Below are 144,179 nucleotides of genomic sequence, written 5' to 3'. Positions count from 1 at the left end.
TGACATTTTTCTTCCAAGGACTGTACACTGCTTGTGCACCAAAACCAAACCAAAACAAAAACAGGCAATATGTAACTGCATCATCTGGTGAGTTCTACCATTTTCAAATGTCTTTCATTCCTTTCTTTTATAAACAGAGGTACATGCTACTAATTACCTGCTGGAGGAAAACTGGTTTTTGAAAAGATACCTGGCCAAAACATGAGCTTGTGCAAATCAGCAGAGCTCCAATGGCTTAACTCTTCCGTTAACTCTTTAACTGTAGTTTAAATATTTAAACACTTGCTCTCTTTACAATACAAAATAAAATGGCTCTGATTCTTGCAATGGTGCAATTCAAGAGAGAGATGAAATAACAGTGTATTTGGCACATATTTTATCATTACATCTAGTTGAAAAGTTTTAAAAAATTGTAAAACATTTAGAAATATCCTAAAGACTGTTAAAAATTTTATTTTCTAAAATATGTCAACAACAAAAATGACACATTTGTTACTTTTTTCCACCAGTCTAAATAGCAATCAAAACTGTGCAAAAATGTGAAATTCTGACAAAAAATAATTCACAGGAAATTTTCTACACAATTGCTCTAAAACTAACTGTGCTCTGACCATGCCATGGCGGTCTAAATAGGCCTATTTTTATTTTTCATGAAAATTGTCATGACTTTTTTGATCAAGAGGGTTATAGATATTTTTGTTCGCTAAAAAACCAACAGGTTTTATGTAAACAAAAAGTGTTTCTTTTTTCATAGTTCTGAAAATGTTCACTTCCTGAAAACAGGAATGTTGGTAAATGAAAATAATTGACAACTGTATCAATAAAAATGGAAAACTTTGCAAAAGTACATAAAATCAAGAATGTCAACAATAATTTTTACAAAGTTAATGAAAAAATGTAATTAATATTTCAACATATTCTTGTCATATTTCATAGATGTATAGTCCTTTTTACATGATGCAATTAATACGTAATTAATAATAACACCACCACAAACTGGGAGAACAAGTAAAATCTTCAACTCCTCTCCTTCAAATGGGTTATCATTAACTGGTCAAAAAACAGAGGGCATGGATTGCAAACATTTCACACAAAAATAAATAATTCCAGTGAGTGTTATGGAAATCAGATTTTACACAGCAATTTCAATTTCAATAACAAAACTGATACATTTCTCAAAAGGAAGGGTGAAAAATTAATTCGGTTGTTTCATTGAACATTTAAATTTATGATGAAAAAGACACCAAAAATTCAAAAGCCAAAAAATGACAGGTATGGAGAAAGTGAATAAGGAAAAGTTATGTACTTGTTCCCTTAACATAAGAACTAGGGGTCACCAAATGAAATTAATAGGTAGCAGGTTTAAAACCAACAAAAGGAAGTATTTCTTCATGCAGTACACAGTCAACCTGTGGAACTCCTTGCCAGAGGATGTTGTGAAGGCCAGGACTTTAACAGGGTTCCAAAAAGAACTAGATAAATTCATGGAGGTTAGATCCATCAATACATATTAGCCAGAATGGGTAGAAATGTTTGTCAGAGGCTGGGAATGGATGACCGGAGAGGGATCACTTGAAGATAAGTTTCTGGACTGCATTGGAGACAACTTTCTGTTTCAGAAGGTTGAAAAGGCTACCAGAGGAGAAGCTGTTCTGGATTTGATTTTAACAAATAAGGAGGAACTAGTAGAGAACTTGAAAGTGGAAGACAGTATGTGGGACAGTGATCATGAAATAATAGAGTTCATGATCTTAAGGAAAGGTAGAAGGGAGACCAGCACAATTGAGGTAATGGATTTCAGGAAGGCAGATTTTGATAAGCTCAGAGAACTTGTAGGTAAGGTCCCATGGGAAGCAAGACTGAAGGGGAAAAACAACTGAGGAGAGTTGGAAGTATTTCAAAGGGACGTTGTTAAGGGCCCAAAAGCAAACAATTCCGCTGTGTAGGAAAGATAGAAAATATGGCAAAAGACCAGCTTGGCTTAACAAGGAGATCTTGCATGATCTCAAAATAAAAAACGAGTCATATAAAAAATGGAAACTAGGACAAATAACAAAGGATGAATATAGGCAAGCAACACGGGAATGCAGGGGCAAGATTAGAAAGGCAAAGGCACAAAATGAGATCAAACCAGCTACAGGCATAAAGGGAAACAAGAAGACCTTTTATAAATACATTAAAAGCAAGAGGAAGACCAAGGACAGGGTAGGCCCACTGCTTAGTGAGGAGGGAGAAGCAGTAACAGGAAACTTGGAAATGGCAGAGCTGCTCAATGACTTCTTTGTTTCAGTCTTCACCGAGAAGTCTGGAGGTGTGCCTAACGTAGTGAATACAAGCAGAGAGAGGGTAAGTTTAGAAGATAGGATACACAAAGAACAAGTTAAAAATCACTTAGGAAAGTTAGATGTCAGCAAGTCACCAGGTCCTGATGAAATGCATCCTAGGATACTCAAGGAGCTGATAGAGGAGGTATCTGAGCCTTTAACTATGATCTTTGAAAAATCATGGAAGACAGGGGAGATACCAGAAGACTGGAAAAGGGCAAATATTGTGCCCATCTATAAAAAGGGGAATAAGAACAACCCAGGAAACTACAGACCGGTCAGTTTAACGTCTGTCCCAGGGAAGATAATGGAGCAGGTAATTAAGGAAATCATATCCAAATACTTGGAAGGTAATAAAGTGATAGGGAATAGCCAGCATGGGTTTGTGAAGAACAAGTCACGCCAAACTAATCTGATAGCTTTCTTTGATAGGATAACGAGTCTTGTGGATAAGGGAGAAGCAGTGGATGTCATATACCTAGACTTTAGTAAGGCATTTGATATGGTCTCGCATGATATTCTTATTGATAAATTAGGCAAATATAACTTAGATAGGGCCACGATAAGGTGGGTGCATAATTGGCTGGATAACCGTAGTCAGAGAGTTGTTGTTAACGGTGCTAAATCCTGCTGGAAAGGGATAACAAGTGGAGTTCCTCAAGGGTCTGTTTTGGGACCCGTACTGTTCAATATCTTCATCAATGATGTAGATATTGGGATAGAGAGTACGCTTATTAAGTTTGCAGATGATACCAAACTGGGTGGGGTTGCAACTTCTTTGGAGGATAGGGACATAATTCAAAATGACCTTAGCAAGTTAGAGAAATGGTCAGAGGTAAACAGGATGAAGTTTAATAAAGAGAAATGCAAAGTGCTCCACTTAGGAAGGAACAATCAGTTCCATACATACAAGATGGGAAGCGACTATCTAGGAAGGAGCTTGGCGGAAAGGGATCTAGGGGTCATAGTGGACCACAAGTTGAATATGAGTCAACAGTGTGATGCTGTTGCAAAAAAAGCAAATATGATTCTAGGTTGTATCAACAGGTGTGTTGTAAAGCAAAACTCGTGAAGTCATTCTGCCGCTCTACTCTGCACTAGTTAGGCCTCAGCTGGAGTACTGTGTCCAGTTCTGGGCGCCACATTTCAAGAAAGATGTGGAGAAATTGGAAAGGGTACAGAGAAGAGCGACAAGAATGATTAAAGGTCTAGAGAACATGACCTATGAAGCCAGGCTTCATGAACTGGGCTTGTTTAGTTTGGAAAAAAGAAGATTAAGGGGGGACATGATAGCAGTTTTCAAATATCTAAAAGGGTGTCACAAGGAGGAAGGAGAAAATTTGTTCCTCTTGGTTTCTGAGGACAGGACAAGGAGTAATGGGCTTAAAGTGCAGCAAGGGAGCTTTAGATTGGACATTAGGAAAAAATTCCTAACTGTCAGGGTGGTCGAATATTGGAATAAATTGCCAAGGGAGGTGGTGGAATCTCCCTCTCTGGAGATATTTAAGAACAGGTTAGATAGACATCTGTCAGGGATGGTGTAGACAGAGCTTGGTCCTGCCTTGAGGGCGGGGGGCTGGACTCGATGACCTCTCAAGGTCCCTTCCAGTCCTATGATTCTAGGTGCAAGGAGGCTGCTGGGGCTGACAGGCAGCCACTCAGCCGGGCTGCCGTGCGGGAGCAAGCGGTGCAAACAGCCGTTTGGGCTCCGCACTCCCCATGCAGGAGGAGGAGGAGGAGGAGAAGAGAGAGTGAGAGGCAGGAGGGGGAGGAGAAGAGAGAGTGAGAGGCAGGAGGGGGAGGAGAAAAGAAAGAGAGTGAGAGGCAGGGGGAAAGAGAGATGGAGAGAGAGGCAGGAGATGGAGGAGAGGTGAGAGAGAGAGGGAGGGAGGGAGGCAGTAGGAGGAGGGGAGAGAGAGAGAGACAGAGCGAGAGTCTCAGGAGAGAAGACCGAGATAGAAAGGGAATAGGACGTGGAAGAGAGACCTGAAAATCCCGTTTTATGATGGGCTAATTGACTAGTTTGTACATAATAAGTGAGACCCCTTACTCTTCTTACAATGCTGAAACTTGAGGTAGCCCCTAATTTGGTGATTTTCAAAGTACAGGCTGTGACCCAGTGGGCACCGGGTTGGCTGGCTGTAGGGTGAAACCAGTCGGGGTGCTAAGGCTGCTCCCTGCCTGCCCTGGCACTGCGGATCGCCCTGCGCCCCTGAAGCGGTCAGCAACAGGTCTGGTTCCTAGCTGGAGGCGAGTAGTCAACCCTCACAAGCTGAAAAAGGAAACCCAGCCACAAAAGGGAGCTCGGCCCATTTCAAACCAAGCCCCCAACGAGCTCCATCCATTGTTGTTCGGCAAGGCCTGGCGACAAACCAGGCACCGCCCAATGAGAGTGCAGAGCCACAGCATGGCGCAGGAGCAGCCTGTGGAGCTGGACCTGCTGCTGGCCACCTCCAGGGTGCAGGGCGGTCCCCTGTGGCAGGCTAGGCAGGAAGCCTGCCGGACCATCTCATCGTCACTGGCTGGGAGCCGCCGGAGGTCAGCCTGTGCCCCAGCAATCCCCTGTCCCAGCCCTGAGCCCCACCCCTCCCGACCCAGAAACCCCTCCTGCACCCCAAAACCTTATCCCCAGCCCCATCCCATAGCCTGCACCCCCAGACAGAGCCAGCACCCCCTGTGCTCCACTCCAGACCCCACCCCAGATTACCCTTCCCACGTACTGAACTGCTCTGCCCCACCCCCCAACCTGGACACCAAACCCCTCCTCTCTGGCCTCACCTCAGAGTCCACAGCTCCAGGCAAAGCCTTCACTCTCCCACCCCCTAACCCCTCCTCCCTGTGTCCCCACTCTGGAGCCTGCACTGTGGTCCAAAGATATAACAACGCGGGGTCCTGGGCATCCACAATTTTCTTCAACTGGGTCATGGGGAAAAACATTTTGAAAGTGACTGTCCTAATTCATAGGGGTCCCCTCACCCTACTGGATCGAGGCACCAGCAAAACCACACAGCAGAGACAGGCAAAACCACCGGCCGCTACAACTGGCTCAGCTTGAAACCAGAGTAAGCTGCACCAGGTCAAACCACAGCACCACAGCACACTAGAACAGAAAGGGACCTCGAGAGGCCATCAAGTCCAGTCCCCTACCCTCACGGCAGGACCAAGCACCATCTAGATCCGTGTTTCTCAACCCGTGGTACGAATACCCTTAGGGGTACTCAAGAGAAGTCTGGGGGTTGAGGGGGAGACATCAACGCAACTGAAATTTGGAGAAAACTGAATTTTGGTTTTTAGTTTTACAGCACTTATTAGTTTTGTACTTTTACACCCAAAAATTTCATCTCCTGCCCTGGCTATGATTAAATTGTTTAAACAGATGTGTTGCAACGGTAGAAAAAAATTGTGTCTGAAAACTGTAGGTATTGGGGGTACTTATTTTTTTTAAAGGGGTACTTTATAAAAAAAAGATTGAGAAACACTGATCTAAATCATCCCTGCCAGATGGTTTTGCCTGTCTTCCCAGGGACTTTCATCAGCACCTCGCTCAAATTCCCCGCATCCAGAGGGCTGCAGTACCATGCTTTGAGATCTTCAGGGGGCGCCCAGGAAGTGAAAGGCCTTACTACGATGCAAGCAGTCTTCCTACAGTTTAAAGATGCTTCCTCCCCTTCCTCCCACGCCACCAAGAGGGAAGGAAATAGAGGGCAGAACTGGCACTCTGCTATTCACAGGCGAGCAACAAAGGGAAGACTTCCTATCGCGCGCCCGGCGGTCGGAGGAGTCCAGTTGCCAGGGGGGAATGAAAGCTGCGGCAAACTTGGTCGCCGCATGTGGTGGGAGAGAAGTGAGAATGCTATTATCAGTCTTCCACACGAGAAGAGTGACAAAGGAAGACCTCTCCGCCCTTCTGTGTACTGTCTAGATTTTCCAGCTAGGTAGCGGTAATAAGCAAGCAGCTGATTGAAATGAGGACTCCTCACCACCAAGCCCTCATTGTGATAAATGGACTGGAGAAGAAGACAAATGAATATAACCTACCACTGTGCATGGATTCATCAACTCAGAGAAAGCTTTTGACACAGTGAGAGGAGCAGGGGGGGGGGGAATTCTGCATTAAGAGCTTTGGAAAGATGAGGCGTGGAGGAAGGTTACACAGAGCTCCTAGGAAACATGTGAACTGGAAAAGAAATCGCCGCTAGATGCCTGCACAAATGTGGCCAGAAGATTAAGAGGAGGAGGGAGAGAACCCATCCCACTCTTCGTAACGTGGGTGGGAAATGTTTGGCAGGGGAGACATAGAGGGAAAGACACTTCAATAGCAAGACAGGGAGAGCTCATCTTTGCATGAGCAAAAGAGCCCGGGAAGTCAACAGAGCAAGAACTTTAGCTAATATAAATAAGAACATAAGAACATAAGAACGGCCGTACTGCGTCAGACCAAAGGTCCATCTACCCCCGTTGCCAGCTTTGTCCACATATTCACTCTGCTGACACCATTATTGGGCCTAACCAAGTGAGTTATAAGATCAAGAACACATATTCCTGCGCATCCAGAAATATAATCTATGCTATCATGTGCCGAAAGTGTCCATCTGCTACGTACATTGGACAAACGTCTCAGACACTTCGCCAAAGAATCAATGCCCACAAAACAGACATTAGACAGGATCACAAAGAAAAAACAGTTGCTTGCCATTTCAACCAGAAAGGACACTGTCTCAATGACCTAATCACATGCATCCTACTCCAGAAGACTTTCGAATCTGCACTTGAAAGGGAATCCTCTGAACTGGCATTCATGCTAAAATTCGACACTCTCCGCAGGGGGCTGAACAAAGACCCCAACTACCTTACCCATTACAAAGATAGCTTCCCCAATTATCACCTCTAATACCATTAACTCACAGACATCTACCTTTCCCCATCTCTAATATCATTAACTCACAGGCATTTACCTTCCTCCCCTCCCCCCCCCCCCCCCCCCCGCCCCCCCCTGTTCGCCCCCCCCCCCCCCACATTCCCCTTCTGTTCTGAAATGTGATTTGTCCTTTTCATATGTGTTCATTTTTTTTAAATTGTATCCTTTGGTATAGATGGTTGTGACTATTTTCTTCCACTATTTGATCTGAAGAAGTGGGTCTGGCCCACGAAAGCTCATCATCTAATAAACCATCTTGTTAGTCTTTAAAGTGCTACATAGTCCTGTATTTTGTTTCAGCTACACCAGACTAACACGGCTACATTTCTATCACTATTCGGGAAACTTGGTCACTCCCTTGATAAGTGAACATCAGGCTAATTAAAATCATGCCGGACCATGGAGCTTGCCAGACCAGAGAGTGCCAAATTAGTGAGGTTCAACCTGTAGATGACCACAGAGGTCCCTTTGGCCTTAAAATCTGTGAATCTGTTAGTTGCTGAGATGCAAAGACTTGCCAGTTTGTGACTCCCTCGGTGCCACTTTCCAGAGCACAGGCATCAAAAGACATTGGCAATGAGGAGTCAAATTCACCCAACCCTCCAGAGATGCCAGTGAAGTTGCATCCATCTAACACACAAGTGGGTTACATTCAGCCCAGTATGGCTATGTCTAGACTGCAGGCTTCTTTCGAAAGAGGCTCTTTCGAAAGATCGCGTCTAGACTGCAGGCGGATCTTTCAAAAGAGAAATCCGCTTTTTCGAAAGAGAGCACCCAGTGAGTCTGGATGCTCTCTTTCGAAGACGGCCTCTTTACATTGAAGAACGCCTTCTTTCGAAAGAGGAACTTTCGAAAGAAGGCGTTCTTCCTCGTAAATTGAGGTTTACCGCCATCGAAAGAAAAGCCGCGTTCTTTCGAAATAATTTCGAAAGAACGCGGCTTGAGTCTAGACGCAGGGGAAGTTCTTTCGAAAAAAGGCTACTTTTTTCGAAAGAACCCCTGAGTCTGGACACGGCCTTTGTGTGTGCATTAAGGTGATGTAAATTCGTACCTTGATGTATATATATACATTTACAAGGTAAAGTATATCCATGCCATGCTGGTTAAACATAAATCTCCTATAGCTATTTGTTTAATGTAGAGTTAATTTTATCTCACAGTTATTAACAGTTGGGGTATTTTTCTTTCTTCAAACTCAAGGGAACTACAGAAACAGCTTTATTGATGGCATCCCCAAACGTGATTGATGGGCTGTCCAAGAGGCAGATTTTGCACCTGAAGAAATTTGAAACAAGAACGTTTATGCAAAAAGGCATTTCCATGGCGAGTTTTCCTTGGTGTTTTTCTTTCAGACCGTGGTGGCTTAGACAGGGATTTCTCTTGCTTTCCTGTAGCTCCGCCTTCCACTGCTCCTAGGGTGAGGTTGGTCTGTTTTGTCTCTGACATACCAATCTATTATCACCAATATGGTAATGGGATCGCAGGCACAGATTTAAGACTTTGATGGATGAAATGATGTGAGAAAATCTGTGAGAAACCTGAGAGAGCGTGAGCGAGAGAGATCTTTTAGGTTCACCTCTAAGGTAAGAGTTATCTTCGCTATGAAAGTCCGTCATTAAGAACCTTCAGATTTCAATACACAATGTCCAAGAGTATCCACAGGTAAAATCTGGCTCCAAGATACTTTCTCTTAACCTTCTTTAAGAACAGCTGGCGCCTGACAACAGCTGCTCTGAAAAGGCTCAGTTACTGGATCTAATTTACTAGCCGTCTGCTCCATTAAACACAGGTAGCCTGGAGGTCAGATTTAGCAAATAGGGCTATGGTGCGACTTTACGTATGGGAAGCTACTTAAAAGGATCATAAAATACCTAACAAATGTATGAACGGCGGCACTCAGTAGGAGCTGCGGTAGATTATAAACGATTGGCCTCACATTTACTTTTCCATGATAGCCTTTCTTAACCCCTTTGCTTGCTGCATGGATGCTGGATGTCCACCCAGAGAGTGGCTAATGCGTGCTCATTTGTCAGTCCTATCTGAGCACTGTGGAATATTTGGAAGTAGGGGGGGAAGCAACTAGCAGATGAATATTAGTAGCATCTGAAGATTGTTCTATTAGAATTTGGAACACTGGGACCCGGAGGTTCTGATTGGCTGACTCAAGCATCATCATCTCCTGGGGTGTGTCTAGACTACAGGGTTTTGTCGACAAAAGTGGACATTTGTCGACAAAACTATACCTGCATCCACACTGCCTTTGAGTTATGTCGACATAACGTGGACAAAACTCAGCAGTTTTGTCGACTTATGTAAACCTCATTCTACAAAGAATAACGCCTTTTGTCGACAGAGGTCTGTCGATAGAAGGCATTATTGCATCTACACTGTCCTTTGCGTCCACACTGCTATGTCGACAAAGCGGCTTGCTTTGTCGACAGAACTGGATGTAGTCTAGACGCTCTATGTCAACATAAGTTTTGTCGACAGATTCTGTCGACAAAACTTATGTCGACGTAAGCCTGTAGTCTAGACATACCCCTGGAGAAAGACTACTGGGGTGATAAAAAGAAACCAGACACCAGAATGGTCCCAACAGGGCTGCAAGAGGGGTCAATGCCATTCTCCTTCACATAGAAGAACAGGGCAGCGGAGTGAACTCGTCAGACTGGTATAGGGCAGGGGAAAAAAGAGCATCAGTTGCCCTAGGACAATTTTCACCACCATCATGGCCAGCAGAGATACCAGCTTAGAGAATTGGGCAGAGGATCATGGGGTCCCTCCTAGTCATCATTCCTCTTCCCCAACTTGCCAACAGCCACACAATGAGTCTTGGCCAGACCTGAAATAAGGTTCGGGAAGTTCCTGTTTCCCTGGTACGTGTGCTAGGCTCTTTGACGTTATTTGTGGCTCTCTTTACAGAGCCGCTCGCCTTATTTCTCTGTTCTTTTGCTGAGATGCCAGGGAAGATAGTTTTCCTGCCACAAATCAGATAAACTTTCAGTGTGGCAGCTCTTCAAATCTTTTGTTCGTGAAACCCGACAGCACACCCCCAGTACAGCGGCAGCAAAACGCTCTCTCTTGATAATCATTCTCTGAGGGTATGTCTACACTAGCCCCCTAGTTCAAACTAGGGAGGCTAATGTAGGCATTCAAATTTGCAAATGAAGCTCGGGAACTTGCAAGGAGGTTTAACAGGTAGTTCAAATTAGGAGCTTTAATTTGAACTACCAGGTCCCTGCCACGTGTAGCTGCGGGCAGTTAATCCGGACTAGTGAAATTTCAAAATGGAGCCCGCCCGGGAACATGCAAATGAAGCCCGGGATATTTAAATCTTGGGCTTCATTTGCAACTTCGAATGCCTACATTAGCATCCCTAGTTCGAAGTAGGGGGCTAGTGTACACATACCCTGAGATACTTTGGCCAAACGTTGGTAATTTGGCTGCTTGAATCAGCAAAATCCCCAAATAGGGATTTGGTGGGTTTCCTCACAGAATCAAGGAAATGAGAGAGAAAGAGAGAATGTGAGAACATGAGAATGTATTAGGCTACCTACCACAGCCAAGTCAATGCAGGAGTGTTCCCTAAAATACCCATCACATTGCAGTGCCCAACTGAGTTGAACGTGCTCTAAGAAATGTAGCACAGCCTAGGGAACGGGGTTCTAGACTGGGAGACAGGAGACCCTACCACCAACCTGTCATGTGACCTCAGGCAAATCACCGCTCCTCACACTTTTTGTCAGACTTGTGTCCTAAGGCTGAAAGCAATTTGGGGGCAGCAATTCTCTCATACTCAGTAATATAACAAGAATTGGGTTTGTTTAGTTTGGAAAAGAGAAGACTGAGAGGGGACATGATAGCAGCTTTAAAGTACCTAAAAGGGTGTTACAAGGAGGAGAGAGAAAAATTGTTCTCCTTGATCTCTGAGGACAGGACAAGAAGCAATGGGCCTAAACGGCAGCAATGGAGGTTTAGGTTGGACATTAGGAAAAACAACCTGACTGTCAGGGGGGTTAAACACTGGAATAAATTGCCTAGGAGGGTTGTGGAATCTCCATCACTGGAGATATTTAATAGCAGGTTGGACAGGCACCTGTCAGGGATGGGTTAGACAGTGCCTGGTCCTGCTGTGAGGGCAGGGGACTGGACTTGATGACCTCTCGAGGTCCCTTCCTGTTGTAGTGTTCTATGACTCTATGTACTGTGCCTAGCAAAATGGGGCACTGATCTTGTTTAGAACCTCCACAGCCCAATCAGCACACAGCTGTGGCCCATGTGACATCCTCTAGGCCATAAAAGTAGTGTGTGTGTATATATGTATGTGTGTGTGTGTAGCTGCAGCCCATATAACACATAGACAGCTGCCTATGCGGCACCTACCGGTAGCTAGGTCGAGAACCACTGCTCTAGATTTTCCCACGACCATTAAAAAATTAACAATAATAAATTCCATCACTTCCCTTGGAGACTGTTTGAGGTTTTGCGGGAGATCTGCAGACATTCCTTTCTCTCCCAGCTCTTTGCACTGGGCAGAACAACAACAGTTGTATGTTCATTATTCGGACGAGAGTCTCAACTGGCATAAATCAGGCTAGCTCCACAGAAGTCATAATGGGGATGTCTAGACTACATGCCTCTGCCAACAGAGGCATGTAAATTAGACATACCGACATAGTCCATGAAGCGGGGATTTAAATATCCCCCGCTTCATTAGAATAAAAATGGCCACCGCGTTGTTCCGGCTCAGCTGTTTGGCGGCACAAAGCGGCAGTCAAGACAGGGATCGGTCGACAAGGAAAACCTTTGCCAACCAGTCCTCTAAACCTCGTTTCATGAGGCATAAGGGATCAGTCGGCAAAGGCTTTCCTTGTCGACCGATCCCCGTCGTGACTGCCAGTTTGTGCCGCCAAACAGCTGAGCCGGCACAACACGGCAGCCATTCTTATTCTAATTAAGTGGGGGATATTTAAATCCCCGCTTCATGGACTATGTCGGTATGTCTAATTTACATGCCTCTGTTGGCAGAGGCATGTAGTCTAGTCATACCCAATGTGTCTAGTCAATGGAGCAACATTGATTTACATCTATGGAGAATCTGTCCCAAATACCAGAGAGACTTGGATCAAGTTTAAAAAAAAAAAAAAAAAAGCACCGTTCTGATAATCAAGTACTGATTCGGCAGCAGGGCCAAATTAATCTGCCAAATGGCATCTTGTTTCTGCTGAATTCCAGGATAAAAGGACTTGAGAATCTTTGCTGGCTGGTGGTCTTGGATGGTCTTAGTTTATTTAACAATTGATAATCAAATCTATCCACTTGTAATCAGCGTAGCCCTCCGTGTCTCCTTTGGTGCCACGTCACAGCCATCTATGTCTTCCGCCAAGGGCTGGCTCTCGTGTTGGGATGAGGCCAGAAAACGCTGGGGTTAGGAGACCACCGCTGTGAGTTTTTCCCAAATCTCGACATGCCCAGTTGGTCCCAGCAAGACGCCATTAACTTACAGAAGAGGAAGAAAAGAGACCCCATCTGCGGCCTAGAAACCACCAATCTGCCATTCTCTACTTGCAGGCGGAACAGAAGGTGAGAGATTCTTTCCTAGAACAATGCAAGGCAAACACACTTTTCTTCCTCTCTGTGTCTTTTAAAACTCTTTTTCTGAAAAAGGCAAGGCCATAAAACCGAACTGCGCAGCGCAAGGAGAGACGATATACATTCCGAACATGGGCCCTGCTTTAAAAATCTCCCACGCTGTACAACTAGCTAATAAGCAGTTTGGGAGTGGGGGAAAGGCACAGCAAAGTTTCCTGACAAAGGGCCTGAAAATGCTATCCGAGCTCAGCTTCCTGTAGAGATTGCATGTCATACAAAGCACAATGAACATGGATGGCTCCTTTTCCCAACCAGCATCGCAATAATGAAACTACCTTCCCTCATCCTTAGAAGAGCCTGAAAGCTCAAGTTGAAGAGGTCAAATACCAGGGAGAGTCAAATCTGGGAGAGTTTTCTTTTTCCCTAAGTAGCTCTCCCAGTTGCCAAGACTGGCCCTCGTGCTGTTTGCCAGCTCAACCACAAATAAACTCAGGTGAGTTTAACCCACATTTTCTGGTTGCAAATCCCTGAGTTGCTTTGCCGCCTTTTCCGTTCTCAGTATTTGCTGACCAAATGATGAAGACAAAGGGCAAGCCTTGGACATTGTGAATGGTTTTGCTTCAGCTAATCATGGTATGTTCCAAACACCGAATCACAGATTGTTCTCTGGCTAAAACTTTTTAAACAGGAGAGTAAACAACCCGAACAGACAACACATGACAGATATCGGGGCACTGCTTATGCATGACTGCAAGCCACTTCAATACAACTGCACAATGGGTGTGTCTAGACTACAGGTTTTTTTTTTTCCGAAAAACCTTCCCCTGCATCTAGACTGCTGCCGCGTTTTTTCAAAATTAAATTGAAAAAATGCAGCGGGTTTTTTTGACCACGGTAAACCTCCTTTTTTCGAGAACTAACGCCTTTTTTCAAAAGGGCTCTTTCGAAAAAAGATGTTATTGAATGCAAACAGGGCTTTTTCGAAAGAGAGCATCCAGACTGTCTGGGTGCTCTCTTTCGAAAAAGCAGCTCGCTTTTTCGAAAGAAGTGGTTGCAGTGTAGATGCTCTCTTTCGAAAGAGGCTTTTTCGAAAGATTCTAGACGTAGCCAATGATAGGTGTGTGGAAGGATCTACTGAGAAGAGAAGAGAAGAGAAGAGAAGAGAAGAGAAGAGAAGAGAAGAGAAGAGAAGAGAAGAGAAGAGAAGAGAAGAGAAGAGAAGAGAAGAGAAGAGAAGAGAAGAGAAGAGAAGAGAAGAGAAGAGAAGATTTTTACAGATGAATAATCATCTATGAATCAGAAGTTACAGGAGGTAGCCTGAGTTAGCCAGTACAGGATAAACTTTAAAAACAACTAATAGTCTAGTTGCACTTTATAGACTAATAAAACATGTAGATGGGATCATGAGCTTTTGCTGGAACAGCCCACTTCTTCAGATGACTGTAGGGGTTGTTTATTTTCCGGTCATCTGAAGAAGTGAGCTGTGCCCACGAAAGCTCACGATCCCATCTCAATGTTTTGTTAATCTATAAAGTGCTACCAGACCATGTGTTGTTTGTTAAGTTTTTTCATCTATGAATCGCATGTGAAAATTTCGGGGCTCTGTAATAGGGATGTAAAATCCCATTTAATTGGCTAGTCGGATCAACATTGTTTAACCGGTTAACCGATTAAAGGCAGGGTGAGCGGGACAGATGCTCTACCTAGGCCTCCTCCAGCCCACCGCTGCACTGGAGCACCCCCCTCGCTGCAAACAGGGGCTGGATCCCTCCCTTGTCTTTGCAAGGCACTTTTTGTATCCTTCGACCAGCTCTCTTCAAAAACCCATCCCCTGCGTTTGCAAAAGGTGAAGGAGTCTTATAAACGAAACAATCAGACATCCGTAGGAAATCAAAGCATCCTGATTGAATCAAGACTATGCACCGTTGCTGCTCTACAATCATAGAGATGTAAGAATGGCCATACTAGATCAGACCCGAGATCCATCTTGTCTACTACACCGGCCAGCACCCGCTGCTTCAGAGGAAAACGTAAGAACCCTGCGGCGGGTAGATGTAGGGTACTCTGCTAATCGTTAGACTTATTAAACCCAGAAGCATGAGACCTTATGACCCTTACAAAATATATGTCAACATTACCTATTAGAACAGTGAATATTGTTTTGTCCATATGACGGTCCAACCCCATTTTGGAATCTTGCTAAATTCCTGATCTCAAAGGCTTCCGGTGGCAGTGAGTTCCACAGTTCAAAAATGAATAAAATGTTTCCTTTCATCAGTGTGCAATTTGTCCACCTTCCCATTTCGTACAGTGAACCCTCATTACATTACTCTTCTTATCAAATTAACCCTCACAACACCCTCAGCAAGGAGGCAAGGATTATTATCCCTCCTTTACAGATGAAAAATGGAGGCAGAGCCAGGTTCGTAACTAGCCCAGACTGGAAGTGAATGGCAGGACAATGCACTTTGGTTTAACACTAGAGCACTGTTTTCCATGAACCAAAGCACCACACGGCCAGCATATCACTGAGTGGAAAGTGACCAATTCTCCACCAAGAGAACAGCAGAATCCACTGGAAAGGGAGAAGAGATGGAAAATCAAGAGATGCACCCGGGTGGAAAAGACTCATCGGAAGGAGAAACTCTCAGGGAAACAACTTGTAATGGCCATAATTTCAAGGGGACATGGAGCTGCAGGGAACTGGTGCTCCACGAGACAGGTTGCAAGTGAGAGACTGGGGTCGGGGCAGAGGGCAAACAAGGGGTCAGATTCCCATTGAAAGCGAAAATTGGTGTGATTGTGCTTAACACCAGCTTTAGGAATATTCAAGGCTAGTTTGGGGGTTGTCAGCTAATACCTGGGAGTGCACACTTACTGTGTCACTGGCGTGGGACTTTTTAAAGCCCATTGCCTTCTAAAACTGCACTGCAAACATAATATGGCTCTAATACACTGCTCCCGAGATCCTGGGCCCAATTCGGGCCTTATGTATTGGTGTAAACCTACTAGCTCCAACTCTCAGGTCTGGCATATTGACTTCAGCGGGGTGCGTCCCAATTGACAAAGGTGCTAGTCAGATCAGATTCTGCTTTTATGTTTTTAAATGCATCTTTATTTTAATAGATGGATAGACAGACAGACAGATAGGAAGGTGTGTGGCAGAGCCGGTCTTAGGGGTGGGTGAGCCAGGCGGTCGCCCGGGGCCACTATTTTGAAGGGACCACCAACAGAGCCGGTTTTTTTCTTTTTTTTTTGCTTGACCTGGCAGGTTTTTGGGATTTTTTTGCTTGGCCCGGACAGGCCCTGGTGTATGGGAAGAAAGAAAGAAAGAAAGAAAGAAAGAAAGAAAGAAAGAAAGAAAGAAAGAAAGAAAGAAAGAAAGAAAGAAAGAAAGAAAGAAAGAAAGAAAGAAAGAAAGAAAGAAAGAAAGAAAGAAAGGAAAGAAGGAAGGAAGGAATGGCTACCCCTCTAAAACCCACACAACCCATGTATATTTTTATTCTGGAAATGGGTGGCAGGTGGGGGATCCCAAACCATCAGCCTGGCTCCACCCCCAGAAAATTTACTGTAGTCATACTGGGGCAGAATGTTGCTACCCCCTTGTATCTACCCCCGAGTACGTGCTCTAGGGCTGGGGAGACTCGGGCCACACACCGCCCCACCTCCCTGTGATGGGGCAAGGCCTGGGCAGAAGGGGCAGGGCCGGGAGCAGAGTTGGGGGTTTGCCTCCCCCCCTCCAGCCCCACCTTCTAATGAATTCCTCATTGTGCCACTGAACAGAAATGAAACCTTGTTAGCTCATTATCCTTCTAACTAACCCCTTCTAAACCTGCTCCTTCCCCAGCGGGAGGGAGCCGCTGTGTTTGGGTTTCCTACTGAGGGTTATCAATGGCCTCCGGAGAGCCTTTTGTATCAGTAACTGAGATTTATTTGAAATGACTGAGGAAGGCAGCCTGTAGTCTATTCCCTGCCAGATGAACGGCCGGACACTTTGTTACCCTCCGGCTACAATTTCCCAAGGACAGGCCATGTGTACTAAGCATCACCAGCCCTTTTCTTCAGTGATTAAATACAAAATTTCCCCCCTCCCCTGCCTGCCTTGTTTGCATGCAGCTCATTAAGCTGACGAAGAGGCTAATAGAAGTAGGGGGTTGGTATTGTGTATGTCTGCAGTCTCACACGGGGGTCATGGCTCTCTGCGGCAATTCGATTCACTGAGCTAACTGGGGTAGCGGAAGGGGACAACCAACACAACGGCATCACTGGGAGTCTGTAGTTCCATCTGCCGAGAGATACAGCAGGAAGCCCATCCCCTGGGACACATCCTGTAGCTTGGCCAAACACGAAGCATAGAATCATCAAATCCCAGGGCTAGAAGAGACCTCAGCAGGCATAGAGTCCAATCCCCGCCCAAGGCAGGACCAAGCCAACTCCATCATCCCAGCCAGGGTTTTGTCAAGCCGGGACTTAAAAACCTCTAGGGATGGAGATTCCACCCCCTCCCTAAGGAACCCGTCCCAGCGCTTCCCCACCCGCCTAGGGAAATTGTTTTTCCTAAGATCCAACCTAGACCTCCCCCACTGCAACTTGAGCCCATTGCTCCTTGTTCTGCCATCGGCCCCCACTGAGAACAGCCTCTCGCCAGCCTCTTTGGAAGTTGAAGGCTGCTTGAAATCCCCCCTCACTCTTTTCTTCCATTGACCAAACAAGACCAAATCCCTCAGCCTCTCCTCACAAGTCATATGCTCCAGCCGCCTCATCATTTTGGTTGCCCTCCGCTGGACCCTCTCCAATGCATCCACATCCCGTCTGTAGAGGAGGGCCCAGAATTGGATGTAATATTCCAGATGTGGCCTCACCAGTGCTGAAAAAAGAGGAACAATCCCTTCCCTAGATCTATTGGCAATGCTTCTACTAATAGCTCTAGGGATTAACTCTGTCTCCAGGGACGGATGGACTAGTCCACCTTGCCCGTCTAATTTTATCATATGCAGCGCTCTCCTTGCAGCACTCTTCAGGCCCCAAGGCCTTTCCTGGGGGAATTAATGGCACTCAGCACTTCCCAGGCCCTAAATTAGAGCTTCATGCCTATCAGCTGGCTGTTTTTGGAACCAGATCTCCAGCGGGTGCAAATAGATATAGTGCCATAGTGGAGTAGTCGCCATTTACAGCAGCTGGCCTATAAGATCTAGCCTTTGGATGCTTTAACTTAGTATTATACCCTTCCATGGGGGTTGTGTCTACACTGGCCAGTTTTTCCGGAAAATCAGCCACTTTTCTGGAAGAACTTGCCAGCTGTCTACACTGGCCGCTTGAATTTCCGCAAAAGCACCGACGATCTCATGTAAGATCGTCAGTGTTCTTGCGAAAATACTATGCTGCTCCCATTCGGGCAAAAGTCCTTTTGCGCAAAACTTTTGTGTAAAAGGGCCAGTGTAGACAGCCCAGATTTGTTTTCCACGAAAATGGTGATTGGGGCTTTTTTGCGGAAAAGCACGTCTAGATTGGCACGGACGCTTTTCCGCAAAAAGCGATTTGCGGAAAAGCGTCCGTGCCAATCTAGACACTCTGTTCCGAAAATGCTTTTAATGGAAAACTTTTCTGTTAAAAGCATTTCCGGAAAATCATGCCAGTCTCGACGTAGCCACAGTGTGCAGCGGCGGTCAAAAAGGCAAATAGGATGCTAGGAATTATTAAGAAAGGGACAGAAAATAAGACACCGAATATCTTACTGCCAGTGTATAAAACTATGGTACGCCCACATCTTGAATACCGCATACAGATGTGGTCTCCTCACCTCAAAAAAGATATTTTGGCCTTGGAAAGGGTTCAGAAAAGGGCAACTAAAATGATTAGGGGTTTGGAACGGGTCCCATATGAGGAGAGGTTAAAGCGACTGGGACTTTTTAGTTTAGAAAAGAGGAGACTGAGGGGGGATATGATAGAGGTCTATAAAATCATGAGTGGTGTGGAGAGGGAGGATAAAGAAAAGTTATTTATTAGTTCCCATAATAGAAGAACTAGAGGACACCAAATGAAATCAATGGGTAGCAGGTTTAAAACTAATAAAAGAGAGTTCTTCTTCACACAGCGTGTAGTCAACCTGTGGAACTCCTTGCCAGAGGAGGCTGTGAAGGCTAGGACTAGATCAGAGTTTAAAGAGAAGCTAAATAATTTCATGAAGATTTGGTCCATAAAAGGCTATTAGCCAGGAGATAGAAATGGTGTCCCTGGCCTCTGTTTGTCAGAGGCTGGAGAAGGATGGCCGGAGACAAATCGCTTGATCATTGTCTTCGATCCACCCCCTCTGGGGCACCTGGTGCTGGCCACTGTCGGCAGACAGGCTACTGGGCTGGATGGACCTTTGGTCTGACCCAGTATGGCCGTTCTTATGTTCTTATGTTGCGCAGGGTGCTGCGAATCATTATTTATTAGGTGTATTATGGTAACCCCAAGGAGCCTCTGTCGTGAACCAAAATTCCCATTATTATTAGGTGTATTATGGTATTACCAAGGGGCGTGTCTCGACTACACCTCTCTGTCGACGGAGAGACGTAGATTAGGCACACTGAAATTGCTAATGAAGCCGAGATTTAAATATCCCACTCCTCATTAACATAAACATGGCCACCGCTTTATTCGAAACTGGGGGGGGGGGTGTTTCGAAAAAAACGGCAGTCTAGATGCGAATCTGTCGAAAATGAAGCATTCTTCAACAGATCCGGTATTCCTCAAAAAATGAGGTTTACAGGATCTGTCGAAAAAGGCTTTATTGTCGACAGATCCACGTCTCGACTGCCTTTTTTTTGAAAAAAATCCATTTTGAAAAAAAGCGGCGGTCATATTTATGCTAATGAGGCATGGGATATTTAAATCCCGGCTTCATTAGTAATTTCGACATCCCTGATTTGCATCCTTCTGTCAACAGAGGGATGCAGTCTAGACATAGCCAAGGAGACCTGGTCACGGATCAGGAGCTCGTTGCATTGGGCACCATATCTTGTTTATTTGGGGTATTACTGTAATAGCAGAAGTCCTAGTCACAGACTCATAGAATCATAGAACACCAGAACAGGAAAGGACCTGGAGAGGTCGGGTCCAGTCTTCGGCCCCCACGGCAGGACCAAGCACCATCTAGAACATCCCTGACAGGTGTCTCTCCAACTTACTCTCCAGTGATGGAGATTCCACAACCTCCCTAGGCCACTTCTGGAGCAAGACCCTGTTGTGCTAGGTGCTGTACAAATATAAACTAACATCCTTTACCTCTCCATCCATTTGCTGATCTCTCAAATCATCTTCGTTCCCGACATCTCCAGTTATTTTCCCACTGCACTTGTTTCTACCTAACTTGCTCAGGCTCAGGACTCAGAAGTAACTTTCTCAGCACTGTAGCCCAGTGGCTACTCATTTGGAGCTCAGAGGGCGTACACACCACACAGAACTTCCCAGGGCCACCGATGGAGCCGGTCGGGAATGTGCTTTTTGCCACAAGGCGCCAATTCGTTGAAACCAACAGCGGTGTGTGAAAGAAGATCCAAGGAATCCCCCCAACTCGAAAACATGTGGGGGAAGTGTCTGATTTAGAATGGCTTTTTGTTTCAAAATGTAAACCCGTTAGGCTGAGAAAAAGACCAAGAAAAGATTAAAAGGTCTGAATCCAAAAGGAACGCTTTCTTTGACTCAAGCCAATATTTTTACCATTTTTTTTATTTGTGAACATTTTGAGAGTTCAGCTTTTCAGCCTGATGTGGGAGGGTGAAATTTTTTGAACCCCCCCAAAATATTCGCCCCCCGGCAGCTCTAACAATGATGACACAACAAACAATGCAGCATGCATTCAATCGTTTAATGATGGACTGATGGAACAAGGATGGACATAAGCCATTTGTTTCTAGGGCTATGTCTCCACTACAGGGTTTTTGCACAAAAACCCACGGCGTGTCCTCCAGCATGTTTTTGCGCAAGGAAATCTACAGTCAATCGACAGAACAGAGGGCTTTTTGCGGTGCTCCTTCTATGAGGCATAACTCCTCTTTGAGCAAGAGTTCTTGTGCAAAAAGCAGTATGTGGACACTCAACAGGAGTTTCTTGTGCAAAAGGGGCCTATCACAAAAAGCACAGTGAACGGCAATCAGAACTTTCTTGCACAAGAGTGTCCATGCAGTGTGGATGCTCTCTTGTGCAAAAGCACATGCTTTTGAGGTGTGGACGTGCTTTTGCGCAAGAAGTTTTTGCAGAAGATCTCTTCCGCAAAAAGCTTCTTGCACAAAAACTCTGCAATGTAGACAAAGCCTAGGAGGACAGGTTGCAGACTTAAGACCTTCTTTCTCTACCCCTCTCCAAATGCCCCGACACATGCACTCTGCTTTTCAGAGGCTAGTTCTCAGTTACTTCAGAGAGCCAACCGCCATCAGTAAGTCTGAGAAACGGAACAATTCAGATCAAGTCCCGAATTTACCATGCAACCCCAGCCTGCAATTCAGAAACGTGCATTTGCCACGCTACACTTAGATCACGTGTCCAACAACTCTCGAGGGGTGGCACCAAGCAGCAAAACATTGATTCTGAAGACAATGCTGATCCTGAAAATATTTTTAATTATGCTGCCCAATGGGTTGGGGAAAGGAGGGGGCAGTAAATGAATTCATATCCTGATCCAAAGTTTTTTTAAGTCCGTGGGAAAACTCCAGCTGGTTTGAACCTGTTACATCCCTGTCGCTCCCCTGCACCTTCTCATGTGATCTCCCCTTTCTCCACCCCCAATCAGCCTGGGGACAGCAAAGACTTCAATCTGCCCTATGAAATTCATTCGGGTCCTGGCTCCAAGCGTGGCATTTTAATAACATGGCCGGCCAGGGAGTCCTGAAACTCTCTGAGGGTTCTGATGGGGGAGGGTATAAACAAAAATATGCTTTGCCTAATTGGTTTTACATTGTCACAGGCAATTTAAACCAGCTCCTAGGGCAATATCAATTACATTTCGTACCAAAGGCTACTGAAGTAAAGGATGCCCATGCGGAACAGCGCTGAAAGGCAGAGCTGCAGAAATGCAATGCATATAAATCGGGGGCATTCTCCCCAAGTCTTCCAGTAGATTGGAAAACCGGCACTGCAAGAGAGAAATTCTGGCACGTTCCATGTCGGAGTCTCTATTGCTCAGGATACACCTCGTGCTGCAGAAACCTGAGCATTTCCCTCTTTGGGAAGATGCACAGAATCATAGAATTTTAGGGTTGGAAGAGACCTCAGGAGTCATCGAGTCCAGCCCCCTACCCAAACCAGGACCAACCCCATCTCCATCATCCCAGCCAGGGCTTTGTCAAGCCGGGATTTAAAAACCTCTAGGGATGGAGATTCCACCCCCTCCCTAGTCAGTGGCGGATTTAGGGCAGGGCGAGCGGGGTGGCTGCCCCGGGCCCCGCGCTTCCCGAGGTCCCGCACATGCGCCTTGGCACCACGGCGCATGCGCTGTGTCAAAGGGGGGCCCCGCGGCACTCTCATCCGCCCCTGTCCCTAGGGAACCCATCCCAGTGCTTCACCACCCTCCTAGTGAAATCGTTTTTCCTAATATCCAACCTAGACCTCCCACACTGCAACTTGAGCCCATTGCTCCTCGTTCTGTCATCTGCTACCACTGAGAACAGCCTCTCTCCAGCCTCTCTTGAAGCTCCCTTCAGTTAGCTGGAGGCTGCTGTCAAATCCCCCCTCACGCTTCTCTTCTGCAGACTAAATAAACCCAAATCTCTCAGCCTCTCTTCATAAGCCATGTGCTCCAGCCCCCGATCATTTTGGTTGCCCTCCGCTGGACCCTCTCCAATGTGTCCACATCCTTTCTAATGGGGGGCCCAGAACTGAAGGCAATCCTCCAGATGCAGCCTCATCAGTGCCGAATAAAGGAGAATAAAACTATGGTACACCTACATCTTGAGTACTGTGTACAGATGGACTGTGTCTACATTGGCAAGATTTTGCACAAAAGCGCCTGCTGTTGCGCAAAATCTTGCCGCCTTTCTACACTGGCCGTGAGTATTTGCGCAAGAACACTGACATTGTAATGTACAAAATCAGTGCTTCTTGCGCAAATACTCTGACGCTCCTGCTCACGGATAAGCCCTCTTGCACAAGTATTCTTGCGCAAGAGGCCAGTGTAGACAGGAAACGTTAATTTCTTGCGCAAGAAAGCCCGTTGGCTAACATGGCCATCGGCGCTTTCTTGCGCAAGAGAGCGTCTACACTGGCACGGATGCTTTTGCGCAAAAGCAAATCTTTTGCATAAAAGCACATGCCAGTGTAGATGCTCTCTTGCGCAAATACTTTTAACAGAAAAACTCTTCCGCTAAAAGTATTTGCGCTAAACCATGCTAGTGTAGACGTAGCCATGTGGTTTCCTCACCTCAAAAAAGATATTTTGGCCTTCGAAAGGGTTCAGAAAAGGGCAACTAAAATGATTAGGGGTTTGGAACGGGTCCCATATGAAGAGAGGCTAAAGCGACTGGGACTTTTCAGTTTAGAAAAGAGGAAACCGAGGGGGGATATGATAGAGGTCTATAAAATCGTGAGTGGTGAAGAAAGAAAAGTTATTTATTAGTTCCCATAATAGAAGAACTAGAGGGCACCAAACGAAATTAATGGGTAGCAGGTTTAAAACTAATAAAAGAAAGTTCTTCTTCACAGAGCGTGTAGTCAACCTGTGGAACTCCTTGCCAGAGGAGGCTGTGAAGGCTAGGACTAGAACAGAGTTTAAAGAGAAGCTAGATAATTTCGTGGAGGTTAGGTGCATAAAAGGCTATTAGCCAGGGGATAAAATGGTGTCCCTGGCCTCTGTTTGTCAGAGGTTGGAGAAGGATGGCAGGAGACAAATCGCTTGATCTTTCTCTTCAGTCCACCCTCTCTGGGGCACCTGGTGCTGGCCACTGTTGGCAGACAGGATACTGGGTTAGATGAACCTTTGGTCTGACCCAGTACGGCCGTTCTTGTGTTCTTAATAATCACTTCCCTCTATCTGCTGGCGATGCTCCAACTAATGCAGCCCAATCTGCCATTAGCCTTCTTGGCTACAAGGGCACCCTGTTGACTTGTATCCACCCCCTCATCCACTGTGCTTCTCATTATTACCAGTGGCTACATAGTCGCTTGTAGAACACACCTTGTTTTCAACAGCCCTTTGCCTGCTGTAATTTTTGCATCCCGCACTGTCCTGAGCTGCATCATGAGATCCTGTCATTGGAATGGCTTTCCCCCCTCAGCTTGCCAGAACATGGCTCAGCCTTGGTTAGCCTCAAGACCCATCTTTTGTCTCTGGCATTTGAAGAATGGGAGCAAACAGCTTTCAGGCGAAGGTTGTTATTTAATTTGCTGGCCTAATTTCCTACTCATGGTGTGTCAGGTTGGTTTGAATGCATGATGTCAGGGCCCACGTAACCTGGGATGGGTACCACTTTATGATTTCATAACAAAGCAAATATAAATGAATGTATATTGCACTGTGTATTCAGTCCTCTGGAATTATTTTGTACCACCCCTTTGCGGTGTTCCCTGTATGCTGAGCGCTTGTGCGGGCACCCAGGAGAGATTCAGATGCCACCCAGCTGATTAGCAGAGTGCCCACAGTGCCCAGAGCCAGAAGCATGTGTTTTTCTACTGGTGGTGCACATGCTGTGGTGCACACAACAAAATGTATTCCACATGTGAATGGAAAAGCTTACAGGGAACATTGCAACTCTGCACACAGGGTGAAATTCATTCCTGAGTGCAAATCCAGGCTAAGCAACAATTAACCGTTCCAAAAAGGACTTATGTGAAACTTACAAAAACCTATGGAACTCCTTGCCAGAGGATGTTGTGAAGACCAGGACTTTAACATGGTTCAAAAAAGAACTAGATAAATTCATGGCAGATAGGTCCATCAATACTACTAAGCCAGGATGGGTAGGGAGGGTGTCCCTAGCCTCTGTTTGTCAGACGCTGGAAATGGGTGACGGGGGAGGGATCACTTGATGATTCCCTGTTCTATTCATTCTCTCTGGGGCATCTGGCATTGGCCACTGTTGGCCCAGTATGATCTGACCCAATATGGCCATTCTTATTGATCTGGACCAGTGCAGAAATTCCAGCAAATTCTGCTCTACTGTTGGTTTTCACATTAGAAGCACCTTTAGCCAAACCTTTAAGGTCAAGTTCTTCTTCTTCCTTTTTCATGTTGAAGGAGGATCTATAATTTCTTACACTGCACAGCTAGCATGCCGGAAGGGCACACAGAGGGTGTGTCTAGACTACAGGGTTTTGTCGACAAAAGTGGACTTTTGTTGACAAAACTATACCTGCGTCCACACTACCGCTGAATTCTGTCGACATAACGTCGACAGAACTCAGCAGTTTTGTCGACGCTGGTAAACCTCATTTTACGAGGCATAACGCCTTCTGTCGAAAGAGTTTCTGTTGCATGTAAACTGTCCTTTGCGTCTACACTACCATGTCAACAAAGCAGCTTGCTTTGTCGACAGAACTCAATGTAGTCTAGACGCTTTTTGTCGACAGAAGTTTTGTTGACGGTATCTGTCGACAGAAGCCTGTAGTCTAGACGTACCCAGAGATGACAGATGTGTAGATAGCGCTTACATGAGACTTACTCAGTCCCAGTGTTCATGAGTCCTACAGATCCTGCTTTAATGCACAGTGGTCATGCAAATATTTTGGCCCAAGAAACCTGTGGGTCTCAGGAGAGCAGTCTGGGTTCAGATCCCCAAAGATATGTAGGCTCCTGTCCTGCACTGCACTATGAAAGAAAGGGTTGGAGAACCCTAAGTTATCTCTCAATTCAGCAGATGAAGGAAACGAGTGCTTTGGACTTTGTGAAAGATCTTGGCCAGAAGAGTTGGTTGACCATCTAGCTGCCAGGAAGACTGACCAGGAACCTGCCTAGAAACCAAGCCATAGCTCAACACAGCACTTCATTTGTATTTGCTTGTCACCATTTCTAGTCTATCCTTTACACTTGAACTTATGTGAATTCCTATCTCCTTTTGTTAATGAAATAGCTGTGCTTTTAATCTGCACCAACCCAGTGGTGTGTCTGATTCCTGGTGAAGGTTAACTCCAGTTCAAGGGGCAGGTGGCAGGGTACTGTCTAGGAAGAAGTCCTGCAGAAAGGGAGCTAGGGGTCATAGTGGACCACAAGCTAAATATGAATCAATAGTGTGATGCTGTTGCAAAAAAAGCAAACACGATTCTGGGAGGCATTAACAGGAGAGTTGAGAGCAAGACACGAGAAGTCATTCTTCCACTCTACTCTGCGCTGGTTAGGCCTCAGTGGGAGTATTGTGTCCAGTTCTGGGCACCACCTTTCAAGAATGATGTGGAGATATTGGAGAAGGTCTGGAGAAGAGCAACAAAAAATGATTAAAGGTCTAGAAAACATGAGCTATGAGGGATGACTGAAAGAACTGGGCTTGTTTAGTTTAGAAAAGAGAAGACTGAGAGGGGACATGATAGCAGTTTTCAAGTATCTAAAAGGGTGAGACAAGGAGGAGGGAGGATAGGACAAGAAGCAATGGGCTTAAATTGCAGCAAGGAGGTTTAGGTTGGACGTTAGGAAAAACTTCCAAACTGTCATGGTGGTTAAACACTGGAATAAATTGCCTCAGGAGGTTGTGGAATCTCCATCACTGGAGATATTTAAGAGCAGGTTAGACAGACATCAGGGATGATCTAGACGGTGCTTGGTCCTGCCATGAGGGCAGGGGACTGGATTTGACCTCTCGAGGTCCCTTCCAGTTCTAGCGATCTATGGTTGAATCTTTAAAGGAACACGCGAACTTGAATTCCCCACAGGGTCCAGAAGAGGGCAGGACTTTGCAGACCACGCAGTTGGGGGAAACTTCGGGACTGCGAGTGTGTTGGGGTCGCCTTGCCAGATATAACCAAAGTGTGGCCACAAGGAGGAATCAGAATGACTTCACCCACAGACACGCAAAGCGGGCTTGTACACTGGCTGGGAGCATCCAGACAAGAGAGTCCTGGCCGCAGAGCCTTTTGTAGTGTGTGGGGTTGGAAGGCACACAGACTCACAACCCCTCCCTGGTCTGAATTTCAGCCTACTGTGAGACAGCACCCAGATCTTACTGATTTCAATGGGTATTAGACACCTAAATACCTTTGATTGCCTGATCTCTATTGAATCCTTCTGCACTCCCAAATTCCTGACATCCGTCTATCAACATGGGCTCTTTGGGAGGCTGCAGTTTTGTGTCCATTGATACTGCCAAGGATCAATATCACAGATGGGGCTTATCCTCCATCTCACTTCCTATAGGCTGTCTCCCAGCGGAGAACCTCAGGCAGACAGGGGCATATTGGGACCAGGGTATTTGACGGGGTTTACATGACAACAGAGTGTGTATATAATTGCATATGAGCACTCGGTGCAGCACACAAATAGGGGAGGAGGGCCTTCTAATTTTTTCCATTCATGTGCGGAATAAATTTTATGCGCACTGCGGCATGTGAGGGTGGGCACCACCAGTAGAAACACATACTGCCAGGCGTGGGTGCGCTGATAATCCGCTGGGAGGCATTTGAATGTCGTCTGGGTGGCCGCCCATGCACACGGCTTATAGGGAACATCGGGCCCAACCCTCAGGGAAAGTGACCGAGTTATTCAAGTCAATAGAATTTCTAGCATCCCTGGATTTGGAATTATGGCCTCTTGCCCCGGTGTGTCATTAGCAGGGGGAAATGCCCCCCAAACACAGAGCAAACAAAGACTTTCAAAAGAGAGAGCAGCTGAAGCGGCAAGGTCCGGAGCAGTTCTGGGGACACGGAGCAACAACCCAAAATTATTCATGGCAGAGCTTTGGGGTTCATCCCATTGCAAAGACAAAGGCCCCACGTCAGGGCCGGATTAAAACCTTTAGAGGCCCTAAGCACTGAAAAGATTATGGTGCCCCCGATATGTAATTCAAAATAAAAACAATACTATACCGTAAAATCTCTTTTTTTTTTATGCCCCTGCTTTGCTGATGCTCTAAGCACGTGCTTAATCTGCCTATTGGGTAATCCAGCCCTGCCCCACATTCAGATCAAGAACGAGGTCCAGATTTCCAGCAGCCTGAGATTTCGGACACCAGGAGGGCTGGCTCACACCTAGTTGTAAAGAACGATTCGGTGTCGCATCCCGGAGACATGCCATCATTTCTAAGCAGGCACAAAGTTCCGTTCACTTACCACAGCTAAACTCTTCATCACGACAAGAAGAAACCTGCCTAACTCCTGATCTTGCTGCAATCTACCCTCCCTTGACTTCTTCCCCCACACCTCTTCCTCCCCCCCGCCCATGACCCCTGCAGACATGTCCACGGGGATCTTTAAAACGCTGTAAAAAACAAAAGAAGCTATTTTCCCCTATTAAGCGAGGCTGTTGATAACGTAGTTCCAATAAAAAAAAATCGATATGTGCTTTCCACAGCTTCCCTTTGAAAGTAATTCATTTTTCCCTGCATTATATTTCATGGGAACTTAGAGACGCTATATGTTCTGGATTACTGCATCCATTCCTGCCTTGCCTCTAATGGCCCACAGGGGTGCCAACCTTCCAACCAGAGCCCCCTAAATCTGGCGACCAGGGAGGTGGTTGTACTTCCTTGTGTTCCTCTTGATAACTAGCCCCTTCCAGCATTGCTTTTATGGCAGTAATCTTCCTAGGCTGGTTGCAGATTGCTTGTTCTTGGGTTGTTTTTTTTCCTCGTGTCCTCCAGCCAACAGAGCCATTGGTCACCCTGCACTATCCATCATGTTGTTTTTTATGTCAGAGGTGAGTCCCCGAGGTCTGTTTCCGCTGGTGTCCGAATGTCCCTCCACCGCAGCTGCTGCTCGTGTCAATAATCTTCCCCCCAAAGTTAGGACCTGGGACGGTCTGCAGAGATCACGGATAGGCGCAAGGTGGGACGTACAAGATATTGATCAAAGATTCCAAGCATGTGGCTGCAATTGTAAGCTCCGCATTTGTACGAATGTGCCAGCCAGCAAGAGGCCTTTCTCTCCCTATTGCATGGAAAAACAATGGCCATTCAAACTTGCATCGAAGAGTAAAGGGAAACATATTGGGCAAGATAGTTGCAAATCACTCTGGCTCCTAGGTCTGCCTACGATGAAGATCCTGCCCTTCCTCACGTGAGTTGTTCCTGTTTGGATGTGTTTGTAAACCTTTGGTAGGAGACTGTGTAAAATTCCTCCCCGCCCCCAGCCCTTCTCACCAGAGTTTGCTGCGAGGGTCTTGCATAGCATTTTACCCTCCGTGTGAAATCTGACCATGCTGCTCACTGTTCCTTGAAAGAGACTTTACGGAAAAGTGTAATATTCTGAGAGGAGTAGCTTAGTATTTGAACAAGCCAGTCTGGGTAAAATAAAGGACGAAAGTTGATCTCCCCTCCCAACCCCGAACAAATTTTATTTTAGGTTCAAAACATTATCACTCAAAGGGCCAAATTTGGTTTCAAATTTAGGCTAAATAAAAAAATTGAGCTTTTACAAAATGGGCAGAGATGGGAAGATGGGCTGGTTTAACAGTCTGGAGATAAGGGTACATATTTTTTCACATATTATATAACAACTATAAAAGGATGTTATCAGGGTCACCTGCCTGGAACTCCTGGAGAGAAGCACAAGTTGCAGGAGGGAAGAGTTTGGAGGAGGCACCAGGCCGACAGTCTGTATGCACATGGCTGGAATGTTAGCTGTAACCTTAGCACCTCTGCTAATGATTCCTTTAATAAAGAGCCAGTTTAGTTCTAGAAATATGGAGTCCTCTCCTGTTATTACCCAGCCCACAGTACATGACACATTCATGAGTATTACTGTTGGAAATGGTTAGAAAAGAGGGGAGAAAAGGTATGTGTGTGGGTAGAACAGCTGTTCTCTCCTATGAGCTGAGAAAGGCCGTGGTTAATCATATATAGACACTCAGCTGAGCCATTCTCCTTCAATCCAGCAGAGACCAGAGGGCAGTGCATTGAAATATTTTTTTTAAATAATCTTGGTTTACAGAGATGGAGCTGTGCACAAACTGTTTAAAACAGACCTGATATATTGTTCTCCTATAATAATGTATTCCGATATTTTAAAGTAGTACTTCAAATTATGTATATGTTTTGCTAGAATAAGGGAAAGGCATCTGTTTTAGGATATTTAATTTTCTATGTTTTGGGGACAATGTTTAAAAACGATAAATCATCATAAAGGTACCAGAAAGATAAAGTCAACATATGTGATACATGTGGTTGAGAATTTTTCAACAAAATGTTTTTCATTGAAAAATGTCAATTTAGCACAATTGAAACTTTTCCAGTAAAAGGTCCAGATTTCAACAAAGTTTTTTACCTGAAAAAAAATGAAATGATCAAAATATTTCATCTGAACAGTTTGGAATTTAGAAATTCTAGTTTTCCCTGTCTAAAGAACTTTTTTGTTTCAAGGTTTAATCTAATGATAGTTTTAAAAAAGGTCAAATCTGAAAAAAATGTTTTGAAATTATTGAAACAAAATGGTTGGATTAACCTGAACTCACTTGGTTTTCAGATGAGATTTTGACATTTTATTGCAATTTGGGACAGGAAAACGTTTCCAAATTGTTACAGGACGAGAAAACTATTTCCTATTCCACTCTCAGTCTAGTATCAATGCCTTTGATTTCGTGTAATGCACATTTAAATATCTAAACGCTGCCTATATGCAGACACAGCTGCATGTTTGATCTTAGCGCTGCTGCAGCCTGCGAGAGAAGAGGTTCTGTCGTGCCGACTCTGTGTTGAATCCTTTCTTGCAGTCATTTTCCTTACTCTGAAATATAAGGCTGTTCTTTTAAATCACAAGGATTTGATTGGCAAGCCACACATAGAAACAGAACATGTCCGTGTGCATTGCTACTCCCAACAACACACATACAACAGTGGGGAGTGGGGGAGGAATGTACATTACACTGAATCAATGTTAAATACCCAACCCTTTTCCATTCTCATAACTGGTCAAACTTCCCTCGACTTTCAGGCTGTGTCCAGACTCAGGGGTTTTTTCCGAAAAAGTAGCCTTTTTCCGAAAAAACTTCACCTGTGTCTAGACTGCAGCCGCGTTCTTTCAAAATTAAATCGAAAGAACGCAGCTTTTCTTTCGACGGTGGTAAACCTCATTTTACGAGGAAGAACGCCTTTTTTCGAAAGTGCTCTTTCGAAAAAAGGCGTTCTTGAATGCAAACAGGGGTTTTTCAAAAGAGAGCATCCAGACTGCCTTTTGAAAAAGCGGCTTGCTTTTTCGAAAGTTCCGCTTGCAGTCTAGATGCTCTTTTTCGAAAGAGGCTTTTTCAAAAGTATCTTTCGAAAAAGCCTCTTTCGAAAGAGGCTTGCAGTCTAGACATAGCCTCAGTGAATGCTGCACAAGGCTGCAAAGTTGAATCAGAATCCTGCACATTATGAAGACTCTGCTTGAACATTCATCCATTCTGTTTGAGATAATGACAAAAAAGCAATCTAAACTTTTATTTCCCATCTCATCTGTTCCCCTACCTTAGTGGCCCTCTTTACACATACACAGAATACAAAGCTGCATAAGGCACCCAAAAATGTGGGGCACCGCTGGGTCTTAGGGTCCACCCACCTGTCTCTCCCTCTCCCTGGTCTGTAGCTGCTGCAGCCTGGTGAGGCTAATTCTGGAGAGGAGCTAGTTAACTGAAAAGTGACACAGCCTGCCAGACCTCTTAGCAGAACCTGGGAAAGAGCCATTCAATTGGTAATGAAGCCATTTAACCCAGGTCTGTCCTGTCAGTTTCTGAATTGACGGAGTGAGTCGGCAGGAGCACCGTTTACAATTTGCTTTAAAATGTGCCCTTAGTGGGTTGGTGAAGATCATGAAATCACATCTCTAAAAAAATCATTAAAACAATGACTAGTCCTGCAGCACCTTGGAGACTAACAACACACATTGAGTCAAGTATCAGAGGGGTAGCTGTGTTAGTCTGAATCTGCAAAAAGCGGCGAGGAGTCCTGTGGCACTTATAGACTAACTGAAGTGTAGGAGCATAAACTTTCGTGGGCAAAGACCCACTTCGTCAGAGGCATGTGACATGCATCTGACGAAGCGGGTTTTTGCCCATGAAAGCTTATGCTCCTACACTTCAGTTAGTCTATAAGGTGCCACAGGACTCCTTGCCACTTAAAACACATTGATGAGATCATGAGCTTTCCTGGGCACAACCCGCGTCTTCATTGTCGCCCTCCTCCAGGCTCTGCACTGGGGCACCATTTTAACAGAACTGCATAAGACCCCATAAATCCTAAGGACCGTCCTGCCTATGTAGTTAAATGGTCATTGTTCAGCTCTTCCTAGGGCAGATACCTAAGTCTATTCTGTTAACAGCATCAACACCATGTTTACAACATCCCTGCCCTATCACACATGGGGTTCGTGGGCATTATGACGCATCAATCTTAATCCAATTTCAAAGGGCAAGACCAGTAACTGTGGCAAAGGGATTAACTCTTATTAAATATAGTGCATTTTAGTAGGACCCCCCGGGACAGGAGCAGTCAGGGAGAGCCACTGTCTGCGTGCGTGGAGGTAACCATACTAAATTACATCTCCTGCTATACAAGGTTATAAGTAGCTCACTTTTCAAAGTGATAGAAATGTAGCCGTGTTAGTCTGGTGTAGCTGAAACAAAATACAGGACTATGTAGGACTTTAAAGACTAACAAGATGGTTTATTAGGTGATGAGCTTTCGTGGGCCAGACCCACTTCCTCAGATCAAATAGTGGAAGAAAATAGTCACAACCATCTATACCAAAGGATACAATTAAAAAAAATGAACACATATGAAAAGGACAAATCAAATTTCAGAACAGAAGGGGAAGGCGACGGGGGGGGGGGGGGAGGAAGGTAAAGGTCTGTGAGCTAATGGTGCATATGTGTTCATTTTTTTAATTGTATCCTTTGGTATATATGGTTGTGACCATTTTCTTCCACTATTTGATCTGAGGAAGTGGGTCTGGCCCACGAAAGCTCATCCCCTAATAAACCACCTTGTTAGTCTTTAAAGTGCTACATAGTCCTGTGTTTTGTTTCACTTTTCAAAGGTCCCGGTATGTCAGAAGTCCTTAGGTATTTTATATTGTCCAGCCGGAGTTGTAAATATGGCGGATCAAATCCATCCTTGAGGAAGACTTTTGCAAGATCCTAGAACCAGCTTTTGCCACAGCTCAGCTGGTTCTTGCTGCGCACTGGGGCGCACCTGCTGCCTTTCACCTCTGGATCAGACCTATTAATAAAATGCAACCAAAAAGAGAGAGAGAGAGAGAGAGAGAGAGAGAGAGAGAGAGAGAAAAGGGTGCAAACGCAGTCAGGCACAAACTGGAATGAATATGCAAAAATCGCCCCATCAGTATTTGCCCTGTTCTACATAGATATTATCATCCTGAGTACAGGGAAACTGAGGCAGAGTGGGGCTACGTGATTCATCCTGGATCAAAGTGCAAACTGGGTAAGAAACTGCAGAAGAGAATCTAGAAGTTTTGAGGCCCAGTCAATACCTCTACTCATTAACCACTCTGCTTATATAGGAAATTGACATGAATTACACTGATCTGAGGACATAGAAGTCAGTGGTAGTTTTGCCCCTGACTTCTGCCGGGAACAATATGGAGTGAGTGGGTTTTAATATAGACTCACAGCAACTGCATAGTATGCATGAATACACCAGAAAGTTTCATGACCCTAGCCTATGTTCAGGTACAGGTATTTTTTGCTCTACTGTCCGCTCTACAGCAAGCTTGGGATGGTATTGTGCCGATTTTAAAAGCAAACTAATACGGTCTAAGAAAAGTCAACTTGGCAAACTTGGCTGTCGGGAAGCTCCTTTTATCTGCCATGCATTGTGTAGGTACAATAGGAGAATAATGCCAACCCACCTCTAAAACAGTGGCCGACTTGTGCACGTCTAACAAAGCCCTGTCTAGCCAACCGTAATGGGAAAGGGCAAAGAAAGAGAGACTTGTAAATAGTTTAACCAGATTAGCAACCGCCGTTGAGGTGTTTCTGGGATCAACGTCTAAAAGAAGCACCATCGTCCGCGCCCACAGTAGAAATGGCAGCAGATGAAAGGGGAACCTGTCATCAACTAGTCCACCTAATTGGTTTAGTATGATCAGCTATGCATGATAACGGCAGACCAGCCAGAAGAGTAACATACAATGGGCAATAAATGCTAAGAGATCTAAGACAGATGGTTCTTTGCAACAGGTCCTGTAGCCCAAGCATTTCTTATTCTCTGGTGTTTGGATTAGGGCACTGCCTAATAGCCCTGCTAGAGATGATTACGCTACGTCAGGATGGGCAAGATGTGGCCCAGGGGCCGGATCTGGCCCACCTAACACTTCGATCTGGCCCGCAAACTGCATTTGGCTGCTTTCTATTTATAAGTTGCTGCCCTTGCCACCGGATTTCCAATGGCTCAGGTAGCAGGATTCAGCTTAGGGCTATGTCTAGACTACGCTTTATTTTCAAAAGAGGATATGCAAATTCTGCAGGAATTTGCATATCGTTTTCCGATCTCACAGGTCTTTCGAAAGTGAAAGAAGTCTAGACACGGGGGGGTTTTTGGGGAGGGAAAAAAACCTTTTTCGAAAAACCGCACAAGCCTCATTTTTTAAGGAAGAGCTGTGTTTCGAAAAAGGGTTTTTCCCCCCCCAAAAAAACACCGCGTCCAGGCTACTTTCACTTTCGAAAGACCCACTTTCGCAAGTGAGATCGGAAGAAGATAGGCAAATTCCCACGGAATTTGCATGTCCTCTTTCGAAAATAAAGCGTAGTCCAGACGTACCCTAAATGACTCACGGTCGTGCCGCTATCCCGGAAGGGGTTGGAGTCACGAGCCCTTGAAAAAGCAGCAATTTAAAAGGCTCACGGCCCTGAACCTATCACACTGCCTGGCAGCTGCCTGGGGCTCCTGCAGTTATATAAAGGGCTCCGGATCGTGGCGCTACCCTGGCAGGGGCCAAAGCTATGAGCCATTTAAATAGCCACGCGACACGGTAGCAGTGGGGCCAGGAGCTGTGAGCCCTTTGCTGTGTTTTTACTTCAAAGCCCAGACAACTCTGGAGAAAGAGTCGTCTCTAGCTCCACCCCTTCCACCTCAAGCCCCGCCCCTTGCAGGGGTGGAGCTGGCCCGTGGCCACATACCAAAATTCATTAAGTGCGAAAATGATCGCCTGCCCCTGTGCTCGGTGCTGCACAGGCGCACGGTAATAGACAGGCCCTGGCTGCAAGAGCTTAAAACTGGAAATAGACAAGACAGACGACAGGTGGGAGTGAAACCACAGGCATGGAGAGGGGAAGGCGTCTCGCTGAAAGTCACACAGCAGGAGAGTGAAAGAGCTAGAAATGGGAGTCAAGTCACTCATCCAGTGTCCTAGGCTCTCCAGATCCAACTGTTGCCTCCTAGGTCTATGGAGGCAGAAGTGCAGCAGCTATGATCTGGGTGGATGTTTCTGGGTCTATGAGATACGCCTATGGAAGGCAGATGCAAAGGCCCCCACGGCCTCCCTGCCTTGCCCCTAGGTGTGGAGGAGAGCTCTCTACTTTCCCGGCAGAATATGATTGTGGAGGAAGTGGGTGGGATGGAGGCGACTAATGTTCCCTGTAAGCTGAGCACTTGGGCAGCTGCCCAGGAGAGATTCAAATGCTGCCCAGCTGATTAACTCAGCTGTCCTGTGTTTCTATGGGTGGTGCACATCTGCACATGTGTCAGTGCAGATAACAAAATGTATTCCACACATGTGGCAACATTCGAAGGAACTTTGAAGGAGACATGCCTGACAGACTTCAGCCTGGGACTGTGTAAAGTCTCTGTGCCCCCATCCGGAGGCGGGATGGGGACCTGCATTTTAGGGAGCTTGCAGGGTCTGCTGCTGGCTGCCGAAGAAGTAGGGATGGGACGGGGAAGGGGAGTGGCAGAAACCCACTGCCGATCTGCAGTGTGGGAGACTGCTCCACAGCAGGGGCAGCCCCACTCTCCCATCATCCCTGTCAGCCAAGGAAGCAGTAGACCACAGGTAAGACCCAGGATGCAGATGGGGAAACTGAGGCACGGCAGCATGCCGACGGCAGAACTGGAAACAGAACTCAGGAATCTCTCCTGCTTCTCCTCCCCCACCAAACCAGTACACAATGATCTATTCGATATGAAATCGGTGACTCGTTTGAATCCTGCTCTTTGAGGTCTCTCTCAGCCCTGCATCGGTACTCTAGCTTGTCCTTAGGTACACGGCGAATGCATTAAGGGAAACAGTTGGCAACCTAGAAAAACCCAGCTACTTCTCTATACAAAGGACATTCAACAACTCCCTGTGCCAGCAGTGAAAGATGCTGGGCTGGCAGCACCGAGTGGGAGAGGCCCTTTACTCATCCACAGAACAAACCCAACCATGGGTGGCCCCTCCTGCCAAGACGCCTCCCTATTGCAGGGACCACCTCTGAGCCTCCGAAGGGTATTCTATCTTGATGCCCAATTCAGACCCCATCCCTGTTCTGCCCATTCATCCCATTCTCATCGGGGTTGCGTCTAGACTGGCCAGTTTTTCCGCAAAAGCAGGTGCTTTTGCGGAAAAACTTGCCAGCTGTCTACACTGGCCGCTTGAATTTCCGCAAGATCACTGACTTCCTACTGTCTGAAATCATTGCTTCTTGTGGAAATACTATGCTGCTCCCGTTCGGGCAAAAGCCCTCTTGCTCAAATGCTTTTGCACAAGAGGGCCAGTGTGGACAACGTGGTATTGTTTTGCGCAAAAAAAGCCCCGGTGGCAAAAATGGCGATCGGGGCTTTCTTGTGCAAAACCACGTCTAGATTGGCATGGACGCTTTTGCGGAAAAGCATCCGTGCCAAACTAGATGCTCTTTTCCGCAAATGCTTTTAACAGAAAACTTTTCCGTTAAAAGCATTTGCAGAAAATCATGCCAGTTTAGACACAGCCTTGGTGTTTTGCAATGATGGGATTCTACTCGCCCCTACCCTCAGCTCTACTGTCTTCTCAGAGAACGAGAAATACAGCAACACCAAAGGCGTATTTGCCTACAGCAGTAACGCCAGCACACCAGGGCTATGTCTAGATTGCAAGCCTCTTTCGAAAGAGGCTTTTTCGAAAGTATCTTTCGAAAAAGCCTCTTTCGAAAAAGAGCGTCTAGACTGAAAGCAGTACTTTCGAAAAAGCAAGCCGCTTTTTCGAAAGAAAGCAGCGAGTGAGTCTGGATGCTCTCTTTCTAAAAAGTCCTGTTGGCATTCAAGAACGCCTTTTTTCGAAAGAGCACTTTCGAAAAAAGGCGTTCTTCCTCGTGCAATGAGGTTTACCACCATCAAAAGAAAAGCCGCGTTCTTTCGATTTAATTTCGAAAGAACGCGGCTGCAGTCTAGATGCAGGTGAAGTTTTTTTGAAAAAACCCCTGAGTCTGGACACAGCCCAGGTGCCTTCAAGATTTGTGCACGTAACTTTTCTATACTTGTGAGCTGGAGTTTAACATCCGACACTAGGGGTATGTCTAGACTACATGCCTCTGCCAACAGAGGCGTGTAAAATAGGCTACCTGACATAGTCAATGAAGGCGGGATTTAAATATCCCCGGCTTCATTAAAACAAAAATGGCCGCCGCGCTGTGCCGGCTCAGCTGATCATCGGCACAGCGAGCGAGTCAAGACGCGGATCGGTCGACCAGGGATGCCTTTGTCGACTGCTCCCTTATCTTTGTGAAACGAGGTTTACAGGAGCGGTCGACAAAGGTTTCCCTTGTCGACCGATCCGCGTCTTGACTCACGCGCTGTGCCGACGATCAGCTGAGCCGGCACAGCACGGCGGCCGTTTTTATTTTAACGAAGCCGGGGATATTTAAATCCCGACTTCACTGACTATGTCGGGTAGCCTATTTTACATGCCTCTGTCGGCAGAGACATGAACTCTAGACATACCTCAGGTATTGCGTCGTGTAGGAAATCCTAAACAGAGAGGCAATGGGGCCTAGTGGATAAGGTGCTCCAGAATGTATATGATCTACTCCCAGTGCCACTACTGCCCCTCTGGGTGACTTAGGGCAAGCCACTTTCCCCCTCTGTGCCTCAGTTTCCCCATCTATAACATGCAGGTGATCTCGCTTGCAAAGCACTTTGAAATCTACGACTGAACAGTGTTGCAAGAGAGCTAGGCCTTATTTTTAAGTACTCGGATACTGGGGCATTCCTAAGTTTCCCCCTTACGGATCAAGACCGACCATGTTTCATAGACTCATAGAACCGTAAGGTTGGAAGATACCTCAGGAGTCACCAAGTCCAACCCCCTGCTCAAAGCAGGACCAATCCCAACTCCATCATCCCAGCCAGGGCTCTGTCAAGCCGGGACTTCAACACCTCTAGGGATGGAGATTCCACCTCTCCCATTTCCTTCTCTGTCCTGACCACTCTTTTCAATCCATCTAAGACAGTGGTCCCAACATTTTGGGGCTGCCAGGCGCCCGGGGGCAGGGCTACTCATGCGCCGGGCACACGGGGGCGGGGCCACACATGTACCCGGGGGCGGGGCTGTGCATGTGCCTAGGGGTGGGGCCACCTATATGGCACGCGCCCGGTGCTGGTGCCACCCATGCGCCGCACTCCCAGGGGTCGGTGCCGGCACCACTCCTGTGCCACGCGCCCAGGGGTGGGGCTGCCCATACGCCGTGTGCCAGGGCCGGAACAGCCCATGCGCCACACGCCCGGGGGCGGGGCCGCCACCGCCCGTGTGCTGCATGCCCTGGCCCGGCGCCTGTGCTACGCACCCAGGGCCAGTGCCACCCCTGTGTCGCATGCCCACCCAAATACTGTGCACCTGGAGGCGGGGCCGCTCATATGCTGCACGCCCAGGGCCGATGCTGCCTATACGCCGTGCACCCAGAGGGCCGGCACCACCCATGTGCCGTGCACCCGGGGGTGGAGTCATTCCTGTTCACTCGGCGGGCGCACAGAAATGGCCCGGCGGGCACCACGGCGCCCGCGGGCACCACACTGGGGACCGCTGATCTAAGATAATGCTGCCCTATGGATTTTGGAGCATGTTGAAGAGTCAGGTTTTAAATGGAAAGCTGATTTAAATTTTAATTAAGCCGGCCAGGGGTCCAATATAATATGATATAGCCACTCTTATCTAGCCAGCTAATATCTATAGATATCGATACTATTTTACAGTCCTATAAAACTGAGGATCTCGGAGTGGAAACCTGACTTAAGAAGGTTAATACCATCATCTCCAATTTACAGTCTGGCAAATTAAGGCAAGGCACTTTTGCCGACACGGCTCAAATCAGCGGTGGAGCTGAGACGATAACAGGGTGTGACGTAGTGGGGGTACCTGGCTGGTTTCTATGCTGCTGGCTCTGGGGTAACCCCCACTGGTTGCCGTGGGTACCACGACCCAGCAAAACAGGATGAGTCACTATGCAAACCAGTGGCCAGACACCCCCCATGGAGAGGAACAAAGGAAGGTGGAATGCTGCCCTGGCTGGGGGGCAGGGCTGGAAGAGGGGGAGTTAATTGCTGGCTGTCTGAGAGCATGGAGGAGAGCCTAGGGGAAGGGGCTGGAGTTTAGGGGCCCAGTCTCCCCCATCTCAAGGGGGCCTGAGGCATCCTAGCCCAGCTCTGTGACCAGATTACATCTGTGCTGTGCTGTATCCTAGAGAGGCAATAAACTTCCTCTATTCCACCGGCTGGTGCAGTCTGTTTGTGCCATTTCGGGGTGCAGGAGATGGGGGACCCTCAACGCGCCGTCACACAGGGCTCCAAACAGAGTTAGATAAATCCATGGAGGTTAGCTCCCTCCATGGTGATTAGCCAGGGTGGCCTTATTAGTCAGTGAATGGCCAATTCTTGGTAACTAGCTCAACCCGCATCCCTGGATCTGATCCCCCCACCCCATTGATGGGAGTTCAGATTCAGCTGCAAACCTAGCTCTGGAATTCCTGGGTGCTAACTCCATGGGTGCTCAGGGACTGGAGCACCCACGAGGAAAAATTAGTGGGTGCTAATCACCCACCAGCCACTAAGCTCTCTCTCTCTGCCTCATGCCCCCTCCCCACGCCTCTCTCTCACTGGTGGCTCCACTTCCTGACTCCTACCCTGCATTCCCAGCACTTCCACAGCAGCTGTTTCACGGTGTTCGGGAAGCTCCAGGAAGCAAGGGGCGGAGCAGGGAAGAGGTTACCAAGTGCTCAGGAAAGAAGACAGGGAAGAGGTGGGGCAGAGGCTTGGGGGAAGGCTGGAATGGGGCAGGAGGAGCGTGCAGCAGGGGAGGGTCGAGCACCCCCTAGCGGGAGGGGAAGTTGGCGCCTGCACTGTAATTCACAGCTCACCAAACAAGCGAGGTGCCTTCAAGTCCATCAGCCTTTGGTCAGGCCATTTGGTTTTAATCTGACCCTTCAAAGGGAGCACGCAATGCACGTTTCCTGAGGGCTGCTCAACTAGATTAACTCCTATCCAAATTTTCCATGGTCCCGCTCCTGTGGAAGAATGCTAAAAAGGCGGCCGGTTACAAAGGACCGATGACCTACTGAAGATCGTCCCAGACCTTCTAGAACATTCCAGACTGTTCCACAGGGCATGTTGAGAACGCCCTTGGCCTCTAGGGCTCTGAAAGGGGGGGCACAGAGCATTTCAAAAGCCTAACAAATTATTCTGTTTGAGCCATGAACTTCCCGCCAACATATATATATGCCAGAGGAGGCCTGAAAACGTTGAGCTTGATTTTCAAGGGACGCCGGACAACCCCCACTCCTGCTGGTGTTAAAGGGAGCTAGAAGGCTCTCGACTCTTTTGACAATCCATTGTCTTTGAAAAGGCCATCTCGCCTGATGAGGTGGGCCAGCAATAGAGTTCTTCCCGCAATTATAGTGAAAGCACAATCCAAGACACATGACAGCACATGCTGAGGTCTCATTCAGCCAGCGAGACCTCTGAGTGCCAGGATCGGCACCAGCAAAAGTGAAGGCTGCTTCTTAAAATCACGGAACGCTAGAACTGGAAGAGCCTCAACAAGTCACCAACTCCAGTTCCCCGCCCTCACGGCAAGACCAAGCACCATCTAAGATCATCCCTGGAAGATGTCTATGTAACCTGCTCTTAAATATCTCCAGTGATAGAGATTCCACAACCTCCCCAGGCAATTTATTCCAGGGTTTAACCACCCTGACAGGAAGTTTTTCCTCATGTCCAACCTAAACGTCTCTTGCTGAAGTTTAAGCCCATTGCTTCTTGTCCTATCATCAGAGGCCAAATAGAACAATTTTTCTCCCTCCTCCTTGTAGCATCCTTTTAGATACTTGAAACGAGCTATCATGTACCCTCTCAGTCTTCCCTTTTCTAAAATGAACAAACCCAATTCTTCTGATCTTCCCTCATTAGTCATGTTTTCTAGACCTTGAATCATTTTCGTTGCTCTAGCATGAGACCTTCGAAAGGCAACACCCCCCAAGAAGCTCAGGTTGATTATAATCTACTTGTAGAGGAACTGGGAAGACTTGGTACCTTCTTGTGGGCAGAACCCATGGTAGGCCCTTGCCGAAACCATCAGAGAGCTACTCAGGCATGGGAGACTGAGCGCACACTTGAAGGCCAGATCGATATGGTTCTGTAGGAAGATACCACCGCTCATCGCAAGCAAAAGGCAAGAAAAGCAACTGTTTGCTATTCAAATCAGGAGTCACTTCTGGGCACAGGTCAATGAGAAAGGGAAGCTTTTAGTATAAAAGGATATGGACTTTGGAGATTTTCATTTACAAACAGTGTTTACCAATTTAATTCACACAGCCCAAAGATGGGCAAACTACAAAGGGTTCCATTCAGTTTGCATAAGCCTAGGCATGCTGGGGCCTAGCTGGAGCTTAGCCAAAGATTATATACATCTCTTTAGTCTAGAACAAAGCTTTCCGGCAAGATTTCCACTGCATCCTGGTGTCCTTACTAAATTTCATTCCTTGTTTAAAACGTTGAGCGGGGGCCTCTGTATGGGAGTCTAAGCCCATGTAATACCCCAGTGCAAAATATTCAACTCGGTTTTATGAATGAGGCCCAAATAGACAGGGCACGAATGCTACATGATGTGTATCACGAGGGGAAGGTTGCACACCAGACAGCCAAACGGACAAAAGGTGTTTGTTCGCAGTAGATGCAAACAGTGCTGAGAAGATGGTAACAAATGAATCTTCAAAGGCTCACTTGTGAACTGGCTTAGTGCACAGACTGGTCACTTTTGGCTTTGACCAAGCGGTTTTCCCCTGGAAAAAGGACTTCTGTCGAACTGAAACATTTTGCAGGAATACCTTGGTCATGACAATGTTTTCAATGGGAAAGCATTGACACAAACTGTTTTGGCTTTCTCTTTTTATTTGGCTGAGGTCAAACCCTTCTCTATCAACCCTCTCCTTTCAGTTTGTTTGCTTTTCCCATTATATCAACAGATTGGCTTTCATGTTCCATTTTCCTTCTTTTATTTAATATCCAGCACCTACATTCGATGGAATAGTGTCTATGTTCTACGCTCCTATTTTGACATGAGCAAAATGAAACAATTCAACATTCTCCAAGCACAGAATTTCCATTGCACACATTTCGACTTTTCTTTTTCATCTGGAACAAAACAAAACTTTGAAATGTCAGAATTTCCTGCGGAATGGACATGCCATTTTCTGACCATCTCTGCTCTGTGCAACAGAGCCAGGGCTACACAGCAGGGCAAAAGTCGAGTGAAGCTATGCAACTTCAGCTACGTCAATTACGTAGCTGAAGTCAAAATAGCTTTTTAATCCGTCTTTTGGCTCTGCCTACACAGCAGGAAGTTGAAGGAAGAACACTTTTCCTCCGATTTCCCTTACGCCTCGTGAAACGAGGGTTATAGGAGTCAGTGTAAGAAGCCCTCCTGCTCGCCATTATTTTGAAATAACGGCTTGCGGTGTAGACACGCTTTTTGCACCACAGTATTATAATTCCATCACAGCTCCGCCCCGGAACACCTGACTGGCAATCTGCCCAGAGAAGTTTAAGCACTGAGGCTATGTCTAGACTATGTCGAATTTTCAAAAGAGGATATGCAAATTCTGCGGGAATTTGCATATCTTCTTCTGATCTCACTTTCGAAAGATGATCTTTCAAAAGTGAAGTAGTCTGGACATGGTTTTTTTTGGGGGGGGGGAACCTTTCTCGGGAAAAAAACCGCACTTCCTTAAAAAATGAGGTTTACATGATTTTTTCCAAAAAGGGTTTTTTTCACGAAAAAACCGTGTCCAGACTACTTTCACTTTTGAAAGATCGTCTTTCGAAAGTGAGATCAGAAGAAGATATGCAAATTCCCATGGAATTTGCGTATCCTTTTTCGAAAAAAAGCCCCTTCGTTTAGACGTGCCCTGAGAGAACAAAAAAGCCCTCGCCCCCGACTCAAGTCGATACAGCTCACTCAAGAGAAGAAGGCAGCAAGGTCCACAGGGCGCTTGCCTTATTATAATGTATTACATGGACCCGTGGACTGTGGTGATGGGTACCCTGCACATTGGTTCAATAGGTGCCTGCCAAAATAAACAAGATCCATATTGTGCTCTAAAACAGGGGGTTTCAAACAGGGGCGCTGGGTCTTCCTGTTGCAGGTGGATCCGGTGAGCAGTGGGGGAGGGGACTAAGGCTGCCTCCTGGCTGTCCTTGCCCTACAGACTGTGCCATGCCCCAGAAGCATCCGGCAGCAGGCCCGGCTCCTAGGTGTGTGTGGGAAATGCAAAGGGCTCCGTGCACGGCCCTTGCCCTGAGCACTAACCCCGCATTCCTACTGCTGGCTGCTTCTGGGGCGCAGCCTGGTCTGCGGTGCCAGGGGAGACAGGAAGCTGCACAGCTGCCCAGGAGTCGCTCGAGGTAAGCCCCACCTGCCCAGCCCTGACACCCTCCCAAATCTGGAGCCCTCTACTATGCCCCAACTCTCTCCTCCTCCGCCCCACCTCAAAGCCCACACCCTAGTCACATTAGGTTGAGTCGCGGCATCCACCGTCTTCTTCAGCTGGGCCACGAGAAAAAAAAGTTTGAAAACTCTAAAAGCACCTAGTGATTCATTCTCTGGCATGATATGTCCACGCCCCACTTGAAAGCAAGCAGCACCAAAAGGTAAATTACCAGACCAAAAAGTAGCCAAACCCCCTGCATACAAAAGTTGGCATACAGTTCGGCTGTGTCTAGACTGGCAAGTTTTTCCGCAAAATCACATGATTTTGCGGAAAAACTTGCCAACTGTCTACACTGGCCGTTTGAATTTCCGGAAAAGCACTGACAATCTCATGTAAAATCATCAGTGCTTTTCCAGAAATACTATGCTGCTCCCGTTCAGGAAAAAGTCTTTTTCCGAAAGACTTTTGCGCAAAAGGGCCAGAGTAGACAGCATAGTACTGTTTTCCGCAAAAAAGCCCAGATCGCGAAAATGGCAATCGGGGCTTTTTTGCGGAAAAGCGCGTCTAGATTGGCCACGGATGCTTTTCTGCAAAAAGTGCTTTTGCGGAAAAGCATCCTGCCAATCTAGACGTGCTTTTCCAAAAATGCTTTTAATGGAAAGCTTTTCCGTTAAAAGCATTTCTAGAAAATCATGCCAGTGTAGATGTAGCCTTCAAGTTTGGGGTGGAGATTGGGGTTGACTTTCTGGACGCTGGTTTACCCATCACTAGCTTCCCTTGCCCTCCCCCATTCCAGTACATTAATACAGAACAAACTTTTCATACAATCAAAAACTACTGCCAATGAAAGAGGCCTCAATAGCCTATTATTGGTACGGTGTCCGTTTTTCCATATTGATGGTGTGTGTAATATAATCCTTGTTTATGATCATTGATTTTCCTTGGACGGCCTGGCGAGGGGATAAAACGCACACTTTTTACACCCCTTTTAAAGATCAAATGGCATTTCGGCCTGGCGATTTGAATCTGAGTTGACCAGCGAATTTAATACAATAAGAGCGAGCTTAAGGGAGAGCAGCTAAACCCTGGGTATTTTTCGTATTGCGGCGCCTGAAAAACCTTGACTCGCGCGGGAAGTTTGCATCTATTTTCTCGTCCTCTATTTTAAAGGCTGTCAGAGTTGGTTAGTCTCTCTCAAAATTAGTCCTTTGGATCATCTTCTTACTAAAAACAAAATCGGAGCTTTTTTTTTTTTAAGCGATGGCGGATTAGGGCAAGAAGCTTTGTTTAGCTAAAGCGAGGGATTAGAGGAGATTTGCCCCCATAAAGTTGTGGTTTGATGGCGCTTTTATCCCTGGATGTTGCTAAAGCTGTGTTGCTTCAGGATTAGGAGCATACAAAGAGCCTCCTTGTGCTAGAAGGGGGGAGAGGCCGAGACAGGGGTACACAGGCAAGAGAATCGGGATTCTTTGGTCACATAAATCCAAAGGTTTAAATCCACTGACACAAACGTCACCGGACACGTCGTGAATGCAAGATTGCCAAGACGGCCAGTGGGAAGGCAGGATGGCAGAGCAAAACTGGGGGGAGGAGTTGACTTCAAGGTGGTATGAACCACCATATCCCTGGACGCTTTCTTTCCTCAAACAGTCACATGCCAAGCGGCGTGTAGCAAAAAGAGTAAAGAAACTACAAGAACGCAGCCCGGTTTGGGCACTGCTGCTGCTAGGAAGCCCCCAAGAGCCCGGCGTCATCTTGTCACGTCAAACGAAACGCTCCAGGTGGGCACTGATGAAATGGAAGGCGCCGTGTTGCTGAGAACCAGCCACTGCAAATTCTGAGGGAGGGAGACGAGAACGGGTGATTAACCGACACAGCAGTCAAAGATGCTGATTCTATCTTGCACCTTTGGGAGTCGCTAAGGGTGTGTCCACACAGCACCGTTATTTTGAGGTAACTCACGTTATTTCGAAATAACAACGCCTGTGTCTACACAGCCAATCCGCTATTTAGAAATCATTTGAAATAACGGACGGCTTATTTTGAAATCTGTAAACCTCATTCAACGAGGAATAGCGTCTATTCCGAAATAGCTATTTCAAAATAAGGTGTGTGTAGACTCTCCATTGCTGCTGTTTTGAAATAGCACCCCTCCCCCCTCACCAGAGCCATTCTAAGTTATTCCTCCCCAGTGCCTCCGGGGCCCTAAATTGAGATATCATGTCTACATTAGGGAAGCCTGCCTCGGATTCATTTGGAGGCTTCCCTGCAGTGTAGACGTGCTATTTCAAAAAAAGCTATTTTGGAATAACTATTCCGGAAGAGCTTCCTTCAAAATAGCCATGCAGTATAGACATAACTTAAGATCAGGGCCAGATTAAGGGGGAGCTAGCCATGCAGCTGCCTGGGGTGCCAACCTACAGGGGGCGCCTGATGGCAGCTGTAAGGGGTGCCCAATTGCAGCTGTAAGGTGTGCAGCACGCCGGGGGGTGGAGTCGCGCATGCATCATGCACCTGCTGCCTGGGGTGCGGGAATGGCTCGAGCCTGCCTTGCCTAAGATGGGTGGGAGACAACTCCAGGCTGACTCGGTAATTCTTCTCTAACACCCCCTTTGCATGGGTGAAATTGACTCTATAAAGTGCCCACGTAGGGCAGTAGGGTCTCTGAGCTTGCTGTCAAAAGCCTCTCTATGGCAAAGATTCCTACGCATGCTTCACTTTGCACATGTGAGTAGCTCCATGGAAGTCAAAGGGTAAAACTGTGGCATTCTTGCAGTCCCTGGCAAAACTCCCACTGACAGAATTCCACCCCATGGGTCCATTGACCTGTGTAAAGTTAAGCATCTGAACAAGTCTTTGTAGGATCGGGACCTAAGCTCTGAGCACTGTTTTGCAGACAGCCTAGAATACCAACCATGAATATTGGCCAACGGACAGTCTCTGCACCAAAGGACACAAATCAGACATCAAGAATGGTAACACATAGAAATTGGTAGGGGAACATTGTAACCTGCCCGGTCACTCCGTCATGGATAACAGTAGCCATTCTCCTACAAAGAAATGTCACCAGCCAATTACAGAAAGAGAGAGCGGAACTGGAATTCATCTATAAATTTGTTACTGTTTTCCTGGGCTTGAACAAACACTTTAACTGGATGTCACATTATAAAGCCGGTCTTCAGGGCCGGACAGAGGCATGGGCGAGCCAGGCAGCTGCCCAGGGCACCAACTGATGAGGGGCGCTTGATGGCAGCTGTAAGGGGCACGTGGCATCCCTGACAGCTGCCATCAGGAGCCACGCACCCGGCTCCCACAGCGCTGGCCCCGAGGCGCCAGCCAGAAGCGCCCTTCCCCCCGCAGCTGTGGGGTCCTGCACGGCCCGGCGCGTAGGCCAGCAGCACTGACCAGGCCAAGCTGGGCAGCACATGTGCCGTGCACCCCGGGAGCGGGCCCCAGGATGTGCGCCAGCGGCCGTGACCGGCCTGCGCATGCGCTGTGCGCCCCGGGGAGCGAGCCCACGCACCCTGGGGGGTGGGCCCGCGCCCCACGGGCAGGCATGTGCATGTGCCTTGCGCCTGAGGGCGGCGCCGCACACCCGAGCCCAGGGTGCCAAAAGGGCACAGGCCAGCCCTGCCGGTCTCTAACAGCTGCATTTTTACATCAAAAGCTAAGAAGAGGCCACTTCCAGCCCACTTAATTAGCTGTTATAAATATCTTGGTTTCTGTTACTTACACTCCAGCTCATCTGAAGAAGTGGGTTTTGCCCACAAAAGCTCCTGATTCTGTTTATGTATTTTTGTTACTCTCTGAGGGCATGTCTACACTAGGAAATTATTTCAAAGTAACTTATTTCGAAATGACAACTCTTGAAATAACTATTTCGAAATAAGCATTATTCCCCCAGGAAAGCAGGAGTACAGATTTCAAAATAACCCACCCGTGATTTTGAAATAACAGGCTTGGGAGTGTGGATGCTCGGCTTAATATTTCAAAATAAGGGGGAGGTATTTGGAATAACTCTCTAGTGTAGACGAGGGCTTAGGCGCCACAGGGCCATGTGTTGTGTTTTTAAAGATACAGACTAATTTTAGAATCAGACTAATCCTCTGATACTTTCGAATATCGGAGACACATTTCATTTCTCCCTCCAAAGGCTCCCGGGTATAGGTGCAGTTTCCTCTGCACTTTTGTTTTTTGAAGGATATCACTACTGGAGAGAGTTTATCTAAAGGTCACTCTGAGCAGCCAGTTATGATGTCTTTAAAGGGCTAATCACCCAGAGGTGTGACATATTACTAAGACTGAGCAAAACCCAGGACCACCTGGAATCCAACCCTGGAGAAGCTCTCCAGTGAAAAGAATTTTAAAAGACTGGGAATGTTTCCCTTAGAGAGGTGACACATCCATAGACTCAGGGTATGTCTACACTAGCAGCCTATTTCGGAATAAGGCTGCAAATGCAGGCATTTGGAATTGCAAATGAAGTCCGGGATTTAAATACCCCGCGCTTGATTTGCATCTTCCCAGCCGGGCTCCATTTTTGAAATTTACAAGCAGTGAAACGGGATTCCGATTTAAATCCCCTAATTCGAATTAGCTGGTAAACCTCATTACAGGAGGAATAACAGGCAGTTCGAAATAGGGTTTTATTTTGAACGCCTGTTTCACTGCCGTGTGTAGACGCGGGCACTATTCCGGGCTTGTAAATTTCAAAAATGGCGCCCGGCCAGGAAGATGCAAATCAAGCGCGGGATATTTAAATCCCGGGCTTGATTTGCAATTCCGAATGCCTATATTAGCAGCCCTATTCCAAAATAGGTTGCAAGTGTAGACATACCCTCATAGAACTAAAAGCCAAGAGGGACCATTCTGATTATCCAGTCTGTACAATGAAAGCCCAGAGGATTTCATCCAGTGGAAAATAAGACATGATAAAAAAAAAAAGGCTGCAAAATAATGAATGGTCTAGAGCAGGTAGATGAGAAACTTCCCTGCTCCTCACTTCTTAACCCAACATTCAATACACTGAAAGGTGGCAAGTTAAACTGAGAGAAGGGAATATTTTTTCCACGACACATTCACCTGTGGAACTCACTGCGCCATGATTCACTGAGGCCACGAGTTTAGCCAGATTTCAAGAGCATCGACATTTATCTGGGTACAAGATTACCCAGAGTTACACCTTTAGCATTTCCCAATGTAAGTAAGAGCTCTGGCCGGGATGCAAAGCCTCACGCCTCCAGGCCTGTAATTCTCTGGCGATAATTCAGATATCTTGGGGGAGGAACTCTGGTGCATCCCCCAAGCAAGGATCCCATTCCAGTCCCCACTTGTCCCCTGCCTCCTCTCCCAGAGAAGCCGGCACCCTTGACCCCTCTTTGGTCAGACCTGGGTGGTTTGCTACCTGCTGTTCCTCCAGCGCTAGGGTAGTGGAGTGGCAGGACACAGAGTGGCTTCCTCCCCCCGACAGCCAGATCTGGCCCACAAAGCTCAGGGTCCCCCGCCCTGCAGTGGAGAGCCAACGCTGGTGCTCCAGCCTTGTAGGGGGTGTGATTCAGGGCTGGAACACCAGCGTGGGCTTTCCACGGGGGGGAGGGGAGCGGATTGAGTCCCAAGCCTGCAACCCACCATGTTTTGAGAACCAATGCAACAGGTCAAGGGAAGCAGAAGAAGGGAAGTATGACTTTGGGAATACACAGCCTGCAAGCCAGTACACAGCCCGCAGGCCAAAACACAGCCTGGAGGCCAATGCACAGCCCGGAGGCCAATACACAGCCCTGAAGCCAAAACACAGCCCGGAGGCCAATGCACAGCCTGGAGGCCAATACACAGCCCTGAAGCCAATACACAGCCCGAAGGCCAATGCACAGCCCGGAGGCCAATACATAGCCCTGAAGCCAATACACAGCCCGAAGGCCAATACACAGCCCAGAGGCCAATGCACAGCCCGGAGGCCAATACATAGCCCTGAAGCCAATACACAGCCCGAAGGCCAATACACAGCCCAGAGGCCAATGCACAGCCCGGAGGCCAATACACAGCCCGAAGGCCAATACACAGCCCAGAGGCCAATGCACAGCCCAGAGGCCAATACACAGCCCAGAGGCCAATGCACAGCCCGGAGGCCAATACACAGCCCAGAGGCCAATACACAGCCCAGAGGCCAATACACAGCCCAGAGGCCAATGCACAGCCCAGAGGCCAATACACAGCCCAGAGGCCAATGCACAGCCCGGAGGCCAATACACAGCCCAGAGGCCAATGCACAGCCCGGAGGCCAATACACAGCCCGGAGGCCAATGCACAGCCCAGAGGCCAATACACAGCCCAAAGGCCAATGCACAGCCCCGCAAGCCAAGGCAGCAATATTGAGGCCATGTTTGTCATAAATGGGTCCCGACCTAACCTTCTTGCATGTAATCACACCTGGGCTTATCTGGGCTATTTGGTCTCCCGGACAATTCCACTTGCTGCTACCTAGCTGTACAACGATGCTTTGCGGTGCATTTGCAGCGCTGTCGTAGGGCTCCTCGCCAACCCGAAGCCATTGTGCAAAAAACAAAACCAATTTTTAAAGCGTTCTCTGGACTCTTAGCTGTGATGTTCATTGCTAAGGTTGCTTGGACTCAGACGCCTTCCGAGTGAGTCACTGGCTTCCTGCACGAACCAAATACAAATTCTCATTTTGCCACATAACAGGCACTTTCTTTCTTTCTTTCTTTCTTTCTTTCATGAATTCACAAGGAGAAGACTGAAGAACTCCCAAGCAGTGTAAATCAGACATTTCCTTGCAAAAAGGCATTCCGTCAGCTTTAAAACAAGAACTAGGTCTATGGCGTTTCAACCCCTTTTCCCTTAAGGAATGGATTTTAAATATAAAGTAAGGTGAGGCACATAAATTACAGTCGCCTCAGGACGGCAATAACATGTCAACAGAGTTGTAGGATTTTTTTCCCTCTCTGCACCACTCAGTCCCATTTTTACAGTGTTCTCTCGGGTGAGTCACAGGGCCTGTGGAGATGTAAATTCTCTGGGGCACATTCTGGATGTTTCTGGTTTTTGGGGACACAGCGTGAGACACCTGCAAGGAGCCTGATGTTCAGAGATGGGGTGCGCAGGCTTTTGGAAAAGCAAGTCCCTTTAAGGTGTCTCCAATAGGGTGCCGCAAAATTGGAGGCCTTCAAGATCCTAGTCACGTCTAAAAATTCGGATTCCTATGTGTAACAAAGATGGCAGCCCATTAGTATATCAGGCAAAGAGGTACCTGCACAGAGACGGTGTTTTGCCGTAGCAACCTGGCATGCTATTTTGATTACTTTATTATTTATTATTTAATATTTAATATTTATTAGCAGTTTTATAAGAATATTGTTTTGATTCTTCTGGCTTTTTCCTCCCGATGCTGCTCCTTCCGTGCTACTTCTGGAAAAAAATTGATTACACTTTTTTACACAGCATACAATTCAAAACCAGCTGAAAGTTACATTTGACCTTGTCCGTCGGTACTGCCAGTGCTTTCTTGCCGCCGAGGGAGCCCAGGATACGGAGTGCTTATACGACTGTTTTATGACACAGAGATGTGTGCGAATTCCAACAGATCGACCTGTGAATCACGCTGAAAAGGGTCTATTCCCACCTTGCGATACAGGCCCATAACTCTTTGCGATGTTGGGAGATGGAGTCACACACAATACGGGCGTGGGGAAGGGAGAGAACAGACTTTGCCCCTCCTTGCATGCAGCCTCCTCTCCAAACCCATGCTTGGTTTGTCTGGAAATCCCTGTGTCACAAGAACCTAGATCACAAAAGTGTTTCCCTCCCGCCCCGTGGTGGCTCAGAAATGGCGTGTGCATCCTTCCCAGCTGGAGAGGAAGGACTTTGTCCCACCCGTCAGAAGGCAGTAATGTTTCTCAGTTTGTTTTGTGTCCAGAGACTGCTGGGAACGGGGTAAATATTCTGACAAACGCCAGAGCTACCTGGGAGGAAGAGACGATGCCCTGGCTATGATGAACTAATGAGGGGCTAATTGGAAGCCAGGTCACTGGACAAGGGAGAAGAAAGGGAGTGAGTTTTCCAAAGACAAATCTGCAAGCACTCTAGGTGTGCCTACATCCCATGATTCTAGGCTCCACCTCCCTGAATAGAGTGTTGCATGCTGGGACCTGTAGTGTCTCTGCCAGGAAGTGTGGGCAAGGACTTGAAGGGCCTTTTTCACACAGGGACCACACCCCTGGAGGTCTGGTCTGGTAATTTAAGCACATGCTTGTGGGAATTTCCATCTTGTCCAGGCCCGTGCCTCAGACAGTAGCTAGCAAACCGCCTAGGCTTTCCCTGCTGTTCCCATTGGCCGGAATCCTGGCCAATGAGAGCAGCAAGGGATGGTGCCAGCCCATCCGGTAGAGGGGCGGAGTCAGGTAAGTGCCTCCTACACCCCTCATGCCAGATCTTGACCCCCATCAACCTCACATACATCCCCTCCCCCCAAGAGCCTGCACCCCCCACCCTGCTCCTGCATCCTCCCTTCCAACTAGGCCCCCACCCTCAAATAGTCCCAACCTCCCAGACAGGCACTCCCACCCCGAACCTGCTCCTGCACCCAACCTCCCACCTCACCCCCTCTTGCACCCATTTTGTCATCATGAAGTTTGAGAACTGCTGCCCCATAGAAAGGCTGCCTTATACCAGCACAGAGTCTTGCACCCTTCCCCACCCTAAAGCAACTCGGCTGCACTGACCCACCACTAGAGAAAGGATGAGGCCAAAGTGCCATCTAATCCCTGCCCCCCTTGTATGTATCCGTGTGGGTCAGGAGTTCAAACTGCAATGTAGCCCATAGAGAATTACAAAGGGGGGGGGGGCCCTCACTAGCTAGGTACATGATCCCTGCGGCTCAGCAGAGACTTTTACAAGAGGCAATCCCCAGCCACCCTGGAGTTACAGCTGGGGAAACCAAGTGCCAAGAAACCAAGTGACTTGCCCAGGCTCACACAGGAAATCAGCAGCAGAGCCAGGAACTGAATCCAGCCCCCAACCTGGGCCACCCACAGACAGCAAGCAGGTCACACCCTAAGCTGTGTAGAGCCACAGCCCTGGTCCAGCAACTCCCATCCCAGCAGCCTGTCAGCCACACTCCAGTCCCACACTGCCCTCCGCCAGCCTGGGTTACCCCTTGCCGAGTGACCCCAGCACATTCCCAGGGCCAAGTTCTCCCCAAACTGTGTGCTCTGCATTGTCTTGGGCACTTCATTATTAGGGTTCCGTGGCATTATTAGGGTGACTAGGGAGCAATTTTCAACTTCCCCCGGAGTTACCCGAACAGGTCAGTTTCACTGCGACGCTGGATTAGTTTTGATTGAAGAACACCACAAGTGTATTGAATTACCAAGGGAGAGATTTTAAGTGAGTGCAGGTATTTAGGTCAGAAAGGGTTGCAAGAGAAATGAAGATAAAACTTCCTGATAGCTAAAATTCAACTAGATTTGTTTCTGTGTAAAATCCTTACCATATAGTCCCAGGAATAGGGCTGACCAAATTCTCTAGGTGAGGTTTCTCCATCTCTTCCCAAAGTCAGAGGCCTGGTTCCTTTGTCATCTTGGATGAACGAGAGAGGCTGTGTCTACACTGTGGTTTTTGTGCAGAAGAGGATACACAAATGGAACGCTCATTTGCATATCTTCTTCCGATACTTTTTACGGAAGAGGTTTTGCTGCTAAAAAGCCCTGTATAGACTGGACCATTTGTCGGGAAAAAAAGAACCCTTTTTCGCAAGATCCTGTAAACCTCGATTTTTGAGGAATAAGGGATCTTTTCCGACAAATGGTCCCGTCTACCCGGGGTTTTTTAGCGGCAAAACCTCTTCCGCAAAAAGAATTGGAAGAAGATATGCACATGAAAAACCCACAGTGTAGACATAGCCAGAGAGAGAAAGATGGCCTCTCAGTTTTATATGAAAAGATGCATCTTCCTGAGGGTCGTTCCTAGGGTGTGTCTAGACTACGGGGTTTTGTCAACAAAAGTGGACTTTCGTCAACAAAACTATACCTGCGTCTACATTGCCGCTGAGTTCTGTCGACACAACGTCGACAGAACTCAGCAGTTTTGTCGACGGCTGTAAACCTCATTCTACGAGGAATAACGCCTTTTGTCGACAGAGTTCTGTCAATAGAAGACATTATTGTATCTACGCTGTCCTTTGCATCTACACTGTCATGTCGACAAAGCGGCTTGCTTTGTCGACAGAACTGGATGTAGTCTAGACGCTCTTTGTCGACAGAAGCTTTGTCGACAGTATCTGTCCACAAAGCTTCTGTCAACAAAAGCCTGTAGTCTAGACATACCCCTAGATAAAGTTCAGTCTGGCTGTGAGGACAGAGACATGTCGTTTCCTTACTTGGGCTTTTCAATGTAACCCCGATAAAAAAAATCACAATAATTGCTACATTCAAACTAAATGAATCTATCCAACACCAGTATGTCCATCCAGTTTCATCTCCTGTATATCACAGGCCAGAAAGCTACCCCAAAATTATTCTGAAAACTGATGGTTTAGAAAAACATCCAGCATCGATTTACAAATTCTCAGTGACAGAACTCATCATGACTCTGAGGGCACATCTACACTGCAGGGCAAAAGTCAAGGGAAGATACACAACTTCAGCTACTTCAATTGCACAACTGAAATCGAAATAGTTTAATTTGGCTTTTGGTGCTGTCTACACAGCAGGAAGTCAAAGGAAGAACACTCTTCCTTTGACTTCCCTTACTCCTCGTGAAATGAGGATTACAGGGTAAGAAGTCTGCCATCTCGAAATTATTTTGAAATAACGGCTTGTTGTGTAGACGTGCACTTTATTATTTCAAAATCACATCCGTGATTTGGAAATAACACTGCAGCGTACACGTAAATTGCACCAGTAGTTAATTACCCTCGCTGTCAACAATTTGAACCTTCATTCTAGTCTGAATTGGTCTAGCTTCAGCTTCCAGCCTCTGGGTGGTGTTAGAGCTTCCGCTGCTAGACTGAAGGGCCGATTTTTAAATATTTGTTCCCCATGCAGATATCCCTGGCCTATGAGCCAGTCACCTTAACTGTCTGATAGTTAAGCTGAATAGATTGAGTTGAGTCTACCGCTGTAAGTCTGTCATCTCGGGGAGCTATCCAGCAATGACCCAATATCTGGAATGGCAACAGACTTTTCTGGGCCCTGGGCAAGACGTGTGTGTGTGTGGAGGGGTCCACTTCAGCCTTCCCCATCCTCAGGAAGAAATGGGGCTTAGGGCAGAAGTGGTGAGGTTGGAAGTAGCCTCCCCCCACAGCCCTCAGCGCCAGCCGGACCACACGTCTGGAAGGCTCCGGCGGAGATTTAAAGGGCCCACTGCCATAGTAGTGGCAGTCTGAGCCATCCTTACCCCTATGCAGAATAAGCAGCTGCATAGAGCACCCAAAAATGTGTGGGTCTTAGTATCCACCCACCTGCCTCTTCCTTTCCCTGTTCTGGGGCTCTCCTCCCTCTGGAGAGGATCTAGGTAACTCAAAAGGGGAAAAGCCGGCTGGAGCTCTTAGCAGAGCCTGCGAACGAGCCTTTCAGGAAATCATGGAGCAACTTCACAGGCATTTGCCCACCCCAGCTCCATCCCGTCAGTTTCTGAATTTACTTATGAGAGTCGACAAGACCTCAGTTTACAATTTGCTTTAAGAATGTTTCATTAGTGTGTTGCTGAGGAGTATAAAAATCACAGCTCTAAAACATAATTGCTCCCCCCCCCCCCCCGAGCTGGCATCCGGGCACCATAGTAATAGTATTGCGTAGAGCCCCGTAAATCCTAAGGATAGTCCGAGTGTCAGAGGCAACCTGAAGCTCTTGGCCCTTTTAAATTGATGGGCCCCAGGGCAGGTGCCCCCTTAGCAGCAACCCTGCCCAGTGTCCAATTTACCCAGACAGCTCATCTCAGCCCTCCAAGCAACCCAGTGCAACCAACGTCTGGGAAGAGTCATAGATCCGTGAGGCTGGTATGACATTCCCAGAGCCATCCTTCCAATGGAGGACCAGCTGACGGTCAGATCCCTCGATGAGCTCTGATCAACGGTGCTCAGGCCTTTATCGGGTTGGATGGCTATGCTAATAAAACGCATCCCACTCACTGTTCTACTCTAAACATAGAATCATAGAATCTCAGGGCTGGAAGAGACCTCAGGAGTCATCAAGTCCAGCCCCCTGCCCAAAGCAGGACCAATCCCAACTCAATCATCCCAGCCAGGGCTTTGTCAAGCCGGGACTTAAACACCTCTAGGCACGGAGGTTCCACCACATGATTAACTCTTCCCAAGGCTCTCTGATGGACCAAAAAGTGGCGATTTTATCGACCCAGGTGCTCACCGGGCCCCATCGCCGCTTTCTCCACGTGCTTCCCAAATTTTTTAAAATAGAAATAACAGCAATTAGCACTGAGCCAAGTCCTGCATTTCCCTCCTGCAGGGAACTTGGACATTTCCACAAGCATCTTCCTCCCCAAACAAGACAGAAACATTGAAACGCCAACACTTTCCAGAGAATGCAAATTCAAAACAAAGAAACAAAACGAGTTTGGCAATGTTGAAACACGGATGTGCCCAGCGTGACGTGTGGCCAAGCTCAGGTTGATAGGACTTAAGCTTTTCCATGGGATGCTGCCTTCGTCCCACCGACATCCTGCATGAAGCAAGCCTTGAAGTCATGAATATAGGGAGCACGATGGGCCGGTCTGTGTCCAATACGATGGGGTTCAGGATTCTGTGGCTGGTTGGATATGTAATAGCATTGAAGAGTCCAAAAGGAGGCCAAGGTTGTGGGCAGATAGTGTGTGTCGGGGGAAGGGTCCTTCTGCCCACCTAGCATCATCTATGAAACACCTGAACATAAGAACGGCCAGATAGGGTCAGACTAAAAGTTGATCTAGCCCAGAGTCCTGTCTTCTGACAGTGGCCAAAGCCAGGTGCCCCAGAGGGAATGAACAGAACAGGGAATTATCAAGTGATTCCCTCCCCCATCAGCCATTCCCAGCTTCTGACAAATAGAGGCCAGGGACATACAGATTGGGAAGCGACTGTCTAGGAAGGAGTACGGCAGAAAGGGATCTAGGGGTTATAGTGGACCACAAGTTGAATATGAGTCAGCAGTGTGATTCTGTTGCAAAGAAAGCAAACATGATTCTGGGATGCATTAACAGGTGTGTTGTGAGCAAGACACAAGAAGTCATTCTTCCGCTCTACTCAGCGCTGGTTAGGCCTCAATTGGAGAATTGTGTTCATTTCTGGGCACCGCATTTCAAGAAAGATGTGGAGAAATTGGAGAGGGTCCAGAGAAGAGCAACGAGAATGATGAAAGATCTAGAGAACATGACCTATGAGGGAAGGCTGAAGGAATTGGGTTTGTTTAGTTTAGAAAAGAGAAGATTGAGGGCCGTTTTCAGATATCTAAAAGGGTGGCATAAGGAGGAGGGAGAAAACTTGTTCATCTTGGCCTCTGGAGATAGAACAAGAAGCAATGGGCTTAAACTCCAGCAAGAGAGTTTTAGGTTGGACATTAGGGAAAAGTTCCTAGCTGTCAGGGTCGTCAAAGACTGGAATAAATTGCGCAGGGAGGTTGTGGAATCTCCATCTGTCATGATATTAAAGAGTAGGTTCGATAAATGTCTATCAGGGATGGTGTAGACGGAGCTTGGCCCTGCCATGAGGGCAGGGGACTGCACTCGATGACCTCTCGAGGTCCCTTCCAGTCCTAGTATTCTATGATTCTAAGACACCATTCTTACCCATCCTGGCTAGTAGTCATGGGTTGGGGGTGAAGGTAGGGCTGGGGGAGGTAAGCTCCCAGCCCCGCCCCCAGCTCTGCCCCTTCTGCTCAGGCTCCGCCCCCTAGCCGCATGCCTGGGGTAGGCATGTGGCCCCAGCCTCCCCGGTCCCGGTACATGGGGAGGGTGGATGCTGGGGGCAGCAATACTCCCCCTTCAGTGTGCTTACAGTAGGTGTTCTGGGGGCGGAGTGTGGGCACAGCTATGCCTGGCCGTTTGGAAAGGCAACGCCTCCTCCTGCCTTACCCGTCAGCCCTGCTAATAGCCATGGATGGACCTATCCTCCATGCATTCATCTAGCTCTTTTTGGACCCCTGTTAAAGGCCTGGTTTCACCTCTAGCTCACTGCTCTTCACTGGGAGCTGGCTTTTCTTTTCTTCTACTCAGATCAAAATGCTGCGGCTGCGGTTAGATGGAGCTGCCTGCATGGTGTAGGTCGCACTGTTCTCACTTGCGGCTCTGCTAATAAAGTGCTTTCATCTGCTATGAATCACGCAGGCTGCCTCTATTCCCATTTGTCATAATTACATATTGTTACCTGTTGTTCTAACAATTGGCCGGCATAAGTCGACTATGACAGTGAATAAAACCCAGTGCTAATGTGGAATACAGGTGCCATTTATTTCTTCTTTCGCATGCATCTGAAAGCAAACTGCTTTCTTTCCGAGCAGACTTTGCATCAAGCTAGAAATAGTTTACTGTATCAAAAGGCTGATGCATTTTCAACCGACCTTTCCTTCTGTTGGTGTGTTCTGATTGTTCCTTCGCAAACACCCCATAATACATGTACACTTCATCTCCCTAAGATTATCGATGATTGATTAAGCTTTACAGCAGCCCCGGTTACTTCAGAAAGAATTACAAATCCGAGGCAGCAAACTCACCCTGATTTTAAAAAAGACCCCTGTATAAATCTCGTGGTGTGTGGTGGGTTTTTTTTTAAATAAACAGTTGCAAGAAATGAAGTTGATTATGACCCTCCTATAAGCCATCATTTCATCTAACACCTCTTTTGCATCAGACGACCTTCAAAACAAATCGGAAGGCAAAACCCGGCTGGCATGGTGGTTTCATTGACTCCATCCAGAGCTGAATGGCGTTCGAAATGCATTATCAGTCAGCAGCAATTTCTGAGTTATCCCCAGTGTGGAATTGTAGACGTGGCCTTCGTAGTGAACCAGAATCTATTCATATGCCAAATGTTGACAGCTACATTTATATTCAGTTGATTCCCCCTCTGAAATTATCACAAGAGTAAAAAAAATGCTTTCCGTGGATAATACAGGCCTTGGTTCTGTGCTATGTTAGTCTGGGCTTGAAAAGTCACATATATTCGAGTCAACAAATGGGTTAGGGGGAGGAGAGGACGAGAAAAGTAGAGTCTATAATTCTTAATCATAGCTTTGCAGGGCTTAGCTGCCCTCCCACTGTTGAAAAATGTTTCAGAAAGCAAAATAAATGATCTTCTAGTTACAAAAGTATTGATTTTGTCCACATCCAGTAATAAAGAGCAAGTCACCTGTAGGTAAAACTCTTGTAAACTATATTTTATACTATAATAGTCTGGAGATAGAGTTATATGCAGCTGGGAGAAAGAGAGGGATGACAAATCTTTTTTAATAAGGCATTGGCTCCACATAGTTCATCTCACGCCTGGCCTACCTAACGCTCTTTGTTGGTGTGTTTGTTAAACCTTCATAGAAAGGAACTTCAGAAGGGTGAGCTTTGTGGAGATCAGGGGTGTAGAGTCTTATTTCGCAAATGCGGCAGGGTTGTAAATTAATACACCCAAGGCTCAATCATGATAGGGCAGCAGTAGGAGCCGTCCTAGGCAATTGGTGTGAGTCTCTATCATGCTCTCCAGCCTAATCCTAGGTAAGCCCATGTGGACTGGACCTGCTGCTTGAAGTCCCTCACAAGTCTGCAGAAGAGAAGAGTGAGGGGGGATTTGAGAGCAGCCTCCGGCTACCTGCAGGGGGGTGCCAAAGAGGATGGAGAGAGGCTGTTCTCAATGGTGACAGATGGCAGAACAAGGAGCAATGGGCTCAAGTTGTGGTGGGAGAGGTCCAGGTTGGATATTAGGAAAAACTATTTCACTAGGAGGGTGGGGAAGCACTGGGATGGGTCCCCTAGGGAAGTCTCCATCCCTAGAGGTGTTTAAGTCCCGGCTTGACAAAGCCCTGGCTGGGTTGATTTAGTTGGGATTGGTCCTGCCTTGGGTAGGGGGCTGGACTTGATGGCCTTCTGAGATCTCTTCCAGTTCTATGATTCAAAGCCAAACAACTGAGGGAGAAGGGCCTAGTGGTTAGGGCACATGCCTTTAACTTTGAAGACCGGGGTTCAGCTCCCTGTGCGCCTGGTATGTGAGGTCCCATTCAATATCGCACCTCACCAGGGGTGTAATGAGGACACGTGCATGATGGATTTTGAGGCACTCAGATATTATGGAAATGGGGACCAGTCTTCTTGTAGATGTGTCAGTCCCAGGAGACAAGGTGGGTGAGGTAATATCCATCAATAGCTTCTGTGGGGGAGAGAGACGTGCTGCACCGAGCTCTTCGAGTGAGTGAAGGGCCGTCCTTAGGTGGGTGCTGACCAGGGGCAAATACCTCTCTCCTCCAGGCCCCGCCCCTGCTCCTCTCCTGCCCCGCCCCCACTTCTTCCCAAGCCCCGCCCCTGCTTCCCCGCATTCCGCCTCCTCCCACCCCCGTTCCATCCGGTCCCCAAACCCCCTCCCCCAAGAGGCCCTGCTCCCCTCTGCCACCCATCTCCTCGTCAGGTCAGCCTGGGTTAGGTGTCAAGCCCTCCACCTCCTGCCATCGTGGTGAAGCCGAGCGATCCAACGGGCAGCAAAGCAGAGCACGTTGCTGGGTGATTCCACTTTCGGGGCTCCCACCGCTGTGTGGGGTGAGAGGGGTGACCCTTCCTGCCACCTGTGCCAGGCCCCTCCCCCCCAGGTAATTCCCAAGGGTGCCCAGGGCCCTGCAGGCTAACCGTTATACGGGAGGACCATCCCATCCATAGGACAGTGGGGGTGGTCGCCAAAGGGCCCAGGGTGGCCACGCCGAACCGCCCTATGAATGGGCCAGCTGTGAAGGAGTAAGGGAGCATCTCAGCTAAATAACAAGGCAGAAGAGATCGTCTCGCCTAAGCACTTAGCGTGTATTCTACAAGCTCCGGCAAGGCGGTAACTCCATTAGCACTCCTGCTATCAAAGGACAAAAAGGGGGGTAGGGTACTACCGATTATTTCAATGAGCCATAAATATTGCTAGATGGTAAAAATCACCGTCTTCATACACAGGGTGGATTATTGGCATATTCCTGCACACTGACAGAAGTTGGTGCAGTAAGATATGGCCTCACGTACGTTGTCTCTCTAAAACAGTGAATCCTAACGACACCCAGGTCTTCCAACGGGTACATCAGTTATCTAGATATTTGCCTCGTTTTAAGACAGGCTATGGGAGTGAAATCAGTGCAAACTAAAATTGCATTCAATGATTTGTTTATGCTACTCTATACGCTCTACACTGGCATGCAAATACAATGGTTATATTCCAACTAGAAGACGAACCTGGAGTTGCCTGGGTCCTTCAGGGCAAGGGGCTGGCGGTGTGTGGGGGGGAGCAGGGCCTTGGGGATGTGGGTGGCTCAGGGCAGTAGGCCAGGATCATGGGGGTGCAGAAGGGGTCAGCAGAGGCTCCCTTCCCTTGCTCCCTCCCAGGATGAGGTGGGGGCTAGCTGGAGCCCTCTTTCTCCCTCCTGGTCTCCTACCAGGATGGGGATGGTTGCCAGAGGCTTTCTCCCTCTCCCCTGGCCCTTCCCAGGGCAGGCAGCCACCGGGGGGTCTTTCTTCCTCTCTCTGGCCCCTCCGGAGGCAGGGGGACCAGGCCAGGTGGTCCTGGCTCCACTTCCTCATCTGGTGGCAGGCAAGATGGCACCAGATGACTGTACCTCTTTCAGAAGTCTAATTTGTCTTGCTTATCCCAAGTTCCACCTCACTTAAACGTTATTTGTTTACAACATCATATACCAGCCCCGCCAGCCACCCCCTTAGTGATACTGCTGCCCCCAGAGGCTACTCTGCAGTACAGCTCTCCCCTGCACTCGCTGCCCCCCAGTGGCCACTGTGAGGATAGCATCCCTACAAAAAGCCCCTCCCTATCCAGTTCATGGAAAACAGTCCCATTCGCCACACTTCCTGTTTTCCTGGCACAACCAAACCCAGACCTAGGAGAAGAGGAAGCGGCATACCACATTTGGTGGATCTAACTCTTACCGTTTAGGAAGAGTTCTTGAGCAAGCAGACTCACAGACAGACAGACGCACGTTTCTAAAATATATCAATAGATTGATTTATTTTAATAATTATATGGCACAAATGAGAAGTTGGCCATTTTTCTCTAATAGCGACTGTGAGACTTTTGTATTTTTTGTCTGATGTTGTAAGCAAATAGAGCTTAAGTGAGGTTGAAGTTGGGGTATGCAAAACAAATCAGACTTCTGAAAGGGGACAGTCATCTGGAAAGGATGAGAGACACTGCTCTAAGCTACTGTCATAGACTATTTCCAAGAACAAAACATCGGCGGTCCTCTGACGATGCTACTGGAAAACCTAAAGAGTTCCAGGAGACTTCTCTTTCTAGATTTGTATTTCAGTGTTATCTAAAAGCTGCATTTCAGATCAAGATCCTATTGCACTAGGGACTGTACTGTATTCACAATCCATGCCACCCAAAAATATTATAGCCCCTTTCCCAAATTCCTTAAAATGGGACTGAATGGGGACTGCCAAACACACTCTCAAACGGGTATGTCTAGACTACAGGTTTTTCGAAAAAAGTAGCCTTTTTTGGAAAAACTTCACCTGCTGCCGCGTTCTTTCGAAAGTCAATCAAAAGAACGCGGCAGTTTTTTCGACAGCGGAAAACCTCGTTTTACGAGGAAGAACGCCTTTTTTCGAAAGTGCCCTTTCAAAAAAAGGCGCTTCATAATGCAAACTGTGCTTTTTTGAAAGAGACCATCCAGACTGCCTGGGTGCTCTCTTTCGAAGAAGCGGCTTGCTTTTTCAAAAGTACCAGTTGTAGTCTAGATGCTCTTTTTCTAAAGAGGCTTTTTCGAAAGTATCTTTCGAAAAAGCCTCTTTTGAAAGAGGCTTGCAGTCTAGTCATAGCCAAAATGTGTTTTGGGGTCTTCACAAAAATGAATGGAAATCACTGTGAGAGGTGAAGTCTAGAAGCTAAGACTCATTGCATGACTTCTGCAATGCTGGCATGGTGCATACAGTGGCTTTTGTAGTGCACATGGAATATGTCAGAACAGTCAATGGATTAAAAGATGCTCTTAATCCCATGCTCAATTAAGGTCTGATCCAAAGTCCAATGAAATCAATGGGAGCTTTTGAATTGAGTTCCCTGCACTCAATCAGGTCCTGGAGTCGAGCTTGAAAGCCACGGTCCAAAACTTTTGCATCTAGCAAAGGGGTGGGAGTGTGTCAGCTTTATATGCAGGAAGCTACGTGCACATGAATCTCTCTTCATGCCCAGCCAGTCTGACAGGGGAGCATTGCTGCAGATGGGAAACTGAGGCACAGAGATCCTGTGACTGGCCCACGGTCAGTCAGGGAATCTGTGGCAGAGCTGTGAATTCAACCCTGCTGAACCACCAAAGAAGCGGATCTATACTGCTAAAGGCCAGTAAATAGAAGTGCACTCAAAAGGACCTAAAGCCAGGTGGTTGAGGGGCAAAAGGAAAGATAAGTGAGTCTGAAATCCTTTGCGAATGCATTTCACAAAGCTGAGTTGGGAGACATGGAGGAGACAGAAACAACTGACCATCAAGGGTGATTCCCCCCCACAATGCACAGATGATAGAACACAGAAGAAAGCGGGATATTTTACGTTACCCCAGGAGCAAGAGACCTGTGCCTTGGAGTACCCCCATGATGGGCTACTTCTGCATCCTCCTCCCTTTTGATAAGCCTCTTCAATGTGCAAATCAAAATCATCACCCACGCGTATAGCTCCCGGCCTTTAAAAGGAGTAGCTGGATCATTTTCCAGCAATGAAACGCTTCTCACAAGTCAGCTAGCATCCCACAGTGTTTCCAATGAGCAGAGAGAATGTAAAAATCACTGGGAAGACCATGCCATAAAGGAATCTGAGGAAGGCAGGTATATAGATTTGTTCGCTGTGGGTTTAAGCAGAACACTTGTGAAGTCAGAAAGGTTTATTTCCCACTAAATTAATCCACCCAAGTGAATTTCAAACAAAGTTCTCCACCACTGAGACCGGGCAGGCAGGCACCAGTTCGGGAAAGTACTTCAGCATGCATTTAAGGCCATGCCTATTTGACAAAGCACATGCTTAACTTTACACATATGCGTGAGTCCAATTGAACCATAGCTTGATTGGCTGGCATGATATTTAACACTAGAGCTGGTCAAAATTATTCTTTCTATGTTGTTTCTCAATAGAAGAGTGAGTTTTCTGACAAATAGAAGTCTTCACAAAAACCATCTGCTGCCTATGGAAAAGTCTGATTTTTATCAAAGGTCCCAAATGCTCCAAAACTGAAATCTCTTTTCTGTGGGAATGCTGCCCTTAGGCCTGATGGGAGTTGCAGTTCTGCTGCTTCATATGTTCCCATTCTTTTCTACGGACCAGGATCCTCCGTCAGATTCCATCTGCTAAGCTGCACCCTCACCAGCAACTCCAAAGATGCACCAAGAGAGGAGACCATGGTGCATCATGGGAGATGTAGTGCCATCCAGAGATCTGCGTTATAGAAGGGAAAGAGAACTTGTGGCAATCAAACTACAACTCCCAGGACGCACCAAGAGAAGGGACCATGGTGCATTATGGGAGATGTAGTGCCATCCAGAGATCTGCACTTATAGAAGGGAAAGAGAACTTGTGGCAATCAAACTACAACTCCCAGGATGCACCAAGAAAGGAGAACATGGTACATCATGGGATATGTAGTTCCATCCAGAGATCCAAGCTTATAGAAGGGAATGAGAACTCATGACAGTCAAACTACAACTCCCAGGCTGCACCGCAGCAACACATCTAAATCAAAATATTTCCGTTTTCCATTGATTTTTTGGTATGCAAATGGGCAATGAAAACTAACATTTTCTATGGGAGAAATCTATTGCTTGACTATTTCTCTTTAATATAAGGAAATATTTGATGCTTCAGCCTGCATGAAAAATAGACGGTTGAGGTTCCAATGAACAGCTAAAATCAGCAAATATTCACCAAAGTCTTCTCCAAAACACATTGAAGTCAATGGCAAGATTCCAACAGGCTTTGGACCAAACCCCTACATTAACCTTCAGGAGTTCTTTGAGATCTATCAAGTGTGAAAACTATCCTAAAGAAAATGAATCCATTTCTAATCTTTATTAGCTGTGTATGTCTCCCAGGTGAGCTGCAAGGATGCGGATCGGAACTTACATTGCCCATTGCAAGCTAGTTGTTGGGGGATGGCACCATAAGGAAAGGGATAGATTTTAGCTCCCTCTGCAACATTTTCCCCCACATCATGTATTGTGATCAGCAGGGATCTACTGCAAGGAATGGTATTCATGGACTTGTACCATTGATAAATTCAGCTGAGGGAAGAGCGATCAGCCTGTTCTGGTTTAGGGCATCTCAAACAAATCATTTCACTTTTCTGTCCTTCTTATTCCCCTTGGTCTGGCTTGTGTGTGTAAAGTGCTTCAGAGATTCTTTTCCCACGATTTGTACAACATAAAAAGGGGCCTTGATTTTGCATCAGGCCTCTGACCGCTACCAAAACACACACACACACAAATAATATCATCTACTTGTGAAGATAAAATTGTATATTCTAGCCATGCTCCAGACTTCCCTTTGCATTCTAGCTACTAACCCCCTTAACCAGGAACCAGAGGCTGAAAAAAAAATTGATCTCTTTGCCTGGTTTCTCCTAATACTCTTGGCATATTTGATTCCTACAGGTACTTAAAAGAAAAGGAGTAAGTAGCAAGTGGTTTATTTCTGTTCCAAACTGAATCTAATGGCAAAAATCCTCTTAACTTCAATTGGGAGCAGGATTGGGCACATAACCGGATTTTTTTTAATAATGCAGGATTTAGTTGAAAACAAAAAATAGCCAAAATTAAGCAAAAAACAGAAAAATCAAGACAAAGTCAGTAGGAATCAAGCTTTCGCCATGTTTCATGACATTCAGATCACCTTGTGTCTCGGAGCATTAAAATAATAAAAGACATGACATTGCAATCAAGGTATAAACTTTCTGTAGAGAGGTTCGAGATTGGAGAGATTGCTGGTCCTAAATAAAGGGATTTGGAAAACTCAAAAGAGGTGTTAAAAAGAGGTACCTAAAACTGAGTTAGGGAAAAAAAATCTTTAAGATGAAGGCTTTGCTAATAACATGTCCAGAAGATGGCTCCTGGCAAATTGCTTTGTTATTCTTGTCAAAAAAAGTCCCTCGGAAGCAGTCAATTTTAAACCATATATCAAAATGATTAATTGCCCTTAAATGAGCAGATGTTGAAGTACCCTTGAATGGAGGCAAAGAGGCTAAAGCCTTTTTGGATTGAGAACCTAATGTATTCATGGAGTTGGGAAAATATCATTAGGGCTATTAATTAGCTATAAGCACCAAAGGTTTGGGGACTCCAAGGTGCTCACATGAAGAAAAAAGCTTAAGGGAGAACTGGTTAGCTGGGATATGCTGGCAGGTGTTTCCCACAGTGCTACATTGTCCCGATTTTAGGAATAGGGCAAGGGAACCTTGCTCATTTCTGAGAAACTGTATAGCGCGCAACACCAAATATATAATAATAGGTCCAGAATGCATGTCAAGGACACAAAAAGACAGTACAGGCTCGGAACTACAGTGATCTTCCTGGGACTCATTGGAAGGGGAAAATAAAGGGACTCAATCTAACATGGCAGGGGGCTTTTATTTAACAAAAATCAATTCACAGCTAATATTCGGAACACACGAAAAGTGAAGCAAGCGTGGGGAGTGATGCAGGAGCTGTTTGGGGGGCGCAGTTTTTGTTTGGTTTCTTTTCTAAGGGGATGTGGCGTGTTCCCCAAATTAGGAACATTTCTGGCAGTGTGAACCCGGGGGAAATATAAATCCTCTTCCCTCCTCCCCACTAATCTTGGACTTTCCTCAAGCCTCCCTGAGCAAGAGGAGAAATACAGCAGCTAGAGCTTCAGTCGTTTTAGCAACAGAAAATCCTTTAAAAAGAGCCTGTTTAGGTCTCTTTCAAATACTGCATCAAATATATTTTCAATGCCTTCATGGAGGAGGGAAAAAAGGAGGCAGGGGGAAAAAAACTTTTTAAATCTGTTTAAGTTTATAAACAAGATTAAAGAAACAATGTCAAGGGTCTTATGGAAATGGTGATAGTGGCCCTTTAAATAAGAGCAAGTGGAGATTTTCTATATCACTGTGCAGTTTAAATCTTTCTTGATGGACTGGACATTAGTCCTCCTTAAATCCTTCAGAAAGCTGCTTTAAGGAAAAAGGCTGAGAGGAATTTCTTCTCGCTTTAATTGCTTAAGAAGCGGTTCCCACAATGAGCTGTGGCCTAGATTTGCTTCTCATTTAAGTTCTGATTTTTAAAAGTTCACAAGTTAATCCCCTTTCAGTCTTTCACGAATGCAGTTGGCATGGAGGACAAAGTACTGGACAATGTCTGGGACATTTCAAACCAAAAAAAAAAGATGCCCCATACCAAAAAAAAAAAAAAAAAAAAACCAACCCATAGCAGCCTTGATTTTGTTAAGTAGCTATTTTAAGACCTGGTTACCATTATAATTTGAGGTGACTATAAATCATTTAAAACTGTACCTGCCATAGATGCGAAGGGAGAGAGGTGGCAGTTGTTTGCAGTTTTCTTCGGTTGTTTGTCCAAAGAATTAGACAAAAAAAATTGTCAATCTAAAAGTAAATGTGTCTATATATTTAGCACCTCTTGCTTTTGTGATTAGGATGCAAATAATTTACCAAAATTATGAAAGAGGAAGAGAGAGAAAGTTAGTAAGTTAGTTAGTTTTGTGTTTAATGTGTTTGTGTTCAGAGCTTTAACAGATTGGTGTGGGGCAGAACCAGTCACACAAAATAATTTCCTCTTTTTTCCTCATATCATTTTTATATTTGCTGCATTTGAAAAAAAATAACCACCAGCAAGAAATAGAAACTTGTGTCAAAATGCACTTAAAAACAAAACAGGAGAGGAGCACTTAAATTTCCTCCCACATCATGCTGGGATTATTCCAAGGCAACTTTTAAATGTAGCAATTTCAAATTGAAAAGAATCAGTTGTATTTAACTGATAGCTCTTTGGGTGGGTGTTGATTAATATTTACACAAAAAAAGAAACCTAGAGGGCTGGAATCACTTAGCAAAGATGTAAGGAGTCGTCTTGAAAGGTGTTTTTTTTTTAATGACTAGACCCAATCAGTTAATATCAATGAAACATTCCAAATAATGTCAATGAAATGTTATTTCCAGCTGGTAAATTAAGAGATGTTTCCTCTAACGCTAAGGGTTTGGAGGATGTATAGAATCACTCTGGGTTGCAGAATGAAAATGTTCTAAATGAACACTTGCAAATCTTTGCTCCACTTCATATTTTTACAATGCTTGAAATATTATTTTTCCCCAGGAAAAAAAACCAAATATTCTATCGAATGCATTTGAAACTGCATCTTTGTGGAACAACTTGTACCCATTGGGTAAGTAAAGGAAAGAGGGAGGGAGAGAAATGTTTTACCAAGTGTTCCACCAAAATGAAACCATTTTTCAAAAGGAAGACCAAGAATTTGTGGCATGGTGTTCTTCTTTCTTGCATAAATCGCATCCCTAGCGAACTATACTCTACCAGCGTTTTGGAGGCAAAATGTGTTTTCAATATAACTCTCCTGGAAGTTTATTTGTGTGTTGATAGATTGCCCGTGTCTACACATTAAAGCATGGTATAAATAGATCAGTTAGGACAAAGTAACCAGAAAGAACTACTTAAGTCAAGTTACTCCTTCCAGTCTAGGATAAATAATTCACCTATTTCTCTAAACACACAAAGAATTAAGTGGAGCTAGTTAATTGTGAAGGTTTGCACAAAAAGCAGAAAACTATTGATTTGTAACGTAAACTTTTCGGTTATCCTTCTGTCATTCTTCTGCAAGAAAAAACAAACTTAAAGGCAGCTAAAAAGATCCTTTTGTCAGGATCCCGGTAGCTAGGGAAGAGAGAATATTGAGGGACGTACCCAGAGAAAATTGGAAATTGATCATGGTCATATGCAACAGTTCTGCCGCCACTGATTAAAACCATGCCAAGGGTTCCCTACTTCACCCTCAATATTCAGTAACAGGAGGAGAAAAGGGGGGTGATATCAAATAAAGGAGAACCGAAAACTTTAAGTTGTTACAAACTTTCCTGGTGTTGTTATGCCCAGGAGAGAAGATGGTTTGGGGGAAAAGGGGAGAAGGAAAATGTTTTCCCAACTCCTAAATACACCTGCCACAAGTCCCAGTAACTACAGGTTTCCAGACCACCAGAGTTTGGGGCTGGTGTGGAGGAAGGGGGTAGGGAGGTATATGGCGAATGTGTGTCGCTGGGAAGAAAACGCTTGTTTTGGGAAGAATCATCTCTGACGCTATTTCGAGCGCATTTTAGGAACCGAGCTGAATTCGATGGCGTTTGGAGGAGAATGTGATTTGAAAACCTGCCAGAATTTTTTGTCGTGTTCACCTTAGAATGTAAAGATCCTGTCTAAACGCTACCTTAGCTATAAGGGGTGGCGGGTATAGATTAGTTCCTGTGCTTTATTATACCATTCGTCGAACATGAGGCGTGACACGCATTTTTTTTAAAACTATATTTTTAATCGGTTTACAGCATAGGAGCTGGTGATCATGAATAAGAGCACACACACAAAAAAAACCCCGTGGTTTGATTCTCTTTTTCTGGAAAACTGTTTGTCAAATGCAAACCCGCCCGGCATGCCTTCTAGGGGAGCACGTGTAGGAAAGAGTGAAATTGACATGCAATTGACTAGCTTCTCCCAAGCGCTCCCCCAGTTTTATTTCGCATTCGGAATCCGCCTGGCCAGGGAGAAAAATGTAAAAGTAAATCCTATGGGAAAGGTGGAGCTTTTTCCCCTGCAAAACTCTGCATCCGAGGCATGCGGGACAGATGTATTCTTCGCACATCTCCCTCCTCCCCCCCCCCTCCCCAAGTTGGAAGTTGCGACGGGGAGGGAGGACAGAGGCGAAACTCCAGTGTCCCACCTAACACACCTCCGGCTACGGTTTGCTTTGCCTTTACGCACCATTCATCTCCTGCCCTCTTCCAGCACGGGTTGTATGATGTGGCCGCATTGCAATAGATTGTTTTTCCTCTTTCTGGGGCATTCACTCGCCTTCCCACCTCCCGGCAAAAATGACCTTTCTGTGGCTCTGCATATACTAACAGACATCCCCCCCCCTATTTTTGACAGAATGTACACAAAATATGCAAGCTTAAATTAAAAGGTACCCCCCCCCCCACGCACACACACACACACCCCTTCTTTCTTGTTCCCTTAATTCCCTTGCCTAAACGGTTTTGCTCTGGGAGAAAAAATCTTTTCTATAGGAGGGAAGGCGGGGGGAGAAAACTCTTCAAGAGGAGCATTATTGTTTTAATCCTCTTACCCGCAGTCATTTTAAAACAGGGTGTTTGGGGGCCTGAAATGGCGTCTTGTCTCCTCAATTCCATCCTAAATCCTTCGGGGCTGGAAGCGACTCTAAAGGCAAGTACCCTGGCGTCTATTAGCAATCCCTCTGCAGGCTTTCAACTGCTCTTTTCTGCTGCAAAGGCATGACAAAGCTGAAAAGCAAATAGAACGAACGCTCCAGTTAGTCAACTCGGCCAAAGAACGGGACCCGGGGCTGCCTCCAGGCTGCAGACAGAGTGGAAGTTACCTGCGAAGTTGGAGTTCAGGAGGGTTCAGAAAAAACAGGGAGGAAAACGCAGGGGGGAGAAAATATTCATTGGGACTTATTCCTTCACAGCCAGTCCCTTAAGCCTCTCCTGTTTCACGTATTTCTTCCTCCACTTTGGACAGCTGAGTTGTGAAAACCAGAGCGCGCTCAGCCTGGTTTTCTTTCCCTTACGCGGGGAGTTGCGTTGAAGTGGCCTGCATTTAAACCACACATCCTTCACCTTGCTTCGAGTGTGCTCGTTCATTCCCTTCTCCCCCCACACCCTTTTGTTTTCCTTTGCAAGAAAGACTATTCAAAACTAAAAACGTGGACTACACCCTGGACAGATCCACATCTACGTAGCCACAAACTTTCCTGGGGTGGGGGCTGGGGGTTCCCTGCTGAGCCATGGGGCAGCTAGAAAGTTGCACGGGTAACAGGGTGCGAAGTTTAGAGCCACATACGCTGGATCGTTCGCTTTTCACATCGCTAGCAGAAATCCGGTTGGTTTCTCCTGAGCTCTTGTGGACCCAGATCCATGGGAGGACAGACTCGGGCCTGGGTTCTAGCAAAGAGGTTTACACCCCAGCGCCTATCCGGGCATCGGCTTCGCTTTAAAGAGTAACCACGGCCGATGCGTTCGCGATCTGGGACGCCAGAGAAACGCGGTTCATTGGGTTTTAGGGAAGTATTCGCAAGTGTGGTTTCCACTGCGATCCTGCCAGGAAAGAAACCGAATTCAGATCGGAGGCCGTGCACACTGCAGATTTAGATTTGGACTGATCCCTATAAAGCCGGACTCTACCTTCGAAGTCCCTTTGATCCCTACCCTCAGCCCAAAGTGGGGCGGGGGGGAGTGTGTGGAGACACGTTTATACATGTGTACACCTCTTCTCCACCCCACATCTATGCCCCATCTTTTCCCCAGGCAGCTCTCAGACTCTGTACAAGATAGGGCGTCCCCCCTTCCTCCCACGACTGGCTTCCCATTATTTCCCAGTGATTTAATTAGGCGTTTACACCTGACTAGACTTGGTGTAAATGACTGGTAAGAAGTCTTATTAAAAAAGCGAGAAGGGGGGGGGGGAGAGAGAAATGGATCAGCAAGCCCTAGTTTGATTGACAGGATGGAGGACCATTGACAATCTTGCAGGGTAGCAGCTAGGTCTGTGTGAAGCTCCTTTTAAAAATCCTTCCTCAATCCTCTCCCCCGGTAGATGGCAGCTTCGCTGGACCCGCAGACAACTTGGGAGCAAGGCAGGAGACCGGAGGGAAGAGGGAGGGAGGGCGAGGGAAGCGCTCAGACTCCTGGCTACTCCGCTCCGCTGTCTCAGCCCCTTCGCTCCGAATCCGCTTGCTCTGTCCACACGGCAGCGGGAGCCTTGGACACCCTCTGCCTGATCGCTTCTACGGAAGAGCCCTGGCCAGCCCGCCCAAGGTAAGCCGCTTTCTGAGCTCCCCCAAGGAAAAGGAAACAGCACCAGGCGCGTTAACTTTCGCAGTTGCCCAGAGCGCCTGGTTTTTGCCTCCGTGGGCGATCAGTACGCGCGGAAAGTTTGTTTGGGGGGAGGCCTTTTGGCTAGGGCTGGGAACGGGATAGTCCCCTTGCAAGGACCTTATACAGGGCAGAGGATGCCCGGCTGTTGGTTCCTTTCTCTTGCAATGCAGTTTTAGGACAAGTGCACCGTTTTTCTCCTTCGAGATGCTTCAACTCCCTCCCGCTGTATCGTGGGCCCTCGGCAATCCTTTGAAGGAAGCCAATCCACTGTAGATGTGTGGCTGAGAAAACAGGGTGTGGGGGACCCCTCGGTCTTCCAGTTCCAGCCCACCCTTTTGGCCATATGGTCATATGGCCTTTTGGCCGATTGTTTCGGAGTCTTTTCACGCTTCCCCCTGTGAGTGACAACCGCTTTCTGTTTGTTCTGGTTTTGCTTCATTTGGAAGAGATTAGCTTTCTCCAAAAAAAAAAAAAAAAGTTTTGTTTAAAAAACGTCTTATAGAGTTGAAAATATAACTTTGAGCAGATGGCTAACGTGGATAACAGGCAGGCACACTGCTTCGTTTTGCGAAAGGTTCGGGTTTTGGGCATGCAAGTAGAGTGTCCCATTGAGGGTTTTAACGCTTCCTTTCCTAGCCCCAAACTTCTGACAACCTCCCTGCTCGGGCCGGTCCCACTCGAGCGCTCCGGATACACGATCAGAAAAAGGGACAGAGGTGGGTTTAGGTTTGGCGGGGGCTGTCAACACACTTTTCTCTTTGCCCCTCCCTTTCTTCTCTTTCGCCAAAGGGCATCCGTAGCTAACAACGCATCTCTCCCTTTATGCGCATCGAAGTAGGAGGCTGTAAATTTCACGCCATTTACATAATGATGTTTTAATAAGCCAAACGGCCTGGTGAGAGAGAGAGAGTGAGAGAGAGCCGGAGGCAAAAATCAGACCGATTCTGGGAAGAGACAAAAGACCTTTGCACAAGAAAAGAGGGCGAAGGATCCATAGGTGAATGAAAGTCTCCGAGGGAGGTAGCCCTGGTCGCCTGTAACTTTAAGCAGTGGTCCTGTAGCAATTTAGAGACTAACCTATAGAGAGCATCCTGAGCTTTCGTGGGCAAAACCCACTTCCTGGCTTGGCCCACGAAAGCTCCTGATACTGGATACATAATCCCATAGGCCAGTGCCACTAAAGTTCAGCGGTGAGTGGAGGGGGCATCTTCTGGGAGGCGGGCAAACGAGTGGGAGTGAAAATACGGATTAGACTGACATTAGATGAGACACAAAAAGGGATCGGAAGTTCAGCACCAAATTCCCCCTCCCCCCACGCCTGTTCCGTACCGGTTTGCACAACTGAATGAGGTTCTAGCGAGACCGACGGGGGAGAAAGGGGAAGCTCTCCCTGCCTTCTCCGGCACAGAACTTCAGCTGACTCCTACGTGGGGGCGCATCCACGCAGGACTTGCATGCTCAGGCTGGGCTGATACATGAAGGACGCTGCTGTCGAAACCTATTTGCCCCTCCATTATACCGCGCCCCAAATGGGGATCCGCATGAATATTTAACCGCGAAAGCATCTCATGCATCTCCGCCAGACTCCACCCTCAGGCCATGGCATAACGGAGAGAGGGAGGGACACGGGTATCGCCCCCTGCTTAGGCAGGAAAGTAAATGTTTAGCCAAGTCCCTTCTGCCTGGGCAATCGGCCATGCAAGCCCGCTCCGCACAGCCAAAATGTGCTGGATGCATATGTGGGGGGGAGGGGGGGGGGTTGGGGAGGGGGGAAGAGAAGGTGTTTACACGTCTCTCCCCAAACACACACCACGTGTGATGATTGCAAGCCACGTTACACCACCGGCACACAGGAGCAACACACCCGCACCCCTCTCACTGCAACTGCAGCACCTGAATGCGAGCGTGGGAAGTAACAATGGGGAGGAAAATGGGGTACCGAAGAGCAGCTAACGCGCCTCTCTTGGTGCAAATCCTGAAAGTGGGAAGGGGGAGATGCCTGGAGATCTCGTCCCTGTGTCCTTGTCCCTAAGGGGAAGCGGCTTGCGGAGGTGAGCCGACTTCCGAAAAACTTTGGCAAACTTCAGAGAGTCTTGCGAGAGGTCCCGGATGCCTCTGAAGGGCAGCCTGTTACCTGCGTTGCTTTAGTGTTATCAGGTGGCAGCCAGGGGTAGGCGATAGCCATCAGACCATTATTAATCAAAGGGCATGCGCTGGCTGGCTGTTCCCAGGACACGTCGCTGCCCCCGGAGACGCCGACCCTGAGTTCTGTTTTCACTTCAAAATTGGAAGGACTTAAAAAAAATCGACGGTAGAGCTCACAACTTTGCAACCTCTAACACACCCACAGAGGCCAAATGTGGCGTACGTTATTCCCACCCTTGAGCATTAATTCGAAAGGAGGAGGCAAAGACGGTGTGTGTGTAAACGCTTTCTATTGGAATTTCTGCTTTAAAGGAATCCTCTTCCAATAGGGAGAAAAAAAAGTCTTTGTAATATAGCCTTGTATTATGGCGATGGGTTTCAAGCTTTCCAACTAAAGACTTTTGGGGCACGTTTTGTCTATTGGACAATTCAGCCGCAAATATCTCATCTGAATGTGTAGACATATACCCATAAGCTCGAATGTACTTAATCTTTCTCCAGCTACCCCTATTTCCATCTGTCATTGTGTACGTATTTCTGGGCAGATCGATTTGGAAGTAAGACGAAATGGGGGCGTTATATAATGATCGGAAACGGATGCAAAATATGGATACACACATTTCTAGACACTATTTTAAAGCGATTTCACTCGAGTCAGATTCATTTTTAAACGAAAACAGGTCGCTTTATTGCTAGCGTGTTTGAACTTGATATCCCCATTAATCCTCTGGTGTGACTTACAGCTAGGAGCCCAGTTAAGGCAGAACGACATACCTATAATATTTAAAACAAAAGCCTCCGAACTAATCTCAACTGAGGTTAACTTCCAACTTTGTTGCCATTTAAAAACAAAAATAAAACCTTGGGGAAGGAAAAAGAAGAATGTGACTAGCGGATGGTTTCGGGTCCATCACCCCCTCGACCCCCAGCATGTCAATTTCATTTTGTGGATGCAAATCTGTGCAGAAAAAACTTCCCCCTCCCCTTGTCTCGCTAAATTCAGGGGAAAGAGTATGGTGAATGGGGGAAAACAAGAATGATGTGACGATTTGAGGGTGAGCTCCCAAAGTTTTATTCTGATATGAAAACACCTCTGAAAAAGCCCCTACCCTTTCCAAAAATCCACACACGTACACACCTGCTGTGTGACGCAACATTCGGGCACTTTCCTGAGCTTTGCACCGGTTTCTATTGTTAAAACGTAACAATTATAATAATCAACAAACCCCTTTCGGTTCCACTTGGTTGGCTGCTCAAGTTTTCCATGTAAATGACAGTAATAAATATCTAATCATGCCCCCCAGCTATCGTCGCTTCTCTGCGCAGCCCTCATTAATGAAACATCAAGTCACGGAAAAGTTTTGTAGCTCCGGTAAACGATTTTTTTTTTTTTTTGAGACATGATGGAAACCGCGTTTGCAAAGTCACAGGAGGACAACGAAAACGGCCCGGAATGGCAGTGCCTCCTAATTTATTTTTTAACCTGAAAGTGCTCACGTGGGACTGTGGTTCCTTCTAGAGTAGGAACCGAGTATGCAGACAAAGCAGCTTTCTTTGGGCGTAGACAGAGAAGCAGCCTTGATTCATTCCGGGATAAAAACTAAATTATAGATCATCACTAGGACTCTTAGAAACACCTGCACAGCAAGCAACTTCTAACACATCCATTTATCCCCAGTTCTCCAGACCTTACTTCTTTTTCGAGGAAGATTTACAGATACTCTCCCCATATGCTGGGAACACATTGGGGAAATCGGTTTTCTTTTGCAAATGGGGTAAGCGAAGGATTAAGGGGAGAGTAGACACAATAAAATCAGGCTAGACAAAACAGCGCAGGTCCACTGCAGAAGAGGCAGAAAAACATAAGCAGCCCCCTTTTGCTTAACGCACAACAAACAAGACCACCTGGAGCTGCAGTGTGAAACACTCGCTCGGAAGTGCCGATTTTAAAAGTACTTGGAAAGCGATCGCCTTCGGGTGTAAAACAATACACTGGCAGGTCTCCATCCCAGGCATGATTCTCCACCAATTAATAGGGCCGTAAAGAGCTTTTAATGCTGCTGATGAGAAGGATCAGGCTAAAATTAAACCATGAGAGTTGGATTTCTCCGCCTCACGCTAAACAAATGGAGTGATTACATTCTTTCCAAACGCATCAGTCACACCACATTAAGAAGCAGAGAGCTAATTATCCCAATTAGGAGGCTGATTTATAATTAATGGCTTGGACCAAGTGATAATTGGATGTTAATGGATAACAGTTTTGTCTGGAAGTAGCTTCCAGCTTCCCCAAAGGCAGGGTTGGAGGCGGGAGGAGGGTGTCTTTTCCCCTCTTTTCTCTTACTTCAGCTGGCAGCACAAAGCAAATGAGGAAATAAATCTGTTATTAGCTGATTCAGTGAGATCAATCATAATGGAAAAGGCTTGGGGGAATTTCTTTCAAGGCGGAGTTAGTGGTTTGAGAGGTCGGATGTAAACAGGGAGCGAGAAAGATACGAAGGCAAAATTGCAGGAACAAATCTTCCAAGTCACTTGGCTACCCTGGCTGTTCTGTAACACTGGGTGAAGTTATTTCAGGCAGACGTGACCAGGTTAACAGCAAATATCCGCAGAGGCTGTACACAGATTAGAGGCACTGGCAGGTTCGCTGGCTGTAATCAGACTCCTTGTAGCTAGAAATTCTACAATGGATCGTCAAAGGTGTCTGTTGGAAATTCATTCTGCTTCCACTTTTGGATTTCATCTCCCCCAATTTCCTCTTGACCTTTAAAAATCCCTTCCCTAAATTTATTTTAGTGTCACCCTCTCCTGATTTTACATTATGTTTCCATCACACTCCAAATCTTACAATTCCAGGTAAGGAAAGAAAAGGCCAGATTATATGACAAAGAACTGAATCTGATTTTTTACTTTCCTTATGTTTGTTTGCACTACTTTGATTTTTTTTAGTGGAGTTTTAACTCATTTGGAGTCGGTTTGGGACAACACTGAAGCAGACATACATCCTCTTGAAACTGTTTTCCTACCCTGGGTTGTGAAATCAGTAGAACTAAAGCAGATGCTTAATGTTACGCATACGCTTAACTGCTGTACACATGCTGGAGAGTTTGCCTGCTATCCTTTACTAGTATGAGACCAGAATCCGGTGGCAGTTTCTTAATGTGTTTCTACCAACTCCACTCCAAAAAGATTCATTAGAATGGGGAAAGGTGCAGAAAAGAGCAACGAAAACAACTCGAGGAATAGAACAGCTTCCATAGGAGGAGAAATTAAAACCACATGTCAGTTTAGAAAAGGGACAGACACATAAGTTGGGGGATATGACAGAGGTCTCTAAAATTGTCAATGTCATGAAGAAAGTGACAAGGGAAGTGTTATTTACCCCTTCTCATAATACAAGACCTAGGGGGTCACCTAATTAAATTAATAGGCAGCAGCTTTGGAACAAACAGAGGTATGTTTTCCTACACACACAGTCAACCTGAGGAACTCCTTGCCTAAGGATGATGTGAAGGCCAAAAACCTAAATATGTTCAAAAAAGAACTGGATATGTTCATGGAGGATAGGCTCATAACCAAGATGGCCAGGGACACAACCCCATGCCACAGCTGTCCCTAAACTTCCAACTGCCAGAAACTGGAACTGGACGACTGGAGTTGGGATCATTTGGTAATTGCCCTGTTCTGTTCATTCCCTCTATAACATCTGGTACCAGCTATTGTTGGAAGACAGATTGCTGGCCCAGATGGACCTAGTGTGACCGATCTTATTTCCACGTAATGGCTCACATTGCCCTGATCAAAATCAAGGTGACTGTTGTCACCCAAGTACCCAGAAGCTCAGGGCAGGAGTGGTGTTGCCGGAGAGATCGCTGCCTTGCACTAGCTTTCTAGCTGTATCGCTTGATTGTTTTCAATGGAGTGATGCTTGATGCTGCCTTGCGAGAGAGAAGGATCAGGGACCTGAATCTCTCTGAATCCCCACGCTCTCCCCCCTCACCAATATATAAATAACTGGAAATGTAAGGTGGGAAAGGCTGGACTGGAGGTTTTAAGTCACCTTGCTGACAGATGTGGAGATTATATTGTGTTGCTGCAGTTAGGGTGTGATTTCTGCTGGGCTTGTGTGTTGTCACTGATGCCTGGAGTTTATGCAAAGTGGCTCTTTCCCATAATAGCTCATCGATCTAACTAAATCGTCAAGTGTCCCGAAAAGGAGTCCTCCTTACCATTCGGGAGAGTCACGTGGTACCTGCGATAATGTGCCAATGAATCTTACCATAGTCAATGGGCAGCCAGAGCTCTGTCCATTTCATATGGAAGTTTGGCACACTCTCACCTTGGCACTAGCCCCGTTCTCCATTGCTGTAAAGCAGAGGTGGGACCAGATGCAGCCTCCAGCTTGCCTGGATCCAGCCCCCAAAGCTCAGGGGTCCCCCAGCACTGGGGGAGCCAAGCTCCACCCCCCTCTGCTGTTCCACCGCAGGGCTGGAACACACAAAATCTACTAACTTCGGCCCCCCTCAGCTCTGGTGCGTGAGAGGAACGTAGGGAGTGTGGCAGGGCAGGGCAGGCCTGTTTTGCACAGCATTTGGTTTTGTAGCTGGTGGAGGATTGCAATGGATGGAGTTCCCAAAGCCACCGATGGTGCCTGAACATCCAGCGCACCAAGGCAAAGGGGGTGAACGAGGGCAGGCGACTTCAGACCTAAATGGGGACTTCTCTTGCCTTCTGCTTTGGCCTGTGGGTTGAGACCACACAGATCAAAGCTGAGCCAAGCTTAAAAAAATGTATCAGCAATATAAATTAATGGAGATTGCCTATCTCCTAGAACTGGAAGGGACCTTGAAAGGTCATTGAGTCCAGTCCTTGCCTTCTCAGCAGGACCAAGTACCATCCCTGACAAATTTTTGCCCCAAATGGCCTCCACAAGGATTGAACTCATAACCCTGGGTTTAGCAGGCCAATGCTCAAACCACTGAGCTATTTCTCCCCCATTAATAGTATTAGACCAAACTTTTCTATGTTTGGGGGGTAAATAAAACATTTTATTTTCAGTGATGAACTTAGATGCCAAAAAAATCAGGGTGTGCGAAATAGGAATAGTCACAGCTACATCATTACCTCCTAGGGATGTTAAAATGTATATAATTAAGTAAATTTCAGTGGACACATGGTTACATGCAGAGCAGCAGGCAGCTCCATGGGAGCCAGTGTGCTCTGGGCACTGGATTTTAAGCTAGCTCCTGGTGTGCACCAGCTCCTGCCCGCTGCCCCACAGAGGCAGCAGAATATAGTGGCAGGCAGCTCCTCAGGAGCCAGTGTGTACCAGGAGCTGGTGTTTAAGCCCCCTCCCCATGCAAACGGGGAGCCTTCATGTAAGCATGAACGTTAACCAAGGAGCTTAGACTCATTGGTTAGCTGCGTACACAGTTACACTTTCACTTATTAAAGCCCTTTAAAACATACTCCTGAGAGACTTGGTTACTCAGAAAATGCAGACCAAAATTAGGAGACTGAAAGAAGCCAAAATGTTTCCCTTGTTAGATAGCTAGTGTAAAGGCAGACCTACTTTTCTGAGATCCACTGGAGTCGGATTATTGTGAAGAAACAGAGGAAGGGAAATAAACCATTTCGCTTTGCTTCTATAAAAAGAGAAAATCAGGGACCGAAAAAACTAACCCCAGAAGTGCAGTGTTGCCATTTCTTAAAAGCAATTACATCTCTATTACATTAATTTAACTGTTGGGTTTATGTTGAGTGAATCCGAACTCTTATCTTTTCCGTGGGCCTGATCCAAAGCACTCTGAAATCAATGAGGGGCTTTCCATTGGCTTTGATGTGTGTCGGGTCGTACTTTATAATACCACTTCACCATTATACAGCGATGCATCTCTGATGTGACTTGGCCTCATGAGTTGAGCCAGGGAGAAGAATGTGGCAGGTAGCATCACTTTGATCTTTAACTTAGTTTTCTTTTCTTAATATTTGGAGAGCACAAACAGGAATCCTTTACAATCACCTAAAAGACTCTATGAAATACAAAGTAGAAGAACGAGGTGAGGGTAGGGAGGGAAAATTATCCTAACAAATTAGTCTATTAGGCCCTGGCATGGTCTCCCAAAGGAAGTGGTGTGAAAACCCCATAGGTTTAAACCTTCTAAAATTAGGTTGTATAAAAGCTCTGTAAGTGACAATACTGCACTGATGGGTCTCAAATTTATTCCGTCTCTAAGGGCATGTCTATACTTACCGGGAGATCGGCCCTGTGGTGATCGATCCCCTCTCGGGGGTTGATTGAGCTGATCTTTACTAGACCCACTATATTGACCACTAATCACTCTCCCATCGACTCCAGTATTCCACCAGTACAAGAAGTGAAAGGGAAGTTCTCCTGTTGACCCCCTCGCAGTTGACACCCCACAGCAACACAACTTAAAGTACATTGACTCAAGCTATAGTATACATGTAGCTGGAGTTGTGTACCTCAGGATGTGTCTACTCAACACCCTACACTCAAAATAATATATGCAATTTGCACTATGCAAATTGCATATCTTATTTTGAATCTATATCGAAATAGCTTATTTTGAAATGTGGTGCATCTACAGAGCACCACATTTCAAAATAACACACTATTTCGAGCCATCACTTAACCCTCATGCAGCGAGGTTTACCGGGATGGTGAAATAGCGTGCCCATTATTTTGAAAAATATTTCAGAATACCAAGCAGCTTGTGTAGACATGGAGTTAGCAATTTCGGAATACCTCTGATATCCCAAAATAGCTGTGCAGTGTAGACGTACCTCCGGTTGACATTGCCCCATTATGTAGATCCGCCCTAAATTCAGTAGTGCTAAAGAAACCAAACACGTATCTGTTAAGGAGAAAGCAGCACCGTGCATCTCCTTGTAAGACATGAATGTCATAGCACCGTCATGCCTGGTATACATTACGTCTTACATAATTGCCTACTGATGGGTCGAATTTACCCTCCTGTGATAGATTCTTATATTGCGTTCACCCCAGTGACTGCTTAGAGGAATGGGACACATGAGATGAAGTTACTGTTATCTCCATCTTCTCCATTTCAAGATTGTTCTCTTTTAAAGTATTATTCCCATAAGTAAGGTCACACAAATAGCCACAATCTTTCTTATTTCCCCCCTCTTGAACTGGAGTATTGACCATAGCCGAAATGGCTGAAAGATTATTCCATGGGCAAGAGGGAAGCTAGTATTAAGCCAACCTCGAGACTGTGAAATCAAGCCCCAAAAAGTGAAGAAAGAAGTTACGTATGAAAGCTCCTTTTCCTGGAGTCATAAGCATTGCTGGACTTTGTCCTAGAAATGTAGAGATAAGAGACTTCATTCTTGCCCAGCTCCCTTTATTGAGCAGGATTATACCTAGACCATCCCTGACCAGTGTTTGTTTAACCTGCTCTTAAAAATCTTCTAAAAAGGAGAGAAAATGGGGTTCCACTGCTTCCCTAGGTAACCTGGTACCTGGCGCATCTTTGCAAGTTTAGAATAAGGTAAAGCACTTAATCACGCCCAATTCATTCAAAATGCCTTATTATGAGCAGAAATACCAAACAGAAACATTCTTTGTGCGTTGCAATTTCATTATTAGAAGTTATAGACCAAAATAAAGTGTTAAGCCTATTACTCTGCTGAACATGCAGGGAGAAAAAAAATCATCTCTGTGCTCATTAAATTCTAGGCTTCGGAACCAGATTTCTTCAAAACTGGCATATTCTTTAGATCTCATTGAGATCTAGAAAACAAGCCAAGTTTAAACAAAATTGCTTCAGTTCTGGGTGAGTCATTTGTGCACACGTCCGCTAACTCAAACGTATGGGGAACCTGTACATTGGAAAGCTAGACATTCAAAGTAGACAGTCTGAATTCTCATGTCCAAATGCTTTCCAAGAATTCACCTCTTTGACTGTCGACAGAAGGGTCAACTCACAAATAATTTATTTTCTGATGCTATGAACAACTGGAAAAAGATCCCTACCACGATCCCTGTAATACAATGAATCAGTGAGGCTACCTAAATGATTGCAAGATCAGAACCCCTAGTCTGCAGCCCTGAGAATTTTTTCTCCAGGAGCTATCTTACCACAGATGAGGGCTGTAGTTTCAAGCAGAGCACCGAATTCCATACCAGAGTGTGGCACAGAAACAGACAAATGTGAGTACCCAGTCATCTAAATCGCAAGTGTCTATGGGCCCAATTCTTTATGGTACTGATCTTGGCAGGGCGTTCTGAACTCCCATGGAGATCAGGATGACATGTCAAAGGATCAAACCCTAAGATAACACTCAGGTTTGCTCTTCCATTTAACAAGAACCAAATATGTTCCAGCCACAACTGCTGGACAGATGGAAAATTAGCCACAGCTTTGCCCATGCTGGATGTCAGTCGCCACATAGAACTGCCAGCTTTGAAAAGGTCTAGACCTACCTATGTTTTGAAAGTGCTACCAGTCACATCGCTTGCCTTTTAAATAAACCCATTTTACAGAAATCCGTGGCGTGACAGGCTTGAGCCAGAAAAACCACGTGTAACCAAGACTTGTGAAACACCAGCCAGAAACCCATTGGTGGGTTTGGTTCTTTGCATATAAGCTGTCAGGTTACATGTGTAAACTGCTTATACATTGTCTGTCAGTTGATTGCACAGTGCTTTAACATTAAAGAACACCATAGCTGTGATCCAAGGTCGTATTTCAAGCTGAAAAGATGGAACGTGGTGTCACGTGGTGGGTACGCACAGCTCCCTCTGATGCAGGGCATGGAGTCTATCCCGGCCCTCGATATGTGCTTCACCCCGTGACTGATACCAATCCCAGGTACCCCAATGCAGGAGTGCAGCCTAATGGCTGAAGTCAATAGCAAGGCCTGGCCGCCCGAGTCCATGGTGAGTCCCGTTCACTGGGCTATAGGGCCCACTGGCCTGAGTCAATAACAAGCCACTATGCACAGGCAGTAGGACCCAGCAGCCCAAGTCCATAACAGACCCAGTTCATGGGGCAGTAAGGCCTGGTGGTTAAAGTCAATAGCAATCCCCTATTCACAGGGTAATCAGGCCTGGTGGCCCAAAGACGATAGTCCCAGCGGTAATGTCCCATTCAGGTATAAGGAGGGTGGAATAGGGGACCCGGCCCCTCCCTCTCCACCAGATCCCAGCCCAGGGCCCTGTCAGTGGTGAGCATGTCCCACCATTAGCTCAGCGGGGAATCCGCTCTCTCGGGGCTCTAGCTCCCCACCCTGGGCTACTTCCTACCCAGTTCACCATTGTCTGCAGCTTCCCCACTTGTGTCCTCCGGGCTGGGCACTTCCACAGTCGGTCTCCACCAGCCTCTGCAGCACTTCCTCCTCCCAAGCTCTGTCAGCGGCTCCTTCCTATGGAGTGGTCAGTCCTGACTGAGCTGTGCCACTGGACTTTATACTGGTCCTCCTGTTGGAGCATGCCCAGCAGGGTTGTGGGGGAGGAGCTCTCTGACAGGCAGATCTGGTTAGCCCTTACCGGCCCAGTGGAGGGCTGGTACACCCCATCACACATGACTTGAGTTCTATGATCCTTCACACATACTGGTGACTCATATAACCCAGCTGGCTACTGGTGCTTTTGTGTTTTAGCTCCATGAAACCTGAGACTTCAACCACAACACTCTTCATTAAATGTTCCGTTGCAAGCACTCTATTATAACCCACTAGATCAGAGCTACCGATCTAACTTCCATCATGACACATTTACCACTATCCTTTAAAAACGGTCTTCAAGTGTTCAGTTTGGACCTGATCCTTCAGTGGCTGCTCTATTGTTGACCTCAGTGGAAGCAGATAGGACTTCCAAATGTGTCCTTTGTTAGATAAGGAATCTTTGCTCCTTTGACTGTAAGAGCTTTGAAAAAGATTGAGACTATATGGACACCTTTTCCCAGTTATATGGCTTTGTTTTTAGGGTAAGAATAAAAGAGTAGGAAAGGGAGGCATAAAATACACATTTATATAAACTGTAAACACATGATTGAAATAACAACGAGAAGTCCTGTGGCACCTTATAGACTAAGTGTACGTCTACATTTGCTCCCTAGCTCGGACTAGGGATGCAAATGTAGGCGACCAAAATTGCTAATGAAGTGAGGATTTAAATATTTGCATGCCGGGATGCGGTAGTTCGTACCAAAAAATGAGTAATGTTAGTTCGAACAAAGGGCTTTGGTTTGAACTATTGCATCCGGGAGCACGCTTCCCGGTTCAAATCAGCTGTGATTCGGACTAGCACGCCGGGCGAGATCTTGCTAATGAAGTGCGGGATATTTAAATCCCCGCTTCATTAGCAATTTCGGTCGCCTACATTTGTATCCCTAGTCCGAACTAGGGAGCAAATGTAGCTGTACCCTTACAGATTTATTGGAGCATCAGCTTTTGTGGGCAAAGACCCCCTTCATCACATGCAGTGGGTCTTTGCCCATGAAAGCTTATGCTCCAATAAATCTGTTAGTCTACGAAGTGCCACAGGACTTTTCGTTGTTTTTGCAGATTCAGACTAACACGGCTGCCCCTCTGATACTTGCAAGATACTGTATTTAGCTTGATGGATTTCTACTCCATACATCTCATGAACATGATTGAAATAGTCAGTCAAAACCAGAGAGTAGATGTCAAGATACCATTTGGGTTCTAGTCTGAAGTGACTCGCTATGTAGTATCGCCAAACGTAAACATTTGAAAGTCAGGAACCCGGCTCCTGGAATCATGAGATTGGCTAAAAATCAAACCTTTTAAAAATTATATTTGTAGATTCCTTTTATTTGCCTTGGGCCACACAGCCATGTTTCTTCCCAGCTGAGCACACTAGAAATGCACTACTTTAAATGGAAGCTGCGATTCTTCCATAGTCACATGGCTCCAGGAACTGGGCCTTTGAAAAAAATGCCAATCACGAGATTCCTGATCCCATTGAGAGGGCTGGCAAACCTTGGCTGGACGACCTTGCGAGTTTTCTCATTCCTTTGCATCCCAGCATATGGATTTGTAAAATCAATATAATCAGAGTCCCCTGCCTCATAAGGGTATCGTAAGGTTTGTGCAAAGTTTCTCTTAGTTCTTATAGAATGAAAAATATTAGCATCGCAAATGTATTTGCTACGGCATTCCTTAGTCAACATTCTAAAAACTATTGGACAATATAGTTAAGATGAAAATCTCCCTAATAATTTATTCCATATATTTATATGCAAGAGACTGCTGTTCTAGACACAGACAAATAATTCAGAATTTTGCTCACTAACATGTTTCAAGATCTCACTATTTTCTTAAAACGAAAAATAGCATCAAGGTTTTAAGAGACCTTGGGAATGAAAGAGATTATGAAAAGGGAACTGATGCGGTGGTTATTCAGACATCATCAGCTAGAAGTCTGAATAGAATTCATAAAAATCCAGGTGGAAATCTGTTTTTATTTTCTGTGCATTTCCACTTCACTAAACAGACTATGCTTAATTTTGGAATCATTCACATCAGGGCACATTGGGAGATTAACTTAGTTGAAGTCCTGGGACTCATACAGAAGTAAAAATATTGCAAGTAAATCAGAATGGTGTGCCTTGATTTCCAGAGCAGTCCTCAATAACACCTTTATTCCAGTAGTTCAACAAAATCCTTTGAATCTCATTTTTTATGCTGCATAACCCTCTCTCTCTCCAAAGACTGAATGAAGAAAATGATGGTGTTGCAATATTTCAAAAAGTTATTTATATTACATCCCCTGCAAAAAAAAAAATTTCCTTAGACATTCAAGTACACTCTCACAAGACCAACAAAATTGACTGAAGACTTTATTTATTATATGATGTGAATTTTGGATCATCTGGATCCGAAAGATTTTAAAAATAAAAGAAGAAATTGCAGAAAATATCTCTCATGGGTCATTTATTTAGCGCTCCCTAGACATATAATGCATCCAGCAGCAGACATACAAAACTGTATGTCTGTGGTTAGAAAGTGCCTTTTGGCATATATTTTATCAAAAAAATATAAGCAGAGAGATTCACTATTTGTCTCACTGACTTAAGCCCTAAAAAAGGCAAAGCTAGTAAAAAATGGGTGAATAGTCCCCATTTCTTACCATAATTTTATTTTCAGTACACCTTATTGATGTCACAATTGCAGCCAAAGTATCGTTAACATGGAAATATCTTTATTTCAATGGGCTTTGGATCAGGTCCCAATGCTGACCCAGAATATCAGGTTATTGAGTACTGTGTGAACAAATGGATTTTTCTGTGCCCTTTTAGTGAGGGATCTTAAGAATCATGTCTGCGATGCACCAGTCAAGCTAAACGGCCTCTCGGATGGCTGCTTTTATCCTGCAGTGTGAATGCTGTCCAAAATAAATCCATCAAGAGCTAATTTTTGTCAGTGAATTAAGCAAACCGTTCTCTCCCACCTGGAGCAGTTCTGTTGTGGAAGAACAGCACATCTTAGACTGTCTCTCGTTGTAACTTACGAGCCCTCAATCAGCGCCTGGATCTCCTATTGAAACTGCTGAGGTTTTGTAAACTAATCAGGGACAGGTGGCTATATTATCTCATACCCAAGTGAGGAGCATGGTATAAATACACAGAGGATCTGATCTAATGGAAACTTTTCCCTGACTCCAATGGCCTTTGGCACAGGCAGAGATGACAGATCCAAGCTGAAATTTCATATTTTAATGCTCATTTACCTGTGCCTTTAGTGATGTCCCCGATTTGAGGGATTGTAGGCTGCTCCTGGATTCCCCCCGTAGCAACAAAAACCAAGAAGCTTTTGCTTTGCTGGGAAGTAGGTGGGTGTTTTTAATGATCATCCCCATCTGGCGAGGGAATTGCAGCCTTTTCTCCCAGAGGCCAACGCGATCCTTGTTTGTCACCTACTGAATATTATCCTTCAGTGTGATCTGCACTTCCTTTGGAGAACCCTAAGAAAATCCAGCTGGGGTGGATTACACCCGGTTGCTCCTGCTGATGCTCCGTAAAGTACGTTCACACTTAGCATTGGCTTTTTCAATTCTGTAGATTGCACTTTGCTCAGAAGTGCAACCCAGCCTGGTCATTTTTAACCTACAAAGATCTACGGTTCTGGTCCTGGTTTGCCTCCTCTCCTTTTAAAGGAACTCACCTGAGATGCTTTCACCACTAATGAAACACGAGTCCACCTCTGACTCCGGCATGATTCCTGCCATTGCTCCAGGAGCACCCAAAAGTAATGTTCAAAACTTATTAAATAGGTGTGAACATAGCACTTATCACTGTAGCAGGAGAGCAGCTAGCAAATAGCAATGGATTAAGCCCCACAGCACTGCTGTGAGCTCGGGAAGTATTGACCATCTCTGTTCTGAAAGGGAAACTGAGGCATATAAGTAAAGGGACTGCTCCAAGACCCTCCACAGCCAGATTGCCCTACTCATAGCACTGTGCTTTATTTGCAAGACCTTCCTTCCCATCTAACTCTAGGGTGTATGACAAAAATTTCTCCTGCCTCAGGTCTTCTCTGCATGGGGAAGTGAATCAGAAAAGCTGCTGCAGAATAGCTCCAAAGGGGAACGTTCTATTCCGGAATAAACCTCCCCACTATTCTAGAATAATTAGTGTGTTTCCTAAGTGGAGAAACTGTTCCCAAACAGCACAACTGTGATACCAGAATAGTCTCCATACAAAGGCCTTGTTCTGCGATAGCTTTTTCAGTCCATTTCTCTCTGTAGACAAAACTTTTGCTTGAGGTGCCAATGACTTTTCTTTGTCAGGTCCATGTAAATTATCTTTAAATATGGATTGCTCACTCAGACTACAAAGGGGGCACTTCAAATGATGAATAAATGCATGCGTACAAAATATTTCTACACTCAGTTTTGCTGGTGATGTAATAAATCATTCGTTCTGGCTTTCCTTCATGCTCTCAAGAACATCTCAGTGATGCTGTATTACAATGTGGGTATTTATCAATGGACAGTATATTGATGAACGGTGTATTTATGTTTTTAAATCGTGACCTTTTATTTTTATTGCAATCCCTCCTCTCCTCCCCAGAATGCATCTGACGAAGTGGGTCTTTGCCCACGAAAGCTTATGCTCCTACACTGCAGTTAGTCTCATAGGGTACGTCTAGACTACAGGGTTTTGTCGACAGAAGTTTTGTCGACAGATACTGTCGACAAAACTTCTGTCGACAAAGCGCGTCTACACTACATTCAGTTCTGTCGACAAAGCAAGCTGCTTTGTCGACATGGTAGTGTAGACGCAAAGGACAGTTTACATGCAATAACACCTTCTGTCGACAGAAACTCTGTCGACAGAAGGCGTTATGCCTCGTAAAATGAGGTTTACCAGCGTCGACAAAACTGCTGAGTTCTGTCGACGTTATGTCGACAGAACTCAGCGGTAGTGTAGACGCAGGTATAGTTTTGTCGACAAAAGTCCACTTTTGTCGACAAAACTCTAGTCTAGACACACCCTAAGGTGCCACAGGACTCCTCGCCGCTTTTGCAGATTCAGACTAACACGGCTACCCCTCCTGTCCTCCTCAGAAGTTACTTTGCAAAATTAAGAAAAAACCAACAATCCAGGGCAAAATCTTTTAACCAAGATGCAAGACATTTGTGCATTTTCTTTGTACATTTTGCACTTAGGACAGAATTGCATCCCCCTGGATACTTGCATCCAATGCCAAAACCGTGTAGATTGGGAACGTTGGCCCTGCCTACTGAACAAATAGGCAGGGCCATTTTGCCAGACTTGTGTAAATCTGTGTAGCTTTGCTTACATCCCCAGAACCTCTGGCCTTACTTACTAGTTCAACAGGTACGGACCAAAGTTCCCCGTTTGCACAAACACACGGGGCTACATCCTTAACTGGTGTCAAGAGAACCACACGCTCCAGATCTGGCTCAAAACCCTCCAGGGAAGCGGACATGTGAAACCGTACCACTTACTATAATAGTCGTTTGCATACATGGGATCTGCCCCCACCGTTCCTACTCTCACTAGCCATTCCAGTGGCTTGAGAAGGGAGGACTTGCATGCGGGAGCGACAATGGGGTGAAAAATGGCTGTCGGATCAGTCCAGCAAAAAGCATCCCCTTAGGGTCCAATCATGGACGGTGGGTGAAGGCCCAGCTGGGGAAGGCAAACTCCAGCCCCGCCTCTTCCTCCTGAGGCCCCTTTCCTCTCCCTCTCTCCGCCCCCACTCCCCGTGGAGACAAGCCCCACCCAACCCCAGCCTCGCCGCTGCCCCAGCCTTTCCTGGTGGTTGGGGCGTATAAGCAGTTTTGGGAAGAAATGCCTTCCCTGGCCTACATCATCCACCACCCATGGGCCCAGTCTTGCAAAGTGATGAGCTGAAATCACTGAGCTGAGAGCAAAGAGCATCTTGCAGTCCTCCGTTAGCTAGAGAGCTTCAACCAGACTTTCTGGAAGTACATAGCTGCCTTTCCTTGAAAAAAACCGCCCACCCCCATTTTTTTTAATAAGCCCTATTGCACTGCACAACCCCCATTGATGCCCCCTGTTTCCTACAGTATGCACCACACCCAGCAGCAGGACCCAACCCTAACGTCCAATGGATGTTCTGGATGCGTGGCTGAGACCTACAGGCTGTGTCTACACTGGCAAGTTATTCCGGAAAATCAGCCGCTTTTCCGGAAAAACTTGCCAGCTGTCTACACGGGCCACTTGAATTTCTGGAAAAGCACTGACGATCTCATGTAAAATCATCAGTGCTTTTCCGGAAAAACTATGCTGCTCCCGTTCGGGCAAAAGTCTTTTTCCGGAAAACTGTTCCGGAAAAGGGCCAGTGTAGACAGCACAGTAGTGTTTTCCGCAAAAAAGCCCCGATCGCAAAAATGACGATCGGGGCTTTTTTGCGGAAAAGCACGTCTAGATTGGCCACGGACGCTTTTCCGCAAAAAGTGCTTTTCCGGAAAAGCGTCCTGCCAATCTAGACGCGCTTTTCCGAAAATGCTTTTAACGGAAAACTTTTCCGTTAAAAGCATTTCTGGAAAATCATGCCAGTGTAGATGTAGCCACAATGTTTACCCTCACTGCAGACATCTACTTTGTAAGAACTCCTCTCCCCACGTCCCCATCTCTACCATGACTCAGACCTCTCTTGGCATCTGTGGCCCGCACACACAGGAGTTGCATAGGACAGGCAAGCTACACCCGATTATTTAGGAGAGGACGCAGGTCCAAGCCCCATGTAATCAATGACCGCTTAGGATCTGCTGCTCCTTTGCCACCCGGCATTAATTTACACCAAGTAACACCTAATCAAAGGCTGGTTTTTTATTCTCCAATTGGCTGTGGTTATTACTCAGCCCCTCCAGCCGCAGGGAGACATAAAAGATGCATTTGCAGATTTTGAAAATTAAAGCCATCTATACCGCCGGTGGAGAGGATCAGCTTATTTGGTTGCTTAATGAAATATAAAGATTATTTTAACCAATGTAAGCACAATTCGACAGCTTGTGAAACACAGCGGCGGCTTGATGAATGGCCTTCTCAGCGGGGGAAAAAAATTGCCGGATGGTGTCTTTTAAATATTTAATTTATTCTGTTTTGGAATGCACACCGAGGTAAACGACAGCTCAAGCGAGTCTGTGGGCAATCTCTGTTAACTCAGGTCTGCTAGGTTAAATAGTCTCCGAACACGAACCACCCATAGCCCAGCTCCTACGTATCACTCTGCATTTACCATGCACAGTTACAGAGACGTTACGTCTGTCATCTACCAGTGCAGCAGTCCAGACAGTTATTGAGAAAATTGGGACATCTCCTGACTGGTTTCATGTTACTGTACTTTAACTATTTCTGGAATTTCCACTACATGTATCTGATGAAGTGGGTCTTTGCCCACGAAAGCTTATGCTCCAATAAATCTGTTAGTCTAGAAGGTGCCACAGGTCTCCTCGTTGCTTTTGCAGATTCAGACTAACACAGCTACCCGTCTGATACTTATCTATTTGTACATCTCCTTTTTCAAATGTATGCCTTTTCCTCCAGGCCAGCAAGAAGAATTTAATACCGAAAACAGCCTTTTAACACCCATATAAATAGACAGCTTACCAAAGAAAATGTGTTTCCTTTGGAAACGGTGGGTTTTTATGGAGTCTCACGTAAGAATGGCCACACTGGCTCAGATCAACAGTCCATTTAGCCCTGTATCCTGTTTTCCAACAGCGGCCAATGCCAGGTGCCAAAGAGGGAGTGATTAGAACAAGGAATCATCAAGTGATCCCTCCCCTGTCATCCGCTCCCAGCTTCTGGCAAACACTAGGGACAGCTTGAGCATAGGGCTACATCCCTGCCCATCTTGGCTCACAGCCATTGATGGGGCTATCTTCCAAGAATGATCTGAGTGCATTATTCAATCTTCCAGGGGGAATTTCCATTTCAGTGATGGCTTCCAAACACGCTAATTTATTTGAGATTCTAAGTTACAGCCCAAGGCGTACAAACGGCATTAAAAATAACGGAGCCGAGCCAGGGTTCTGAAAGCCTCCTATAGAGATCACGAACCTGGCTTCCAGCTGTTCGTAAATACAGGTCAAGATGTTAAGTTGGATGATCAAATGCAGAAGCCACCCAAAGTCAGATCCTGTAGCGGGTGCTAACCACCTGGGTTCCCCAGACTTCCGTGGAACTATGTGAATTCTTATTTATTTTTACTCCAACCGAGAATCTGGCCCAAATACTCAATGATGCTGCTACCCACATCATTGGGTTCTGAGTTCTTCTAGTCTGGCTCTGTATTCGCTAGTGCCCATACTAGAAAATTTCTCCCTATGAAGAAAAAAAGCAAGATGCATCTGTATTGCTTAAGTCCCACTTAAACTCTATTTGAAAGACTTAAAATAGCACACAGTTTGTGTGCCCTGTCCGGGCAAGAGGGAAATTTGCCCCATAGCATGAGGGATGTGGAAGATAGCCTGACCTGCCAGCTAACTCCCTTCCAATACACAACTGTTTTGCAGGGAATGTTGAACTGCCAATACGGAGGCTCTTACAATACAGGCTGAAGCTGGATGTAGGACACAGCTAGGATAGGATATAGGTTCCGATGTCCTAGGGTATTAGAAAGGCCTTTCCTTCACTGGAGACAACAGGGATAGAGCTCGGTGGGAAACAGACTTATTTCCAGTCTACGGATTGTTAATCCTGTCTGTCCTCATACTGTTTTGTCTTATTGCACAAAATTACTCTGTCACTATATAAACCCACAAGAATGTTTCCAACCCATGGAGATAACTCTGTGGTAAGAAACATTCCCTGCGTTGACATAGGAGAAGAACTACATAACTTAATTTGGCCTTGATTCTGGTCACAAATGAAAAACTCCTGGTTTGCTCAGTACGTAGGATCCCTTAAGCATCCTACTTGGTTGCCATGTCCCATAGAAAGTAACATAACTTCTGGTTCCAGATGCACAAAAGGTCTCTGGTTGCAGTTAATGAGACTTTTGATGGAGGATTTGCACCTGACTGTGTACTGAGTGTCTTTCCCTGGTGGTATAAATCCTCTGCAAGGGAAAATGAAAACTTGTCAGGGATAGAGGTGAATTGAGAGAAGCAATTGGTTATTCTATGAATAATGGTGGCTAATTTGTTTGACACAACAGGTCTATGCAGAGATGAGATTTGAGCTCAGTTTTTGCCCTCAGATATAGACATCAAACTGCTACTGAGACCCATTTTACAGATGGAGGAAGTATGGCACAGAGAGGTAAAGGGTCTTGTTTTGAGAATGGGAAGTGACTGCCTAGGAAGGAGTACAGCGGAAAGGGATCTAGGGGTCATAGTAGACCACAAGCTAAATATGAGTCAGCAGTGTGATGCTGTTGCAAAAAAAGCAAACATGATTCTGGGAGGCATTAACAGGAGTGTTGTGAGCAAGACTCGAGAAGTCATTCTTCCGCTCTACTCTGCGCTGGTTAGGCCTCAGTTGGAGTAGTATGTCCAGTTCTGGGCACCACATTCCAAGAAAGAGATGGAAAAAATCAGAGAAGGTCCAGAGAAAAGCAACAAAAATGACTAAAGGTCTAGAGAACATGAGCTATGAGGGAAGATTAAAAGAACTGGATTTGTTTAGTTTGGAAAAGAGAAGACTGAGAAGGGACATGATAATGGTTTTCATGTATCTAAAAGGGTGTCACAGGGAGGAGAGGGGAAAATTGTTCTCCGTGGTCTCTGACGACAGGACAAGCAGCAATGAGCTTAAACTGCAGCAAGGGAGGTTTAGGTTGAACATTAGGGAAAACTTCATAACTGTCTGGGTGGTTAAACACTGGACTAAATTGCCTAGGGAGGTTGTGGAATCTCCATCACTGGAGATATTTAAGAGCAGGTTGGACAGATACCTGTCAGGGGTGGTCTAGCCAGTTCTTGATCCTGCCATGGGGGCAGGGAACTGGACTCATAGGCTGTGTCTAGACTGGCAAGTTTTTCTGCAAAAACAGCTGCTTCTGCAGAAAAACTTGCCAGCTGTCTACACTGGCCGCTTGAATTTCCGCAAGAACACTGACGATCTCATGTAAGATTGAGACAATGTGGTATTGTTTGAGACCGTTGATTGAGACTGTAGACAACGCGGTATTGTTTTGTGCAAAAAAGCCCCAATCGCGAAAATGGCGATCGGGGATTTCTTGCGCAAAAGCGCGTCTAGATTGGCACGGACGCTTTTCCGCAAAAAGTGCTTTTGTGTAAAAGCATCCGTGCCAATCTAGATGCTCTTTTCTGCAAATGCTTTTAACGGAAAAACTTTTCCGTTAAAAGCATTTGCGGAAAATCATGCCACTCTAGACGTAGCCATAGACTCATAGGCTGTGTCTACACTGGGCCACTTATTCCAGAAAAGCAGCCGCTTTTCCGGAATAACTTGCCAGCTGTCTACACTGGCCCCTTGAATTTCCGGAAAAGCACTGACTATCCACTGTAAGAAATCAGCCACTTTTCCGGAAACACTATGCTGCTCCCGTTCGGGCAAAAGTCCTTTTTCCGGAAAACTGTTCTGGAAAAGGGCCAGTGTAGACAGCCCAGTAGTATTTTCCGCAAAAAAGCCCCGATCACAAAAATGACGATCGGGGCTTTTTTGTGGAAAAGTGCGTCTACATTGGCCACGGATGCTTTTTCGGAAAAAGTGCTTTTCTGGAAAAGCATCCTGCCAATGTAGATGCTCTTTTTCCAGAAATACTTATAACGGAAAACTGTTCCGTTTTAAGCATTTCCGGAAAATCATGCCAGTGTAGACGTAGCCATAGACTTTAAGGTCAGAAGGGACCATTCTGATCATCTAGTCTGACCCCCTGCACAATGTAGGCCACAGAATCTCACCCACCCACTCCTGGAGTAATCCTCTCACCTAGATCTCAGATATTGAAGTCCTCAAATGACCTCTCGAGGTCCCTTCCAGTTCTAATGTTCTATGAGTCTATGAGGTTGCTCAGTAAGCACATGGAACAGCCAGACTGGGTCCAGCCAACCCAGTGTCCTGTCTGCCCACAGTGGCCAATGCCAGGTGCCCCAGAGGGAGTGAACACAACAGGCAATCATCAGACGCTCTAGTTCATCGGAGGCAATGCGTTTTGCCCAGGAAAGCTCATGATACAATCTATGTATTTGTTAGTTTCTAAGGTACCACAGGACTAGTCATTGTTTTTAAAGTTACAGACTAACGCAGAGACGCCTCAGATTGTTTGATTCATCCTGTCACCCATTCCCAGCTTCTGACAAACAGAGGCTAGGGCCACCATTCCTACCCATCCTGGCTAAAGCCATTGATGGACCTAACCTCCATGAATCTATCTAGCTCTTTTTGGAACCCTGCTAAAGTCCTGGTCTTCACAACATCTTCTGGCAAGGAGTTCCACAGTGAACAAATATCAGAGAAAACCAGTAGGGGTGGGGGTGGGGGGGGGAAAGGGGGTGGGGTCTACAAACCATGTCCTTGATGATGGGGAAATGGAGTCACCCAAAATACCTGCAATTTCACCACAGCTGTGTCTAGACTGGCCAGTTTTTCCAGAAAATCAGCCGCTTTTCCGGGAAAACTTGCCAGCTGTCTACACTGGCCGCTTGAATTTCCGCCAAAGCACTGACTTCCTACTGTAAGAAATCAGTGCTTCTTGCGGAAATACTATTTTGCTCCCGTTCAGGCAAAAGTCCCTTTTGCGTAAAGCTTTTGCGCAAAAGGGCCAGTGTAGACAGCTGAGATTTGTTTTCCCACAAAAAAGCCCCGATCGCGAAAATGGTGATTGGGGCTTTTTTGCGGAAAAGCGCGTCTAGATTGGCACGGACGCTTTTCCACAGAAAGTGCTTTTGCGGAAAAGCGTCCGTGCCAATCTAGACGCTCTGTTCCGAAAATGCTTTTAACAGAAAACTTTTCCGTTAAAAGCATTTCCGGAAAATCATGCCAGTCTAGACGCAGCCCCAGTCTAGACGCAGCCCACAAATTTCTCTCTCTCTCTCTCTCTCTCTCACACACACACACACACACACACACACACACACACACACACACACACACACGTATTGCCTTTCATTTGGAAAAAAAAAGTTCTTTCCATCTCTGAATCCTATTTGAGGGGACACAATCAGACTCTGTTTCCTAAGGTGGCAGCTAGGCCTCAAGAGAGGTGTCATGATGTGGTCATTGCAGACGTTAGCCTCAGTCTCACGGTCTCTGGACCCAAAGCTCTCCACAGGCAGCATATCCTGCCATTCCTTCAGTAGGCTTTGGATCAGGCCCTAGGTGCATTATGTTTATTCCATGTCAAATAAATCTTCCAAGGAGCTAATGAATGAGACTGTTCAGAAAGGGCCCCCGAGACCCTCTGCAGCAGCCCATAGATGTTTCCCCAGATAGACCAAGTGAGGTTCTAACCAGGCTTTCTCTGCTGGGGGTTTTTTTAGGTGCCTGCCGCCATGCAGCACTACGGAGTGAACGGCTACTCTCTTCACGCCATGAATTCCCTGAGCGCCATGTACAACCTTCACCAGCAGGCGGCGCAGCAAGCCCAGCACGCCCCCGACTACCGGCCCTCGGTGCATGCCCTCACGCTGGCGGAGAGGCTGGCTGGTAAGACCCACGTACGGAGTTTTGCATTGAGCCTGGCACCCGGCCTAGGCTCGCGCTGTAGCCAACTCTGTAGGGCTGCATGGACCAACGTGGCTGAATTGGAGACACCTCCCCTGTGCACAGATGCAAAGAAATAGGCTCTCCCTAAAAACCCTCTACACCCGTAGAGTGAAATTCACCCCAGGCAGAGGGGACATGCCCCCTGGATGTCGTGTCTTGCCTCTTTCGCAGGGGACGGGACTTGATGCCCTCTCGAGGTCCCTTCCAGTTCTCATGTTCTATGAATCTATTGCAGAGCTTAACGGGGATCAGAATGGTGCATTGACCTCTGCCCTGCAGTAAATGTCTCCCTTTGGACTTTGCTCCCCAAACCCTCTCAGTGGGCCTGATGTAGAGGACAATTGCCCTGGGGGCCGGAGATTCAAAAGAGCCTAGAGTGCTGTTCCACGTGACTGAGGGCTGGGATGTACCACAGTCTGAGTGGTGCTGCCTTTCACCCCGCCCCTTCTGCTCAAGGCCCCACCCCTTCCAGGGGTGCAGAGCCAGACTCCCTCACCCACTTTGCCCCTGTGGGCCTGTGGTGACTTGGTCCTGCTGACTTAGATACTTGCCTGTTCTCTGCTGCCTCTTGCACTTGACGCTCATTTCTAGTCCCCACCAAGGGCTTGCTCTCCTGAAATCCTTCCTCTCCCAATCAGACTCGGCTGGTCTGATCCCTCCAGAGCATCCCTTCCTTGGTGTGTTGCTCTGTGTTTTGGGGCATCTATGTTAGAGTGTAAGCGCTGCAGAGAAGGGACCGTGTCCCCATGTAGCCAGCGTCCATTCAGAACACCATAGAAATGCTGGAATGGAAGCTCAGCAAAGATTCACAGAAGACCCAGTTTGGAAGAGACCTAGGAGGTCATCGAGTCCAACCTCCTGCTCAAGGCAGGGCCAACCCCAACTCAATCAGGACAACCCCAGGGTAAGATACCCCACTCACTGGCCTGGCAGAATGGCCAGAGGTGTGGGTTGAAGTTAGCAGGGGCAAGCAGATAAGACAAGTGACCTCTGTAGAGGAAGGATCACGTGGTATACACGCCCTGCAGGCTCATGGTCCCTCGCTTGCTGCTGCAATGCAAATCATTGACAGGACTAATAATGCCCCGGTCTGGCGGTAGCTCTAGAGCCCTGCCCTGAAACGTTTAGAATCTTATTGGGGTCAGCACAGAAAGGCGGGGCTTGGTGAGTGGCTGCTGCTGGGGAATTGCACCCAGACCCGTGTTTCAAGAGTATGGGTACATCTACACTAGCCCCCTAGATCGATCTAGGGAGGCTAATGAGGGCGACCGGAATTCCAAATCAAGCCCGAGATTTAAATATCCCACACTTGATTTGCATGTTCCCAGCCGGTCGCCATTTTAGAAATTGACTAGCCCGAAGTAACTGCCCGCGTCTACACGCGGCATTGAAACGGGATTCCGGAATAAAGCCCCTAAATCGAATTAGGTGGTAAACCTCATTCCACGAGGAATACCACCTAATTCGATTTAGAGCTTTATTCCAGAATCCCGTTTCACTGCCGCTCCTCCCGCTCCCTCCCAGCGCTGGCTCGCCGCCAATCAGCAGAGCCAACTGATTAGCGCTCTGTCCCCGCTCCTCCCGCTCCCTCCCAGAGCTGGCTTGTCGCCAATCAGCAGAACCAACTGATTAGCGCTCTGTCCCCGCTCCTCCCGCTCCCTCCCAGAGCTGGCTTGTCGCCAATCAGCAGAACCAACTGATTAGCGCTCTGTCCCCGCTCCTCCCGCTCCCTCCCAGAGCTGGCTCGCTGCCAATCAGCTGTTGGCGGCTGTTCAAACTCTGGGACAGAGGGGTAAGAGCAGGGGTGGAGCGTGAATCCAGTGACTGGTGTGCCCCTAAAGCGCTGGGAGGGGTAGGCAATGAGAGACTCCAGTGCCCCAATGCACCAGAGACACGTGGGGGAGGTCCACAGGCTACCAGCGGAGCCTCAGTGGGCCACATGTGGCCCACGGGCCGGAGGTTACCCACCACTGGAATAGGGCAATGGACTGCGAGACAGAAGGCCAGATTTGGTGTCCTAGGGCAAGTCACCCATCCCTGTTTTGCCTGTCACCCTTTGTCTATTTAGCGTGAAAGCTTTGGGAGGCAGGGGCTGTTTCAGTAGGTGTTTATGTAGCACATAGTGAACTTGGAGGCCTCAAGGTGCTACTGCAAGACACAGAATAAGGATCTCCAGGAAGGCTTCTGTCCAGGAAATCTCACAGGCTGCAGTTTCACATTTCTGGCCCTCGCTTTAACCCAGTGGGGCCCTGGGCGGGGGACGGTGGGGGACGGTGGAGCCTCGGATGAAAAGCACCAGCCCTCTGGCAGTCAGGCCTTAGTGCCACCCAGAGTGTGGCAGGCCCTCAGCCCTCAGAGCCACGGAGAACAGCGCGCTGGCTCTCCAGCAGCAATTTAAAGGGGTCCAGGGCTCTGACAGCAGGGAGCTCCAGGCCCCTTTGAATCTCCAGACCCCAGGACAATTGCCCCCTTTATCTCCCCCCTGTCAACAGACCCGCCACAATCAATAGGACAATGCAGAGGTGGCTGAAAACAGTGGGGAGGGGGCAGGGCCGCATTATGACTTTCGTGAGCCCTAGGCACTTTTGCCTTCGTGGGCCCCTTTCTCCATAATAAAAACAAAATATTAAACATTATTTTTGATATAACTTTAAATACGTCCACATTTTTTTTCTGTTTTAGGCAAACTTTAACAGATTTTCGTGGGCCCTAAAAGTTTCATTTTTTGCTGATGTGAGAAAAAAAACTAAAACATTGTCTTCGACCCTAAAAGTTCATTTTTTTCCTTCTGATTTTAAAAGAAATTAAAACATTTTCGTGGGCCCCTAAAATATCGTGGGCCCTAGGCACTGTGCCTACTGTGCCTAATAGATTAGTTGGCCCTGGGAGGGGTAGGTATTTGCACTCCTTTCCCTGCTATTCAGAGCAAACATTCAGGGTGATTTCTGACTATTTTTCCTTAACCCTTGTTTTTACAAAAAAAAAAGAGAGAGAGAGAGAGAGAGAGAGAGAACACACTCATCTGGGTAATTTGAGTAAAATTAGTCAAGCTGTCCTCTTCGGATCCAAATATACCTTCCACCAAGCTGGTGAGCAGCAAAAGGAACCTGGCTCCCGTTTACATGGAAGCAAGCAGGCTCCTACTGTGATTACTTTGTTCACATTTTGTGACCTCTGAATATCTTTTCGTGCATTGTGATAGATCACGTTCGCCTTCCAGGGACAGTCAGAATAAGCCAGCACAAAAGCCGACAACCTTCCATTGGAACACCGAGGTTTCCGATTTTAACCGCAAAGCCTCACCTGCAGTTTATAAGCGCCTTCTTGCACTGAACCTGAAAACATTGTGAAAGCGCTGAAATAACTGTTGTCTAGGCCCTTGTTAGGAGCCAAATTAAATATTTGAGCCCCCTGCCTCTGAGACACTAGCACATTCAAAACCTCCACTGAGGAATTCTGGGACTCTCCCTGCCGGTTGATGTTACACCAATGTTTTTCCTCCTTAGTTTTGGTATTGGATTAATTAAAGTTAGATGCCATAGGACTTTACAAACTATTTTAGGGATCACTTGTCCTCAAAAATGATTCCTTTCCTTAGGAAAGCAGCCAAACGGTCTATTTATTGCCTTCTACAGAAGTGACTGTGCTACCAGAGTCTAATAACCTCTTGCTTCCTTGAATGCAGAGGTTTCTTTGTTATGTATTCTTCTGGAAACCTTTAGCCTGACTGAATCTTCCCTCAGTTTCCACAACCACTCTTACTTTGGCAAAAGTCTGGGGAAGTGTCAAAGAATCTGGCCTAGAATGAAACAGCTGGAAGTTTGGAACCGGAATATTCAAATAGCGCAAAGCTGATTTGCTACGCTCGTTAGCTAACATATTTGGAACCAAACTGTGTGGTTCTGGGATTGGCCTGACAGCCCGGCTTTGTTTTATTGTTTACATTCATGCCATGGGACTTACGACAAAAGTGCACGTAAATAGCAACGGCTGCAAAACAAAGGCTTTAATCCAGCTATGTAAAATTAGGTTTGCTTTCTAGTGTGTGTACCCCCTCTGTTTGAAAGATTGCATTCTTAGCTGTATTAAAAATGATTCTATATGAAAGCTGGAATTTAAAAAGGGGGGAATCAAATGTATTTCTCATTCAGGCTCTTTGTTTACCTTCTTTGCACTTCATCTTAGACCATGAATCACTACTACTCCGGTTAGCTCTGATTCCCATGTGCCGCTGCAGTGTTGGGTTTAGGTTCTCAGTATTGCAGAACTGAAAATAAAACAGTCGGTTTTCATTGACTTTCTAAAAACCAACCCTAAAAACACATCTGCTCCTAGGCGGCTTCGTAAAATCCTCTTGTTTCTTGCAAGCTCTTTGTGGCAGGACTGGGAGGCCTGATTTTTTTCAAGCTCATCCTTATTTTTTTATTTTCCCAATTTTGTGGGCACCAAAAAATTGAAGGCATAACTTGAGGCCTTGAGACACGTAACTAGCTCACCTGCCTGGAAAGGTAATATGGTTAGTAACTAGAGTTCTGGATTGGTAGTCAAGAGAGCTGGTTCTACTAGCAGCAAACTTCAGCAAGTCACTTCAGTATCCCCTACCATTCTTTGTCTTATCTACTTAGAAAGTAAGCCCTTCAGGATACGGTCTGTCTCCTTCCCCCTGTCTTGCTCTACAGACACTCGAGATAGTCATCTAAAACGTGGCTCCTAAAAAAGGAGACCAGGATTAAAAGTTGAGTTCCTTTTGTCCTTGAAATTCTCTAGCGAACTGTCAGCCTTCAATAAACAACCATTAAAATCTCAAATTTGGGATACGCCGAAGTGCACATGGAGCTCTTTTGATTCATCTTTTGCATCAAGTCCAGGAAGCTGGGTTAGCTCTTCTCCATCAGCACTCACTTGGTCTTATATGTCTGGGACATGAATTGTAGGACTAGAAGGGACTTCGTGACGTCATCTAGTCCTGTCCCCTGCACTCATGGTAGGACCAAGCACCTTCTAGACCAGTGTTAGATGGTCTGAAAAAATCACTTTGAGAAACCTGCTAACTGGCTGCTCTGGTGTGCAGATTTTCCAGCTCTGTGGCCACGGTTTGCAGGTTCCTCAAAGTGGTTTTGCAGACCATGTTGAGAAACACTGATCTAGTCCAACCCTGACAGGTGTGTGTCTAATCTGCTCTTAAATTTCCAATGATGGAAATTCTACAGCCGTCGTAGGCAATTTATTCCAGTGCTTAACCACCCTGAAACTTAGGACGTTTTTCCTAATGTCCAACTTAAACTGCTCTTGTTGCAGTTAAGCCCATTGCTTCTTGTCCTATCCTCACAAGCTTAATGTTTTCTCCCTCTTCCTTATAACAACTTTTTATGTAGTTGAAAACTTATGTCCCTTCTCAGTCATCTCTTCTCCAGGCTAAACAAACTCAGTTTTTTCAGTCTTCCTTCAGATGTGATGTTTTCTAAACGTTGCAGTTCTCAAACTATAGGTTGTGCCTCCATTTTAATGGGGTTGCCAAAGCTGGTTTTAGACTTGCTTTGGCTTCGGGCTGAATCTGAAACCCAAGATGCACCACCGTGGGCTAAGCTCAAAGCGGAGGGGGTTTCAGCTTTGCCTCTCCATTTTGGGGCATGTGGATTCGGGCTTCAGTCCCCCTTTCCTAGGGACATGTCGTAAATTTGGTCAGAAGGGAGTCGCAGTGCAATGAAATTTGAGAATCCCCGTACTCAACTTTGAATCTTTTTTGTTGCTCTTCTCTGGACTTTCTCCAGTTTGTCCACATCTTTCCTGAAATGTGGTGCCTAGAACTGGACACAACACTCCAATTGAGGTCTAATCAGCGCAGAATAGAGCAGAAGAATGACTTCTTGTGTCTTGCTCATAACACTCCTGCTAATCCAGAATCATGTTCAATTTTGCAACAGTGTCACACTGTTGACTCTTATTTAGCTTGTGTTTTACTGTGACCCCAGATCCCTTTCGGCAGTACTCCTTCCTAGACAGCCACTTCCCATTTTGTATGCATGCCACTAATTGTTCCTTTGAATACTTTGCATTTGTCTCTATTGAATTTCATCCTATTTGCTTTAAATCATTTCTCCAGTTTGTCCAGATCATTTTGAATTGTAATCCTACCCTTCAAAGAACATGCAACCCCTCTTAGCTTGGTATTGTCCACAAACATCACAAGCGTACTCTCTATTATCTAAATCATTGATGAAGATATTGAACAGAACTGAGCCAAATGATCCCTGCAGAACCTCACTCGTTATGCCCTTTCAGCTGGACTGTAAACCACTAATAACTACTCTCTGGGAAGTTTTCCAACCAGTTCTGCATGCACTTGATAGTAGCTCCATCTAGGTTGTATTTCCCTAGCTTGTTTAGGAGATGGTCATGTGAGACAGTATCAAAAGCCTTACTGAAGTCAAGATATGACATCTATGGCTCCCTACAATCCATGAGACATGTTAGCCTGTCAAAGACCATGCATTGATGCTGGGGGGACCTGAGACGGAGGAAATATAGAAGATAATTTTCACTTACTCAAGCATCCCTATTTAGAAAAGCACTTCAGCATGTGCATTGAAATCAATGGGATTTATGCATATGCGTATGTTTCTTTCTGAATCAGCACCCATGACCATAAAGCAGTGATGGGCAACCTCGGCTAGTGAGTGGGTCGCATAAGTGGGTCTCCATCTCATTAGGCCACATGATTGTCCTAATCAAGACAATTTCCTGGGATAGGGCAGTTTTGCTCTCTGCGTTTCCACACCTAGAATTTGCGGGTATGTGCCAATTTGAACCATAGCAGTGCTTTGATTGGCTGCAGAGGATGCACCCCGCTCTCACAACCAATGTTGTGTGCATTCAGCACACACCTCACTTCATGTGTGCTTGCTTTACATGCATGTCACTTTAGTAAAACCGGTAGGAACAAAACTATGTAGACAGAAACCAGTGGAAGCTGGTAACCTTGTGCCCGGACAATGGTACACAGAATATTTGGCTGGCCACATATAGAACCCCAATAGGCCACAAGTGGTCTGCTGGTTGTCCACCACTTCCTTAAAGTCTGGCTCTCCAAGTTAGTGCTTTGCGACAACAAGGGCCAAAGCGACCTCTAGTCCTTCTAATGACTTCTAATGGTTGAAGCTAACCCCTGCCCCAAAAATATTTTACAAGTTACACATTCTCCCCTATCAGTTCATACAGAGCCTGACTCTGCAGTATTGTTCAATAAGAGCAAGAACAAGGCCATCTAGAGAACTGCTCTGCCTTTACACCTCCTTGTTTGGTGCCAGTGCCGGAGGTCTTCTTTCAGGTGTCCACAGGCAAATTCCAATCATTAAATTGGCCACTTTTCTTGTCTTCCAACGGCTGTACATTTCAAGACATCATTTTGGAGGCCCGTTATGGATCCCAGCATCGCAAACAAAGGAGAAGCCGCACGGCCTTCACCGCCCAACAGCTGGAAGCCCTGGAGAAGACATTCCAGAAGACTCACTATCCAGATGTGGTCATGCGGGAACGACTGGCCATGTGCACCAACCTACCAGAAGCCAGAGTACAGGTATCAGCATGTTCTACCTTGCTTTCTCCAATAGGGTTAGTTAAGAGCTATACGAAGAGGGTCCGCTAGGTTGGCTCGAGGGGTAGCTCTTTAAAGATACTTTCATAGCAACCAAAGGAAGAGGGTTTTTTCTGCAGCAAAACCTGGACATAAATCTTTGCTTCAGACTTGGGGAACCACAAAAAAAATAAACTGAATCCACACACATTTTTGAGGGTTTGTATTGTTTGAGGGTAGCCCTGGCTTTCATTTGTGTTTCTAAGTCTCTTTAAGAGGATATCTTAGAAATGGCCACAAAAGTCGACTTATTTATTTATTTACGTAGATGACTGTTTTTCTGGCATCCTCCGCGGCCTGGGAGCCCAAGTAATTCCAGCTGTTCTCTCTCAACAATGTCAATATTTATAACATCTCAGACCATCTGTCCAACATTTTCTGTTCTCCTCCAGTGAAACAAATAAGTAGAGTTGGTTCGGAATTTTTTCACAAACCTTTTTGCAGTGGAAAATGCCAGTTCATCAGAACTGAGGTTGTCTGAAGGGAAAGGTTGGGTTTGAGGAGTTTCTCAGTTTGAATTTCAGTTTACAGAAGAGGAGACTGAGGGGGGATATGATAGAGGTCTATAAAATCATGAGTGGTGTGGAGAGGGCCGATAAGGAAAAGTTATTTATTAGTTCCCTAAATAGAAGAACTAGAGGACACCAAATGAAATTAATGGGTAGCAGGTTTAAAACTAATAAAAGAAAGTTCTTCTTTACACAGCGTGTAGTCAACCTGTGGAACTCCTTGCCAGAGGAGGCTGTGAAGGTTAGGACTATAACAGAGGTTAAAGAGAAACTAGATAATTTCATGGAGGTTAGGTCCATAAAAGGCTATTAGCCAGGGGATAAAATGGTGTCCTTGGCCTCTGTCTGTCAGAGGCTGGAGAGGGATGGCAGGAGACAAATCGCTTGATCGTGTCTTTGGTCCACCCTCTCTAGGGCATCTGGTGCTGGCCACTGTCGGCAGACAGGATACTGGGCAAGAAGGACCTTTGGTCTGACCCAGTACGGCCATTCTTATGTTCTTATGAATTCTTTAAAATAAAAAAAAATCTTAGAAATTGTCAAAATGGGACAATTTCAAAGCAACAAAATATGAAGTCCTGAGCTATGGAACAAAGTGACACTTGTTGAGAAATAAACAATGAGAAGTCCTGGGGCATCTTATAGACTAACCGATGTATTGGAGCATCAGCTTTCGTGGGCAAAGACCCACTTTGTCAGATGCAACGAAGAAATTGTTGAGAAATGCACGTTTTTTTTAAAAAAAAAAAAAAAAAAAAAAGGAAAACAGAAAGGACAAAAATCAAAACCAAGATAAGGTTTTGTTTTTGACAATTCTATTTGGATTGATCTGAACTTATTTTTTTGCCCATGAAAATCAGAATTTGACTTTGTGTAGCAATTCGTGACGAACATATTCTTCCAAATCTTAAATTCTTGTGGGATGGGAAAAATCATTTCCCACCTATCCCTGAAAATAATGTGTTGAATGACTTACTGATATCACAGAAGACAGCTCAGTGTGGATATAAAGCACTAGGATAGCAGGCCAGCCTTAACTGAGACAAATAAGAACATAAGAACAGCCAGAGTGGGCTAGATCAAAGGTTTATCGAGACCAGTATCCTGTCTTCCAGCAGTGGGCAATGCCAGGAGAGCCAGAGGGAATGAACAGCAATAGGTAATCATCAAGCGGTCCCTCCCCTGACGCCCATTCCCATGGGAAAGGGACATAAAATTTCAGTGTAACAGAAAATGATATAACACAACCCACTAGCTGGAACTTGAGAGTAGACAAATTCAGACTAAACAAGGCATTCTTGAGGGTGACAGTAATTAACCATTGGAACAATTTACCAGAAGTTATGTTAGATTCTCTACCATTGATTTTTGAATCAAGACTGGGTGTTTTTCTCAAAATTCTGCTGTGGGAATTATTTTGCCGGAGTTCTCTGATCTGCACTATATATCGATTCCAATGGTCCGTTCTGGCCTTGGAGTCTACGAATTACAATCCTGAGTAGGTTGTCTTTTTCTGAATTTATTCCCAAATTGAGATACATTGGGATATCGTGTTCAAAAAGGTCTCACCCTCTAGCGACTTGGAGTTGTGAACAGAGATTATACTAGTATTAAATTACAGGAAGTCTCCTGTTTCTAACAAGAACTTTTGATTTTGCTCCTCAAGGTTATTGATTCAATTCCTAACAAGGAAACTTCCTTACCACCTGACCTGGCCTGGGACATCAGACAATTCTCAACTATATAAAAATGAGCCCAGTTATCTTAATGTGACATATGGCATCATACAGATAATACATATTGGGCCCAACAGGGGTACAAACCATGCAAGATCTGATTCCCAGTTCAGCCATGGAACAAGAAAATAGCATCGCTGAGCTGTATTGATCACAGAAGGGGGTTGTATACAACGTGCATAATGAGGTCAAATTGCAAAGCTGATAATTTGTTTTGTGGTGGTGCTTAGAGATCAGAGTCGGGGATCAAGATATTAGTGCTAGTTACTATGTGTGCATGCACACACATACTTCATGCCGCAACCCCAAAGAGCTTACGGTCTAGAGTATTCTAGTATACAGAGCACTCTGATTCAGGACAGGTGGGTTCTATTCCCAGTGTCATGGCTCCTTCCCCACTCTGGCATGATAAATGCAGAAGTGGGGGCCAGCAAGTGTACCCCAAAGCCTTATCTACCAGGCTTTGGTATAAAACTTCCCCCCAAGATCTTAAAAACCTAGATCTTGGGAATAAAACTTCCGCTGCCACCACCCAAATGTTGATAAAGAAATCAGGGGAAAGATCATTTGGGAAATCTTACCCCTAAAATAAAAATCAAGGCACACAATTAACCACTGCCAGGTTAATAAAAAGAAAAGAAAGAACTTTTATTATTACGATAATATTCCTGTTGCAACCATAATGACTAGATAGGGAGGTAACAAAATATACTCATGGAGAAACTCCATGGGCCTAGAACTTAGTTACAAAGAAAAGCCAAAACATCTTTTACACAGTGCCAGATCTCAGATCCCATACCCAATCCTTAAAACAATAAAACCTAACGAAGCCTAAACTTTACCCTACTTACAGAAAATGAAGGATGGTGTCTTGGAGAGAGAGAGAGACATGCTTGTCCCTCTCTGTAGTTGCAGAGAGCTCACAGAGAGACAAAAGGGAGAAAAGAAAAAAAAAACCAAATTCCTTTGTCCCAGTTTGAAAAGTCCCACCTACATTCCTATTGGTCACTCCACCTGGCTAGGTGTAGTGACCTTAATCCCTTAATCCCCAGGCTGCTGGCTAACCCTCATAATCATGACACCCAGCTCTGCCACTGGCCTGCCAGGTGACCTTGGGTAAGTCACATCCTGTGCCTCAGTTTTCCCAATCTATAAAATGGGGCTAAGGCTATAGAACAAAATTTTAAAGAGCTCTGAGAGACACTGAGATGAAAAGCTCTACATCAGAGGTTATTTAAGTCCATTCAACAAATCATTCAAGTCAAATAATTAGAAATAATTAGCACATATGTCTGTCCTCTATAATAGTCTTATTCTGACTGTTTCTATATAGTTTGGGTACAAAATAACATAATATAGGCTGGCTTTAGCAAGCCAGCTGAGCAGCGTGCTCTCTGCCTATTGAATATCTCATGTCTGTGGGTGACAAATGTGGTTTATTTACCTGTGATTTTTTTTTTTTAAACAGAGCTGTGTTTTCTTAAACAACCAGCGTTATGTCTGAGAATTTGTAAAGCATCGAAGAGAGTTAGATATATACATTCCATTGAAATGCCGTGGGATTTGGGTCCTTACCAACCTTGGGTTCTCTTGATAATCCCAGTCTAATTTTTTTTTTTGCATTAATTGGGGTTTTGACCCTGTCTTCTGTTGCTGTTTGTGACACGAAGGTTTGGTTTAAGAACAGAAGAGCCAAATTCCGGAAGAAACAGCGCAGCCTCCAGAAGGAGCAGCTGCAGAAGCAGAAGGACTCTGAAGGGAACCACAGCGAGGGGAAGACGGAAGCGCTTGCGTTGGAAAGCCAGACCCCCACCCCGGATGTAGAGAAGCCTCCGAGCCAGCCGAGTGAGGTGAGCACGGAGCTCACGCTCACCTTGTCAGAGCAGTCAGCCGGCGAGTCCGCGGCAGAGGACCAGACGGACAGAGAGGAGGAGTTTAAGAACTCCTTGGAGGAAGCCAAAGCAGACAAAGGCTCCAGCACTGAGAACAAGGCTCTGAACTGCAAGAGGGCAAGTCCAAAAGCAGGTGAGGGTGCAGGCTTTTGTGGAGGGCCCTGGTCTTGGGGCCAGAGGTGAGCACTGTAGGATACATTTTAGAGATGGCCTTCCCCTAACCTGGAAGGGGGAGGTCACAATCCCCCGGGAAGAAAGCAAATTGGGTCCAATGACCATTCTGCCTTTCTTTATGGCTAGGTGGGTTGTAGAGAGGTCCCTCTGGGTTGTAACATTAGGATCCCACTGCCAAGAAAGCAGAGATCCCCCTGTTAGATTAGAGGAGGACACTGCTCAGTGGCAGCATGTCATTTACAGGCATACAGGTCACACGGTTCCCCGCTAGGCAAGAGTCTAAACGCCCCCTTGGGAACACGCCCGTGCTAAGAAACCTGGTTCCTCCTTGCTGAACAAGTCTGGCCGGCACTTTAAGAACAGAAGAATGGCCATGCTGGGTTGGACCAATGGTCCATCTAGGCCAGTGTCCTGTCTGCCGACAGGGGCCAATGCCAGATGCCCCAGAGGGAGTGAACAGAGCAGGGAATCAAGTGATCCCTCCCCCGTCACCCATGCCCAGCCTCTGACAAACAGGCCGGGACACCATTGCTGCCCACTCTGGCTAATAGGTATTGATGGACCCAAACTCCATGAATTTATCTTGTTCTTTTTATGGAGGTAGATGCTGGTTGTGTATGACGCGGTAGCGCAAACATTACAGCCTTTGCCAGGACCAACATTTACAAAGAGGCGAGGCAAAAGTTAGGTTCCTAAATCCATATTTCGATGCCTGCCCTTAACCACCCAACTGTGACATTATTGGCCTGTGTCCTTTTCTCAGGCAAAACTCCCACTGAAGTCAATCTGAGGTTGACTCGAGACAAGATGGGTTTACTCTTAGGCCCCAAATTTATTAATTCTTTCTGTGACCCAACGGAATCACAATCTTCTCTCTCGGTGGACTGCAATTTCTTGCGAAGGGGTCTAATCCTAGCCTCACATGGGCTTGCTGTGAGTATGCCACAAACCCAGCAAGACAGACCACCAGGTTTATTGTCTTCAGAGAAGATGACAGGAAGTTTGCTCCTGCCTGGATAATGCATCTCCCTACTATACACAGACCAAATACATCCTTGTATGGAAACCCTCTTAAGACTGAACTGGAAAGGCACAGGGATACAGAGATGACCATTACTGGGGAATATAGGAACTGCCAGACTGGATTTAACTAGGCTGTGTCTACACTGGCCACTTATTCCGGAAAATCAGCCGCTTTTCTGGAATAACTTGCCAGCTGTCTACACTGGCCCCTTGAATTTCCGGAAAAGCACTGACGATCTACTGTAAAATCATCAGTGCTTTTCCGGAAAAACTATGCTGCTCTCGTTCGGGCAAAAGTCCTTTTCCGGAAAACTGTTCCGGAAAAGGACCAGTGTAGACAGCCCAGATTTCTTTTCCGCAAAAAAGCCCCGATCGCGAAAATGACGTTCGGGGCTTTTTTGCGGAAAAGCACGTCTACATTGGCACGGACGCTTTTCCGGAAAAAGTGCTTTTCTGGAAAAGCATCCTGTCAATGTAGACGCGCTTTTTCCGGAAATACTTATAACGGAAAACTGTTCCGTTTTAAGCATTTCCGGAAAAGGGTGCCAGTGTAGACGTAGCCCTAGTGTGTCATCTAATCTTGACTCTGCTGGTGGCCAGCTCCTACAATGGGTAGTTGTAGAAGAATCTGCCCGGAGCAAGTTTCTTCCTCATGTTTATCAGATAGAGATTGGTTACTGACATGAAGCATGAGAGTTTATGTCCCTTTTAAATTATTATTGCTTATAAAGATTCAGTCCTTTGGGGAATCCTGTTAAGCTCTTGGCTCCAGAGAGACCTTGTGGCAATGAGTTCCGCAGGGCAAATTGTGCCTGCTCTGGGAAAATATTCCCTTTTGGGTCAGATTTACATGAGCCACTTTTCAATGTCCTGGAATGACATTCCCTCCCCCACCACCCACCACCCACTACCACTCTAACCTCCGACACTCCACCCGTTCTTATATTTTGAGAAAAGGTAGCCTAAGTCTGGAGTGAAACCATTCGGAAGAGCATTAAAAGGCTCCAGTCTTGCTTGCTACGGTTTCTCCACCATAGACTCCACTTTAGTACAAGAAGCAATGGGATTATATTGCAGGAAAGGGAGATTTAGGTTAGAAAATAAGAAAAACTTCCTGTCAGGGGGGTTAAACTCTGGAATAAATTGTCTAGGGAGGTTGTGGAATCTCCATCACTGGAGATATTTAAGAGTAGGTTAGATGGACACCTGTTAGGGATGGTCTAGATGGTGCATGGTGTTGCCCGGAAGGCAGTGGGCTGGACTTGATGTTCTCTCGAGGTCCCTTCCAGTTCTAGTGTTCTATGACTCTAGGACTTAACCAACAAGGTCTCCTCTGAACTAGCAGGATGGAAAAATCTGGTTTTGTTGGGTCTTCGCAGTCATAGCCCCAAGCCTTTGTCTGAGCCTTGCCTGGAAAGGATCAAGGGAGGCAGTTACAGAAACACTGATCCGGATCATTCATTTATCAACCCCCTTGCTCAATTTGGCTTCCGGTTAATTAACGTGGATGGTGATTTGCCTATGCCCTCCCTGCTTGGGAGAACTTACTCTAGAAAAGGCCCAACGCACCCCTTCCTCTCACCTTTTCTGTGTGCCACAAACACAGCTGTGCCACTCTCGTTAAGGCTGTTGTTCTACTCAGCTGCCCAATAAGTATAACTCTTCCCCCCGCCCCTTTTTCCACCCTTACATCTTGTCTTCTAACACAGAGTCTCCCATCAGTGCCACGGTGACACCTTCCTCCAGCAGCGGCATGCCTCCGACTCACTCCTACTCCTCTTCGCCTCTGAGCCTCTTCCGTCTGCAGGAGCAGTTCCGCCAGCACATGGCCGCCACTAACAACTTGGTCCATTACTCCTCCTTTGAAATGGGGACCCCGTCCACCATGCCCTACTTGGGCATGAACGTCAACATGGCCCCCCTCAGCTCTCTCCACTGCCAGTCGTATTACCAGTCGCTCTCCCACGCCCAGCAGGTCTGGTCTTCGCCCATCTTGCAGGCTTCTAGCTCCCTGCCGACGCTGAACAGTAAAACGACGAGTATCGAGAATCTAAGGCTCCGGGCAAAGCAGCACGCTGCCTCCCTTGGACTTGACACCTTACCAAACTGATCGCCCGGCAGCAGGGAAAACCCCACCCTACTGTCGGCCTTAAGGGAAGGCACCCAGCTAAACGGAAAATGCACAGCTCTGGTCTCCACATGGATCAAGGTGCTCCCTTTCGGGGGAAACTTAACTCCTTTACTTCTCCTGTAGCTCCATTTTCACATCAGATACAGCTACTGCCCTACTTCCATGGTAACATTTAAAAAGGAAAGGAAGAGGGTGTGTACTTAGATTTAAAACAAACAAACAAACAAAAACTATCCTGAGGACTGAGGAGTTAAACCTGTCATGTTCGGAAAGATCCCTCTTTCGTTGATACTGTGATAGAGTGCCAACTGTGTTTTGTTTTGTTCTTTGGAAAACCTCATTCCCACGCCACCTCCAGTTTCATACTGTGTACAGATTCCATTGTTGAAAGCATCCTTCAACTTTGTGTGTTGCTGTCAGTGTTGCCTTATGCAGAAATGTGGAGCATTTTGCTTTGCTTCCTCCCCTTCCCCCACGTATTTCAGATTTAGATGTATAGTAACTAGAAGCAAAATTACAATCCAAAAAAAAAAAACTTGCCAGTTCTGAGTCGCACTTCTTTGACTGGCGTTCTAAACAAGGCTCACAAGAGCAATTGAAAGAAACGTTTCTGAATGCCATTAGCATATCTTCTCCAGGTCTCCATTAACACAGATTTTGTAAATGCCAGGAAATGATGTAAAGGCTTATTTCCTGTTAAAGCACTTCCTGTGGGGTAGGAACGTTTTAAAAGCACTTCTTCAAAGATAGAGGACAAAGAATTTGCCACCCTGCACTGCTGGTTAGAAAGTGAGGAAAAATGAGAGCACTAGATTTTGTCAAATTCGTAAGACTTTTTTTTAATTGAGGTTGCTGCGTCTTTGTTCTTCACTGAAGTGTATACTCTGCTATTTATAAATGATGTGTAAAAAAGCATTTTGGTCTAACTTGGACAACAAAGAACAATAAAAAGTTGGTATGAACTCCTGCTGCGTTCATACGCCACTTGCATTATATGGCGGTTCATCAAAACCGTGATTAGTTCAAGCTGTGTTTAGGAAAATTGTCTCCATGCCAAATTCTGTCCTCAGACCACAAACGCTGGGGGCTCCCCGATTTGTCTCAGAAACTGACTAACGAGAGAAAGATAGGCTAGAGGTGGGGCTAAACAAATACCCATATCTGAACGCTCCTGATTTTTGGAGATGACTAAAATCCAAACCGCGATCTGGATCTCAGTTTTGCAAATGGCCATTCCTCTTGATGGAAAGCCAAAGCAAAATGCCAGATCCAGCCATCCGCCAGCCCGGTGGGATGTTATACATTTTTTATTCAAATCTTTATGAGCCTGATCCTTAGCTGATACTGTTAATAGAGCTATGCTAGTTTACCCCCAGCTAAAATCTGGCCTGTATGAGATTAGTGTATGTTTATCTACATATAACAAGAATATCTGTTGAGCTAAAAGCATTCATTGACTTCTATTTTGCCTAGCCCCGTCCCATGACCAATGCAATTACGCGAGTACAGAAGATAATGTCCAATGTACTTTTCTAAATGTGGGGAAAATAATACAACCCACTCTACTGCAACAGTCAAAAGCTGCTCTGCGAAAAGTCTCTCTCAATGAGTTACCAGTGGTGACTAGAACTGATTGGGAAACTTCTCTTCACTGTCTTTCAAAAATTTCAGACAATTTTTTTTTTCACCGGGGGAGGTGAGCTACGGAAGACACATTTTCACCAAAAATGGAAAGAAGCGTGCGTAAACTTCAGACAAACGTTCCGATGGGAAATGTTCATTCAGCTCAAGTGATTGACAGAATAATGTATGTCATCACCAACACGGCAAGATGCAGCCCGATAACGGGTGTTTTGTCTGAGGTCTTCCAAATAAAACCAAACCATATGGGTACCCTTTCTTAGGCCTTCTGGAAAATCCCACACTTTTTTTTCCTCTTTTTTTTTCCCCTCCTCCCTCCCTTCCCTTATTTATTCTTGGATCTAGACTCCTTATACTCCAGTCATCTGAAGAAGTGGGTTTTGCCCACAAAAGCTCATGATACTACCTACATATTTTGTTAGTCTTTAAGGTGCTACTAGACTATTCGTTGGTTTTTTTTTTTAGCATATAGGTGCCTGCCACGCAAAACCACTGACCCCCAAAATGAGCTTTACTTGGATTTCCTCCCACATTCCCATTTTGTTTCCTCCCCTCCCTCTCTCCTGCTGCCCTAAGGATGAGGGTGGGTAGGTGTGCAGATGGTTTTGCTAGAGCAGAGCAACTGAAAACCATTTTAAACATCCAAAGCCAAATTTTGCTCCTGGAACTGAGACCATGTGCTACTCAAGATGTTGAATTCTTCCCTCTTCCCTGATGAGAGTTTCAGGCATACCAGAAACGGTGACAGGGTGGGACATTGAGAATGGTGGCCTTAGTGACGTGACTTTCAGTTCTGATACTGTAGGACTGAAGTAACAACATTCTTGTGCAAGTCAGGACAGTGCTATTGTTACAGTAGATGATATTGTGGGATACACCATAGAACATAAGGATTCAAAACTATCAGCATCCAACCTCTCCCCGTAGCCCTCAGCAAGCTCAGGAAATGGAGTGGAGTGGACATACCCACCTGACGCTACAATAAACTTCCTTCAATCTTCCCGAAGAAGCAGAAACTTCCCTAAGGTTCTAGTCATCTTGCCTCAGGAGGAAATTCCTTCCAGAATCCCAGTGTAGCAAAATCCAATGAGCCTAACATGCACGTTACATGTCTAATCCTATTTATCTCCGGAGATAGTACTGGTATTCACGAGACAGGTCCTGTTCTCACCGTTGTATTTCTTCCCTTCTAGGCTAATGTCACTCCATTAAAATCCACAGAGTGACACATGGATAAAACCACAGTGAGTCAGACTCGTGGTCTTCTTTTAATCTTAACGGCCACTGATCGAGAAACAAGAATCTCAAATCTTCATCACTCTGGATGTGGGGAGGAATCTTTCCATGTCACAAATGTTTGTTAATTCCCAGGACTGTCCATGCTGAATTTGACATTGTAGATTGCAACCATAAACAGGTAGGGAAGGCAAGTCTTGTATCCTGCAGGAATTTCAGGTGTTTGGATAAATTGGACCCTGTTCCAAACCACCTCTCCTTTTGGCTCTTTTTATTAGACCAAGCTGACTGAATTTCACAGTTTTGATGAATTTCAAAAAAACAAAAACAAAAACAAAAACAACCACTATGTGGGGAAAAAATTAAAGATTTTGCTCTCTTGCCTCTGCATTTTATACCATCCATAGATGGTCGAAATTTCTAAATGGTCACAATTGTCCTCCTTTTATCATTTCTTCTCATTAAATGTGACAGATAACGTGTACATCACACGTAGCACAGCTACGTAATGCACAAAACGTCACTGATGGAGAAGACCGCATAATGATCCTGGCAGATACAGCACCATCTGTTTTCAGAGGTGCTATTTTCACCTTGCTTTTCACTTGTTCCCTAGCATTCCCAATAGACAGGCACCTAAAATAAAAAAGCAAAGCTGCTCCTTGCTTCCACCACTCTTACTGTGATGCTGCTCTGCGGCTGAGTGATTTTTTTTTAAACTTAGCAGTGTTCTATCGTCCACGCTTAGCTGTCAGACATGAATTTGTCTGTAATCGTTTGATTGGGGGAAGCACATTCCCCGATCAAAATGCATAGCATAGATATTGGGAATGAACATGTTGGCTTCCTTAAAGATAACCAGGCAAGGACCCCCAGAATCTCCACAACTTCTATTTTACATGGGCCATGAAAAGTATATGTACCTGGGGACTGTCTCAATGGCCCAATGGACATGAGATTTTTTTTCCTTTGGTTTTACTCACATAACTTCCCTTTGCACCATAAGAACAACCATCCCATGTCAGATCAATAGTCCATCCAGCCAAGCATCCTGTCTGCCGACAGTGGCCAATGCCAGATGCCCAGAGGAAGGAACACAACAGGCAGTCCTCACATGATCCCTCCCATCACCCACCTCCAGAGAAATAGAGACTAGGGACACCATTCCTACCCATCCTGGCTAAGAGATATTGATGGACCTAATCGCCATGAATCTATCCAGCTCTTTTTTGACCCCTGCTAAAGTCCTAGCCTTCACCACATCTTCCAGCAAGGAGTTCACCACATTTTCCAAAACCTACAATTCTGCATTCACACTATATTTGCCAAATACAAACCTATCCTGAGAGTTGCCGAGAGCCTCCTAAGAGAGCCCCAGACTCTGCCTCATAGGATCAGTTCCACCTCAGAAAAATATGGATGTAAAGGGTTACAACAAAGCAGACTAAGGGTACGTCTAGACTACCGCGTTTTGTCGACGGAAGTTTTGTCGACAGATACTGTCGACAAAACTTCCATCGACAATTTGCGTCCAGACACATGGAGTTCTGTCGACAAAGCAAGCCGCTTTGTCGACAGAACTCCGTAGTCTGGACGCAGTGTTACAGGCAATAACACCTTCTGTCGACAGAGTTCTGTTGACAGAAAGTGTTATGCCTCGTAAAATGAGGTATACCAGCGTCGACAAAACCGCGGAGTTCTGTCGACGTTATGTCGACAGAACTCCGCGATAGTGTAGACCCTGGTATTGTTTTGTTGACAAAAGTCCACTTTTGTCGACAAAACTAGGTAGTCTAGACACAAAGGCAGGCGATTTGCAAACCATCTTTGAAATGCCTGCATGTGAAATAAAAGGGGGTAGGAGTTGCAAATTTTATCTGCATTTTTTTCCAAAATGTCCAGAAGTCCAATTTGAAACATTTCAGCCAGGTCTACGGGTGGCTAAAAAAGTGAAAATTTTTTTCTTTTTAATTTAAAAATGTCAATGTCTGAAGAACTTCTGCCAGTTCTAGGTTCTTGAAACCATGGTAGCCAAACATACTTGTGCATCTTGGATCAGGAAAACACCCTAGTGGCAGGGATATAAGTGGGGAATTTGAGGTTGTTTTCTATCCTTGAGCATTGGGACAAACTCCTATTGGCATGAGTTTTAACAAAGACTGGAGACAAAAATATGGGTTTTAGGGTTTAAATGTGTAATAGGATTTAAAAAAGAAAAACCTTTCTGAAAGAAAAACAAAATCAAAGTCACCATGATATGAAGGTTTATTTATAATGACTGTGAGATTGAGTGAAACCTAGTGAACGCAGAGAATTTTCCTTTTGGTCTTACAAGCTGCGTTGGTTTTACTACCCTTTGTGCGCCCTTTGCTCCTCTTTACACTTTACTTGGAAATGAGACAATAAGCACCTGTAGTTCGATGAATCTAAATAGCTGTTTATTTTTTAAGTGACTCACACGCGAATCAAAAGCTCAATGATAGACTGGGGGAAAACAAGAATGCGTATTTACGAGTCAGGCAAAGATTCTCCATCAGATTCAAAACCCAATCTAGTAACAATGAACATTCTATGTAGGAAACAATTGTTTTTGCCGATCCCCTGTTCTGTCCCTGACTGCATGGCCAGAAACATTCCGTTCATTCTCCGATTTCTAACACTACTCCAAGGGAAACTTTAACCTTGATTTAAAAACAAGAGGCCATATTCTCCACTCTCATAAATGAGTTGCATCTCTACTGACTGAAATGGAACTGTGCTGATTTATGCCCAGTACAGGTTGAACCTCTCTAGTCCAGCTCTCTGGTCCATTAACGTCCATGGTTCAGTATGATTTTAGATAGCTGGATGTCCACTTATCCACGGTCCCATAAAGTTTGTTTACAGCCACCAGTCCTGGCTCTCAGTGTTCTGGGCTGTTACTTAGCTCTAAATATCTTCTAAGAGCCCAGTAAGCAGTAGAAGTGTTAATAATGTTGCTAAACAATATTGACCTCCTGTGGTTTGGCGAATTCTCTTGTTTGGGACTGTCAGATCCCGATGTGTTGGACTGGAGAGGATCAACCTGTAGCTTCTACAAGATTCCGGATAGGCCAGTGGCATGAGATCTTATCGGTTTCTAAGAGACGTGTGGCACAAAAGCTGTTAGTACTTCTAAAAGTTGAGGAGGAACCAGACTTTGCTCTCAAATGTATTGATGTAAGATTAGAGTAATTCCACCAATTTCACGGAAATCAGTCCAGACTCACATCTGCATAACTGAGAACAAAACGTGGCCCAAGAATCCAGCATATTTGTAGTATACTAAAAATAGACCTGTCAGTCTGGACAGACTACAATACATATACTCCAGTGCAACAGCCATTTGTAAGTTGTCTTACAAAGACATCAGTTAACCCTACAGGAACTTAATCTCATGTTTTGTGTACTATCTGTAGCCACACCTTTCATAACCTGTCTAGCTATTGAGAAGGACTGTCATAAAGCTGCTGACGTTTAGATGTGTCTTTGCCGTTTCACGTAACTTTTTAGTATTTTTTCTCCAACAGTATTGACGGCCCTTTTGGCTACTGACCAGTTGTCCAGTTAGCTCCAAAGTGTAACCATGTGTGTGTCAAACATATCTTGCAAAGGAACAAAGACTTTTCAAGGGGGAAAAGAATCAAGTTATATCCTGTACAGACTGCTGTAAAATTAAGCTGTAGTGTAATACTTTGTGTTTTAGACGTCGCTCTCTGCAAACCCAGACATGTGTATGATATTTATTTATTCTGATAGTTAAAACAAAGAGTTTACATTCATTTTGAAAAAGCTGCCGCATGATACTATGTACCACTTGTGCCAGTCTTGCTTTCTGTATAGTTAATGCCTGTTTTCATACTCCGCTAATAAAAAAATGCGAGGAAAAACTCTGTGCCTCTCAAGTCATTTGTTAGAAGTGCTTTGAGCAGATCAAGAGAGCTGAATTGATTTGCACCGGCATGGTAGCGATTTTAGCTGGATATTGTCAGGCCATTATTATGAACTAGCCAATTAGCCCGTCATAAGACGGGAGTTTCAGGTCTCTCCTTTACGTTGGTCTTCTCTCCTGAGCCTCTGGTCTCTGGCTCCGTCTCTCTTTCTCTCTCCTCCCCCTCCTGCCTCTCACTCGGGGGACCATGGAGCCCAAATGGCCTTTTAGGCTCTGCACTCCCCATGCTGCATGGGCAGCACAGAGCCCAAACGGTCGCTTGTGCCACTTGCTTCCACGTGGCGGCCCAGCTGAGCAGCACAGAAGTCTGCCACCCCACCCCACTTTCCCTCCCGCTGTGGCACTTGGCTGACTTCTGCGCCGCTCAGCCGGGCCGCCGCGGGGGAGCAAGCGGAGCAAGCGACCGTTTGGGCTCTGCACTCCCCATGCAGCACGGGCCGCCCAGAGGGAACAGCCAGCATTTCAGGCAACAGCGCCGCCCAGAGGGAACAGCCAGCATTTCAGGCAACAGCGCCCCCCAGAGAGAACAGCCAGCATTTCAGGCAACAGCGCCCCCCAGAGGGAACAGCCAGCATTTCAGGCAACAGCGCCGCCCAGAGGGAACAGCCAGCATTTCAGACAATAGCGCCCCCCAGAGGGAACAGCCAGCATTTCAAGCAACAGCGCCGCCCATAGGGAACAGCCAGCATTTCAGGCAACAGCGCCCCCCAGAGGGAACAGCCAGCATTTCAGGCAACAGCGCCCCCCAGAGGGAACAACCAGCATTTCAGGCAATAGCACCCCCCAGAGGGAACAGCCAGCATTTCAGCGTTACAGACTCTCAGACACTGGGCTACTATATATATATATGATGGTGACTTTCTTAATACAGAGGATGCTGGACATGGTAAAAGCCCAGAGATGAGTCAATTAGGAGCCCAGACAAAACGCTAGAAAACATACAGGTAACACATTGGCATTCGGGTATGGAATAGCCAGCTGGAGTTGGCTCACCATTCACCACCTCATCTCTTGTGGCCAGAGGTGTTTCCACGGGGATCTCTGTCTGCCCCCTTTCTTGGGGAACCCAAGGAGTGCTGTATAGGTTCTCTCAAGGTAGTCGCCAGCCATCCTCTGAAACGCGGTCACCAGTCCAAAGCAATTCTCCTCCGCATCCCGAAAAGAAGCCCAACATCCCGGCTCTGCCTCCTGCCGGACTCAGCAGGCGCCCAGTTCCGACAGGCAGCATGCTATGTCACGCTGGGTGGAGGAATAGCCTTCCATCCCCACCACACCTTTGGCCAGGGATGCCTCTCCTTTGCCGGTCCCGCGCTCATGCTCACACCAACAGCCCTGGGACAGAGGCTTCTGACCAAAGGTGAAAGGAAGGGGGTGCAGCAACCAGGGGGCAAATAGACAATTTAAAGGGGCCGGCTCGGGGTGTGCGGTAGGGGAGTCACACCCACCCCCAGCTGGCCTACTGGGAAGGGCTGGCAGCAGTCCCTGCTCCTGCTAAGAGGGACGGCATCAGCCCCTGTCCAGTGAGGGGGGAGTGGGCATCATCGAGTGGGGTGGGGCCCTGCCTGGTCACGGTGCCCGGGGCCCTGCTCCTGCCATGGCGGTCTGTCCCTGCTCCTCCTGGGAAGGCCTATCCACAGCCTTGCTCCTGCCACGGGAGGGGTGCAGCCACAGTGGCCCAACCCCACTCCTGCCATAGCAGGGGTAAGGGGGGGGGGTGGAATCCGCTGTGGCAATCCTGGCTCACCCCCTCCCCCCATCAGGCCACGGCTACCCGTCTACAGTGGCCTGCTCCCGGCCCAGTAAGTTAATCTGGTCCCAGGGCCCTCCCACATTCTCCCCCCACCCCACTCCACACACACCCCAACCCCTGCCCTCAGCTCCTCACACCCCCCAATACTTATTCCCGCACCCCCCTTATGTCTCCAGTCCCCTGCCCTGCCTCCTGCACCCCCCACGTCCCCAGTCCCACCTCCTGCGCCCCCCACAACTCAACTCCCTACCCAAGCCCTGACTCCCTCACACATACCCCAACCCCCACAGAAGGAGATTGATAAATTGGAGAGGAGACGCAAAAACAAGTAAAGGCTTGGAAACACCCTGCCTAGGGATAGACTAAATGAGCTCCGTCCAACTTGGCAAAGAGAAGATTAAGCCGCGATTTGATTATCTATAAGAACCTACCCCCAGGGCTGGATTAAGGGAGCGGGGGCTAGCCAGGCAGCTGCCTGGGGTGCCAGCCTATGGGGGGGCACCTGATGGCAGCTGTAAGGGGCGCGGCGTGTTGGGGGGGGCGGGGCCACGCATGCACCGTGAGCCCAGGGGCAGAGCCGCGCATGTGTCGCGCGCCCGCTGCCCGGTGCGCAGGAATGGCTCGAGCCGGCCCTGCCTACCCCTGAACAAGTATATTTGATAATGGATTCTGCAGTCTAGCAGAGACAGAGATACCACAGTCCAGTGGTTGGAAGTCAAAGCTGGAGAAAATTCACCAGGGAAAGAAAGTGTAAATTTTTAACACAGAGTAATTAACCGTTGGAACAATTTACCCAGGGTTGTGGTGCAGTCTCCATCGCAGGCAATTTTAAAATCAAGATCAGATGTTTTTCTAAAAGGCATGCTCCAAGAATTATTTCGAGGAAGTTCTATGGTCTGTAATATCCAAGAGGCCAGACCGCATGATCACAGTGGTCCCTTCTGGCTTTCCTATGACTCTATGAAACATTCACGCTGTCTTCATTGTTTTTCTGCAATCGCGTCACTGGTTATTAAAGATGCCATTAGTCACCGGGCTGGCTTCCACTCTGGTTACAAATCTTCTTCAAATTGTTTTAATAAAATCTGGATTTATAAAGTGCCTATCATCCCAAAGGGCGAATGCTTCAAAAATATCTGTATTACGATGTGACACCATTGAAATGCAGCCACTTCTGGGGCAAAGAACAGCAGCCAGCCAGCACACAGCATGTGACACGACAGGAGGTGAATGGAAAACTAGCCCAAAGTCATTAGGCCAAGGCAGACTTCCACTCTTGAAAAAAAATTGTCATGAGGTTTCAATGGGAGCTCTGTTCTGAGTGAATAGGAACTCATTGTTTAAGATCCTATCTCAAAAACCTCCCCATTTAGTAAACTATATTAACCTCAGAGCCTGTCTAAACAATAACTGCAGCAAATCAGAGTTGGCTGGCAAAAGGTTTTCCATCCCGAAGAAATTTTTGAGATTTTGAAAAAAAAAAAATCCCATCCCAAATCAGGATGAAAAAAATCAATTTTTTGCAACTTGGCAACTCCCTAAACAATTCAGATTGGGGCAATTGAAATGTTTTGTTTGGATCCTGTTGAAATATTTTTATTTGGAATTTTTAGAGCAGTTTCTCTTGTTTGGTTGGTTTTTTTAATAGTCCAACTTACAATTCTAAATGAGAAGTCATTTTGAACTGAGAAATGGAACTTTTCATCCTGAACAGGTCCAAATGGGATGTTTCAGCAATTGCAAAGCGTTTTTGCAACCTTTTTTTAATAATACGTTTCAAATACCCATTTTTCCTTGACAGACTTTTTTGCACAAAACATTTGGGTTTTAATCAATCGGCATTTTCCAACAAAAAACTGAAAATTCCCCAATACTAGCTATAGCATAGTTGTTCCCGTGCTAGGTATAGGGCGACCAGATAGAAAGTGTGAAAAATCAAGGCACCTGTTTCTTGGAGGGTAAGATATAGTTGCACATAGAAGACAAAACTCCTTGTATCAGTATATCTGCTTATCCTTCTGAGGTAGAAGATACTGAAAAGCTGCCATACAGACAGAACCTAACCCTTTCTCTGGTAGTGGGCTACTGTCTTGGTCAGTCTATGGCTTCAACTTTTTTGTTGAGACACAGTCAAATCCTGACTCCTGACATAACCACATGCTGATGGGGTTCTCTGATTCAGTTACAATGGTGCGTCGATAAGGACTCTGTTTATGAAAAGACAACAGCTAAATCAACCCATCCTGAGACTACAATCTATAGTTCCAGGAAATCATACCTGATGCTTAAGGTCAGGAAAGTCATCCCCTAAACTTACCGACAGGTTAGTTCTAGAAAAATATAGTGTCAGAGGAAAAATAAGTCTATTTGAGAGAGAGTCAGAGCTCAATATTAAGAGCATATGTGGTATTTTGACCCATTTCCATAATGCATCCATAATATTTTCTGTAGGAAGGGGGAGTTAAAAAAAAAAAAAAGACCACAGTTAATATTCTCCTATGGATACCCCGTTTGCTGATTTCTCTTCAAACTGTGTAATTGGGTGTCTCCGGCAATATGATGAAATGTGCCATAAACATCAAAAAACGGTGCCGAATTAAATCTGCTTTTCATAATCTCCTCTCATTCCCAGACCAGAGACATTTTTATTCAATTTTTCCTGACTAAGTTGATATGTTAAGCCACATAAACATATCAATGCAAATAAATACATATATATATATATATTTCTCAAACGCACATAAAATGCACTCCTTACTAAGATTCGCATCAAGTGTCTACCACATTGTTGCTACTCAATATAATTCAATTGTGTGTGCGTGTTGCATTACTTCTAAGAATGTCTAAAGAGCTACATGCTACTGATTTTTGTTTTGTTCCCAGTTTTCACCTCCAACCAGCATATTTCAATTTTATCTGCACCTGATCAAAAAATTATCCCATTTGCATTAATAGTAAAAAAATCTGTGTCAAGTATCTTTAATATTATTCAAAATAAGACATGAAAATTGGACCCTATTAGATTCAGGAGTTGTCTGTTTTCATAGGCTAAGGCTAGAACCTAAAAGGGACCATTATGATCATCTACTCCAATGTGTTGCACAACACAGATCAGAGTCTTTCACCCTATGTTAATACATGCAGTGTGTAAGTTTCAAAGGTGCCTAAGTAATTTGGGTGCCTGGAACACAAGCACTTAAATCGCTCGGCTCCAGAATTAGGGACAGCGATTTAGCTACCTAATTTCCATTGAAAACAATGAGACTTAGCCAAATTCATAAAGGGACTTAAGCACTTAGGAACATTTTCCCATATGGTCAGGGATCAGCTAGTAAGACTGAATGGACTTATAGGCTCTAACGTTTTACATTCTTTTGTTTCTGAGTGCAGTTATGTCACCAAAAAAAAAAAAAATCTACATTTGTAAGTTACACTTTCACAATAAAGAGATTGCACTGTGGTACTTGTATTAGGTGAATTGAAAAAGGCTATTTCTGTTGTTTTTTGACAAGTGCAGATATTGATAATAAAAATATAGACTATAATAAACACTTTATATTCTATGTTGTACCTGAAATCAATATATTTAAAAATTAGAAAAACCTCCAAAATATTTAATAAATTGCAATTGTTATTGCACAGTTTAACAGTGCAATTAATTGCTATTTTTATTTGCAACATTTTGAGTTAATCACGTGAGTTAACTGAGATTAATCGGCAGCCCTATTAGTAATGCAAGCAAATGTTCGTTAGATTCACTGTATCTACACACACACAAAAATGGGAAAAATCAATAAACAGGATTGATGGGGTCTTGAGGGGAAAAAACAATAATGTTAACCAATAGAAAGTATGATTCCGCTTCGGGTTTCAGTCTCCCCAGACACTAAAGCTTCCTCCATATTTTCAAGCTTTTCCTTACAGGAATGAGACTGGGAAAATCTGGAAAAAGCTTTTCCACTCTATGACGTGAAAGGGAAACCCAGATAGTAGTATCTTAATCAATGTAAAACAAATACAAGTTCATCAATTACGGCAAAACTCATTCACAATCTCTTCTGCAGTTTTTCCACTCCACAATAAGAATAAGCTCCTATGATAAGCAGCGCTTTTCCTTCATTGATCTGAAGGCAAAAGTATTTTGATTCAGATTTTACTCATAGGGAAACTGAGGCATGGAGCAATGAAGTGACTTGCCAAGAGCCACCCAGCAAGACAGTGGCAGAGCCAGGAACAGAAGCCAGGTCTCTTCTGACTCCCAATGGAGTTCTATAGCCAGCCGGATCACACTGCATCTTACAATAGACAGACCTTTCTTCCAGAGCTCAGATGCCAGGGTGTTCCCGTTTGATCACTGGAAAAGCAGTGTGGTGTGATGGACGACGGGGCACAGGAGTGGGACTCCAAATACCTGAATTCTTTTCCCATCTCCACTACGGACCTGTGGCAAGTCACTTTCCTCGTCTCCATCCATACCCCACGTCCATCTTGCCTAATTGTACTATAAATTCTTTGGGGAGAGAGTCCATCTCTTATTACGTATCGAGCACAATGGGACCCTGATCTCAGTCGGGGCCAGAAGTTGCTTCTGGAATATAAATTATAACAAATACAAACAATATTTTTGTATTTTATGACACACTAGCTACATTGTCAAACAAACAAAAATACTGCATTTATTATTTTTAAAGTGCTCCTCCAAGCTGAGCACTAGCCTTTGCCCTTGTGATCTCAGCCACGTAACCACAATAGACTCTCAGACATTAAGACCAGAAGGGGCCATTGTGCTCTTCTAATCTGACTTCCTGCACATTGCTGGCCACAGATCCTCACCCACCTGCTCCTGTAACAACCCCCTCACCTCCAGCTGAGTTACTGAAGTCCTCAACTCATGATTTGAAGACTTCAAGACACAGAGAACCCACCATTTATATTACTGACTGGTGCCGAACCAGAGATTTTGCCAGACCACAGGAGATCAATATCATCTAGCAGCATCACCAACACTTCCACTGCTTGCTGGGCTCAGAGGACACATTTAGGGGTAAAATAGAGCTAAAGAACAGCACAGAACACTGAGAGCCAGGACTAGTGGCTGTAAACAAACTTTATGGGAAGGCAGGAAACTTGGCTAAGTGCATGATGGACATCTGGCTAATTAAAATCACGTTGACTCATGGATGTTGTCGGACTAGAGAGTGCCGGACTGGAGAGATTCAGCCTGTAGTTTAAATCTGCAAGAGACCCTGCTCCACATTGCAGAGGAAGGCAAAAAACAAAAACAAAACAAAAAACAGGAACCCTGCCAATATGATCAGGGGAAATTCCTTCCCAACCTTAAATAGGGTGATCAGTTAGACCCTGAACATGTTAGTAGGACCCAGTAGCCAGGTACCTCGGAAAGCATTCTCTGAAATAAGTCAGAGCCTACCCCATCGGTTGCCCTCCCCCTCTGTTGTATTATATCTGAAATTAAATTGTAGTGTAAAATACAGGCAGTCCCCGGGTTACATAGATCCGACTTACATCGGATCCCTACTTACAAACGGGGTGAGGCAACCCCGCACTAGCTGCTTCCCCCCAGCAGACCAGGGAGACGCGAAGCTAGCACCCCCCCCCCCCCCCCCAGCAGACCAGGGAGACGCGGAGCGGCTTTTCTCAGCAGACACCTCAGCTTGAGAATAAAGGACTGAGGGAAGTGAGGTGTGGGAGAATAAAACTGAGCTCTGGAGAAATGTCTGGCTAGAGTTTCCCCTACAATATGTACCAGTTCCAACTTACATACAAATTCAACTTAAGAACAAACCTACAGTCCCTATCTTGTACGTAACCCGGGGACTGCCTGTACCTAGCACATGGGGGGGGGGGAGAAAGAAAGAAAGCAATTTTCTTGTATATTATGGTGTGAAGTGTCACTTCCGGAGATAGACTGAAAAAAATGAAGACAAGTGTCTAAAACCAGAACTGGTATAAATGTTTCAAATGGAACATTTTTTTCTGTTGGAAAGTGCTGCTTCTTTGAAACAAACTTTCTGTCTGAACATGTTGGTTTTGGCAAAATTTTGTTTAGAACAAAAGGGGATGGCAGGTGGGAAGAATTTGATAAGGTCCATATTGTCCGTGTCAACATTTTTGGAATGGAATGTTTCCATTTTGTGTTTCAAAAGGACCCTTCATTTTGCAATTTATTTCACAGTGTAAAAATGCTAACATTTTAAGAAGCCAAAATAAGAAGAAAATGCTTCGATGGACTCAAAAACAATTTTCCCCTAAATATTTCATTTTGTGGGAAATGGCCAAATGCTTTCTTTTTAGTTCTCATACAGAAGGCCAGCTTTCCTGTGAGGCTGGAATTCTAGGTCCAGCGCAGGTCTATTGGAACCCCAAGCCAGTCCACGGATCACTAAAGGTCAGCTAGTAAATGCATTTAGCATTATATTTCTATACAATATTTCACCCTAAAGGAATTCCCAAGCACTGTATACTGTCTGGCCTCCCTCACCACTGAAACGCAGCCACCTCTGGGCTGGAATGTGTCAGCTGTTTAACACTATGCAACAGGTTTTTTTGGAAAAGGTGTGTGTGTGTGTGTGTGTGTGTTGCGGGCAGCATCTTCTGTCAAACAACAGGGAACATTTTAGGTAAACTTCAGTCTCATCTGACCAGGACAACTGGATCTTCCATGACTACAAGTGGTCTGGAAGGACTTCAGTATAATAGCTCATCCAGAAGAGAAATCAGAGATCATTGAAATGAGGCCGGGTGGGTTATTGATTTGACAGCACTTGTTTAATCCCCAATACTACTACTTCTCCCGCACTCAGTTCTGTTTGAGGGTGCGTCATCCAAGGCACTGTACCAGTAACCAGGGCAATAAGCACCTTGATGTGAGCATCTCGTAAGCCATGGCCTGAAGTGAGTGTCCCCCACAGCAAAGCCCTCCCCAGAGCCACTGTCTCTGCAGTCCTGGATGTGAGGAGACACTCTTGGATTCATTCCCATTCAGTTGGGTCAAATGCTGGAGAACGTGTCTCTCCTTCCGAGACAAATATGGGGAGGGCACAGGAGATCTATCAACATCTGAATGGTTTTGCCTGAGAAGTCTAGCACCCAGGATCTAACCCATATCCCATCTGGGTCAACTAGCCTGGGTGTGTTGTCAACCTGTGGAACTCCTTGCCAGAGGAGGCTGTGAAGGCTAGGACTATAATAGAGTTTAAAGAGAAGCTGGATAAATTCATGGAGGTTAGGTCCATAAAAGGCTATTAGCCAGGGGATAAAATGGTGTCCTTGGCCTCTGGTTTCAGAGGCTGGAGAGGGATGGCAGGAGACAAATCGCTTGATCATTGTCTTCGGTCCATCCCTCTCTGGGGCACCTGGTGCTGGCCACTGTCGGCAGACAGGATACTGGGCTAGATGGACCTTTGGTCTGACCCAGTACGGCCGTTCTTATATTCTTATGGCTTACAGTACAGTAATTCCTCACTTAACACGGTAGATACATTTCAGAAAATGATCGTGCTAAGCCAAAACGTGTTCTGCGGGGTCAATTTTCCCATTGAAAGTAATGGAAAAGGTGGGGGTTGCATTTCAAGCACACGTGCGCTCGCGGCTCCAGCCTGCACTTGCTAGCAGCTGGCCACTGAGCACAGGCAGCTGCCTGGGGACCAGGACATAAGGTTGGGGGAGAAAGGAGACTGGGTTACAGCAGGGAGGGGAGGTGTTTAGGTCTGGGGAAGAGAAGAGGAGGAGAGGGAAGGGGGATTGGGTTGGGAGTATGCCCCAGTGATGGGTCTGCCGGGACCCATACTGCATCCAGCGAGGGGGGGGTCAGCGGGGAGCGGCGCAGTGAGCGGCGAACCCTCTGCCGCTTTGCAGGGAGGTGGGGGAAGCCCCACGCAGCCACCGACAACAGGCCGGCTGGGGAAACCCAGCCACTGGCCTGCAAGCGCAGGATGGAGGAGAGGTGGCGAGGCATCCGGCAAGAGCGGGTCAGCAGTGAATGGCGCAGCAAGCGGTGAACCCTCCACTGGTTTGCAGGGAGGCAGGGGAAGCCCCACGCAGCCGCCAGCAACAGGCCGGCTGGGGAAACCGTGTTATTTCGGGGACAGTCGTGTTATTCAAAAAACGTACCCTAAAAAAAAAAAAATCATGCTATCCTGAAAACATGTTAAGCGGGCACGTGTAAAACAAGTAATTCCTGTCCCTCCAGACCAACGTTCCCTCTCATCTTTTCCGTCCATGTGCGGAATGCATTTTGATGTGCACCAAGGCATGTGCACCATCAGTAGAAACAAAAAAGCTGAATCTCTCCTGAGTGGCCACACAAGCGCCCAGCTTCCAGGGAATACTTCTGCAGATCAGACCAGAAGGTTTTAGTGTGGATGTGGCAGGAGGGGGGTTTAAAACCCAGCTTTGAGCCTGGACTAACTGAGCAGGGCAGACATACTCGAAACTGTGATCAAGTGATTGATTGGATACCAGGACTTTGCTTTATGCCAAACAGAAAGTTGCATGGCGCCGTACAGGGTAGCGGTTACTAACGCACGCACACATTAATTGCGATTGCAATGTGCGCTTGCTCCCTTGTTTTTTCCTTCGAGGGCTGATGCAGCCGTTGGTGATGGAGAGACTCAGCAGTCTCAGCGGGACCTCACTGACAGGACCTGTTCCAAGTACATTTAAAGTCATGGTGCAAGGTAGAGAGAAAGGATGGTCCAATGGTTTGGGTGATGCACTTTGGGTGATGCAGGGTCAATTCCCTACTAGGAGGGCAGAGCCATCCTTAATGGAAATGGACCCTGGGCAAACAGGAGGGCAGCTTCCCCACACAGGACCCTTCCTATCTGTGCCTAGGGAATGACAGGGGCCAGAAGCAAGGGGGAGAGTGCTTCCTGCAGCTGGGGGAGGTTCTCAGAGGTGGCTCTGACCACCCACACAGGAGAAGTTGTCATCCTGTCCCTCCACAGCCTGGCCAGGACTAGGAACTTCAGCCCTGCACATGATAGGAGCCCCCAGCTGGGTCATGCCTGCTCTAGGCCCAACACTGCAGGGGTCTGGAGTTAGGTGTGGGGGGGTTGCCCTGGGCTGTTACCCACATTGCCTGCCCAGAAGCCCAGCCCTGAGTGGCCTTAGTCAAGTCACTTAATGCCCCCATGCCTCTGTTTCCCCCTCTGTAGAATGGGGACAATAGCACCCCCCCCCCACACACACACACACACCACCTCACAGAGGTGTTGAGGATTACTATGTCAATAGGGGCATAGCTATATCTTATTAAGCAGCTGGTTGCATTTTTTCACCTATTTTTTTTGAAGTGTGGTTTTGGGTAAGTAAGAAAGATTAATGTCTTTAGTCCAAATTCTTGAGGTTTGCTGAAAAAGTTGAAAGTCCAAATGAAGATCTGGTTTTCGTTGACACTTGTCATTGAAATAGTTCAGCGAGGTGGCATGGCGGGTGGGGGGACATTCTTGATCTTATTCCTGCGCATCCAGAAATATAATTTATGCCATCATGTGCCGAAAGCGTTCATCTGCTATGTACATTGGTCAAACGTCTCAGACACTTCGCCAAAGGATCAATGCCCACAAAACGGATAGACAGGATCACAAAGAAAAAACAGTTTCTTACCATTTCAACCAGAAAGGACATTGTCTCAATGACTTGATTACCTGCATCCTGCTTTAAACACCTTTTAAGACTTCACTTCAAAGAGAATCCTCTGAACTGTCATTCATGCTTAAATTCGACACTTTACACGCAAATTTGAATAAAGACGCTAATTATCTTACCCATTACAAAGATAGCTTCCCCAATTATCACCCTCTAATATCATTAGCTCACAGACATTTACCTTCCCTCCCTTTCCCCCTCCTCCATCCCCCTTCTGCTCTGAAATTTGAATTGTCCTTTTCATATGTGTTCACTTTTTTTTTTAATTGTATCCTTTGGTATATATGGTTGTGACAATTTTCTTCCACTATCTGATCTGAGGAAGTAGGTCTGGCCCACGAAAGCTCATCACCTATTAAACCATCTTGTTAGTCTTTAAAGTGCTACACAGTCCTGTTTTTTGTTTCAGCTGCACCAGACTAACAAGGCTACATTTCTACCGCCTTAAATAAAAGCATTCTGGTCTACGGTGAAACATGACACATCTCCGAACTCACAATACCACCTTAATTCCCACCCTGCTCTCCTCACCTTGGAGAAGGAATGTTTCTGAAGCAGGACCAAAAAAAAAAAAAAAGAGACATTAGTGACTAACAAAAGGTGCAAGAACCAGCGAAGCAGAAGGGAGAGAGAATTAGTTTTGCTTTCAGACACACACCCCCAAGGTGTCAGGACTGCCTACAAGCAAAACTTCTGTCTCAGGCTTGCTTCTCTGACCTGCTTAAACAGAGCAAGGTCGGAGATGGGCTTTTGATTGCAGACACCTCTCCCCAATTCGATTTGTTTGCTTTGCACCCACCCATGTTTCAGCCTCTCAAGGAGCTTGCATTTTTTGCCTCGCACAACAGTGTTGTTCTAACTCTGGCCATATGAATTAGGCGAGGGTCAAGGTTTCCACAAGTTCTCAAACACACACAATTTCTGATTTCCAAAACTGCTCAGCACAGCTTCTGGTGAGAGTAACGGGGTGGAGGGGAGAAAACCCCTGGCCTTAACTATTTCATTCTGCCTAAGAATTTCACCTGCGTTCACTTTATAAAAGCCATTCCCCTTTAATGCGAATGGAGGATCCCCAGAACCATGATAACTAGGCTTGCCAGATGCTTTCACCCAAATCCTGAACATGGCAGGGAAAAAAAAAACTTGGTTGAGCAAAAAAACCCCAGGAGAGGAAAGTTGTTGAGCAAAAAACAAACAAAAAAAAAGGTTGCTGCGCCTTTAAGACTCCCCATGCTCTTTGCTTCTCTCCACCCACGTCAGATGCGGCAGGGGAACAATGTCCCCACCAGCCTTTCATCCGAGAAAAACAGAAACTACCAGACATTTTACATGTCCGATATTATCTGGTTGGTTTTTTTAACCGGACAGGGGCCAGAAATAATGGACTATCTGTGCAAAAACCGGGCACCTGACAACCCGAACGATAACCAGTAATGGAAACAAATACGTTAGGGGCGCGTTTACCTGAGTGCTGTCTCCTGATGATGGCCGGGCATACGTTTTGGTGACCAGGCTTCCATGCGGAAGCTTACAGCTGACGACACCCCCAATCTGGTCCGGGACAGATGCATGGCCTGGACCAACAGCTTTAGCATCTCAATGGAGCTTAGCTGCTGTGGCAGGGGATGAGAGGGAAATGGTCTCTCAAACGGGCGCCAGACCATCAGGACTGGGGCTGCCGTTTGCCCTGTTTTGTTATTTATATCCCTGGCTGCAGTCCTGCTTTTGGGCTAATGGCCGTGGTGCACTGGTAGGATGCTTTGTAACCTGGCTTGACAGCCCCACTGATTTAACTCCCCTGCCCCGTCATATTATCCAACTCCCGCCCGCTACCAGATTATTTCTGGAACCGTCTCCTGGGGTCCTCACGATGTTGCTGAGTGGCCCTGGCGGCCCCGGAGGTCCAGGCGAGGTGGTGGCATCGGGAAGACTCAGGGCCTGACGTGTAACTGCTTCCACAAGGTGCTCTTCGTGCTGGCTGCGTTTGCAGTACAAGCCAGGAAAGGCCTCTACCGTGGGGACGAACCCAGCTTCCCTCCCTGGAGGCCAAAGCCCGTTCCCTCCGCCATCAATGGGAAGTCTCAACGGACACACAGGCCCGACTCCTGCTGACTTCTGTGGGAACGGTGCCAGAGCCGGGGCTGCCTAAATGGCAGGCGGGCCACAGAGCCCTCCTGGCACGTCAAAGCCTCAGGCAAAGCAGGCCCGACTCTCCTCTGGCCCACGGGGGTGTAGATTGAGAGCAAGCCACGCTGGAGGGCACGGAGAATCCGACTCCATGTCTTCCCCTCCCCCGTCCGTCCCGTTGTTGTGACTAAAACCCTCCCAGACCAAACCTCCTGAGATAAAACTCTCCTTGCTAATTCTGTCCCTTTAAGGTATTCACATCTTCCCCTGTGACCCTGGGGTCTGCGCTTCTTTCATGTGTTTGCCTCCACAGTCCCCCGGAAGGCAGGACAGGGTGATTATCCCCATTACACAGATGGGGAATGGAGAGACAGAGAGACTAAGTGACATGCCTGAGGCACAGAAGAAAGTCATTGATGTGTCAGGGAATTGAACCCAGATCTCGAGTGCCAGCCGAGCTGCCTAAACACCAGACAGCCTCCCTCGCAGCCAACAGCGAACACTGGCTAGGCCCAATCCAAACCCCATTAAAATCAACAGGGATCTTCCCATTGAACTCAGCCTGCCCTTCTGTATCAATCACAGCAATGCCTGAGACTATCTGAGGTAGGGGCTGTGCAAATACCATTCAGTTACAAGGCTCAATGACTTGTAGCCTCTATTATGTTAAAAAAAATTCTGTCTCATCAGTGCTTTGCTTGGGCTTCCACTCAACCTTGTCTACACTAACCCTGCCGTCAAGCTAATCTCCGTGACTTCAGCTCTACGAATAGCGTCGCTGTGGTCGACGTATTTACCGCGGCGTCTTGTGGGCAGTAAGAGCAGTAGGGATTGCTCTCCTGTTGATGCTGGCTAATTTTCTCATCCTAGTGGAGTACCGGCATCGAAGGGAGAGTGCTCGGAGATCAATTTATTACATCAATTTATTACAATATCTTACTGCCCCTGTATAAAACTATGATACACCCACATCTTGAATACTGTGTACAGATGTGGTCTCCTCACCTCAATAAAGATATTTTGGCCTTGGAAAAGGTTCAGAAAAGGGCAACTAAAATTATTAGAGGTTTGGAACAGGTCCCAGAGGTTAAAGCGACTGGGATTTTTCAGTTTAGAAAAGAGGAGACTGGGGGGGGGGGGGGGGGAATATGATAGAGGTATATAAAATCATGAGTGGTGTGGAAAGGGCGGATAAAGAAAAGTTATTTATTAGTTCCCTAAATAGAAGAACTAGAGGACACCAAATGAAATTAATGGGTAGCAGGTTTAAAACTAATAAAAGAAAATTCTTCTTCACACAGCGGGTAGTCAACCTGTGGAACTCCTTGCCAGAGGAGGCTGTGAAGGCTAGGACTATAATAGAGTTTAAAAAGAAGCTAGATAATTTCATGGAGGTTAGGTCCATAAAAGGCTAGTAGCCAGGGGATAAAATGGTGTCCTTGGCCTCTGTTTGTCAGAGGCTGGAGAAGGATGGCAGGTGACATCGCTTGATCATTGTCTTTGGTCCACCCTCTCTGGGGCACCTGGTGCTGGCCACTGTGGGCAGACAGGCTACTGGGCTAGATGGACCTTTGGTCTGACCCAGTATGGCCGTTCTTATGTTCTTATCTAAGCAGACAGGATAAATAGATGGCCAGTGGACTGGTCACCACCATCTCGATCCCCGGCCTAGTGGAGACAAGCCCTGACAACAGGGCCGGCCCACAACATTTTAGCACCTGAGGCAGGGAGCTCAAATGATGTCCCCATGCCCCCTCACGTGGGCCAAACCTTCGAAAGGTCTCAGTTCTCTGGGTCCTAGTGGCGTCCTCCTCCCCCCCACAATCTGGCACCTGAGGTGGCCGCCTCAGTTCGCCTCATGTTAAGGCCAGCCCTGCCTGAGAAATGCCAAATGGCATTTAAAGCAATATCTAACCACAATTCCTTTGATCTGGTGAGCAAGTTGGCCTGAAAAAAAATGGACACCGTTTTCTTTTTTTAAGGATGGAGCAGGAAATACATGCCAGCCCCAACGTCTGATGCACTGAAAAATTCCTGCACTGTTACGCGTAGCTAATACATTGCCATGCTATGTAAAGAATTCAAATATTTTTCTTCATGTTCATCTTTCATTTCCTTGCCAAAGCTACATCAATAGTTGGAGGAGAAATATCACCAGCAAATAGTTAAAAAAACCACCCAAAATATAAAGACCCCCAAAATGGGGGAAATTGCTTCCTGTCCGATATCACCTATTTCAAATGAGACAGAAATGCTCATAATCTTGTAAAATGAAAGCCAACCACAGACTTGTACCTGCCTGAGATGAATAAGTATCCCATTATCATGAAAAATGACAGCCCCAGGCTGTGATTATGCTACTATTGTATTCTAAACAGCATGGTTTGTCAAACGGAATAAATCCTCACACAATAAACTTCCTTTTTAAAAAAAACTGTTTGAAGGCAAACACACAATTTATTATTTTGCTTAACATCGCGTTCTCCGTATTACTGATTATTGGGCGGACAGCACCGTGTTTAAGCATGTGTTTAGAAGCGGCCATGCTGCTGGCAAACTCTGCCAACGTGGGACATGGGAATGCAGGAGCAACGTTCCTCCCCTGAGTAAACCCCACTGACCTTAGTGGAGTTCGAATGGCATTGAGCCTCTTAAAAGGCACATTGAAATCACGCATTCCTAAAGAGGACTGGCAAATGTCGAGAAGTGAAATATTTGCCTTTGCTAGTTTCGTTTTGGTTTGGTACCTGTCGCCGAGGGAAAGAGAGAAGAACTGCGTAAAAGACTTGCGCGATTTCTTGGAACATGGGGAAGTCAGTAGATGTGATAGATCTTGCCTTTTAGCAATGCTCTTGATATGATCTCCCACAATATTCTTGCCAGCAGGTTGAAGTAGTATGCATTGGATGAATGGAGTGCAAGATGGATAGAAAGCTGGCTAGACTGTCAGGCCCAATGGGTAGTGATCAACGGCTCGCTGTCTGATTGGCAGTCGGTTTCAAGCAGAATGCCCCAACGATCGGTTCTAGGGCCGCTTTTGTTCAACATCTTTATTAATGACCTGAATGAGGAGATGGATTGCACCCTCAGCAAGTTTGCGGATGACACTCAGATAGGGGGAGAGATACATTGGAGGGCAGGGATAGGGTCCAGAGTGATCTAGACAAATTGGAGGATTGGGCCAAAAGAAATCTGATGAGTTTCAACAAGGACAAGTGCAGAGTCCTGCGCTTGGGACAGAAGAATCCCAAGTATTGTTACAGGCTGGGGACTGACTGGCTAAGTAGCAATTCAGCAGAAAAGGACCTGGGATTACAGTGGATATGAGTCAACAGTGTGCCCTTGTAGCCAAGAAGGCTAACGGCACATTAAGATGCATTAGGAAGAGCATTTCCAAGAGATCTACGGAAGTGATTATTCCCCTTTAGTCGGCACTGGTGAGGCCACATCTGGAGTATTGCGTTCAGTTCTCGGCACCCCACTATAGAAGGATGTGGACACACTGGAGAAGGCCCAGCAGAGGGCAACCAAAATGATTAAGGAGCAGGAGCACATGACCTCCAAGGAGAGGCTGAAGGGTTTCGGCTTATTTAGTCTGCAGAAGAGAAGAGTGAGGGGGGATTTGAGAGCAGCCTTCAACTTCCTGAAGGGAGATTCCAAAGAGGCTGGAGAGAGGCTGTTCTCAGTGGTGGCAGATGGCAGAACAAGGAGCAATGGTTTCAAGTTATAGTGGGGAAGGTCTAGGTTGGATATTAGGAAAAACTATTTCTCTAAGAGAGTGGTGAAGTACTCCGATGGGTTCCCTAGGGAGGTGGTGGAATCTCCATCCTTAGAGATTTTTAAGTCCCACTTGACACCCCACTGGCTAAACTGTCAGGCCCAATGGGTAGTGATCAATGGCTTGATGTCTGATTGGCGGTCGGTTTCAAGCAGAATGCCCTGGCTGGGTTGATTTAGTTGGCTTGGTCCTGCTTTGAGCAGGGAGTTGGACTCAATGACTCCTGAGGTCTCTTCCAGCCATATGATTCTATGATATGGCCTTGGATTTTGGCAGAAAAATTGTTGTTGTGTTACTAAAAATAAACCCATGAAAGATTAAAAAGGAAAGAATTTTCAAAATCTAATGTAGGTTTCATTATTTTGCTAGTTGTTTAACTTTCCTGCCTTTCACTCAGCCTGGGCTCAGGGAAACCAGATGAGTGAGTTTCACTTTCCAGTTTTAGTGAGCTTCAGTCCCTAGCCCTAAGCATTCAAAAATCATTCATCAGGTGCTAAAAATAGTGAGACTGACTTAAAAACCATGAGATTTTTAATAAATAATGCATGTAAGGTTCTTTTTCTCTGCCTTCGGCTTCTGAGCCTGCAGATTACCTTCAGCTCATGTTTTCTATCTTTCCTCTGCAAGGGCTAGAACCCCCCACCCCTTCCCCTTTTTTTTAATGAAAGCTGAGATTCTCATGTGTTCACAAGATTCCAGGAGTTGGGGCCTTAAATAAAACACCCCAAATATTGCAAGAACTGGCAACATCGAATTTCTGTTTCTGAAGCACTAATGCAATGGGCTTCTGATGCTTCCATTAATTTTGGTTTTTAATTATTAAACATGACCCAAACTGTTTTCACTGACATTTAAAAACAAAAATTCATGAAAATGTTTATATTCCTTTAATGCAGATTTTGTCAAACGTAAACAAAAAATCTAAATTCTAGGTTGCAACAGTTTCTCTTCAAAGGGTACCAGTATCAATGGTGCTAAGTGTTTATGTGCTCGGAGATCAATTTATCACGTCTAAGCAGACAGGATAAATCGATGGCCAATGGATTGATCACTACCGCCTTGAACCCCGGCCTACTGTGTTTTCATCCATTTCTCTCTTTTACTACCTAATTTCTATTGATATATCCTATGCCTTGAAGAAACTACTTTCTAAGCTCCTATTCTTTGAAAGATCTTTGATAATACCTTCTCTTGCATTTTCAAACTAGGGTTGCCAGATGGTTGAAACAAAAATACCGAAACCCCATCCCCACCCCTCCGGGGAAAAAAAAAAAAAAAAAAACCACTGAGGAAAAAAAGGAGGAGAGACCAAGGTTGTTGAGCAAAAAAAAAAAAAAGTTTAAAAAAATCCAGCGCAGGTATAGGAACAACCCTGTTACGGTTATATAAGTTTTACCCACAGCAAATAAAGGGACTTTTTCCAAAGTTTCAGTAGGGGAACCATGTTAGTCCGTAACTGAAAAAAACTTAAACAGCAAATAGTCCTGCAGCACTTTAGAGACTAACCAAAAATGTAGGTGGTATCATGAGCTTTCGTGGGCACAACCCACTTCTTCAGAATCTTTCTGTTTCTCCTGATGGTTAGACACTAATACTGGCCCTGGCCTTATGAGGAAAAAGATACAGTAATTCTTTGCTGCTAATAGGTTGTGAGTCTAAACCTGAGCTCAGAAATTTAAAGACAGAAAAGTTGAGATCCCCTACTGTCTTAGCTTTCTGAGGGTAGCACCTGAGTATTTCCAGTGTCGATTTCATCCACTCTGAACATTACAAACCAGAGTATCTGATATGGTGAATTTTTATCATTGTTACGTGTCGGTGAGTCCCCCTCCTCTTTCCCCACCCCCAAAATTGCTAGAATTCCTAACATTTCAAAAGCATTTGCATTCCATTTGTTTGCAGACCTGTCCAATGTTTTGCTGTTCTGGAACTTGATCATTTTCCAGATAAGACACTTGGGGAGAATTATTTCAAAACAAACAAATGCCATCATGTGATCAGCCTGACCAATCAGCATTGACATCGTAAAACTGGCACTGATTTGACTCTCTCAGCCATAACCTTGTCTGACTCTCTCCTGCTCCTTCGTTCGGGTGGAATTTCCAGTATCACATCTCCCCATCTGGGGCAATGATTATTCTTTCATTATTACACTGAAAGCTTTATGTGAAGGGGAGGGAGAGAAGGGGCGGGGAAGAGAATCCCAGTCGGGACAAAAGACTCCAGCCACCCTGGGCCGATAAGGAACTTTAGCCCTATTCACAACCTGACAAGCGCTAGTAGAATATGATCCTAATCCTGTTTCCAACATTCTTCTCGCCACTCGGCCTCCCAATTCCATGCTGTATTCTTCTAACTGTCGCTTTGGCAAATCCCCCAAATAGAATTACCGGGGAGATAAACATCAAAGGGGATTCAGAAATCTACAGTAGATTCACACAGCAGGGGAAAGAGGGGCGGATGGAAAGACATCGCCTATCTGGTTGCATCTTTCTCTGATTGCATTCCAAAGCCTTTTTGAGTCTTTCTGAAGACCTGCTGGGTGGTGGTGAAGTCTGTTACAGTAGCGCCTGAATTGAGATCAGCGCCCTTTGGTGCTAGGTGCTGTACGTACATGTAGTAAGAGACAGTCCTCATCCCAAAGCGCTTGCACAATCGAAAGAGATGACAAAGGAAGAACATTTTACAGGCAGGAATCTGAGGCCCCGGAAGATTCAATCGTCTGCCCAGGGTCACACAGGATGTCTGTTCCAGAGCTCGGAAGGGAACCTGCACGGCACAAATTCCAAACCAGCGCTTAACCACAGAAAACATCTGCCCTTTCTATAATGTGACTCCAGTTGGGATCAGGACCCATACTGATGCACTTAAACATACGAAATCAGGTGGCCTGCTCCAAAAAGCCTTGGAATAGAAGAACTGGCTCATGCCACCCAGTTTTGTCCCTTGGCATCATTTTTGGGGAATGAGTCACTCATAGGCATGTGGACTCGGGGAGCGGAGATGCTACTGCATCCCCGATTTTGTGCCCGGGGTCCTGACTGACAGCATTCCACCCCCTGACTCCAGCTGTGTCTCCAACCTGGGCCCTGTCCCTTTCTCCCCATGCCAGAGCTATGACCCCACTTCCATTGTCAGCAAGGAGTGCAGCTTAGCACCCCCATGCTAAAAATTTTCCAGCCCCTCTGGAGCCACCGCCTGAGGCCCCAAACTGTATTTCAATTTGCCATCCGGTCCACTTTTAGGTCTGTGGCTTCCAGGTTCAAAACCTCAGTCAGTTATAAACTGATCAGATTTTTATGATCGAGGCCACAGAATGGAGTCCCATGGTGTCCTTTTAATAGCCTCCATTTTCAGATTAAAATGACAATTTTAATGGGTTTTTAGAAGCCGAAACTGAAAAGAAACAGCAGCCAAGGAAATAGAGGTGGGAAGAAAACAGAGAGGCTGTGTCTACACTGGGCCACTTATTCCAGAAAATCATCCGCTTTTCCGGAATAAGCTGCGAGCTGTCTACACTGGCCCTTGAATTTCTGGAAAAGCAACGATGCTCTACTGTACAAAATCAGCCGCTATTCCGGAAACACTATTCTGCTCCCGCTCGGGCATAAGTCCTTATTCCGGAACACTGTTCCGGAAAAGGGCCAGTGTAGACAGCCCAGTAGTCTTTTCCGGAAAAAAGCCCCGATCGTGAAAATGGCGATCGGGGCTCTTTTCCGGAAAAGCACGTCTACATTGGCCACAGACGCTTTTCCGGAAAAAGGGCTTTTCCGGAAAAGCAGCCTGCCTTTTCTGGAAAAACTGAAAACGGAATAGTATTCCGTTTTAAGCATTTCCGGAAATTCATGCCAGTGTAGACACAGCCTCTAGAGAGTTTGAGCTCAATTCAAAGGTGAAGTGGCCCTAGATTCGGAGAGACAGTGATTCCAGCAGAACCGTACGTGACAATGGCCAGAGCTAGGAGTACAAAGGTGATCATTAAAAAGCAGAGGATAATCAAACACGGCACTCTAAGAAAAGAAGAAATATGCTACAGCTATTCTACCATACATTATTAGACCAGAAATGATTGGCAGTCAATAGGCACAGACTATGGGCAAAACCTGGAACATCAGAAGCCTGCGAACAGACTGCAAAACCTTTTTTATTTAATTTTTATTATATTTTTAATTATTTTTCAAGAATATAGACTTGACTATATACAGGGCTCAATGACCGCAGTGAAAACCCACTCGCCAGCCCCACACCGCGCATGCACCAGACCCGCATTGCACATGCGCGCACTGCCGGTGAACGGGGTGACTGGCTGAAATCTACTCGCCACGAGCGAGTAGATAAGCGGATTTGTCGAGCCCTGACTATATAGGTTGAATCTCTCTAGTCCGGCACCCTTGGGACCTGACCGGTGCTGAACCAAAGAATTTGCCGAACCATGGGAGATCAATATTGTCTAGCAGCATTACTAATACTTCCACTGCTTCCTGGGCTCTTAAATGATGTTGAGAGGGAAAATAGAGCTAAAGAACAGCACAGAACACGGAGAGCTAGGAGTGGTGGTTGTAAACAAATTTTGTGGGACCACGGGAAACATGGCCACACCCATGATACGTGGACACCTAGCTAACTAAAATCACGCCGGACCACGGATATTGCTGGACCGGAGAGTGCCAGATTAGAGAGGGTCAACTTGTACCATGACCAACAAATCTGGATCTTGACAAAAAATAATTGACTATCCCTGGTATTGGGATCTTGCGATCTGATCTCCTAGACAGAATAGAAAGTTCCGTCTGTCTCTGTCCAGTCAAGCTTTCACTTTACAGCAGGATGCTCCATTGGGCTGGAGGAGTTAACCAAAATATTCACCTAAGAGCATTAGATGACCTTTTAGATCATTTTTGGACCCAGACCAGTGACAGTCTTGAAAACAAGGACTGAGCTCTGGAACCTGACTCAATATTTTATGGGTAGCTAGTGGAGAGAGTTGGGGAAAGGTCCTATTGGGACATTTATTTGCAGAATGTCCTTTTAAATATGTTCATCTTGCCTCAAAGAATCTTGCTTTACATGGAATTCCTTGGTCAGCTGTTAAAATGTTGCCCTTGGAAAATACGACTGTATTTTCCGCACACTTTCATCCATACTGAGCCTCTTCCGTTTGTGTAGGGGCCATGTTTGCTCATCTGGCTCTCACCTTACATGTTTTTTTCTTTCCTCCAGTGAAAATTGGACAAACACAAAGGCTCAAGGGTTTAAACCAAAATACCAGGTCAGGCAACGTGGAAAAGAGATGTGGTTTCCCAGTGGATTAACACAACAGCTTTCTCCTTGAACCACCCACGACTAGGTTCCTAGCTGCATAGGGGAGCTTGCATTCTAGCATCCACATGGGCTAATTAGAATGTTCTTGCAATTAGAGAGACCTCCCCTCTTGCAGAATCCCATGATCCTTTGCTGTTTATTCATAGAGGACAGTAAACCGAAGACGGGCTCACAGAGCTGCTGGTTGAGGATCTCTTTTGGGCAAGAGGAAACCGGCAGGGAGATCAGCCTCCACTACTCTATCTTACGGATCTGTATAAGCAGGATTTATACCTCCAAACTCTCATAGCATCAGGGCTATTGTCACAGGCCCCCAAAGTCCTCAGGGGTCAGGATAGTCACTAACAGGAATACTAACTTTCATTGATAGGCTATGAAACTGTCTGGAAGCCAAGGAGAGGATTTCGTTTAGCACCCAGCAGCTGTCCCATAGAACAGAGCATGAGCAGAGTACAGGGCAGCAAAGAAGAATCCTGTATCCAGCTGTAAGCGCCAGGGGAATTCAATCCAGCAGACTGAGTGGTTTTCTAAGAGAGAGACTCTAGTTCAGCCAGAAGTTCTATGCGGAGTAGACGCATAGACATGTAAGGCTGGAACGGCCCTCAGGCGGTCCTCTAATCCATCCCCGTTTGCTGAGGCAAGACCGACAAAACCTAGACTCTCCCTGCCAAGTTGTTTATGCAATCTCTTCTTTAAAACCTCCAGTGACAGGATTTTCCCATCTGTTCCAGAACTTAACTCCCCTGATAGTTTGAAAGTTTTTCTTAATATCGAAGCCTTCTTTGCTGCAGAAGCAGCCCATTACTTCTCATCCTTCCTGCAGTGGATATGGAGAACATTTAATCATTGTTCTCTTCCTAACAGCCCTTAATAGATTTGAAGACTTATCAGGCCCCCTCTCTGTTTTCTTTAACTTTCATCATAGCTGAAGTTTTATTATTTTTGTAACTGTCACTTCAGTGAATCAGGCCTTTGGATCTACCGAGTGAGCCCAATAGAGAACAGAAATCCAGGTGGTTGTTTTTTGTTGTTGTTGGGGTTTTTTAATTTTTTTTTTTTAAGTTTACACTACAACTTTCATTTGCTTTTGCAATACTCTGGATGGAGAACATGGCATCACCCTACATTGATTTGTACAGTCCAGATGGTTTTCATTTTCATTCACTTTTTTGCCGTAACGAGAATATTTCATTTAAAAAGTAGCTTTAATTTTCACATTCCTTCCACAGTTGAATCCGTCTGTTTAACACATCATCTTTATGGTGCTACCTCTAGAGAAAGTCGGGACAGGTGAGGCCCATCCATGGCAGGCAAATTCTGAGAACTCACTTCATCCAATGAGAAAAAAAAGCTTTAAACACAATACAGCACAATCATTCTACCACTGGATCCTAAGCAACTTTTATCAGGGTTTGAGAACAAAGCATCTTGATTTGCACCAGAGGACTCCAAATTCTTTAGCAACCATGGACCACACAATACCCAATTATTCTACTATGTAAACTTAGTATGGGAGAAGAAAGACAGGATGGCTGTGTCTAGACTGGCAAGTTTTTCCGCAAAATCATCTGCTTTTCCGGAAAAACTTGCCGGCTGTATCCACTGGCCGCTTGAATTTCCGCAAAAGCACTGACGATCTACTGTAAGATTGTCAGTGTTTTTGCAGAAATACTATGCTGTTCCCATTTGGGCAAAAGTCTTTTTCCGAAAAACTTTTGCGCAAGAGGGCCAATGTAGACAGCAGAGATTTGTTTTCCACAAAAAGGCCCCAGTCGCGAAAATGGCAATTGGGGCTTTTTTGCGGGAAAGCGCATCTAGATTGGCCTTGGACACTTCTCCGCAAAAAGTGCTTTTGCGGAAAAACGTCCTGCCAATCTAGACGCGCTTTTCCGAAAATGCTTTTAACGGAAAACTTTCCCGTTAAAAGCATTTCCGGAAAATCATGCCAGTGTAGACATAGCCGATGTGTTTTGGTTCAGTATTTCCTTCTTAAATATTTAAACTGAATTGCATACCAAAAAATAGCACCTTATTAAGAATACTCAAGTATTCACTGGTTGAATTTTTTTGAATTTCAAAACAGATTCAAGTGGAAATATGAATACGAAGGTTGAGTAAGTTGGGATATGACAGAGGTCTATAAAATTGTGACTGATGTGGAGATGTATAGAAAGTAGATAAAGCGTTACTTATTCCTTCTCATAACACAAGAGCTATGGGTCACCAAAAGAAATTAATGGCAGCAGGTTTAAAATAAACAAAAGAAAGCACATCTAGCCTGTGGAACTCCTTGCCACAGGATGTTGTGAAAGCCAAGACTATAACAGCATTAAAAAAAAGAGCTAGATAAATTCATGGAGGTTAGGTTCATCAATGGCTATTAGCCAGGATGGGTAGGAATGGTGTCCCTAGTCTCTGTTTGTCAGAAGCTGAGAGGTCACCTGTTGATTCCCTATTCTGTTCATTCCCTCTAGCCCACCTGGCATTGGCCACTGTTGGCAGACAGGATACTGTTCTAGATGGACCTTTGGTCTGACCCAGTATGGCCAAAGAACTATTGAAATAAAGGACTGGCATGAGAACAAATGAGGTTACACTGACCATGAATAAACTTAGACTGGAAATTAGATTTTCTACCATCAGAGAGGTGAGGCTTTGGAATAGCCTCCCAACAGGAGTTGTGTGTTGGGGGGGGGGTCCCTATCTAATTATAAAGGGGAGTTTGATGCGTCATTAATGGGATTATGTGATAGGGATGCTTGAACAGTAGGGTGCTAGAAGCAACAACCAAGAGGTACCTTCCAGCCATGTGCTTATTGACAGAAAAATTAGCATAATTAGCAACCAAGCCAGCCTCCTCATGCACTACTGTCCATCTCTGTGACAGCCCTTCAAGCACTGCTAAGCACTCAAATGACACCAAGATCCAAGTCCTCCATCCAGTTGTCTGCTCGGTGTTAACATCAATCATCCTCGAGTGCATTCCATTATTTTCCCATTACTTTCTAAATCAGTGTTTCTTAAACTGTGTTCCGTGGAACACCGGGGTTCCGTTAACAACTCACAGGTGTGCCGCGACCTCTTCTTTGTTTTTGTCTTTTTTTGTCTGACAACATTTTTTTTGAAGAAAATTTTC

At 46.1% G+C, this 144,179-nt stretch overlaps 1 protein-coding gene across 1 annotated transcript; it reads left to right on the top strand.

Moving 5' to 3' along the window:
* Positions 1–71,928: 71,928 nt before the first annotated feature.
* On the top strand, positions 71,929–118,286 carry DMBX1 (diencephalon/mesencephalon homeobox 1). The gene is given in 7 exon segments (XM_089780400.1): positions 71,929–72,060; positions 96,224–96,400; positions 98,816–98,858; positions 100,241–100,370; positions 103,845–104,025; positions 107,998–108,352; positions 111,126–118,286. Coding segments are annotated over 6 exon segments (1,275 nt in total). The 5' UTR covers positions 71,929–72,060; positions 96,224–96,235; the 3' UTR covers positions 111,527–118,286.
* The last annotated feature ends 25,893 nt before the right edge of the window (positions 118,287–144,179 follow it).

The sequence above is a fragment of the Pelodiscus sinensis genome, chromosome 9, assembly GCF_052426305.1.
Source record: "Pelodiscus sinensis isolate ZL-2025 chromosome 9, ASM5242630v1, whole genome shotgun sequence".
Lineage (NCBI taxonomy): Eukaryota > Metazoa > Chordata > Testudines > Trionychidae > Pelodiscus > Pelodiscus sinensis.
This window is presented reverse-complemented; position numbering and strand designations above follow the sequence as displayed.